Genomic DNA, 109585 nt, shown 5'->3' with positions numbered 1-109585 from the left:
TCACATCCCTTCACATAAGGGATTTCTTTTCCATATAAGCACTTAAGAGGCCTCAAAAGACTAGAATGACACAGAAAGCAGAGAGCTTTGATTTAGCACTTACTTCAGCTCAGAAAACAGCTTTATAATGAATGCTACCAGCCCACCATACTACATTCAAGTATCCATCCCAACTATCCTGACCTCCAAGAGTAAGGCTCTGTAACTGCTATATCCAAGAAGTGAATTATCCAAGCACCTTTGTCAAAGTTGTCTTTTACTCCTTAGCCAGAAAGATCAAATACCCATTTACAGCTGGGTCAGCTTGAGCTGGATTTTGGCACAAGAACTGAATGATGACAGCAAGCCTCCTATTCTCCACAGGTTACTCCATCATCAGTATTGCATCGCTTGCCTCACACATCCAATTTTCTAATTAAATTTCATGAAAGCATTCTAAACGTACACAGCATATAAGACTGAGAGAGAGAAAAAAAGCAATATTAAAGCAGAAGAACCAAGCCATTGCCTTGCAAGGCAATGCTGGAATTACAGCTTTTGGTGCAGCCTGAATTTAGTTCCTCGTGTTTGCATCCTGCTGTTGTTTTCAATCACATGATGCACTCTGTTCTTCCCCACAGGATGCACCTGCTCTGGGGAGGAACCAAGGTTGTGCAGCAAAGGAGAAAGTTTTAATTCTGGCATTCCCCAGCACAGCTTGCCTAGCAGGGCACCCGGGCTTTGGACGTATGGCTGTGTCTGAATTTCTAGGATTTGAAAGAGTCAACAGAAGAACAAAGGAGCTCCTCACGGAGCAACATGCTCCTCTCCTTCTTTCCTCACATCGTGCACTGGGTACTTGCAAACTCCTATTCTCTGCCACTTGAATTAGGACAGCAACTCACAGCAAAAGCAGATTGTCATCAACTCCATGGCCCAACATTAGTGAAGGCTGAGAAAAATACCATGCCTGCAGGTTTCACAAACATTCGGCTGGCACTCAGGTGCACACTGCAGACATAGACACATTTAGTTATCTGTATGCAAGCATTTATGTGAGCCTGTGTCTCATCTTCTGCACAGTCGCATTGGAGTATCTCTCTGGATTCCTGGGACTGAGTTGAGCACAGGTGGAACACGGCTGCCTGAAAGTAGGTGTCTACAGTCATTTGGCTATCTTAGGACACCTTGAAGAATTTTCTAAGGCATCAAAAGTACATGCAGGTCTAGATGTTTAGGCAGCTGAATCCTTCCCTGACAGTGATGGAATCTTAGACTCCCACCTTGCACATAGAAGCCACATTTAGATACCTTGAAGGTAGGTCTCTATAATCTAGGGCTGACACTTTTACTGACAGCAGAGAAACAGTAAAACATGGGATTTTAGGCTCCATCTAAGCCTTCGAAGGAAGCATTTTTGAGCAGGTACAGGCCCTCCTGCTTGCCCCTCTACAGAGCTTGGGTGCTTCTGCTTCATCCCACCACAGACAACGCTGACTCAGACCTTCCTCTTCTCCACTCCTGACTCCTCATCTCTGCCTCATTTTCATTGCCCCCCCATTCCCAGCCTGCATTCCTCACCTCATCCTGTTATTTATCTTTTAATTGAACCAAACCAAATCTATCCCTCTGGACTTGCTGTCAGAGTCCCAATTTCATTTCTGTCCTCTCCATCCCCACTGAGACCCACTTCTCTCAGTCAGCCAGTTTCAGTTTTCCTCTTCCAATTCTTCCACATTTTCCCTCATATCTGCACTGGTGGTTATTGCAATAAGCCCCACCAACACTCATCTAGTCTCAGTCCCACACACATGCCCCACCTTGTTTTACTCTCTGCATATGCAGAGAATCAGAATAAGAGAAGGAAACACCTCTACAAGCTACAGGAGAAAATACACAATTCATAAAGTCCAGTGATGACCTTGATTCACAGCTGTAACTGTGGAAAGCCTCTAGGATGAAACTTCCATGGACGGAGGTCCTTGACTTTACGGGATTTCAGGAAGGGGTCTACACATTCCTTGTTGTGGGGAAGTATGGGCTGCAGTTACTTTGGAAAGAGATTTGGAGCTAGATTAAGGTAAAATAACAAGTCAAAATAAGCCATTTTCCCCCACACCTCACCAAAGCAATTCACAAACTATGATGTTAGGGATATTTTTGGTAATTTGGTTACATTCTCTGGGAAAAGGCATTGCCAGTACATTTATTTTTGATGCCTCTACATGCAAGGTCTTGGGGAAGAAGCTTTCTCACCTGTCTGACCTCCTGAAAGCTGTTATCTGCAGGGCTTCTCTTTCTGGGAACTGTGAAAACTGAAGAGATCATGAATCCTTCACACCTCAGGAAGAACAACTGCTGGCCAGTTAACAATGACACATAAGAGAATTGTTACTAGCATGGACATCTTCTATAATATCTGCCACAGCATAGCCCAAGAAAGCTCTTCACTGGATGTAGTCACAGAACAGAACAGAACTGAACTGAACCAAACTGAATGGAACCACTTGTCTACATAAGATCTTCTTTTTTTTCCTCTTGTGATTGCTACCTGTATACCCCAGGCACAAGATGCAACACTGAGATTGCTGGTACAAACTTGTGGCAAAAATATTAATGTGAGGAACTCCATCAACTTTATACTAACTAGTAGCTTGGAATGTTACTGCCCACACTTTGTATTTGGCATTTACTTCTTTACAACACAGACACTTGGCTTTCTTTTTTCAGGTGTGCTTGGCTCTTCAGAATTTCTTACAGTGTATCTAGTTTGATGAAACAGGATTTGCAATCTTCTTCTTTGGACATTATTAAATAGAGGACAAGACTGCATGCCCTGCATTGACAAACATCACTTGGAGTCCAACAGCTGGTATTAGGGAAGGTAGGGCATCCTGTTTATTGCCCAGAACTCTGTTTCTGTTGGGACTGAACCACTCTGTAGGATGTGACTGTGCTCCACAATTCTGACACCTAAATAAAGCCAAGAACTTGCGAAATTTTTTGTAATGAGATTGTATCTCTTCAGCCTTTTGGTTAGAAATAGATTTCTATATTTTCCTGTAGCAGTAAAGCCAAAATGGATGGCTTTGGGATTCCTGCTTTATGTATACTTTAATGTTTAAAAGCTAATATTAATGTTAAAACCTAATGATAAATTTACTGCCTCATAACTGAGTTACATATTGTAGGGAGTTCCACACAGACCATTTTTACCATAATGTTCCCTCTTGTAATTGTATCAAATGTCTCCAACTACAACAGGAAGTATCACAGCAGACAAAAATCCCATCTCTGTTATTTTTAGTCTGGGAATGAGAGTTCTTATTTCTCTACTGCCTGTTCTGGTTTTGGTGCTGATCAATCACAGGAGAGCAGGTGGTTTGCTGCAGCACCATACCAGCACTGCTTATTCCCGGGCTGACCTCATTCCTCACCCATACAATGCAAATGACAATTTCAGCTTCCCATCGCACCCAGGCAGGTTTCTTGACCTAGAGAACAAAATTTTTCCCATAGCGAGGCCAAGAGATTACAGCACTTGGCTATCACAGGGGTCAGCTTTGAACAAATATAGGTATTCACCCCAGGACCCTGAATGATAGCCTACAGTAAAGAGTTCTCAAGTTAAGAAGCCATTGATTTCCAGTGCCTCTTTTCCAGGACCTCCGAGCTCAAGGGTTCCCTGGAGAAAGATGGGATTATGGTTGGCAGGAATTTTATCCTTCTGCCACCTGAAGGTGTCCAGAAACACTTCTTCCCACACAATTCCTACAAAGGGAACTGCTTCATGAAAAAGGCCAAAAAAACCCCCCAGTGGCTCATTGCCAAAAACTCGATAACAACATTAACTTTCTTTTTTAAAATCCATTAATTTATTCCCTGTCTGTCCTGGTTTCAGTTGAGATAAGGTTAATTTTCTCCATAGTAGCTAGTATGGGGCTATGTTTTGGATTTGTGCTGGAAACAGTGTTGATAATATAGAGATGTTTTTGTTATATAGAGGTGGTGGTGGTGGTGTTGAGCAGTGCTTACACAGAGCCAAGGCCTTTTCTGCTGCTCACACTGCCCTGCCAGCAGGATGGCTGGGGGTGCACAAGGAGTTGGGAGGGGACACAGCCAGGACAGCTGACCCCAGCTGACCAAAGGGATATTCCATACCATATGATGTCATGCTCAGCATATAAGGGGCTGAGGGAAGAGGAAGGAGGGATGTTCAGAGTGATGGCATTCATCTTCCCAAGTCACCGTTACACCTGATGGAGCCCTTCTTTCCTGGGTATGGCTGAACATCTGCCTGCCCGTGGGAAGTGGTGAATGAATTCCTGGTTTCGCTTTGCTTGTGCGAGCGGCTTTTCCTTTACCTATTAAACTGTTTTTATCTCAACCCATGAGTTTTCTCACTTCCACCCTTCCAATTCTCTCCCCCATCCCAGCGGCGGGGAGTGAGCGAGCGGCTGTGTGGTGCTTAGCTGCCGGCTGGGGTAAAACCGTGACACTCTCTCATGAAAAGAGGACGTTTTCAAGTGTCATTCATGCAATCCTATATTTCTCTTCAATGTAAATCATGACTTTGATAATGGGTGCACGAGCCATTTCACCTGCCTACTAAGACATGTTCAAGACTGCAGCCTGCTTATCCATTGCTCTGCAGACTCAGGGGGCACCAAGAGCTGTATGGAGCCAGTGTGAAAAGCTGTTTTGTTGGTACACATTCCCTCTGCTTGGCAGAATATGCCTGTCTCAGATGGAAGGCAGCACAGAAGCTCATTCAACAAGTTAACTTGGAAACTCAGTTATGAAGTTAACCAAGTTCACTTTGAAGTTGGCTTAGTTGGCTGTCCGACCCAGCAAGCATTTCATGTCCATAACTGATCACGTCTAGCTGCAAAATTCAGGTGATTAAAAGACGCTGCTACTCTGCTAGCATTAGCCAGATAGCAGTTACTGAGGCTATCGTGTGTCTCTACAAGGGCAATTTCTGACTACAGGAAAAGGAAAACCACCTTGGTTAGGTGCTCTGGTTACATTTTTCTCTGAATTTTGTTAGCAGTCAGTTCTTATCACACATGTTATCAGAACAGAGTAAAAACTTCAGAAGATCTTCTGAAGAGTAACAATTCAGAAGAGGAAGCAACTTTAAATAAAAAAATCTGACAATAACAGGCAGAAAAATCCATGCGAAAAGGACAGCCACTGTTGGAGAAATGACAGAAACCTTATAGGGACAGCTGACTCTCTTGACCCTTGCCAACTGCAAATCTCTGTGGCTGATGGGTGCACAATTGTTTTTTATGTCTCCTTGTTACTCAGAAATGCTAATTAGCTAGTCTTTTTTTTTTCCCTTTCTATAGAATGCACCACTTTTTCTGTTTTAAACTAGTCTTTTCCATTTGCTGTGCTAAATATACCAATTTAAATCTCACTTCTGAGTGAAGCCCATTCCAAATTCATGTTCTTCTACAAGGGGAGAGGAAACCACGGATTATTTTCTGTTTCTAACCTGAGCTGTCAACACTTAAGTCTGAACAAATGGTTGACAAATCCCAAACAGGGTTTGACTCCATTGAGCTCTGTTTCCTCTGCTAGGTAATAATACAAAAAGGTTTCTATGAAGGGTTTCACCCTTTCTAAACAAAACATGCTCTTTAGCCAACCAGCTATTTACATAACTGATCCAACGGCTGCTTGAAACTCTTCCTTGCTACAACCCACAAACCTCCCACCAACTTCCTTGACAGATGCTACAGTCCAAATTCAAACCTTGCACCTTCAGTATCACACAGGCCAAACTAAAGGGCAGCTGGACAGCTTTGCCTGCAATTTGTCAACCAGTTCTCTTTAGCACAAGGTCATGAGGTGAGACAGTAACCACAGTATCATTCAAGAACTTTGCAGAGCGCTGTACTCTGTGGAGCACATAATGTTACATGATACAATACACAGATGCATACCCATCCTATGAGCTACAGAAACCAGAAGGCAGAGCAGTCACTAGGTCTCCATAGCTGTTCAGGGAGGATGGTCTTGAGATAGAGACTGGAGACTTGTAGTTAGGTTATTCAACATCTGGGTCTGCTTTTTCCACATGCCTCCTGCCTCGTGCAATACTTAGACTGCTCAGTCTAACTCCAGTAAAGCACAGATGGTACTGCTCTGCCTCCCAGAGATATGATAAAAAGCAATTTATTTCAAGATGGACAAACACTGAGGCTATAGCGAAGGGGCAACAGAAGGTGATCACTGTTGTTTCTTACTCTGCAAGTTTAGTGCAGTTGAACAACAGCTCTCAATACAGGGAGATGGAAAGTAAGGCGAGTTTCCTGGGCCAAAACAAAGACAATCGGGAGACCCCTGTTCAAGGAATGGAGAGGTACACAGGGGCTGGAGAGGGATTAACAGCTTAAACAGGAAGGTCATCAACAATTGATTTTCCAATTAGCAGTTTAATGAATGATAGTTTAAAATTAAATGTGCACTGCTCCACCCTCTAAGGTGCTTTCTCACCCCTCCATAATTCTTTCCAGTCACTGGCTCTAAAGTCCCAAGGTGGCGCAGGGCAAGAATGCAAACCTTGAGAGCAGGCTTGTCATGCTGAAAAACAAAGCTCGTGGGGGACATGGAGGGAAGGGAACGTAGGGAAAATGGTGCTAAGAGTTAGACATGAAACAGGATTGTTAATTTTGGCTGAAAATCATGAATAATAAAATCTGGTTTTTGACTAGTGTTGGAGAACTGAAGGCTTTCAGAACTGGAATTTCCCAGTCATGCCCAAACCCATGAGCTCAGGACTGGGGTCATGAGGAAGCTGTGCTGCTACAAAGAAAAGGAAGTTTAATAATTTTGGCTTGAAGACAGGAGTGATAGGATCTGCATTTTTTTCTATTCACAATTACATATCAAGATTAACAACCCTACTTAAAAAAATATTGATTTCACCACAGGGACTCAAGTTTAGCTCAGGTATTTATTTATTTTTCCTTCCATGTCTCTCATCTGTCAAAGATCTCAGGCTGGCACATATTTTTTAAAACTAAGTATCTCACTATTAGGACCAGGCCTATATGTAGGCAATGTCTGTATATCACAGCTGCATTGAACCTACTGCCTACGAACAGAAGCAAAGACACCATCTGTGGTCTGGCAGACACCAGTGATACAGCACTGGTGCAGTACTGCCAATCCGCTTTGATCACATCACTGCAGCAAGTCAAAAGCAGGTTTCAGTGCACTTCTATTAATCTTTCTCCAACAGCATTGGGGCATATAGTATGTATGAACCTCATTTGGGCTCTGCAATTCTTTCATCTTTGCAGTCCCACTGATGGCTCTCCATGCTCATACTGTGTTTTCTGTATTTCTGTCAGACATCTCAGGGTGCTAATTAGCAGCAGCATGATGCTTCCTGGGATTTTCAAGACTACCCCAAGCATCTCCATCCCTGGAGATTTTCAAAATCTGGCAGGAGAAGGCCCTGACCAATCTGATCCATCTTTGAATTTGTCCCTGCTTAGGCAAGGGGGTTATACTAGAGACCTCCAGAGTCCCTTTCAACCTAGATTGCTCTGTGATTCTGTGATGGCTACTCAAAGGCAATGGCATTTTGGCCTGAAGTAGAGTTACTCTCAAGACTGGGAGCTCCATCCCTTTATCTGCAGGCCCAGAGGGGTAAGAACTGCAGCTTAAAATTCTATCTATCTCAGGACCATGGAGAACCAAATCTAACCCAAATTTCAGGTAATCACACAGTATTACATCAGGGAAGCTTCCCTGTAATTTTGAAAGCAGCCATGGTCCTCTCCAGACAGAAGGCAATGCTCTGGGGAGGCAATATGCCCTTCCATGTCCTTCCCTGATAAGCATTGTCTATATTAAGCATTGTCTATATCCAAAATAGCTCCATAAACATCCTTCCTTCCTCAATTATGCAATGCTGCAGAAAGTTAAGACAAGTGGAAACTGGACACAGCTAGTCTGGTCAACATCATATTATTCAATGCACTGTGGCACAAGATCTCCCAAGCTAGCAACACCCAAGCTGAGGTCCCAGGAAAACCCAGTCTCAGCACTGTAGATCCCTTACATAGTAGTTCAAGATGCCATTCAATAGTTACAGAATGCATCTCATGCTGGAGGAAATAGTGGATGCACATCTTTTGTTACTAGATGCTGACACCTTCACACTTGCTTTGCTGTGAACAAACTCATTTCACATCCAGAAAGCCAAGGAAGATTCTGTAAGGCATGATGAAATACCAGGAAATCCTCATTAAAATAATAATTAAAAAAATGCAGTCTGTTTGTGGCTCCAAGGCATTTTAACAGACCCACAGCAAACCTGGAAGGAGACAAAATCCTTGCTCTGCAGCTTTCAAATCAGCTGAAGACCTTCCTTAGCTGCCATATGGGAGATGGGTTGATTTGTTCCTCGCTAGGCAGTCCCACTTCCCAGGCAGCACCTCCTGCGCTGAGATCTGTGCAGGTCCCAGACTATCCTCCAAAGAATATGTGAAACAGGCTCTGTGACCGTGAGATCCAGAGTGCAGCTATGGGTACTAACAGCAGCCTAGCCATCTGATTACAATCAATGTGGTTTTGGCTCCTGCTGCAATCAGTCTGGTGATAACATGAAATGTTCCAGAACTTGAGGTATTTTTCTCAAAAAACAACATAAAAGGGGACAAAGGAGAAGAGCTGAGTTTTTTTCCTGGGCATAGCTTTGTCACTTACAAAGCTCTGCTAATCTGCAAAGCCAGAGACCTTTTCTTGTCCCACAGAGTACTTGCACTGAACTGGTAACTTAGGAGTTATCACTGTTTCACAGAGCTAAGTAGGAGAGTCACTGCCATTCAATCAGCGCACATATTAGGTGAATGAGAAATTCACCCAACAGGTGAGACACCAGGCTGGGGCCAGCTTAAGAGAATGAACCTGCAATGCAACACCTTCGTCTTCATGAGATTTGTGGGCGACGGGTGTGTAACAGGCAGCTCCTCAGGAATCCTTGCTCAGGTGGTTACAGGCCCTCTTCTCACTGTCTTCCTACCCTACCCAGTTCATTCCAGCCAGATTTCTAGGACTGTTCAGCAAGCACACTCAATTCCTTGCTGGACACGTACAGACTGATGTTTTTGAAGGCTATGCTGCAGCTGTTTTTCATGCAACCAGCCTGGAAATGTCTACCTAGATTTCAAGTGCCCAGTCCAAAAGCAGAAATAGCTGTATAGCCAACTCAAATTTTCAGAAAATGTGAGTTAGGTGCCTGAAATCAAATGGTTGTACTGGTTCTGGTCAACTTTAAGGGCATAGTGCTCTGGCTTGGCTGGCTTGGGCTGCTCATTCATTAACTTTGCTTGCCCAGACACAAGCAAGTATTGCAGGACTGCTCTCCCCTCCCACCCCAGTGACACTTGCACTGTGTCCTGCAGCCCCATATGCTCTTGTCCCACTACCCACCTGGTAACAGTGTAGTCAACACGACTCCCATTTCTGTATTGACTCTGACAGCTGCCTGTTAATTAACTACAAAACTATTCTTTCCTCTTTTCCTCTGCCTCCCACACTTGGCCTTGGGTTTTGGTAGGGTGTTGGGGTTTTGTTTTTTTTTTTACTTCTTTTCCTAGAAGTTTCTTTTGCTATACAGGTCTCTTGTGCCTTGCAGACCTCCTATGAAGTGCTCTCTGCTACTTGCAGTTCTCTCGTCTGTCACTGTCTACACAGGGCTGTCATGGAGCACAGACATCTGCCATAGTAACATAATTGAGCTGAAACAAATAGCTTTTCACCCATGAATTACATTTGAACCAAAGATTTCAGAAACAAAGGGCATGGATTATTTTATATACTCAGTCTTGCCAAAGTAATCAAGGCTTCATACCTCTACCCACACAGGTTAAAAAAAGAGCTGTCACTGTATCAGTAACCGTTAATTATATTTTTCTTAATGGAAATTTTTCACAGAATTGGAACATGTCCTCATGATTTGTCATGACAGGGAGTGCAGCTCACTATGGGCACGGGATGGCATACTGAGGGCCCACCTCTCCTATCCCCCATCATACTGTCACCGAAATTCGGGAATGAAAGAAAACTCCTTAACACTAATTTAGCATTAAGAAGCAGGCATTTCCTTTATTGCAGCGCTGGGTGTCAGGAGGATAGTTCCTCAAATCAGGCACACCTAATGCTGGTTCTCTTGTCATATTTATACACAAATGTTACAAAGATTACAAAGTGGTACACTCCCCGTTCCAATAATTGGTTCATATTTCTTCGCTTAGTATGCAAACTAGAACGCATGCTCAGTTCTGTTCTCCGCCTCTATCTTTTGAGTAGGTGGTATAATTTGGGCAGGGGGCTTATGGGTCGGTGGTCGTGGGGACCCTGGCCCAAATTACCTTTCCCCTAGTTTCTCAGTATTTCAGTGTTGGTAATTGTTTGCTATACGCCTCAGAAAGATAAGGATGTTGCTGGAGGCAATTAATGTCCTCCCTTTCTGCAAAGTATGTACACAAGGACCTTGAAGTGTCTTGTAGCTCCTCCTTTTTCTCATGATGTGTAGCAGGTGCTCATTCTAAGAATTGTTAGCCTTCTACCTAAAGTAATAATGAATAGTTTCTTATCACATATAATACAAGCAGGCCTTCATTACAGGCCTTTCTTCTTGGCTACATTTTCTTATTATGTATAATATAAGCAGGCCTTCGTTACAGGCCTATCTTTTTGGCTACAATTCCCCCCTTTTGAAACTTTTCAGATCCTTTCAGATTCTTAAAAGTTTCACCTTCACCCTTTTCTATCAAAGCCATATATAAATCAGTAGATATATTAGCAGTACTTCTGGCAAATGTTGTGAGCTGTATCATGTGCTTCATCATTATCCAAAGTTTAATATACAAAGCTGTAGTTAAAACAAAGCCTAATAAGACAAGCAAAAGCAATACAATAACCGGATGCAACATTTTGTTCAATAGTCCAGTAACGTTAGGCGATCATCCAAACAGAGTATCCCACCACTTATGCTCCCCATCTTCCTTCACTCTTTCCAACACCTGATGGATTTTCTCAGTATCGTGGTGGATGGTTATCAATGTTTTCCGTCCATTTTCATGTCTGCAAAATTTTCTGTAGGTCTTGATGATGTAAAAGTTCTCTCACAAGTGTTAAATTCATTTCTATAGGGTTATGTATTGAAGCATTTCATACAGTCAGTACAAATGCTGTGGCACTATGGTTGGTGGGATTGTAGGTGAAATTCACTAACTGCCATCAAGACTGGAATTCTTTTTCAAATTCATTTTGCGTTATCCCAAATGACTTTAGGGACTTCACTAGGTAAGACCCCTTCTTCCCCTTCTCTAATGATTGCTGATGCCACCGACTGGACCCATAGTTGGGCTTGAATACAGCTAAGAGCTAATGAGATATTACTTTGGCCAGTGCCCAGGCCCTCCAGGATTATCTCATGGTCATTTTCATTAATTTGTTTCTATGGAGGCAATATATCTGGTAACAGCCACTGATTTGCCCCTAAAGCTGAAAGAGAGGATCGAAGAGGATGTTGTAATCCTTGCACGTCCTTAGTGGCAGCAGCTAACTTATTGGCGAGGATTTCAGCATCTATACTGTTCAATATTCCCATTCCTGTTCCCAAAGTGCCAGTTAGATCTCTTTGTGTTCTACGAGAGGTGGGAGTCCGCCCATGTAACCAGGCCAGCCATCCCGTATGGGCTGTGTTCAAGAATGGGGAACATGAGGGTTTTAGTTCGGCAATATTGATTTGTATGGACAACTCAACCCTTTTAAGGGAATAAAATGGATTTAATAAGATTTGTTGTTGTCCCACATTTTTAATGACATACGGACCAATGCTAAAAGTAAGTGGAGTCAGTCCAGAGGGTCCAGTTGGCACAGGCCTAGGTATTTTCGGAGGGTTTAGACTAGGGGATCGTGTCACGCTAGGTTCGGTAACGTTTATCTTAAATTTAAATGTTAATGCCACCAATTGATCACGGACGCCTAAGCAGATTACGTACACAGATTGTACCAAAGTAAAATTGTGCCAACAATCTAAGGTACTAGAAATACATTGGGTTGTAATTTTGACTTTCTCCTATACAAGATGTGGCCTTATGTACAGTGATCTTATTTGCCCTCTGATGTGTAGATCCATTTATCATTCTACATCCTATTTTAATTTCTTTCCCTACTTTCCCCTTAATTACGGGAATTTTCCCACAATGGCCATCCTCCAAGCCCCATTCATTTTCTGAAAACACCTCAGTTCCATGTATTACCACTGTCAATAAGGTAGCTTTGCCTACATTCCCCATTATACCAGTATGTTGTTTGTGGGCTTGAGACCACAGCTCCTGTTGGTTTCCTTGACTGGAGAGCAAAGGAACTGCCAATAATACCCAGAACAGGACCATACCTGTCCCAACAGAGCAAGACATCTTACATATTCAACATACTTTTTCAAACCCGATTCAATTTGATTTTTAGAGGTCCTTCCGTAGTTACTTGCCACTGATCCGGGGGGGCTTTCTTAACTCGGGTATAGTGGATCCATGGTTCAATTCCTTCAACCTTGATTGCTGTGTAGGTTGTCAAAAGAATCTGGAAGGGGCCTTTCCACTTTTCCTTTAGCGGTTCAGAGTTCCAAGTCTTTATGTAGACGTGGTCACCAGGCTGGTATGGATGCACGGGGGTATCAAGGGTCAGAGGCTCAGATAAGGTGACGTATCTCTTTAGACCTGCAAGCGTTTTTCCTAAAGAGACCAAATATTCACTTAAATCGTCATTCCCTTTTACAGTAACCGCTCCCGGAAACGCAGGTAAGTGGTATGGCCTTCCATATACTATTTCATAGGGACTGACCTTTTTATTAGTCCGAGGTTGTACCCTAATTCGGAGGAGTGCTAAAGAAAGGGCTTGGGGCCATTTTAATGTTGTTTCCTGACAGATTTTACTTATTTGTCTCTTCAGAGTCTGATTCATTCTTTCAACTTTCCCACTAGAGTGCGGTCTCCATGGAGTATGTAAATCCCATGTAATATTCAAGGTTTGACTTAATTGTTGCAACACCTCAGCCACAAAATGCGGTCCTCTATCTGAGGACATTCCAATTGGTACACCAAACTTAGGTATTATTTCCTTTAATAAGCATTTAACAACCTCCCGTGCTTTGTTGGTGCGACAGGGAAAAGCCTCAGGCCATCCTGAAAAGGTATCCACCAAAACCAAGAGATATCGATAACCATTTTGCCTGGGTAACTCAGAAAAATCAATTTGCCAGTAATCTCCGGGGGAGTTCCCTCGCCTCGTAACCCCTGGGGGTGGCCTCTTTTGATTAAGAGGGTTGTTTTTTAAACAGACTGGACACTTCTGTGTAACTGATTTTATAATCTTAGTCATTCGAACACTAAGTACTTGTGATTGGAGGCTGTCAATCAAAGACTCCACTCCCCAATGCGTTTGTTTATGTCTGGCCTCAGCTATTTGTGTCATTAATTGAGGTGGCACAATAATTTGCTCATTGGGGGTTATCAGCCATCTTTCTGAATTTTCTGTTGCTTTTAAATGCAATGCCAATTTACGGTCTACTTCACTGTAAAAAGGCTTAGTCCCTGGTAGCTGTATCCTTCTAGCTGGGATTAGTGCTAGAATACCTTGTTGTGCAACCTCCTTGGCAGTGCAATCTGCCAAATGATTTCATATATTAACATTGGATTGCCCAAACTGGTGTGCCCAGCAGTGCATTATAGCAATCTCTTCTGGTTCCTGGACAGCTTGGAGAAGTTGTAAAATTTCTTCTTTGTGTGTAATAGAAGATCCTTGTGCTGACAGCAATCCTCTTTCTTTCCAAATGGCTCTGTGAGCGTGCACGACACCAAAGGCATATTTGGAGTCTGTCCATATCTTTTACCTGTTTACCTTTAGCTATTCTCAAGGCCTGACATAGTGCAATCAGTTCCGCTTTCTGCGCCGACGTGTCGATGGGTAACGCCTCGGCCTCCACAACTTCTGTAGTTGTAACAACAGCATATCCAGCCCTTCATTTCCCATCCTGTACAAAACTGCTACCGTCTGTAAACAGCTCCAGATCAGGGTTAGTCAAAGGTTCGTCATGCAGATCTGAGCGACTGGAATAGACTTCTTCAATTGTTTGCAGACAGTCGTGGCTCAAAGATTCCTCACTTTCCTCATTCATGGTTAAAAAACATAGCGGGATTGACAGCAGAGGTGACTTTGAGCTCTACATCATCTTGTTCTAATAGCATCACCTGATATTTAAGCATTCTGCTGGGGGATAACCAATGTCCCCCCTTTTGTTCTAGAACTGTGGTAACCATATGGGGTGCATATACAATTATCTTTTGCCCCATGGTTAATTTCCTGGCTTCCTGTATTAATAGGACGGTGGCCGCTACAGCTCGCAAACATCCCGGCCATCCCTTACTTACAGGGTCCAGTTGCTTAGAGAAGTACCCGACTGGTCTCTTCCAGTCCCCAATCTTCTGGGCCAATACTCCCAAAGCGAGATGTTGCCTTTCATATACAAATAGTTCAAAGGGCTTAGATAAGTCCGGCAGCCCTAGGGCAGGCGCCATCATCAAAGCCCTTTTTTAGGCTCTGAAAGGCCTGCCCGCATTCAGGGTTCTAAGGCAGATATTCTCTCTGTGCCTCCTTCAAGATGTCGTAAAGAGGTCTTACCAGCAGTCCATAGTTGGATATCCACAGACGACACCATCCAGCCATTCCCAGGAAGGCCCTCAGATCTCTTGCTGTTTTCGGTTCTGGGATCTGACAAATAGCCTCTTTCCGATCTGTTCCCAATCTCCGCTGGCCCTGTAAAATCTCAAGTCCCACGTAAGTGACCATTGGTTTTGCAATCTGTGCCGCCTTCTTGGACACTTTACATCCTTCTTGTCCTAAGAAGTTCAACAGTCATTTGTATACACTCCTCCCAGGTTTCTGCTGCTAATAAGATAGGATATCATCCACATATTGCAGCATAACTCCTCCAGGATGGTCTCTTCTCCATATTTCTAATTCTTTAGCTAACTGGTTTCCAAAGATTGTTGGACTATTTTTGAATCCTTGAGGCAACACAGTCCAGGTTAGTTGAGTTTTTCGTCCAGTGGTCGGGCTTTCCCATTCAAAGGCAAAAATAGCCTGACTCTGTTTCTCGAGAGGTATACAAAAGAAGGCATCCTTTGAATCTAGGACTGTGAACCACTCATGTTTATCTTTGAGGGCTGTAAGTAATGTATAGGGGTTTGCCACCACCAGGTGAATGTCCTGCGCAATTTGGTTCACAGCTGTAAATCTTGCACTAATCTGTATTCCTCACCCCCTGGCTTTTTAATGAGTAAGGTTGGGGTGTTAAATTCTGATTCGCATTATGTGAGCAACTCATATTCTATAAAGTTGAGTATTAACTTTTCTAATCCCTTTTTGGCCTCTGTCTTCAATGGGTATTGTTTTTGTCTTACTGGATTTGTTCCAGGTTTAAGGATAATTCTTAGTGGTTCTGCTCTTCTGGATCTACCTGGAACCTCACTAGCCCATACCAAAGGTGTCACTGCATTCTCCACCTCCTTGGGAATTCCTTCGTTAGTCTTAGGTTGTTCCTGCAACATAAAAACTCTTGCCTCAATGGCTTTAGATTCAGGGATTAATAGTTGAACTTCTCCATCTTTAAAGGTGATCTGTGCTTCCAATTTACTCAATAGGTCCCGTCCCAAGAGTGGTATAGGACATTCAGGCATATATAAAAATTGGTGAGTTACCCATTGTTTTCCAAGCTTAAAATTTAAAGGATGGAAAAAGACACGCTGTTCCGCTTTCCCTGTGGCACTCACAACTTTTACTGCATCATTGCTCAATTTTCCTTGACAAGTGTTTAATACAGAATAAGTTGCCCCAGTATCTACAAGGAAATCTATTTTCTGTTTTCCCAGCTCTACTATAACCAAGGGTTCTGCTGGGGAGGTTTCCCCTGGTCCCCTTCAGGACTTAGTTAAGGGGAACTGACGTGGAAAGGGAGCTGCTTCTTGATTGTATCGTGCCTCCTCCAGAACCTCTGGACTGATAGGCAAAGGACCCCTAAAACAGTCCTTAAATTTCTGACAATCCCATTTCCAATGTCCCAGTTCTTTACAATAGGCACACTGATGATCTCCTAAGGTATTACTGGTATTTTGTGCTGGAGAGGCCCCGCCTCTCCCCCATAGTATTGCCGTCCTCCCCTGAAGTTACTCTTTGCTGACGCTCCCTGCAGCGCAGCTCTCAGGTTACCGTCTCTTTCCCTGTCTCTCCCTGCCTGTCTCCGCTTTCCTTCGTTTTCTCGTTGCTCTTCTCTAACTTCCTTCCCTTTCTCCCTGTTACCAAAAACCATCCATGCAACCTCCAACATCTTTCATTAATTCCAAATCATCCTCCTCATCACGCTCGCACTTCAAACACCGTTGCCCCGTACTACACGCAGAGCAACACCTTCACAGCCTCCTGCTACCTTTTTCTGCTTTTCTAGTGCTGATGCCAGGGGGTCTTGCAGGGTAAACCCACAGTCCTTCAGCCACTCAAGATGATTTCGCAAGGTGAAAAAAAACCCCAACCAAATCAACATAAGGTACCTCATCCCATTTCTTCTCCCTTCTACAAAACAACACCAATTGTAATATTGTATTATATTACAAATTCTTATTCTTGGGCCATTTTTCCTGATCATCCAATTTATATATCGACCACCAGTGATTATAATACTCAATTAGTTGTCTTTTTATAAGAGGGTCCCCTCCTATTTGTTTCCAACGTTTTAAAATACACCCTAGGGGGGATTTCTTTAATATTCCCCCATCCACCGAAGGTTTGTTACCCATTGTAACGCAAATACCACAAAATCCACAGAACAAAAATTGACAAATGACAAAAGTAACACAAAACAATACCACAAAAAAAACCACAAAACAAAAATTGACAAATGACAAAGGTGACAAAAGCAACACAAAACAATTAAAACACAAATTCTTGATTGATCAATACCTCTCAAAAGTTCTTTTCAAAATTCTTAAATCACAGTACAATAGCCCCTCGCGTAGCTCACGCCACGGCTTACTTGAAGGCTAAGGGGGCCTCTAACCCAAAAATCTTAAATCACAGTACAATAGCCCCTCGCGTAGCTCACGCCACGGCTTACTTGAAGGCTAAGGGGGCCTCTAACCCAAAAATCTTAAATCACAGTACAATAGCCCCTCGCGTAGCTCACGCCACGGCTTACTTGAAGGCTAAGGGGGCCTCTAACCCAAAATCTTAAATCACAGTACAATAGCCCCTCGCGTAGCTCACGCCACGGCTTACTTGAAGGCTAAGGGGGCCTCTAACCCAAAAATCTTAAATCACAGTACAATAGCCCCTCGCGTAGCTCACGCCACGGCTTACTTGAAGGCTAAGGGGGCCTCTAACCCAAAAATCTTAAATCACAGTACAATAGCCCCTCGCGTAGCTCACGCCACGGCTTACTTGAAGGCTAAGGGGGCCTCTAACCCAAAAATCTTAAATCACAGTACAATAGCCCCTCGCGTAGCTCACGCCACGGCTTACTTGAAGGCTAAGGGGGCCTCTAACCCAAAATCTTAAATCACAGTACAATAGCCCCTCGCGTAGCTCACGCCACGGCTTACTTGAAGGCTAAGGGGGCCTCTAACCCAAAAATCTTAAATCACAGTACAATAGCCCCTCGCGTAGCTCACGCCACGGCTTACTTGAAGGCTAAGGGGGCCTCTAACCCAAAAATCTTAAATCACAGTACAATAGCCCCTCGCGTAGCTCACGCCACGGCTTACTTGAAGGCTAAGGGGGCCTCTAACCCAAAAATCTTAAATCACAGTACAATAGCCCCTCGCGTAGCTCACGCCACGGCTTACTTGAAGGCTAAGGGGGCCTCTAACCCAAAAATCTTAAATCACAGTACAATAGCCCCTCGCGTAGCTCACGCCACGGCTTACTTGAAGGCTAAGGGGGCCTCTAACCCAAAATCTTAAATCACAGTACAATAGCCCCTCGCGTAGCTCACGCCACGGCTTACTTGAAGGCTAAGGGGGCCTCTAACCCAAAAATCTTAAATCACAGTACAATAGCCCCTCGCGTAGCTCACGCCACGGCTTACTTGAAGGCTAAGGGGGCCTCTAACCCAAAAATCTTAAATCACAGTACAATAGCCCCTCGCGTAGCTCACGCCACGGCTTACTTGAAGGCTAAGGGGGCCTCTAACCCAAAATCTTAAATTTCATTTAAAAAGTAAGAGAAATGCCTTTTACCTGTCCCAGGGAACGTGCTCAGAACTCTTCGGTCCAGGGGATCGAAGGGTCTCCCCGAGAATCCCTCGGTGCCGGCTGGAGGTCCTATGATCCCACGGATCCGTCGAGATTCAAAAGCCTTGTCCCATCTGGGTCGCCAAAACTGTCACCGAAATTCGGGAATGAAAGAAAATTCCTTAACACTAATTTAGCATTAAGAAGCAGGCATTTCCTTTATTGCAGCGCTGGGTGTCAGGAGGATAGTTCCTCAAATCAGGCACACCTAATGCTGGTTCTCTTGTCATATTTATACACAAATGTTACAAAGATTACAAAGTGGTACACTCCCCGTTCCAATAATTGGTTCATATTTCTTCGCTTAGTATGCAAACTAGAACGCATGCTCAGTTCTGTTCTCCGCCTCTATCTTTTGAGTAGGTGGTATAATTTGGGCAGGGGGCTTATGGGTCGGTGGTCGTGGGGACCCTGGCCCAAATTACCTTTCCCCTAGTTTCTCAGTATTTCAGTGTTGGTAATTGTTTGCTATACGCCTCAGAAAGATAAGGATGTTGCTGGAGGCAATTAATGTCCTCCCTTTCTGCAAAGTATGTACATAAGGACCTTGAAGTGTCTTGTAGCTCCTCCTTTTTCTCATGATGTGTAGCAGGTGCTCATTCTAAGAATTGTTAGCCTTCTACCTAAAGTAATAATGAATAGTTTCTTATCACATATAATACAAGTAGGCCTTCATTACAGGCCTTTCTTCTTGGCTACATTTTCTTATTATGTATAATATAAGCAGGCCTTCGTTACAGGCCTATCTTTTTGGCTACAATACGACACCTTTATGGTATCCAAATCCCCTACTTGTGCAGAAAAAACCGACATTAGGAGTGCAGCTGTTCGGGCTGCCTTTCAGGACAGCAGTACTTAAGCCACCAGCACGCCATGGGCCAATTTTTGCATCCCCAATGGCGCTGCAGATGGGGTTCAGACACTGTCAGTTTAAGCGGAAACTTTCTGGCCCCTGAGCAGCTTGCACAGAGGCGGAAGAAGGACGGTGCCACCTCGCGGTTAAACTCCCTCACTTCCTCGGCCCGGGAGGGGCCCTGCAGCTCTGCCAAGTGCATACAAGCTCTGCCTGTCATACAGAGCACCCGTTAGCTGGTACAGTGAATTGTTTTCCGCTAAGCTCCCCAGTGCCTGGAGAGCAGGCACGTCCTCCTCAAATCTCCCTCAGGCTTCAGCTGTTGCCCGGTAGGGAAACCTGCGTGAAGGGAACCGGACTAACCGCCACCCGACGCCACCACAGCCGCCCCACGGCCCGTCCCGCTCGCGCGTTGCCCTGGAGACGGTTGCCGCGGCGCGGGCGGCCGTTACAGCTCCCTCACCGAGCCGCCCGGCTGCTGCGCTGCGGCCGGACCCCACCATGCTGCCCACCCGCGACGCGGAGGTGGCGGCGGGCCCCGCCGTCCCCTACAGCTACTGCAGCCGGCCCCGCGCCCTGCCCGCCCGCCCGAAGTACCGAGCGTTGCCGCACGCCGCCGAGCCGTGAGTGCCAATGACCGGCGGGCCGCGCCATCCAGCCCCGCGGCCTGCGCGCCCCGAACGGGCCCCGCTGCCCCTCCTGCCCTTCGCTCCTTCTCCCTCACCCCAGCTCCCTCGCTGCCCTTCCTGGGGAAAGGGGAACCCTTCGGGGGAACTCGAACCTCTGGCCTTTCAAAGTCTTTCTGGCTTGTTGAGGCATTAGCATACGGGTTGCAGCTCTGTAACCACACCTCTCTGTGCCTGATGTTGCAGAGAGAAGGAACCTGTTCGTTATGCCAACCTCATGTATGACAGGAGAGTGGTGCGTGGCAACACTTACGCCCTTCAAGTCATACCTGCGGTATGTTTTTTGTATGTGGATCGTGCTACAACTTTGTTGAAAAGTAATAGGTAGGGCAGGAAAGCTGTCCCTCTAATAATTTTAACTACTGTATAACTCTCCAGTTAAACTAGCATGTGACTGTTTTCAGCTCTTCTTTAAAGCACATAGTTTCACGTGAACTTCTGTAGTTCTGATTTTTTTTTTCCCCCATTAAGTACTTGATTCCCCCCTCCCCTCCATTTCTTTAGTGTAATGAGCCTAGGCACAAGTCATGACTGCATAATCTGTTATATGCAAGGTGTCATCAGTGACAATAGCAGCTCTTGGGAAATTAAGTCTTGTGGTAGACTTTGGCTTATCGTACTATAGAAGCAGAGCTAAATGGTCCAGCTGTATGCAAAAGCTGCTTATGTGGAGGCAAAAGTATTTTATTTATCCTGATAGAGTAGTAAATGTTTTAATGATACTTTATTTTCAGAGAATATTTCTAGATAGATAATTTGATCATATAAAAATTTAAAGCAGTCTGTATTTTTAAAAGCTGCTTTGTGGAAATACCTCTATGTTGTTCGGTAGCAGTTTCTTAGAATGAATTTCATGTGTTCTGTTTAAGAAGTTAAAAACTTACCTTCATTTCAATCCGTAAATAGAGTACTGAATTTAAAAGTTAATATGGGTTTCTTTTGCTTCATCAGCAATAAAGAACCTATAATTTTTATCTAGCAAACAATTCTGTTGATAATATAAGTGGACTTAAGTCCATTTGACCTTCTTAAAACTTTACCTAGAAACTCTCACTTGTCAGCAAGAACATGCCATTTTAATAGGCTTTATTTCACAAAGCAAAATTTTGTATACAATATCCACTTCCAAATAACAACTAATTGCTCTTAGTGTGAGATGCCATTAGTATGTGTCTGTAGGCAGTTAGCATACCTTATTAGTTTCATGCCTACAGTCTTTAAGATAACTGAAAATTTAGGGTCAGGACCCAGAAAAGTAAGTCTGAAATGCTAGATTTGTAGCATTAAAATCAAACAACAACCTTTGTTTTTCTGTAGAGAGAAATTAGTCTCATTTTCAAGTATAAAGTGTATTCTGTTTTGTGGGGTTTTTTTTTCTTCTTCACCCTTGTTCAGACTACCCAACCCAATCCCCTTGAGATTCAAAGGCAGAGGGAAGCACGGAAAAGAGCACTGGCTAGAAAGCGTGCAAAAGAGCAGGTGCAACCAAGAACACCTGAGCCTGTGGAAGGCAGAGAGCACATTCATGTGCAGACAGGTAAAAGGCTGATTTTTTTTTTAAATATTCATCTGTAAACAAAAACTTGCTGATCTATATTCACTTGCTAAATTGATGCTGCATTGGTAGAATCACATAGGGTTAAGGTTAGAATCATAGAATTCTAGAATCAGAGGTTCTCTAATCCTTTCCATTATAACTCCTTATTTTTAGTTGTATTTAATAAACTTGGCTAATTAGTGACATTTTCCCAGAGGCTCTGTTTTTCAGTTTTCGGTGTACATTCCTGAACACTAGTCAAGACTTCTTAATTTATTCTTTCTTTTTCCAGTATTATCAGAGAAGTTTGGCATATGTTTAAAATTGGGTTTTTAAAAAAATTTTGCTTAAGAGTGCAGGCACATCTAAGAATAAGACTACTATTAAAAATTGAGAACACCCTAGTTTAGAATAGGAAACTGCCCTATTTGTGGGAAAACAATTTGATTTGTAGGAAAAACAAAATTTGGCAGTTGGGTAATTATGAAGTGAGTGTAATGTATTGCTGTACCCTCTGAAAATCATTTCAGATTAGACTGACTTACAAACTGGGAAAAAAGCTGTGTTACATGCTAATCAGTCATAGTCTTTGGTTTCTCAACATTCCCTCTGCCCCAGCCCCGCTGAACCTCCTAAATCACCTCCAATGCACACAGCGGCTTTTCACCATTCAAATACTGTTGGATGCAGAAGGAGCCGATCTAGTGTGGAAGTCTTGGTCTTGTATCCTTCCCACTGACTACTGCAGATAATTTAAAGCACTCCACAGACCTTATTTTTTGAGCCAGGCTATTTATCTCTGCAGTAGGAGATAGACAGTTATAATTCAAATCAAGCAGATGCTGTTATAGGTGTGTGGTTACCTCAAGGCCACTTCCAGTGGGGCCAGAAGCAGAATATCATTCTTTAAACCCAACAGATCCAGTGTTCTATTTTGCCACATACCATGGACAAAAATTTGTGGTTTCAATATTACTCATTAGTGGATAGGCAATCATTATCCTTTTTTTGAAATTGTCCTATCCCATTGACCCTACCAAGAACTGTTTATTCTGCAAGGTGGCCAGAAATGGTCTAGACTCTGACTTTTGAAACCTACTAAGTGAAATGCCTTTTTAGGAATCACTTCCAAGAAGTGCACCTGAATTACAGAGATGACATCAGATATCCTATGCAGCAAGCTGATCGATGGTTTCAGTTGAGGTGTCTGTTTTTTTAAAACTTTATAGAAGACATTTTATTGCACTTTTTGGATATAATTCACCCTGCAGAGTGAATAGTTTGGAGTTAAAAAGAATCCAACTTTCAGCATTCATTGTGCTTTTTTTTTTCCTAGAACTGTATTTGGAAGAGATTAGTGACCGGGTAATAGAGGTTGATATAGAGTGTCAAACAGATGCATTTTTGGACAGACCATCCACTCCGTTCTTCATACCAGCCAAAACAGGAAAAGATGTAGCCACGCAAATAGAAGAAGGAGAGGTATGAAGCAAAGTCAGGTTTACAAGTGCTGTCAGAAAATGTCTTCCATTCAAAACATTTCTTATGCAAAATTCAGGCAGAAACAGAAAGGAACTTATCCTCACAGAACATGAAAAAAAAAAAAAGTCTCCAATGTCTGCCTTGAGGTTAAGTGCAAAATTAAAGAAAGTGCTACTCCATGTGCACTGGTTCTGCTGCTTTCAGGTAAGAGCTAGAGTGTTGTGAAATGCTTTCTCCCGTAGAAGGTGTCCAGCCTGAGAACAGGTTGGGAACACAGAAGTAGGGTCCAGGTGAATGTTCTGCTTCTCCCTGGCAGCCGTCGCAGTGGCTGTGGTAGGGTGTGTGGTGCCCACTCATCACATGGCCCCCAGTTACATTCATGTTTCTTGCCTTAGCTGACACTGGACCCCACCTGAACTTTTCAGCCCTGCCTTCAGCATAAGGGCTTCGTTCATCCTCCTTTTCTCCTTGCCAAGGTGTTAAGAGTGGTTGTGATCAAGGGGCATTTATCTTTGTTTCCCTGACTCCCACCCTCAGCTGTTTGACTTTGATGTTGAAGTCAAGCCGATCCTGGAAGTGTTGATTGGGAAAACAGTTGAGCAAGCTCTGCTGGAAGTCATGGAGGAAGAAGAGCTGGCCCAGCTGTGGGCACGTCAGCATGCTTATGCAGAGCTGCGTAATGCAGAGCTTGCTGAAGTACAGCGCCTGGAAGAGCAGGACAGGCGATACAGAGAGGAGAAGGTAGGACTTATAAGAATGCTCATGAGAAGAGAGAAAACCATTTCCAGTACGGAAAGAAAATCTGTGAAATAAGCTGGATGTGCCCAAAAGGCACAAATTTGATATTCCTCAAAGCATTTTGGTGCCATACAGCTGCACTCTGCCATTTGCTCTCATGCACGAGCACCATACTGTTGCGTTTATTTGGAGCAGCCATGCTCAAGTGACCTGGTGTACTTGGACACCCGATCAAGAGGCCAAACCCAGCAGCATTTTCTTCTGTACCTGGTGCAGCTGTTATTCAAGCCTTTTCATTAGAATAACTGCTAAATGAATGGAGTGCTTGAAAGTAAGCAAGACACCTCCTAGTCTTTCACACCCAAGGCATGCAGTACTGTATGTGCACACATACCTCTCAAGATCTCCAAGTATTAAGCTATATTAGTACTATCAAATAAATAGTATAAATTAGTACTAAAAGGCAAGTCTTAATTATTCTCTATTCATCAGCCTTTTATAATTGGGTTTTTAAATGTTTTCCTGGACCAATTTGAGTTCAAATCTTTTCTTACATCAAATAGGCTATAATATTGGAAAGATGAAAAGTTCAGAAGATCCTGACCTAACTTCATCTCATTCCAAGGTCAACGATCAGCTTGATCTGCTATAATAAAGCAAAGAGTTGTGAGATCAATGCATACTAAGGTATCAGAGAAGAGATTCATTTCGCCAGCTGCAAGGCCCTTATTTTAGGGCTTACCAAAATCAGAAAGGGTATACCAAAGGAGCATGTTTCCCTCTAGTCCTTGTGGATTTTAGTACTGAGTAGATTGAGTACAAGCTTGCTTTCAAGCACTCTTTCATATGAGGAGATTTTGTGAAAGTTAGAGGCCACAAATACCATATTTTCGATTATCGTTGCTATTTATGACTCTCACACTGTGATCATTTTTCAATGTCTAGATCAAAGGAGTAACAGCTAAAGGCCTGAAAGTTTTACATGCAATATTGCCTTGACAGGAACGTCGCAAACTCCAGCATATGCAAATGCTGCAGAAACAGAAAGAGACCACAGAGAAAATTGCAGCTCGGGCATTTGCTCAGCGTTACTTGGCCGATCTTATTCCCTCGGTCTTCAACAATCTTCGTGAGAGTGGATTTTTTTATGACCCTATAGAAAGAGGTTTGTATTTATTATTTATTTTTTAATATGCAAACTGAATAATATAAAGGTCAGAACAACCATAAAACATAGCTTATTTTCCTGTTATTTAGAATAATGTCATAAGACTTTATTCCTTTACATTTGTGGCTGAACAGTTTCCAAACTCATATTTTTAACACAAACATTATTGGTCATCTGTACAAGTAGTCAAGAATAGGCAAGAGCTGACAGTGTGACAATGGAACAACTGCTTTTGGAGAGAAATAAATGGGTGGCTAGAACTGGTAGAGCAGAGAGAGAGAGCGAGATCCAAACTGAAGTAAATGTATTTAAATAGGACAGGCAAAGAAATCTGTATGAGAAATTAGTCAATTAGAATTAGGCCCTGAAAATGATTTTGGAGTTGTACATTGCTGACTTCCAAGCTTTTAGAATCAGCCGCATTTCTTATGGGCTACGTTGTTGCACCCTGCTTCCCCAGGCCCAGCAGAGGTGCACAGACCACAGCTTGGGAAAGGTTCCATTCTGTCCAGAATGAGTCATAGGGCAAATGCAGAAACTGTGTTTTGCAAACAGGGCATGCTTTACGACCACGGTGTACAAAGAACATGATTTGAGAAATACATGGGTAAGCAACAGCTCTTTAGTCACAGGGAATAAATGCTTTCAGCAGACCAGAAGCCAGACATCTCTGGAAAGCAGGGCAGGATGTGTTATTCTCCTGACTTGTTCAGGATAGTTATTTTCATCTCACGAGAACATTACTGTGTATCTCATCTGTGCTAGCCCTTCAAGGGTGCCAGACCCCTTTGAAAAATCCCTGTAATTGAGAGGACTCCGGTCTGGTGCCATAATGATGTAGAGCCTCAATAAGAGAGGCAGGAGATAAGAAACCCAACAACACCTTAGAGCTTTCATCTGGCTCTTGCAAAGCAAGTGTCTTTCAGTAAGGATGTTCATCCCTTAATGCTCGTACAAAATGAAAAAACAGTCTCAAGATCCTGTCATTCATCCTTAATAAAAAGAAATTTTTCTTTCTTCCTGCTAAATTCTTATAGATATTGAGACAGAATTCCTTCCATGGCTGATGACAGAAGTGGAAGAAACACTAGAGAAGAAAGTTCTGGGCAGGATGATGCTTGACTGTAAGTTACCAAATCCTGGAATGCAATCAGGGCTGCTTCGTCGTCTTGATTTTTTTCCCCAGTATCACATTTCAAATCACATCACAAATACCACATTTAAAGGGTGACTGTGGGTTAAGATAGGAGGTGTCATTTTAGCAAGAACTCCAAGTACCCATGGCTTTTTGTGTTTGCTTTTTTTACTACATTAGAACATTTTAATGTTGGAAAACTACTACTACATACATCTAGGTAATTGATTTTCAGCTGAAATAACTGAAATGTCAGTCATGCTGCACTGTCCTCTCTCTGCTGGCTTTATACTGTTTGAGATGTGTTGGTGCTGGGAGGTGCAATACATTTGGCAGGAGCAGAATGGTTAAAGAACACCAATTTCTTTCTCTGCTATATAAAAATTTCATTTCTCATGTGTTAGTCATCATTGCTGTGCTGTTCTCTGTAGTGTGCCTGATTGTGCCAGTGGCAACAGAAAAGCCCATCCTGTCTACAGCCATGTGTATACCACAGAAGTCTCTTAACTCATTTGTGTAAGCTCTCTGAGCTATGGAGTAATATGTTCATCCTACATGAAAGGAGAAGAGAAAGATAATCATAGGCCATGGCTGACTGAGAAGCCAGGTGACCAACACTTTTCATCAAAACAAGGGCTTACCTCCTCAACAGTCAATAATAATGTCCTTGCTTTTGAAATACATGAAAATATCAGTCTTCCTTTGGGCTAGTTCAAGCTAAGTATTCAGGTTTTTTTATTAGTTAGTCTTCAGAGGCTGTAGTTGAACTATCTGAACAATCTAAACTCTGTCCTGTTGTGGTGGGTTGACCCTGGCTGAAGGCCAGGTGCCCACCAGAGCCGCTCTGTCACTCCCCTCATTCACTAGACAGGGGAGAAAAGGTACAATGAAAGAAAACTTACGGGTCGAGATAAGGACAGGGAGAGATCATTCTCTAATTATCATCACGAGCAAAACAGACCGAACTTAGAGAGGGAATTCATCTTATTTATTATTAAGCAAAACAGAGTAGAGGAATGAGAAATAAAACCAAATCTTAAAAACACCTCCCCCCACCCCTCCCATCTTCCCGGGCCCAACTTCACTCCCGGCTTCAACCTCCGCCCCCCCCAGCGGCACAGGGGGACGGGGAGTGGGGGTTACGGTCAGTTCATCACGCGGTGTTTCTGCCGCTTCTTCATCCTCAGGGGGAGGACTCATCATTCCCCCGCTCCAGCGTGGGTTCCCTCTCACGGGAGACAGTCCTTCACGGCCTTCTCCAACGTGAGTCTCCTCCACGGGGTGCAGACCTTCAGGAGCAGACTGCTCCAGCGTGGGTCCCCCACGGGGTCACAAGTCCTGTCAGCAAACCTGCTCTGGCGTGGGCTCCTCTCTCCACGGATCCACAGGTCCTGCCAGGAGCTTGCTCCAGCGCGGGCTTCCCACGGGGCCACAGCCTCCTTCAGGTGTCTCCACCTGCTCCGGCGTGGGGTCCTCCACGGGCTGCAGGTGGAATCGCTACACCCCCTCATCCTCCCTCCATGGGCTGCAGGGGGACAGCCTGCTTCACCATGGTCTTCACCACGGGCTGCAGGGGAATCTTGCTCCGGCGCCTGGAGCACCTCCTCCCCCTCCTTCTTCACTGACCTTGGTGTCTGCAGATGTTCTTACATCTTCTCACTCCTCTCTCTGGCTGCAAAAGCTCTCTCTAACTGTTTTTGTCTTTCTTAAATATGTTATCACAGAGGCGCTGATTGGCTTGGCCTTGGCCAGCGGCGGGTCCGTCTTAGAGCCGGCTGGCATTGGCTCTATCAGACACAGGGGAAGCTTCTAGCAGCTTCTCACAGAAGCCACCCCTGTAGCCCCCCCGCTACCAAAACCTTGCCATGCAAAACCAACACACCTGTGTAGAAACACAAAGTTCTGATAAATGAATGCCTGTCCACCGTGGTGGTTCTAGATCGAACCACTTTTTATACTTGCATTACATCTTTCATTCCTATGCTTTTCCTCCTGCTGTGATTTTGGATTTGAATTACAATTGTGTTTGATTCCTTTGGGTTTATTTTCAGTTTAACTGGCATCCTTTGTTAGGGTATAATTTAGATAATTACAGCTGGTCTGTTAGGTATTTTATCCTATGCTATATGTGCTAGTATGTACACTCAAGGGTCACTTCTTCATGTAGCTCTTCAGGAGGGATGGAATTTTTCTGTTCTTTTAAGAAAGAAGTATTGTATGTCACTAGTGAATAAACATCCCAAGGAGAATGTTGTTGCAGGATACACTATTGATGAGAACATCTATCATATTTCTGTAAAATCTTTAATTTTTTTAATCAGATATCATAGTCTTGCACCAGTCCTAAGATACACACAGCACCTGGAGTAGGCCAATAAGTAATATCAGCAGCCTCTGTTTTGCTATTTACACTCTGTATTTTCTGGCTTCTACCCAATCACCCACTATTGAGTAAATATCATCTCTGCAAAAGGAACTGCAAATTGCATTCTCCAAGTTTTGCAGAGGCAGACACAGCCTCAGCTGAGATAGTTCATGGCTTCTTCCCCCCCTTATTGCAAAAGCATAGGAAAAGTCTCTAAGGATCCATTTTTAACCTATTTGAATGAAGACACTACTTAAAGGACTTACTTTGTCACTGTCCAATAAAAGAGCTGTAAACTGCAAAGGAAGCACCCACAGTGTAAGGCAGCTATGTTTGTCCTCCAAGATGACCATTCCTTCTTTTACTTGCTAAAGTCAATCCATGAATTAACAATGAAGCTCTTAGTACCTGTACATTGTCCTACTTTTCTGTGTTAAACCTCTCTTCTTTCATTGTGGGCCTCTATTTTTCATATTTAAATGATGTATATCAAAGTGAGTGTTGATTTTTTTTTTTTGTTGTGTCCATTGGAAGGGGTATAATGTTTATAAAAAATTTACAAAGACTAAGCAGCAAAAATAATAAAGAATAGGTGCTTTACAGCTGCTTTTCAGAACGAGAAAATCTTTTGATGACTCCCACAATTCCAGTATATCCCACTGCCAAAAACATCATGCTGTGTACCATCTGGCTAGTCCTTGTTCCTGGCAGGGTGACCTGCTCCAGAGGTGAGGAACAACTGTGAGGAAATGAAGAAACCAATCCAGGTGAACCCTTTCAAATCACCGCTTTCAGTGTAAACAGCTCATTTGGCTGGAACTAGGCTACAGCAGCAGGGATGGTTTTTCTCATTCAAATATTCTTTCATTTTTAGTGTTATTTCAGGTTTTTTCCCTGTTTAAGAGGTTATAGGTCAGTAATATATAAAATAATCTCAAATCATAGTTTTTCTCCTCCATGTTTGTTAATGGTGGCTTTCTCTGTTTCAGCCTTGATTTGTACAGTGGTTGAAAAACGCTTAGATGCATTTAGCCGTAAACCTCTGTCTGATCAGACCGAGGCACCTGCTGAAGAGCCCAGGCCAACAGATGCAGCACCCCAGGTGGCCGGTGAGACAGACGCTGCTGACCAACCAGCCGCAAAGAAAGAGACTGACGAACCTGTTGTTGAGGAACGGCCTTCACGTCACATCTCTTTCCAGTTAGAAGAATCAGATCAAGCAGGAACAGAGGATTTGGAAACTGATTAACAAGCAGGCAAGTCATCAAGTAAATGGAGATGAATGGCTTAACTGAAAGAAGAAACGAATTCCTATCTATTTACAAGTATTGTGCCCTAGCCATGCTGAAGGATGAACCTAAGCAACAGTAGAGCATTAAAACGTGTTTTCCATATGCTGACATTGCTGATTTCAGGCTGTAAGAATCCAGAGAGGTTACTAGTGCAATTGATGGCAATGAAATTCTATCCCCTTCCACACAATCCAATCCATCAAAGACCTAGGACATTTACAGTTGAAAAGTAATGTTGTTCCCATGCTAGAAGGACATTGAGAGCATCCTAATAACCTTTGCAAGTGCTTTGATAACATTCTCACAACAGAATTTCCTTCCTTTCCCTATTTTGAAAGGTAGCTGCTATGGCACTTAGATAAGTTTCTTTTCACTCATGTGAGTCTCTGCTTTCCTGACGAACTTGGATGGGGCATCTCAGCAGGTACCAGAGTGAAGGCTGTTGTTCCTGAAGCTTTTCAGGTTCAAAGAGTTATCTGCCACTGGGAATTTCTGTAGTGCAAAATCCTCCTCAGCCTCCTGACTCCCAGAGCACTGGTGAGGGGCTGGAGTCACGTGCTAAGTCCATGCTCAGTTTTTTTTGTAATCGTCCTTTCCTGCTGGTTCACTGGAAACAGTACCAGACATGACTGACAAAATGCACCCGCACTGCCACACGTATGTCTGTTCACAGGCCAACGCCACACATGGGGCGTTCCCCCTCATAAAAGTATGTCTGCGCTCTATTGCAGCAACACCGTTTCCTTGCTAGCTGCGCCTGTGGAAAAAGTCCAGCTTTGTCCAGCTGCTTAGTGCTACCTCTTCTCTGCAGGTCAGAGGAGATGTGTGCTAACCCAGCAGGCCAGATCCCAGTCTGAGGGCAGGATGTCAGGAATGACCCGAAGAGACAAGTGCCTGCTCCACATCTCACACCCTCAAAAGGGACGTCCAGGCTTTTCACTGGACCCCACTTGTATATGGGGCTTCACAGGCAGACCCTGCCTTCCCTCCATCCTGGGCTAGGGCATCCAGCGATAAGCAGGGCAGCTGTTGCTTACATGGAAAAGCTCCCCTGGACGGTGTCAGGTATTTACCTCTCTCTGTAAGGTAGCTGAAAATCAGAAGTAATGAGATGTAACCACCAACAAATCCACTCAGTGCTTTGATGTAATATGAATGTGTTAAAACTGAGTGTCTGTAGTCACATAGTACAGATTGTAGACAGACACACCCATGGATGCTTTTCAAAGCTGGAATATTCCCCTGTAAACTCCTCTGTTTGCTAAGTTAACAGTATTTCAACACAGTGTGTGTGTCTTTTAATTTATGATTGATTCCTCAAAGCACCCAGCAAAATGTGTAACGTGTACAAAATTAAGGTAGTTGGTGCTTACTACATCTGTCTATAAATTTCTAAGAAGAATTTATTTTTATGGACATGACTGGAATTGAAGGCTTGAAACAAAACCCAGGTTTAGGCATTGAAGTCAGTGGGAGGTTTACCTCAATTTCAGTAGGACCAAGATTTTGTATTGCTTTTTTTTTTTCCCCATGATGATGGAGACTCCTGTCACAACTTCACATAAATCAGGTAAATCACTTCAAGCTAATTTTATCTAGAGAATGAAAAAGGTTTTGTGACATGATTCGTGAGAATTGTAAATGTTTCAGCTCATTTTTGGAACATTTTGTGTCAGTTTTAAGGATTCCTCATTACCGAATGATTGCTTTGTCATGTATTTACAGGAGACTTACCATAACCTAGAGGACTGCCATGAATCATTCCTGAAAAGATTCAAGCAAATGCTGTCTTGAATATTTGGGTTTGGAACATTACAAGAGGAAGATGATCACTTGGAATATTTTCATTTTTGTTACTCCTGCTTTGTGTTTGATTGCTAGAAAATTTACTTGACATGTTGAATTATTCTGTTTAAATAGGTTGTGGCATTATTATGTACTCTTAAATTATTACTAAAAATAATGAATTGTATAGCTTGCATTTTTACTTCATCAGAATGTGTAGACACAATTCAGGCATTGTGTATTGTGGTAGAGTTTGCTGTAACAGGTTGTTTTTATGGAGCCATACAGCCATGAAGCTTGATACTGCACGGGCAGTGTTCCATTAATAGCCTTGTACTAGAATCCAGCCCCAGACGTGGGCAGGGGATCCCTCGCATCCTGTTGGTCACTGGAGCAGCAGCAAACCATGAGCAGCAGCAGTAGGGAGGGGAAGAGGGATGTGGGTAACGGTGTAGCTGTGGCCTGTTCGGGGCAGCTGATGCAAGCAGACACGCAGGCTGTGTGGCAGAGGCCTTGCCCCTGGCAGGGTGCCTCGGGGGCTGGCGTGGAGGAGGCTGGGGAAGCCACCCCGGCTGAGCCCCGGGGCAAACACCGTATCACTTGCACCACCGCCCCGCGGGGGCTCCTCCTGACACCCTTCCCCTCCAAATGCCCGTTCTCTGGTCCGTGTCCCCAGCAGCAGCTGTCCCCGGCAGGCAGGTAAGGGCCGCAGCTCTGCACCCACAGTGGCACGGGGGGGCCTGGGGCTCTGCAGCTCCGGGGTGTGCGTGTGCGTGCGAGGTGCAGCGCAGAGGGGACAGAGGGAGGTGGTGCTGCCGGCACTAGAGGGCAGGACAGCCCACAGCAATCCGCCTGCAGAAACGCGTAGGCAGACGCTGATGTCACCTATTGCACACCCTGCACTAGTGACACCCGTCTGGACTTCCCTCCTCTGCTAAACCCCAAACCTTTTGCAAATCTACTCATATCTATAACACGAGGAGCCAACACTTAGGGTCACCCAACACAGCCCACACTAAGATCATAGAACCAGACAATGGTTTGGGTTGGAAAGGACCTTAAAGACCATCTAGTCCCAACCCCCCTGCCATGGGCAGGGACACCCTCCACTAGACCAGGTTACCCAAAGCCCCATCCAACCTGGCCTTGAACACTGCCGGGGGGGGGGGGGGGTGTCCACAACCTCTCTGGGCATTCAGGGCTTTCTAATTGCAGCTGCTGAGTTTTCCACACAATGTGGAAAACTCAGCAGCTGCAGTTTCAGCCTGTTCAGCTGTTTCAGCCTTCCTTTGCATGAAATTGGAGGAAAAATACATTTCCCTGCCTATATTCAACCATCTTTTCAGATGATAATGTTTAACACAGATGTGTGCTGGACCTAGGATGCAGGCTTCTGGGTGCTTTCTCCCAGAACCATCAGAAAAAAAGAAACAAAGTTAATTTTGGCATTAAACTATGTCCAAAGGGCCTCTTGTAGCACAGAGGAGTTGAGCTGGTACCTCTTCTAGTCATGCCCAGACTGGGTACCTGTCAGTAAAAGCCTCAAGTAGCAGTGTGTATGCACAGTGAGGCTTCCCATCTTTGTATGTTTTTATCAAAAACAGCTGGTTACAATATGACTGTACCCACGTGGTTTCCATCTATTGATTTCTCTGCAAAGAGCCAAAGCATTACTCCAACAACCAGCTCAGCAGTTTAGCTCCGTGTTTACTTCAACATCCGCCTGAGAAGTGGAAAAGACACTGAGACTTGCTGCCTGGCACCGATTCAGTTTGGGAATCCTATTGATATTGATGGACCAAACTGGACTCCCCACATTTCTCCACTGCACGCTGACAGACTGGGAGCATTTTAGTGAGAATAAAATTTATGGCTGGTTTGCTGCTGGCAGAAATCACGGGTTTGAAAGAGCTGTGGGGAGAACAAATAAAAAGAATACACCTATGAAAGTGTTTGCTCGCTTGCTTATATGCATGTGTCAAACACGAACCTCACCTTATCCATCTTTAATGGCTACAGCCTTGGGAGCCTGCAGAGCTGTATTACTTAAACAGCAGCACTATACAGCAATATACGACAATATACAGCAACAGTCCTGTGGTGTTCACAAAACCGTGAAGATTCTTGTCCTGCCCTCCTGCAGGAGACACCTTCAGAGCAGTATGACAGTAACTATCATAGGGAAATAGTGAAACTATTGCAGTGTGGTTTCTTACTGCTGAAGTTGCTTTACAGGTACAAACCAGAAGCTAAACATGGACATTTCAGTGGTCTAGCTGTGATGCTGCTTTATTGCAGCATCGTTGTAGTTATACACTGCCTTATGTTGCCTCACTCCTCCTCCTCAGCCCCACCATGAACATTTGTTCTTTTCAAGTTGCCCAAGCCTTAGTTATCAACATATGATGATATTAGCATAATATATTGTCACTGGCAGTTTAAGTTAATAAGTTTCACAGCAAACTGTAGCAGCCATGGTAGCAGCATACCCCATGCTACTGACCACTATGGGGTTCATGATTTCTGGCAAAAAGTCTGGCTAAGAGGCTGATGCAATAATGCTCAAAACTGTTCCAGAAAGATTACTTTTATCAGAGTCCTACATGGATCTTGCAGCCACTGCTGAGACAACGTATACTGTTAAAAATGACCTCACAATGGAATTTGACTCAATAGGAACTGTGATTCAATCATGTTTTGGCAATTGAAATTGTATCTGCTTTAAACATAGCTTTTTTAAGATGATCATGTTGGAAAGTACTCATATGTATGATGGGTTACAGAGTACATCTAAAAGATTAATGTGCAAATACTAGCAGGCCAGCCATTACCCTTTTAATTAATGGTAATTAATCAATCAAATACATTTGCTTCAGAGTTGACTTAATACTCAAGTTATCTACAGTTCCTCAAAACACAACACACTGAATCACAGGATCACTGAAATGTCTAGCTAGGTTGGAAAGGATCTCTAGAGATGTCATCTGGTCCAACCTTCTCTAAAAGCAAGGCCCTAGATCAGGCTGGACTTTCACTGGCTGGGGTGCAGTGCTGCTGAAATGGGTTTGGGGGGCCTGGTGGCCTGCAAGCTGAGCAGCAATGCCCCTTGCAGCCATGAAGGCAAACCGTGTCCAAGGTTGTCAGCAAGAGCATAACCATCAGACCAAGGGGTGCCATTATTCTACTCTATTTGGCACTTGTTGGTCCACACCTGGAGAACCAAGCCCGGCTGTGGTCTTTCCTAGTTCAAGACAGGCTCTGAAAAATTGGAGAGGGTCCCATAGAGGGCCACAGAGATGGTTAAATGTGGAGAACTTGCCATAGGAAGCAAGACTGAAGGAACTGGGTGTGTTCAGCCTGGAGAAGAGAAGGCTCAGCTGGATCTGATCATGGTTTTCCAGCACTGAAATGGTGGTTATGGGGAAGGGGGAAGCATCTCCACCAGGACGACCCGTGACAGGACAAGAAGAAACAGCCACAAGTGGCTTCAGGGGACTTCAGGACCCTCAGCCTGCCATGGTGCAAGTCTGCAACAAAATCCCAAGATAACAAAGCAAAATCGGTATCTGTGCAGGAAATTCTTAATACTGTGAGGTGCCTTCCTGGAAGTAATTAACTACCAGCAGTGCATGTGAGGGGGTTTGTGTGGATCCTTCCAAGTAGGGACGACTCCATGCGGCCCTAGCAGCAGCAACGTTGGCGGTCGGAAAGCCGCGGGCCGGGATGCTCATACTTCGTTTTTAACAAGTTTCCCGGCAGCGGGGTCGCAGAGAAAGCCCTCGGGCACCAGCGGCCGGGCCGCACCGCTCCCAGCCCGCCTCCGCGCTCCCCTCGGCTCGGCCTGGCCCGGCCCTCCCCTTTCCAGCAGCCCGCTGCAGCCCCCGAGCGCCGCTCCTCGCCGGCCGGCCCGCGCTGTCCCGCCGAGCGGCAGCAGCCCCGCTGCTCCGGAGTGGCGGGGCGGGGAGGGGACGCTGCTCGCCCGCCCCTCTGCCCGGCCCTCCTCCGCCCCGCCCGCTGTCGCCCCGCCGCCAGGCGTCTCCCCGGGACCGGGCACCGCCGCGGGGACGGGAGGAGCCGCCGCCGCCGCCGCTGCTGCGCTCCCCGGCCCGGTGCTGGGGGAGCGGGCGGCGCCCGCGGAGCTGGGCCATGAGGTGAGCAGGGCCGCGCCGCGCCGGGGGCGGCAGGTGAGCGGGGGCGGCGTGCGGGGCCGGGCCGGGGGCGCTCCGTCGCCTCGCCGCCCCGCGGCGGTGCCAGGCCGCTCAGGAGAGTGGAGGGCGCGTTCCGGGCGGGCGGGCCGGCGGCGGGACGCTGAGAGCCGGGGGCCGGGCGGGCGGCAGCGCCGAGCACCGGGGCTGGCGGGCCGGGCGGGCCGCCCGCCGCCGCAGGAAAGCGAATTGCGCCACATGTGTCCGCCTTCAGGAGGAGACTTTATTTATTTATTTAACTTATTTATTTTTCCCTTCTCCCCCTTAACTTTTCCCAAGCCCGAGCCGCTGCGCAGGCTCTCCTGCTTCTCTGTCCGCTGAGCCTCGCACCGGCGCCCTGGGACGGGCTAGCTAACGCACCCGGGCCCGCTCCAGCCCCTCTTGCCTCCGGGAGCAGAAAGGCCTCAGGACCGGGGGTTAAGGGAGGGGACAGCACAGCTCTTCATCATCCTTTCGTGCCTCTCTTCAGCCCCACGGCACTCACAGGGGCAGAGCGTGGGGCAGCGGACGGCGCGCATTGGGCAGTGGCACCCCTCTGGCGTGAAGCTGGGGTCATGGTCTGGGAGGCTTGTTCCTGCCTGAGAAAACATCCGTGGGCCCAAATGCCTGCCTGCTGCTCGCAAACGGGTCTCGACCCCTGCGTCAAAATCCCAGCTGACAGAAGCGGCTGTTGCAGGTTCACATTGGTTTTCCATCCCTCTTCAGCAGGGTGACAGCCTGCTGTGGTCAAGTCTTGAGCTGTCATTGACTCCTACAGGAGACATGACTATTATTTTTTTTCTGTGAGGAAGAGGTATTTACCCCATTATATGATTTATTTTTTCTGAAAGTACATCACTTTGTTAAAATTCAACATTCAGTTGTTTTTTATTTCCCCATTAAAAGTCTGTGTCCCATAACTGAATGAGAGTTCATTTTTCTAGTAGAAAGGTAAATTCGGGACAGCCAAACTCTTCTCCAAGGGCTGTTGCTTTCCCTGTGTGACTTGAGCATAACAAGTATGTTCTCTCTTACAAAGGAGGGCCAATAAGCCTAAATGGTTTTGTAGAAGATATTTAAAGTAGTTGATGAAGAGCACAAAGTACTAGCTGTCTTTAAAATGTGAGTTTAAATATGATCTTCTCTCCTCAGCTGATACTTTTATAGAGGACTCTATAGGACAAAATCCAAGCTATGTTTTTGGGTACGTGATATATCTACATACATATTTGTCTGTGGCCACTTTGTCCAACATATAGGATTATTCACTTGATGATGAAGGTCTTCGTGAATAAATACAAATATTCCCTTTCCAAGAAGTGGTAGGAGAGGATGTGCTTGGCAATATTGCCAGAAGATTAGCAAATCTAGCTCTGACAGAACGAGGAAGAAAACAGTTCCCAATCTAAGCGTTTGCATCTTTCGGTATTGCAGTTGTAAAATTAACATCAACTTGTGTGACCTGATTCTTGGTTGTCCCAACGTTTAGCAGAAAATCTGGCTGTTTAAGTCTGAGATGGCCGATCATGTGCAGCAGCACAAAGTGTCAAACGGTTCTGTCCTCACTTGGCAACTTCTCCTGCAAGACAAGAGCATCTCTTTTTCTTGTGAGGTCTGCAGTACTCCACTGACCCTGCATGTGCAGCACCTCTGTTGTGCTCTGACCCTTTGCCGGGAAGAAATAAAGATGCTGTCATTGGGAATTCCCCTTTGCCGGTCCTTCAGGTTCCTGTTGTTGTTTGGAGAAGCAGTGCATGGAGCACTGCTCTACCTCTGTGTGTGGGGAACGGTCACACTGTACAAGACGAAATGGGGCTGTGCCGGGCAGGTGGCTCTGGCTGGAACACGGGTAGTTCTGCTAAACAGATGAATGGGCACAGTGGCAGAATCAGTGACAGATTGTGTGATTATCATTTGATATTGTGTGTATTTGCTGCTGTGGTGCCGCTACATGTGCAGTATATTTTCCACCATTAGTGTGCACTTACTTGCGTTGGTAAGTCAAAGCAGTCAAAATCTCATTTGCAAACCTAATGGGAGCAGGTATAGATCCTGGAGTAGCACAACTGCGTAATAGGCTGATCACCACCACGTTCTGCGTTGTTGAGTGCTCTCAAGGTGTGTGTCTGACATTTAAACAGGACCTGATCAGTCTGATCATGCAGATGCTGCAAATTGGTAATAGGATTATTTGTGTAAGAGGCAGAAGATGGGATGAGCAGGAATAAGATCAGGAGGACTGTACCAGTTTGTCTGGAGTTGTGCATCAGACCGAGAAACAGTAGTGAGAGGTTTGGAGAGTTCAATACAAGAAAAACATAGTCACAACAAAACACATAAACACAACAAAATAAGCGATTATTTCTTAAAGGCAGAAGGGGCTATTAAATCACATAGTTCTCCATGTTTAACCAGGTTGAAGCCTTAGATTGGCATCTTCAAGATTATTTAAAATTGCTTAGTTTTTAAGATAAAAATGAAGAGTTAAACCATTTTGAGTACATTACTTGTAGGTAGATTTTCTTTTAACATGGGTAGTTGTTTTGCATTCATTTTGCAGACATGTAAGCCAGCAGGTCACAGATTCATGCTCTCTAACTAAAGACAATAACTTCTATTTCCTTTCAATTCCATAATCTGCTCTGCAGCAAGAATCTCCTTGTTGTAAAGCTCTGTGAGCACACGCTTTTCTTCTCTCCCTGTCTGCTCTTCTGCCAGGACTCAGCGGAAAAGAAACGGCGTAAGAGAATTCCCCCCCGTCCCGACTGTGGAGACTCATTCTACAGTGTGTTGCAGGGGCTGGGACTTGAGCCACTGTCCCTTTCCCTCAAACTCCTGACTTCTTGGCTGATGATTAAAAACCGAAACCATCAACCACCACCCCACCCATAAGCGTATACATACACTATACTTGAGACAGTCTGTGCTGGTGTTTGATATAAGTTTCATACATTTGATATAAGTTTTCACGTGTTTGAGCACTCAACATTACACCTAAACTTACAAACCTAAATAGTCGTCTTCAGTAAGAGCAATCTGGCTCACAAGATGTTTGCAGTACATATTGCCAACTAGTTCCCTACTGGCTCCACTGAGTTTTTATTTTAAGATGTTCCTGCTTTCAAAGATAAGCATGCAGCAAACGAGACTGCTCCAAACACCAAGGGAACAGCAGTCACACACTTCTACTTAAGCACGTGCCGCTGTATAACCGGCCACATCATTTAATTGTCACTAAACCCAGGAGAAACTGTTTGTTCTTTTCTTGCATGTGTGGAAAGAAGTAGGAAATCTCTTTAAATGATGCCAAGGATACTGCTATTTTATGATAACTAGCAGGAAATAACAAGAGTTAGGACAGAGAGAAGGTCAGTCTACTTGAATTCTGTATGGGAAAATCTTGTTGATCATAAAGTTTAATTCTGCATGTATCCTGAGGATAATCAAATAGTTTGCTTCTAGCTTTGCTTTTTTACTGACTTATCTCTTTCTTCCATGCATTCTTCTGAATATGGGCTATTCGGAATTTGCTGTGAAAGAGTGTTTCAGGTTCCAGATGTCTCTGACATGACGATCTAGAAGCAATAGTTCATTCCTGTGGTCTTTGTCCATATGCTTCTCATATTTCCTCTTTTTTTTCTTGCTTTTTCTGCCTGTACTGATTGATCTTCTGCGAAGTGGCGTGAGTTGCAGTGCTAAATCAGGCTCAAGGGTGCCTTCAGAAACTAATTCTGTCTTGGAGGACAGTGCTTTTATCTTTCTCCTTCCTGAACCTAGAGCACTATTTTAGGAGAAGTTCTTTTCACAAACAACTTGAGATAGCAAAATTTAAGCTTTCCAAATAGCATTAGCTATTCATAATTCCAAGCTGGAATGATGATACAATAGAGATTGTATCATAAGGCATTGATTTATAGTCCTAATAAGTTGGAGAGAGAACTTCATCACACTGATTACCTCCTAGTGTCTTCTCCCATTCAGCTTAAATGATTTTTCAAAGGACATCCCTGAACACACTGACACTGTACATTCCCTTGCTTAAACCCCTGAAAAACTGCAGTGGGAATAAAATGCAGGAAAGTGTTCATTTCTAGTCCTTGTGGTGGGTTGTAAAAGGGTTTAAAGTAAGCTCAGTCATGCTGGGTTGGTAACTCAACATCCTTGTTTGTTACAATTTTTTCCTCTGGAGAGCCTGAAGTTACAAGTATAGAAAGATTTGGCTCTTTGAGTTGCTAATAAATCCTTGAAGATATTAGACAAATCTAAATGAAAACTAGTTTTTGTCTGTATCACTGAAGAACCTGAAAAAGTAGCTGTGCAGAACAACTGTGTGCATTTCATCTTGTTACTCTTAACTTAGATGCTGCTATTGGAGTATAAAAGATGTAGGGAGTATCTCAGGAACATTGCCGTGGTCTGCTGTGGGTGGCATCTAGTCCTGACTCTCCAACAGTTAAGTGCTGGGGAAGAAGACCTCCCAGCTCTATCTGACCCGCAGGGGTCAGGGAGTAAGTGCTGACATTCATCCCAGCCCAACTGCTGGGGGCCAGTCCTCTCTGTAATGTGGATGGATTCCCTGTCCCAATTGTTTTCTCCTCAGTCTCCTCCTCCCCTGCTCTGAGGGAGGTGGGGATGGGTCTGTCCTAGGAGGATGCTTCTTCATTGCCTATTTTATGTGTATCTTGGGGAGGAGCAGGGGAGTTGTCTCTTTTGTGTGTTGAGATACAATAGGGGAGCAGTCATCTCCGGGATGTATAGAATGATAGTATTCTTTTTGCCTTACGTGGGGCAGCGGGGCTCCTCACAGGGAAACTTGTGCTCATGGTTAAGGTAGTTCAGCTGGTGGCTGCCCAGACCTGCACATTGCACATAGAGCTGTTTCAGTGCTAAATGTCGACTATGCATGCTAAGGAACGTTGCAGATGACCTGCATGACCCACACACACCACATGGAATGGCTCACCACATTTGTCGCGCAGATGGTACCGTGCTTTGTCCTCACAGCGACACTAACCATGTTGGAAGGTTGTGGACTGCTAGTTCGGGAGCACTAGTCACTCCAGAATGGCAAGAGTCATCCACAGATTTGTAACTTTGCTGCATTCATCCTGTTGGAAGGCACTGTTCCCCGTCAGTCTTCTGATGCCATCACCTCTCAATCGTCTGAAGAACTGTAGCAAGAAATGCATTTGCAGCAAATGCAGAACAGCAGCTGGTAGAGTGCATATGGTGGTGCCACCAGCGTGGTCAGCTGTGTGCGTTGGGCATACAAGTCACGGGCATGGTGTCGGTGGGCTAAAGAGTCCTGTAGTACAGACACGCAGGGAGTGCGGAGATAGCCACTGTGCCCCCGTGCAGTCCATCTGATACCTAGAGCAGACAAAGACAGGGCACAGCATTTGCTCCAAGTCTTGTACCATGGCACAGGTAACAAAGTCGGCTTAGCTTTTCTTCAGGGTATGTATTAGAATTGCACTTAGGAAAATACTACAGTAGCAGAATCTAACCTGTGCTAGCACATACAATAGCAAGCAAATGAAGTGCAGTGAGCGATATTATACTTTACTCCTCCACTTAGTCTCTTGTTTCCAGGTTCCTGTTGCTATGAATGGTGTTGAGGGACTCCTGAGGATAAACAAGTATATCTTCTGCAAGAGTGTCACATATATCTTTCAGAGAGAACTGCAACAGCAGAAGTCCCCCATGCTGTTTTGGCCATAAACTTTCATTGCAATTTTCTTAGTTTACTTCAGCTAGAATGTTATTTCAATCACCACAGCTGTATAATGTGATGAACAGCGTTGGTTTGTCCTGTCCTACAGAAATAAGTAACATTACAATCAATACGGCTTTTTTAAAGATTACGATTAAAAGAGCTGCGAGGCTGAGCAATAAACAAGTGATTTATAAAGCATTAAAATTCTGTTTTGCCAGTGCCTTGACAGATTGATGCCCAAAGAAGACACCGAGTATCTAATCCTTATATTGTCCTGCAATAATAAACAGTGGAAGGGCCAGCGAAGCACATGTTAAAGACATAGCTAAGCTAGTTTAAAGTTTATTTTGTCCCCAGAGAGGTGGATGTTCCTTCTTAGTCAGGTGGAATTCTCTCCAGAGCCATCTGGATGCAGCATGCAGAGAACCAAGGGGAGTACGAAAGGAAGGGAAGCAGTGATGCTAAACAAAGATCTAGAAAGAGGTGGTAAGCAAAAGGCAAAGGAAAAAATAATGAAAGCATTAGCTAAAGGAAAGAAGTTATTAAAAACATAACTGAGGTTGGATTGAAGAAACAAAAGAGGAACTCTTAGGTGGAAGAACAATGCAAAAACCTCAGAGATTTCTTTTGTGAACATAAGAAGTTCTGTTTTAATTCAATTTTCATTTCATCTTAGCAACCAGCTCAACTTTCTGTGCAGAGAGGTAACCTTTATAATGTTCTAGAAAACAAAAAGACTACATATGTGCTCCAGGATGCTTTCTGGCTTCTGACTTTTTTCTTGTATCCTGGTGGGAGTCATGGCTTACCTGCAGCATTGAGTAAGTAAAAGGCATTAAACCCTTTTTAAGCAATTAAGACAAGCTAAGAAGTAACACAACTCTTTTCTGCTTCAGCTGCACTTGGATATCTTAGCAATCACCCATACTAATTAAACAAGTGACTTAATACCTCTCCTAGTGAAACAGCAGCAGGTGATTTGCCAGCTGAAATCAGGTGATTTACTTGTCGAAACACTACCTTTTTCCAAGAAAAGACCGGGGCTGCTGGCCAGAATGAATCCAAATGCACTAGGATAAAACCACTCCTCACTCTTCTGGTGGAAGACAAATTAGAAAACTAGCACATGAGGTATCCCGAGGGGATGCATCATTTGCTTCTTGTAAACCTGGCAGCCAAATAGCCCTTCCTCATGCCTGTGGTGCCAGGCACTGGAAAGAGATGGCTCAGTAGTTGGTCCTCCGTGGTAGGTGCCAATGAAAGAAAGAAAAATCAGGTGAGGATCTCCACACTTGGAGGCGGGGGGGGGAGGCTGTTATATCCCAAATGAAGGAGGATGAAACCAACAATTTCAGTGAAATATAACACAGCCTGTAGCACTGATTCATCACAAAGGCAGTGAAACTGATACACTTCTGCAAAATGTTTTGGTTTCAGTTAGCCTATTCAGACAAAAATAAGTTTTACTGGAAATATTTTGACTTGTTCATGACTCACTCATTTTTATTTTACAAACCTAACATTCCTTTCCCCACAAAACAAGTAAATAAGCAGTCAAAGCAAACACACGTTTACTATAAAATGTGTGATCTTGAAATTCTGTAGTTCTGAAAAGTATTCTCTGCTTTCCCTTCTGTGACCTTGCTGTGGGGGGAGGTTTGTGAAAAGTTTCTTACTGCTGTGGTGTCACAACATCCTGGTTTGGAAATCTGGCACTTTGGATTTTTACTTTTGCTTAGAACAAAAGATTGCAGAGGCATTTTGGGTCTCTTGGAGGTTGCAGATGGATTGTAATGATATTCTTATCACTGGTCGTGCCCGGCGAGGCTTCTGGACCTTATTACTTCTCGCATAACAGCTGCCAGTGACAAGAATAATTTTCACGCTTGGAAATCATCTTTACTTGACCTATGCCCATTTACATGCTGTTCTTCTCTCTAAAATATTCTTAGTGTGAGTGATAGATGGAATCATCTCCCGGTTTGATGCAGGAATTTGCTATATGGATTTTTCACTGAGTCTGCTAAGGTACGTGGAGGATTTTGGTTAATAAAAATGTATCCTAGCTTTCAAGCATTTATTGAATAAAATGAAGAGAGGCTGACCAAAACAGAGAGATTGACAAAGAAGAAAACAAAACAAGGATAAATGGGAGAGTAAATGGGTTTTCCCTCTTTATCTTATTCTCAAAGAAAAGGGAAGGCTGTAAGTGATTTTCTTCTTTAAAGTTGTTATTATAGTTTCAGTGATTTGTCAGCATTGAAGACTGAATCTCAGAACACTTCAGTCTTTGTAGACCTCAGTACCCATACAGGCAAATATTTGCAAATCTGTAGACCCATAGCAAAGATGAAATACTGAGTTATAGAGGGTATAAGAGGATGTTAGAGGTCATCAAAGTGGGTTGGTTGAGAAAGGGTTGTGAGTCTTAGTCCTTTTAAAAAAATTTCTCAGATTGTTGCTAAGTTTTTCGTACCACTTTTATCAGCATTAAAAATATCAACATTTAAAAATAATTTTAAAATAGGACATTACAAAAATGGGTATAGACTTCTTAAACTAATGGAAAATGGAGTATAAAAATAAAGTTAATTTAAATATTTTGTAACCAAATCAGTAAAATGGTTCGCGAACTAGTTGAAGACAATGTAGAATGAGTGTCTTTTTTGATCTATAAAATTTTTAGCAGGATGTATTACTTTAAAACTTTTCTTTTGTCAAATTCACTAATTTTTTAGACTATATAAGTCTCTGAATTGTCTTTATGGTCAGTGATTTGTACTGATTACTTTATTAATCATCTGATGTAGAAAAACCCATAGTCAGGTTATAATTTTAAAAATTAAATTCCAACCTGATAGCAAAAATTGTCATGCATCTACTTAGGTGCTATCATGCTTCTAATAATATATTTGGGTCCCAGAATCTTAAATTGCAATTTTAATTTCATGTATTTTGACAAGGATATTCTTCAAAAGTTGAATCCATGGGAGTTAACAGGACAACTTAAAACAGTATCTTTGTGGAAAGTGTGACTGATTCTTGAATCATACTGATTCTCCCAGTGCGAATCTGATTAGCAAGTCATGAGTGACCATTTATTAGAAATCTCTTGGGTTTTTATTAGCATTGTGGTAAATGTTGAAGACTAGAATGTCATGGTGCAACAAGTAAAATACACTTCAGTAGTTTGTTGACTGAAACCATTTAAGTGTTGGATAGCAAACATCTTTAGATAACCCTAAGTTCTTCCACTTGCAGACCTCACGTTCCATATAAACATCTGATAGAATATGTTCATGTAGGTTTTATAAATTACTAAAATGACCTTCTGGTAACTTGGGGTGCAAATGTCAAACATCTGAGTTGTTTGAGGTTATTTTTCATTAAGTCATTGAACCATACTGAATGAATGTTTCAAATGTCAAAGTTGGAGTTGAAGAGGTCATGCAACTGGGTGAAGAAATAAGGACAAATGACCTCTTGGTGAACTTTTAATGAAAGGTTAGAGATCACAGGATTTTTTCTACATTATTGTAACAGGCTTTTCTATATCGGGATAACTTAAACGAAGAAATGGTGTTCTTTGCCTCTGTTGCTACAGCCCTTGGAGAAGGTAAACAGATTGCAAGATTGTCTCTGAAAAAATGGCAGACGAGTGACTGTAATAAAAATGACAAACTGCTGAAATATGAGGTATATTTCATATCTGCCTGCACTTTGCATTCATTAATCCATTGTGCGCCAAATTTCAAGTTCCTAATTTAGTATTGATACAGGAGTTAATGGTCACTTATTTTTAAGTGGGTTTTTTCATTCTGTGGAGGCAGTGGCTGAAGTCTTACTTTACCAATCTCTACAGGGCTCTTCAGCATTGGCCTTGTTATTGTGGTTTCATAATTCTTTTGGCATTCTCCTACACTAAAAAAAGAAGCTTGCGTAGACAAGAGCCAATCACCTTTAATTTATTCAAGTTTTTGTTTTGCTGGTAAAGGGTAGAACTTACGTTACTGTGCAGGATGAAATTTTAAACAAGTGTGAACACTGTGCATGTAATGCCACATTTTTTGGCTTCTTATTTGAGTAATGTGCAAGAAGCGGCACAGGATCCCAAGGAGGTTTGTATACCATACAATTATCAAGAAGACTTCCAGTCCTGACCTCAGAAAGGCAGGAGTCCAGTTATGACTGTGTTACAAGCTGTCACTATGAGAGAACAACAGGTTCAACTGATCTTTTGTTGACAGTGGGGAGCAATTTTTTCATAGAATCGTAGAATCTTTAAGGTTGGAAAAGACCTCTAAGATCATCAAGTCCAACTGTTGATCATCAAGTCCAACCGTCTCTCCTTTATCTGAGAAACAGGTTACTATGCTGAATATGAATAGTGATTCATTGTGTTGAATCTGCATCTGTATCTACATTTATTCAACAATAACCTGTGAGCCACAATTTGCGGATTTTTTGAATCATCATATGGCTTCATAATCAAAGGAAACATTAAGGAAACAGCTAAGTAATATTTGGGAATATGTGTAGTTTTCATTAATCAAGCATATATGTGGTATTTGGAGGATTTGGATATCTTTAGAGTTGTGCGCTGTAGGCATTCTCAGCACCACTATGAAAATATAACCCCTAAAACTAACATACTCTTTAAGAAACGGCAATAAGAAATCACTCCTCAAGTTGCAGTTTAATTCCAGCAGAATTAGTCCCTGATGATTTAATGTAATGGCTCCATTTCAGTAAATTAGTTTTAATAATTGCCCTTTGCATTTGTACGGTATGAAGTGGTAGATTGGATTTTTCATGCAGCATCCAACTCCAGCCAGTCCGTGCGTGCGAACAGGAGTGAAAGGACGTGGGTGGTTTCGCTGCCGAGTTTGCCGTTGGCAAATCCAGCTGCTGCTGGCAGAAAATCTGAGTGTGTGGGTTGCAGCAAACAAATTGAGGGATGTGACAGGCGGCTGTTATCCAGCATAAAGCTTGTGGCGTTTAAACGTATCAGCTACTGTTGTCTCTCTACCTTGAGTATTAAGTTCTTAGTGCAAACTCTTTGCTTATGCTTTAGTTTGAGATTTGAGGATGTAGGAGTGTACTATTCCTTCCTTCAGATGGCTCAAGCAGTTCTCCAAGTCTGAGGCCTTTAGGAGTGGACAGAGGAAAGAAGACATTTGTAGTAGCCAAGATGCTGTTAAAAACCAGTGGTGCATATTATGGAAGAGCATTAATTATAGTTTGGTACATAATTTATGTATAGAGATATCCAGCTTTTATGAAGCAACTAAAGAAAAAGCTGCTAAACCTGTAGAAATCACCATTAAGATCATATGTTACATCTAAAATACCTGTAAAAATAGCAGTATTCTTAACCTGAAATCCTTTTTCAGGTAAAACTTCCTCTACTAGTTTCTGAATGAAATGGTCTGAAGCCTCTGAAAGTGAAATTTGACCAAATAATGTGAACATTACTATTTACATAATATAGCAGCAACATTACACACTGCATTACATTATTGCAATAGTGCTGTAGGACGCATCTGGATGATGTTGTAGGTGTGTGTAGGTATGTGTATGTCTGTGAGCATCTGAGGCTGGAAGGTTTTACATTACTGTAATCTAAGCAAGATGTGTGAGGTAAGGTGTTGGCTTCCAGATGACAAATCTGTTTTTATGATTTCCTGAAATTTACTGACGTTGCCGAAGTACTGGCTAAATGTATATCCCCCTCTCTGGTCACGGGAGCGGCTGCTGCAGCGTGCAGGAACTCCTCCGTCCCTCTGTCTCCACTGTGGGTTTCGCTCACCACGTTTGGAAAGCTGGCAGCTGCTAATGAGTTTTATTTGTCGCGAGCTTATGAAAGGAGAGTGTGTTAAAGCCAAGGTTTTCATAAAACCTTTCTTTTTTGAAGCCGCGGGAGACTTGTTGACTCTTTGCGGTAGGCTGCCTGAGGAGGATGCAGGGAAGGGAAAGGAAATCTCCCGGCCACCAGCCTGTCCAGCGGAGGGAAGTGGCAGTGCCCTTCCTGAAATGCTTGTTGGGATGCAGGCCTGAAGTGATGACAAGAGTTTAGCCAAGGTATTGAGGGAGAACAGGAAAAAGTGCTTTTTCACGTGACCTCGGTAGGAGTAGGTTCAGTGTTTGTTTTGTGCTGGGGTTCAGTCCTGAGTTTCTGGGAGTAGACCAGAGTCTCTCCACAGGCTCATTGAAATGGAAATGGTTTTGCTGCTGTGGAATGCAAATTATTTTAGGAATGTTCCTGGGTCTTGAGGCTTTTTTAAACTCACACTTTTAAGATTTTTTTTTTTTTAGCTTATTTTAAGCAATTCTCATAAGAAAACAAGGATGCAGAAAGATGAGTGATGCCTTCATCCTGACCCAGCAAAATATGAAGTGTAGGTTTGTCTTCATGTGTAGAAATAGTTCCCTGCAAGTCAGTGGTGGAAAGACATGGGAAATGCAGAAATGCTTTGCTGGATTGCGATCAAAATGCTGAGTGCTTTGCAAAGCCAAACAACAAGAGCAGCCCTCAGTAAGGCAGGCTGGCATGAGATGCCATTTGGTATCGTTCCCTAGGGATTTGTCTCCCTTTTGTTACTATTGCTTTTTGCAAATACCATTTAGTAGCATTTCTTCTGCTATCAGGGCACTGGAGATGGGCAAAGACTTGTACTTGATGCCTTGTCTGCCATAGGTCTTTCGCTGTCCAAAACCAGACCAACATCATGTGGTACAAGGCTAGGAAAATTACGATGAGATACAGTGCTGTATTTCAGAACAGGAAAAACTTGCTTAGAAACAAGGAGTGGGATTTGTTGCTCTTTGTGTTTCTGGTATCAGGACACAGGTTATAAAATGGATTTACTTTTAATACAAATTGTTTTTTTGCTTTAAACTGAAAATAGACTTGGATAGATTAGCTGCATATGTGGACCATATTTGATGATGATCATAACCAGGTTAAAATATTGATCGGTTGGTGCAGGAACTTTTTACGTATCCAAATTTAACACTCAGTATAGCTTTGGCAAAATAATAACCAACTGATGCAAAAATTATTGATGTCAATAGGATGTCTTACTGCCTGACCTCTTGAAGTCACTGGAAACTGGCAGTGCTCTTGGTTGCTTGCATACCAAGGCATTTAACCTGTAGAGATGTGTATATAGTTAGGAAGTTTCCTTCAGCAGCAGGACTAGTTTATATATTTTTATAGTATTTGTGTGTGTGTATACACACTTTAAAACTGTATCATGAGGGTATACAAGATATTCTTAGTAAACACAGTGGAGAAAACATATCCTTGAATGGCATGACTTTTATCCACCCACAGTCTGCCTTGTGATTTTGTGTACTGTTCTTTTACATCTGCATAGTCCTTTGTAAAAGAGAGAGATGTTCCATATATAACTTTGGGTTTTCATTATTTTTTACATTCACAAATAAGACTTACATTTGAAGAACTTCTGCAACATCAGTAAGCCAGATTTCTGGATCTGGGGCACAAGCGTTTGTGTTGTACTGCTCAAGTTCTTTGCTTAATCAAGGGAAAGATACAGAATCCTATACATAAAGAAAAATGTTATGATGGTAAAAGAGTCATTCTGTTTTATAATTATAAAATAGTTCCATGATTTGAAAAAAAAATGTAATTTTGTAAATACACAAGTATATGCTATTTTATATGATAAATTATATAATGATTTATAATTTCATGTTTTCTCTAGTGAGGGACTCTACATGTTGCGGATACAAAATGCACGGAATTTTACTGTTGGACATATTTGAAGAGTTGTACTTAGCATGCACTAAATCTTGATTGTGGATGCACATGTGGGACTAACACAAACTTCAGAAAAATCTACATAGGTTTCTCTCAATGGAGATTTTGGCCCTGCATATTCATTTTCCCTGTTAGTACTCCATTAATACTTAAATCATTTCTATATCATTATGATTTTCCTTCCTGTTCATGAATTCAGGAGAAGAGAAACTATGTCACAGCAGAAATGCAGTTAGCCCAGCACGAGCACTAGCAGTAGCCAAAAGAGAACAAGTAGGGACACTAGTGGAATGCTAATGCTGTGTAATAGATGCGTTGTTTCCTGAAGGTATGTTTTCTTCTGATGGATGCAACCTGAGGCATGAGGTATGCTGAAAGTTAAACCCTGGCAAACGATTTCTGTAATGGGGGAAGAAAGTCCTTCCTGATTTAATCTTGGTGTAAGTAGGTTAAGTGTGGTTTTCCTGTCACATCTTTGCTTGTGTATTTTAAAGACATCTGCAACCGTATTACTTACCATAGATGTCTTGAAAAAAATGCTTTCACTTATGTTTTACCTTTACACAGTTAAAATGTGGTAAAACGTACTTAGACAACAATGTCATCTCTGTGGGGCTGTTGTGAATCTATAAATGGATTGTCCTGGACATTCTTCTGAGTATCTGAAGTATAGCAGCATCCACTTTTCTGCTGCATGAGTACGGTGGACAGGTGACTTAACAGCATCAAGAGTCTTCTGATGACTGGTTAACTAATGCATCTCTTTGGCACACAGCATGAAACTGAGTTGCATTTTTTACTTGTATAATATTAGATCATTAGAAAGAGTATGCCTGTGCTGACAATTATCATTGTTTTTTGACATTGTTTTTATACAGAAAGTAATGTAAGGAATTCTGTAATAACCTCTGAGGGCTTGGGGTGGGGCAGATGCTGACTGGTTTAGAACAGCCATGTTTCCACTCACCGTGTTCATATTTCAACAGCTGTGATCCAGCTCTTTGTGTGGCAAAGGTCTCTCTTGCAAACAGCACGTTGTCATGTCTACAGATGGCATCATGATGCAACCATAAGGGTATCACCCACAGTGTCAGTGTGGCAGTATGAAAGGTTTTCCTGTTACTGCCACTTATGTCTCTTCCCACATCAGTGCCTGCTTTTCCTCTGGCTTTCTGGGGCATGATGCCAGGGAAGGTAAATGTACCTCTTCTGGAAGAGAGTCAGGTCAGCGGAATAGGTCCCTCACATGAACCCATGTGAGAATGCTGTGGTGTTACCTGCGGGACGGCTGTCTTGAACAGCTAGTTGTAGTTTTATGTTGCAGACGTTGCAAAGGTCCCTCACAGAGCAGTTTCCTGGCCTCCCTTGCCATGGAGTTTGTCGTCTCTGGTGAAGATGAGCTTCAGGGCCAGTGAAGCAAGCAGTGGTTGGTAAAACTGTGTCATCCTCCTAGAAATCTGCAGTGACCTGCAGTGGATACAGGACTTTAGGTGAGAACTACATTCAGAAACTTTAGCCAGGTGTCATCATAGTATTTTCCAGGTGCAGGAGGAGTAGAGTGTGGAGCCTTTGCTGCCCCTCTCACTCCCTCTCGATGCGAACTACTGGTAAGCAAGGTAGTTGTCAAGGCTGTTGTTGGCAGCCTTCATGGATGTCTCATGTGCATCATGAACAGCCCCAGAGGTCTCGGGTGGGCTGGTTTCCCTTGCTGTGCATTTCCTTGTGGGAGCCACCTTTCCTTTGGTGCAGCAGTGACCCCGATCCTCATGTAGGTCCTCTTCATGGACAATACCTGGAAGCTGGCTGTCTGATTTCATTACTCCCACATCCTCTGCATCAGAGCAGAAGGGGTAACAGGCATTGCCTTTCCCACTGTGGACCTTGGATGTCCCAGGGCAATCCCCCCACCATAATGCATACCCATATAGTGTGCCCACTGTAGTCACTTCTGAAACACAAAATGCGTAGTCTGTACATTTGTGACAATGGTGGAACAACTAAGAAAAGCAAAACCTAAAATCCTGACTCCTACACAAATGTACTCTGCAACATGTCCTTCTCCTCGATAGGTGGTGCGGAACCCATACTCACTTCCTCTAACTGGCACATAACCACTTGTCACTACTACAGAGCATTGAGCTTTTCATCATCCAATGCCTGTAATCACTGTTTTGCTATCTGTAGACTGTTAACCATCTATTATACTTAACTCATCAAGTCCTATTCAACCTAAATGTGCGAGCTAATTTCCTGATACCTGAAAGCCTGTTCAGAACCTCATAAGGCTTTGCCTCAAATTTTCAGGGCTGCAATTTTCAAGTATGGGAAACATCCCCCACTCTGCTGCTCCTCCTCCTCTTCTGCCCATTCACTGATGAGAAAGGACAGTTTTTTAAGAGCAACCACAAACAACTTGTTTTGGCTGTGTGGGCAGCACAGCAAATTTGGCCAATATACCTGCAACACTTCACATAAAGGTCGATGTGGTATGTCAGTGTGGTCTGCAAGGAGTAAAACCACAGAAGGTTGGCCAATGGGACTGTTAAACTGAGGCCAGCATGGCCACTGGCCAGCCATCTAAGTTTAGATTAACAAGTGACTGATGTGGCCAGAAACCACCAGGCACTGTGCCTGGTTGGCGCAGCATAAATGGCTGCCATGACCTACTGCATGTGTTGGAGTCCTTTTGATTGGGGGGGCAATACACTGCACAAGCGATGCCCTAATGCGGCGGAGGGCTGCCCTTGAAGCAGGAGAGGGACTTGTGGTGGTGGTTTTCTGCAGCTAGGAGGACAGGCAGTTCTGGGTCCATGTTGAGGGTAGCTGGGGAAGAACTGGCATAGCTTATGAAGGAACTAGTGGTTCTGCTTACACTCCCTTGCTTCTGCAAATACAATTTGCTGTGCTTATCCTCACTCTGTCGGAGATAACATCCTGACGGACTGCTAGAAGAGGAGCAGTTCCCTGTGTTGGTGCACCTGCTGCTCTGTTGTTCTGCAAGTGGCTTGTGTTGCAGTGACTGGGATGCCCTCACGGAGGTGTTCCCTCTTGGTCTGTAGTCTCTGTGTCCTCCCCAAGGGCTGGACTTGGGCACTACAGGGTTGCTGCAGCTAATGCTGCTTCATCAGAGGACTGTGCAGGGGAAAAAAAGAGAAAGTTTCCCAGGATTAGATGGCCTGTGGAGAAAAAACACCTTGGTGATTTATGTTTATCCTCTTCGTAGTGCCCTCATTCTTTGGGTCAAATCTTCTGCAGCAGAGTCTTGTACCTTCATCCGCATCCTAGGAAGACTGTTAGGAGTAGAGCTCTGTACAAGGTGACCTGCCTGTACTGGTAGGCGCCTTTAATACTGTGAGGGGTTGCAGGTAGATGACAGTGCCACGGACCAGTTCCTTCCTGGCTCCAAACTGCAGGGGAAGGCAGACCTGTCAGCATGGGCAAAAGGGCTTGGGAAGGAAGAGCCAGCCTGTGCAATAGCGCTTTTCTACTGTGTTTTTTGTAGCTGCTTCTGGGTAATAAGTGAATGGAGAACCTCCTCATGCTTCTGATAGCTACCCCCACCCCAGCAGCAGATCAGCCTTTTGATTGCAGCAGAGGTGTCTCATAGGTGTTTGTGTTGCTCTGGATTGTGCTGTTCTTCATCTGAATCCCTCTGATGTCATTCTGACCTATTGCAGTCTCTGTGTCAAGAGGTATGGTCTTCTGTCCCAGCCAACATTTGTGCTCCTTCTTCTCCATGCCCCCTCCTCTACCCCCAAAGTTATACCACAGAACAATTCAACGAACTGGGGTGTTATGGACCACAGTGTCACTGGCACATGGCTGGATGGCAGACATGTGGGGAACGGGGAGACGCTGAACTGAGGCTGGACTTTCTCATGACAGGAGACTGCTGCAGACCAGATGTGGGAGGATAAAGGTACACTACTGACTCAAACCGTATGGAAGGGGAGAGGTTGTTGTGTTGTGGTGGTGTACCAGGTAATTGCCCTGCAGATTGAATGCCAGCACAATTAAATCCTTTTCTCAAGTAATTCAGTGCGAGGATGAAATCTTCATTAGCTGATGGCACTGCTTTGACAATGACAAGATGTAGCCCACTGTTTCTGGGGATGACAAAAGTTGGCATGTGTACAGTCACATATGGATGCCATTAAAGTCCACTGTTTCCGCTGCAAGGCCTAAATTGTTAGAAATTAGTACCACAGACAAGTGCCTCACTCTCAGCTAGAATGGAGTCAAACTGCAGAGTTGTTTTTTTTGCAGAAAGAAAGTGTTTTCTGGCTAGGACACTTGCTGCTTAGAGGCCTGCTTTCAGCATAGCTTTTTTCACCTGGACAGAGGACTTGCTGATGTCCTTTTAGTGTGTGGGCCCCATTACTGCTTCTCTCTCACATCTCCACAGTCCCAGAGACAAAAGCCAGTTTATAATCTCTGTGTTCACTGGAGGCAGCTGTTTTGGCAGAGAACAGAGGTTACAGAAGAGAAGTTGATATTCTGGCACTTGCGTTTCATGCCTCATCTGCAGTCCCCTTGATCTCAGACAGAAGCGATGTACCAGCAGCCCGCCTGTTCTCTGCCTGGCTTCTTGTCAAAACAGACAAACTGCAACTGCAATACTGTAGGACTTGATTAATTTGCTGAAACATAAGCATCTAGTGCTGTCTGAGATACTCTGGGTAGCCAGGGCAATTGAAGTGTCTTTCCTTGTAGTGTCTTCCCTGCTGAAGGTCTGCTGATGAGCTGCTCCCTGTCAGTTTTATCCCACTGATGTTAGGGAATGTGTGCAGCCCAAAGGTGGGAGGGATCTTTTTGGTTTTGTGTTCAAAATATGAATTTTCTGCAATAAAGACTGCAGTATACCTGCCAACTACCCTTCACCACCCACCATTGGAAATCACTCTAAAATGCAAACCTTGTACTTGTCTTCTGTTTGGTGAAGGCAGCATAGGCTTGAAAGACATATTTAAGCATGTGGGAAGGAAAGACCAGGCAGTTCTTTATATTTTGACATCAGAACTCTTCCAAATTCCAGAGTGCAGAGCATCTATAAATTGTATTTTCTTTACATACTGTCTTTTATGCTAGGACTGACAATTTATATCCTGGAGGGTTTGGTTATGTCGTGATGAGACACATGATAAGATAGCAAGTCTAGTTTACTAACTTTCTGTGTCCTGATTTTAGGATTGGATCCATGAGCACTTAAATGAGGATATGTAAGTTTATCAATTGCGAACTTGCTAATGCAGTCAGCATACTTGTTATGTTGCCCAGTAATGATGATCTGTATGCACATCATTGTTGAGTACATGCTGGGGGGAATGCTCAGCATGGCTGCTTTTGTATGCAGGGACAAACAGCATGTCCTCAAGCTAAGACAGGCAACTTCGGTGCTTACAATGGATCAATAGAAATGTTATGTTAGTATTCCTAAACTTGCAAATGGCACAAGAGTGTGTGGGGAGATTTCAGCAGATTGCTGGATCTCGCCTTCCTCATCCTGCTTATGGGCAGCCTGCCAGAGTCACAGCTTCTTCCTTGGCAAATTCTCATCAGCAAGCCACTGACTCCACTCTGCCTCATGGTGCTCTGTATTCACCTTATCTTACCGCTTCTTTACCCCTTGAGTCTGTTTCCTCCTCTGTTCTCAGTATTCTTTACTATCCACTTTTTCTGTCATCTTTATTGCCTTCTTCCATGCTCCTCCTCTCTCAGTTCTCCCATAATGTCAAGTATCTTACTAGCGATCATTGTGTTTTTAAAAATGAAGATGTTATCTTTGACCCATTTCAGTCAGCAATAGAATACTGTTGTCTTCATCAGAGGCAACTTTTCACCCTAAATCATATATACATACATCTTCAAACCCTGCCTGAAATTTTCAAGACTTGTACAGGACACAACAAAATGGCATAAGCTGATATGATTTATGCTGTTATTTGTATGCCTTTTATTATTTCAGTTGTTCCAAGTAGCCTAATCCACACATTGGGAACCCATTATGTTAGAGGCTGCTCAGACAGCCCCAGAAAAGACAGGCTTTGCTCCTGTGTGCTTATAGTAAAATTTCAGTCAAAAACCAGCAGATGAATGGGAGGGAAACAAAATGAACAGAGTTCAACAGAAAGCTAGAAGTCTCCAGAAGTCTTTCAAGAGAGCAAATAAAATGTCTTGTCCTGTATCTAGTTAATATTCCCTTTGACTTTGCAAGGGTGAGAACTCTGAAGATGAATACCAAAAATAGCAGGCTTAAACACAGAATGGTATGCAATGGGGTAAAGCACATGGCGCCTGAAAATTCTGTTGTAATAATAAACGTTAATGAAGAAGTAGGATACAGTGAATTGCTCTTAATTAAAATGTATTACATTAATATTGTAAATTCACATTGTTTGTGAAATGAAGTGGAATCGTTTATTAAGGAATAAAAAATGGATGGATTTACTCTTTTTCTCCACAAATTGAAATTCTTCCTTGTTCGATTTCCCTAGATGTGGTCTCCTCATTTCCTAAGGATCTCTAAAAAACTATGCATATAACTAGCATGAGGTTTAAATGTGAATAGTGCTAGTTCAGAAAACTGATCATTCTTTTTTTCATTTATTTTATGTAGGTTTCCTTTGCCTGATCTGTAAACATGTCCACAGACCTGCTATGTAAGTACATTTCCGTCATCCCACAGTGATTTTTTGTATCATATGTTTTTATCAGATTCCCAGATGTGCTTATGATTGATGTCTTTTATCTTAAGCATAAAGTCTGCTTTTACATTTGCGTTTCTTCTGAGACATCTGTAGAACAATATTACCATTATAATCAACGTGATTATTCTTGGAATAAGGCATGACTTAATATGAGTGAAATTGTAAAAATCTGGCGCATCTATAAGAACAGACTGGTTCATTGAAACTTAAAAATTGCAATACTATCTCAAATGTTTTATCTATCTTTGGCACAAATACCATCCCAGATGACTACTGAGTGATGTGCTTGGGGTTTTTTATTCACTTTGTAAATTTAACTCCTGTGTTTCCAAGGCATCATTATCCAAGCCGCATCCAAATCTCACTCCTCATCTCTATCATCTGTCCTTCTTTTTCAACAGTAAAGAATATACAAGTGGCATATTCCTATATTTTGCTGTTGTAACTGCTGCAAAAACCTGCCGCTCAGGTCTCCCCAATACTTGCACGCTCTCGCTCCAGCCTAAGCTATCTGCAGCATTAAGCACATTTTCTATGCTTATTCACCTCATGTACATGCTTTCTTTTGGAGTCCCTCCAGTGCCTCAGCTGCCATTTTTTATCATTGTCCCTGAGGGCTGCCCAACTGCACACTGTGCAGTATAAGAGAGGGGAATTTTCAGGAACCCTTTTTATCAGTCTCCAATACTTCCTCACAGAACAAAGAAAACAAAATTTTGGGTCAATAACTGTAGTCTGTTAATAAATGTAAAAACATTAGTGGCAGATAGCAGCTATCTGTGGAGGTGATATCGGTACTTCAAGTTATTTGTGAAAGTGCATTTTTTGAGCTTTTTCTGCTAACTGGCAATTTTGGGGCATGCTTAAGTGCCATTTTAGATACAGGGAGAACTCTAAAATGAGGAAAGTAATATGCCTGACTCCTGTGTGCAACAGGCAAAACTGCTGTCAGGAGTGAAATGTTAAAGAGAGACTGCACTGTGGTCCTGCTCAGAGTCACTTTAGACTCCTCAGGTCTACTCAGATGTTTAAGCTGGTTTGACTGTTTCAGCTAATTTATGCCCTGGCAGTTTCATTTTTCTCTTTGGTTTAGCATTGGCACCTCTCTCACGCTTTCCCTAGCGGTCAGTTGGTTAGAGAAGTTGTCACCTGAGAAGTTGAAGGAGTTGGGTGTGTTCATCCTGGAGAGGAGAAGGCTCAGGGGAATCTAGTCATGGTCTTCCAGTAAAAAAATGGTGGTTATGGAGAAGAAGGTAGAAGCATTTGTCTCCACGAGGATGCACTGTGACAGGCCAACAGGTGATGGCCACAAGTTGCTTCAGGGGAGATGCCCTTAGATATCCCCTGATATAAGGGGTATTTTTACCATGCGATTGATTAAACATTGGAATAGCGAAGTGGTGGAATTTCCAGTGCTGGAAATATTCAAGATACGGCTTGACAGGGCTCTGGATAATGCTAATCTAAGGGCCTCCTTTCCACAGGAGGCTGGGCTAGTTGATCTTCCTGATTCTGTCTCCACAGATCTCTTGCAACTTAGATAATTCTGCAGTTCTGCATTTCCTTGTGTCCTCTGTGCAATGATCAGTCATCCCTACCACCTGTCCCTGGTCTTCTCTGTGTCCAACTGTGCCCAGTTCTGGGCTTCCCAGTTCAAGAAAGATGGGGAACTACTGGTGAGAGTCCAGTGGAGGTCTACAAAGATGATTAGGGGACTGGAGCGTCTCTCATATGAGGAAAGGCTGAGAGAGCTGGGTCTGTTTAGCCTGGAGGAGAGAAGACTGAGAGGGGATCTCATCAATACTTGTAAATATCTAAGGGTGGATGTCAAGAGGATGGGGCCAGGCTCTTTTCAGTGATGCCCAGCGACAGGATAAGGGGCAACAGGCACAAACTGGAACACAGGAAGTTCCATCTGAACGTGAGGAAAAACTTCTTCACTTTGAGGGTGACTGAGCACTGGAACAGGCTGCCCAGAGAGGCTGTGGAGTCTCCTTCTCTGGAGATATTCAAAACCAGCCCGGATGCAATCCTGTGCAAGCTGCTCTAGGTGACCCTGCTTTAGCAAGGGAGTTGGACTAGATGATCTCCAGAGGTCCCTTCCAACCCCCACCATTCTGTGAGACTGTGATGCTCAGTATTGTACCACTTGTGGTGTGGCAGGTCCTGTGACACGTGGTCATGCTAGAGGGATAGACATTTGTCTTCTCACTCAGAGACATGTGAATAGTGCTGAGGCAGTACCAGTGCTCAGGGGACTTTCCGGGTGCAAGCTGGTGGGAATACATTTGCATGTGGGGTTTGTGACAGCCAGGTGGTGCTTTGGGAATGTGTCAGTGCACAGGAGAACACTAAAGAATAACATGTCAAATCTGTACAGATGTGAAGTGACTCTAGATCTTGATGTTTGTTTTTATATAAATAAATAATATGGAGCCAGCCCATGAGTGTAGTACTGGTCTATTCTAGCAGGCAACAACACCAAGGCGTGTTTTGGGGATAACATCTATGAGGCTCTGTTCCAGGTAAGGAGTTTGGATGTAACCAAATTGGAGGGGGAAAAGGGAAGGAGGTGAGGAGTGTTTTGACACATGGAGCTGATGCCAGGTGGTTTCAGCACCAGGGGACAGTCTCTGGCTCTTAATGTTTAGTAGTAGACATGTAGACTAACCACCCAGTCCCTAAGCCTGACCACAGCATCAGCTTTCACTAATGCTTGGTTCAATACAAGGTCAAATTCCAGGATTAAAAATCTTGTTCCAGATCACATTAAGACTAGATATATAAATAAAAAGAAAAAAGTCTAACCAAACCAGACCAAAACCCCTTAGATTCCTAGGAAAAAAACCCCTGCAGTCTGGGGTAAGTTGCACAAAGCAAATGTCATGGGCGCACAATGTGGCTAGACCTCAAACTCCAGCAGCTAAGTCTTCAAGTCTCTGGAAATAAACCGAAAAAGCCAACATCCCAGTGAAGTTTTAGCACGATGAATTTGAGGTGTAGCAAGTGTTTATCTGTTTTAGATGGAGAAGCTAAGGAAAAAAAGAGAAGTTTATAAAATGTCTGGCAGCTACTGAGGCTTGGCTGGTTGGGGAAGCAGCGAACTTCCCCTGGAGCTTGTTTTTCTTTTTATCCTTGGATGAACTAGCGCGCAGTATATTATGCTGCCTGAATGTAGGGGTTTGTCACGGTTAGCGCCGGGGGCTGTCCCGGGAACGTAGGAAGGCAACGGGCATGAATGGAGCACGCGGTGGTCAGTGGGGCTCAGCCTGGTCTTCGGGAAACCTGTCGCTGCTCCTCTGGTCCAGCGAGCCAAAGCTGGGCAGGAAAGGAGGTGGGTCTTTGATCTCTTTGTTGTAGCTGCTCTCTGGGAATTTGCTGAAATCAATGCCCTGTTTTCCTGAAGAAATGAATGGCTATGCCTAACTAGCTTTGTGAAGCGCAGGGAATTCACCGCTTCTGTTTATTGACAGCTGAAAAGGAGCACATGGTGCTGAATGGGTCCTCTTGGGGAAACAAAACAGAGCAGAGTTACTTAGTTGAACAGAGGGACATTTGGGAAAGTCTGCCGAAGGAGGATGGCACAGTTCCTGCCACCTTGTACTAGCATAGCCTGACTTTTTGCTAAAAATGCCATTTTAAATAAGGTAAGGATTGTTTTGATTTCCCATATGTAGCGTGATTATGAAATGTTTGCATTTATGTTCTGGAGTGCAAAAACAATGTTTGAATTGTATTCTGTCATGGGAAACACCTAAGTGAGTCTTGTGCTGTTTCTAGCCTCTGTGTATGTTCATTTGTTCTTTATCTAATGGTGATTAATGAATATGAAAAGTACTAGGAAATAATTTGGTATCTGGGTCTTGCAGTCAGGCCCTGAACATCAGTCATTTATGTAGGCTATTATATGCAGTTCTTTATGTCTTTGAGAATCAGCCGAATTGCATCAGATGATTTCTTGACTGGTACAAATCGCTGCCTTAATACTTTCACACAAGACAGTGACTAACAAGAGGGCCTGTCTGGCAGAAAATCTGGGAATCTAAAATCCCTTGAAATGTAAGTATTTATTTCCAAATATCTCTTTCTATGCGTAGACTCAAGGCAAAAGATGGACTTACCACTACGCTTTCTGGTTTTAGATGTACAGGTTTTTTGTAAAGACAGCAAAGAATAGCAAGAGGAGGAGGATGATGAAGCAGCAGTATTTTTTCTTCATGGGAGTCCAGAACAGTTTATCAGACCAAAGGAATTTGGTGTGTAATTCATATGTAAATTTTCTACTGAAAACAGGAGAACAAATTGCCAGAGTTTCTGTATTAGTTTCTGTGGTGACTGAAGAAAAAGGTTTCTCAGCTTACGTAGCTACAACTTTCAGGTGTGGCCAACTTATGGCTGCAGGAAAAAAAGTCAAGTAATGTCATTTTTTCCTTTATCAGTTCAAGTGTAAGGGCAAGCTCCAAATGGAATAATCGCTGTCATGTGAGTAGGAATTGCTGGTTTTGTCTTGCGAACCTGCTCCAAAGTGTCTGTGTGTGTGTGTGCAGTTTGAAGACTCTTTGAGTAATCCCCTCATTTTGGGGGAAGTGCTTGGGAAGATTCATGTTTTATCAGAGTAGTTTGTGTTCCTCAGTCTGGTATTTTTGCTTTGAGTGACTTTGAGCTAGTAATCTTACTAGTTTTGTCTCATTTTGCTCTTCTCTGCAGCAGATAACTTATCTGTTTTTTCTTGGAAGCATTAGGGCTCCGTATGCAAACATGCCTTCTTTAGAATACTTTGCGATCCTGAAAATGAAAATACATTGCTTAACTGTGGAGTGTCAACATTGTTGCTTGTAGCATCTGCCTTTAAATTTCCAAGATTTTCAGAGGGAAAAGCAAAAAGAAAAGCAAATACATTGGTGATTTTGACAAAGACGTAAAACATTGAGCGCAAGCAGGCCGATACTGGTGTTTGTGAGCTCTATTGTCATCATTGTTATCCAAATGTGTTGAGAGTGTTTTTTGACCTCATTTAAGTGTATTTATACATGATATGTGGAAGCTGCTAAATTTTAAAGCTAATTTAAGGTTAACATTTGAGTTGGAAAGGAGGTATATTTGTAGGTCATTTTAATGCTATAGTCTAGATGTGTCATGAAAATGTTGGGGGTTTCTGGGTAGTTGTAATGGGGTAAATAGAAAAGAACTACGGTCATGGAAAGCTCAGTTGATTAGAGCTTTTTTAGTTAGTATAATGGAGAAGAAAGTAGATGATTCATGTGTGACATGAAAGGTGGCATTTGTTCTCTGTTACTTGGGCGATAAGGCAGGACGGAGTGTGTTATGTTTAACTAACTCATGGACTGTGTTTAGGCAGAGAGGTGTGTAGGGAAGTACATGGGGATGTTTTGGCAAGACAGCTGTCCCTTTGCCTCTTCTAACATCAAGGTTCTTCATAAAATAGGAATATCGTTGTGACCTGTTGGCAGTCTTGAAGTGGAAGGGAGTATAAAATAATTGATTTCCAATCAATAGAGTAAGATACACCAAATGCAAAGTGGGATATGTGATCATACACAGCTCTAAGTAAATACGCATGTTAAATGACCAGGGTTATACAAATATGTATCTGAGGAATGGTGCGTTTCCCCCAAGGTGGTGCCGTTACCATCTGTTGATCTTGTTCTTTGAGCTAGGAAAGTATGAAAATGGGAACAAATTCTTTGCAATTTTGCTTTGCGAGGTTGCTTCTTAGATTCTAGTAATCTGTTATTTTTGTGACTTTTGGAAATACTTTTAAGAAACTACAAATTAATCAGGAACAAATGTAGAAAAAACATTTGGATTTTATTTACTCTCAAACTGAGATGACTGTCAACAGGAGAATAAATAGGGCTTCATGGAGATACATTATAATTTGAGTTTAGAGTGCTTCATCTGCAGAAAAAAATCTGCAATTTTTTCTAAACCCACAAATTTTTGCAACTCTCAGATGTAATTCTCCAGTAATATTCTGTAATCGTGTACTTTGTAATTCTCTACTTTAGAGAACTAGAATCAAGGCTGTCCTTATACCTGAGGAAAATAGTTACTATAAGGGAAATGTACTATACTGCTGCCTAATCTGCTGCTGCCAATTTTATTATCCTTTCTTAATCAGTCTGTTAAAGTAGCTCAGGTGGACATAATTTCTTTAGTACAGTATCAGTCAAGACATTAGATAATTATCTTATGGTTCCCATTAAAAGTCTTTAGAGTAGAAAAAAGAAGTATATGTTAGATCTCAGGAGAAAGAGATCAAGCACATGGAAGCACAGATACAATACTTGCACACGTGAGTATTTTTTTCACAGAAATACATTTTTGTGTCTGTTCGGCAGCAGAGCTTCCCAGTGTTTATACTTTTATTTTCTAAAGAAATCACTTCATGCCTTAAAAGAGAGGAATAATTTAACAGGATCATAAAGGCTAAGGATGAGAGTCTTCTACCCGTTTCATTCCCAGAAAAGCTGGGAATGAAGCATCCTTTTAGTGTTGGAAATGAGGCAAGTAATAACAGAAGTTGTGGGCTGTGTCCTCTGCTATGAAGGTGATGCATAGTAAGAGCTAAAGCTGTTCTGCTAAGCTGTTAATGACCTCTCATTTACAAAACCCAATGCTTTTGAAAGAAGACTCCTACATTTCTGTATTTTAAATACATGCTTTAGGATTCATTAGTCAAAAAAACCCCAAAAAACCCAAAAGCAAACCCAAACCTTTTTTTTTTGTTCTCTTGGGTGAATTGGAATACCAGTAGGAGGTCTGGACAGTTCACTGAGAAAGTTAACTGATTTTCCAGTTTTATTCAGACTTAGTTTCCACTGAATGTAAGATGGATTGGAGTGTTATTTCAGGATTGGCCCTCTGTCCTGGTTTCAGGACCCTCCAAGGTCTCAGCCCCCACCAGTCTGAACCATCTGTGTATTCAGTTCTCCACACAGACTTCCTTCTTTCATAACGTGGCTACTTGCACACCAGGAGAACTGAGTGTATCGGCTTCTGCCTGCAGAAGCGGGTCCCGTGGTTTTTACACTGCACTTTTATTCCCAGTAGCTGTAGCTTGCCTTGTTTAGTTATAACTGCCTCTAAAGACCTCAAGTTCTCCAGCCACAGGATGACTACAGCATCTCTTCTCTCTGTCACGCCAGGCTTCCTCATTGCGTCCTACAGTGACCTCATATTCTCCAAAGCGTGTCTGCCTGCCTGGTTCTTTCTACCAGTAAGCAGCTGGAAATGCATCCTCACCGCTACCGTCTTTGCTGGGAAAGTTCCTGCAAGTCCACGTGGAAAGTTGTGCCACAAGTAGAAGAGCAAGAATCAATTTGGGCTGGTTTCCTAAGAAGAAGTGGCTTTTGTCTGTCACCAAGCCTTCCACCAGTTTCCTCCACATGTCATCTGGACTTGGTGGCCAGTAACAACCAAGTTCAGTGAAGGAGAGAGAGACCCAATCTAAGGTTCCCTTTTAAGGGAATGTTGCAAGGGTTGGAAATATTTCCACTAATTAATACTAAGCATTAGTCATTAGAATTGCTGCCCTTTGTTTATCAGAATTGAAACTGTGGTGTTGACCTGCCATGAATAGAATTGTCAGCTGTATTAATGCACTTGATATGGTGTGTGTAGCTGCATGCATGTGTGTTTATACGTACATACATTTAGGAAGACATACGTTCTTGGGGGTTTTTTTTGCTAGAACAAAGAAGATTCTGGTGTCTGTTAAATTGCAGCAGTAGCATTAACATTATACAGTAAAATGTCTGACACTAAAATAAATCAACCAGCCTGCCAAAAAGCTCCCCAAAAAAGAAAAGTTTGAGACCAATTAAAGCTACTTTTGTGGGGGGGAGGTAAAACTTGTGCTGTGGGAGATGTAGATTAGGGGGTCCAACACGTGGCCCAGGAGCCACAGGGTGCTTATGAGCAATTTGAATATGTCTCTCCTGATGGCTGGCTGTATTTCTGTGGACAGAGGGATTTTAGTTTTGCTGTCTGCAGTATGGGAGCAGTGCAGTTCGGACAGTGCTAGTGAAGACCTACAGCAAGAAGGTGTCGCAGCCAGGAGCCACAGCCTTGTGCCAGGACCAGCTGCTGCTGACTGCTCGTTGGAGATGAGCAGAGTGCAACGGGAAGGTTTGGCTCTCAGGAAGCTTTTACTGGGCATTAGGACCAGGCTACGCTGACTGAGGCTGTTTCTCGTAAAAAAATGGCAGTTGTTGCTGTGAATTTGCCTTTAACCACCTCCTTTGTTTCTGGATCTAATTTCATACGATTTCATGCCAAGCCAGTAGAGGGAGGGGGAAGAGAAGGAAAAAAAAAACCCTGAAAAATCCAACTACATTTTTCAATTTGATCATTTGAAATGTATTCAGCTTTCAGCAATGAGAGAAGTCTCTTTGTTCGTGCTGATTAGAAGCTATTACATGTAAACTACGGGAAGTGACTTCACTTGAACTGTGCTTGTTATGTGTATGGGTTCTGATAGCAACCGAACCCCATGTGGTGTACCAGAAATGTGACATGTACATTTAAGTCCTAAGAATAACCAGAAAAAGATTTTTTTTTTAATTAGATTTCAATCAATCAATCAATGCTTTGATCTCAAGTCATTTTTAAATGAATGAACCTACCAAGAACTTTGATAAACTGGTTGCTCAGACTGCAGAGTGAAGTTAAACTTGATAAACACACCTACATACCTTCCCTGCTGTTTGGTTTTGTTTGTTTTTTTGTTTTTTTTTTTTAAGTTTGTGGGAAAGTCCTATAAGCTTCTGCCCTTTCAGGTGTTCAAACAGTGAAGGTAACTTCTTTTGTTTTCCCCTCCTAGCTGTGAAGTTTGTAAGATACAGCAGAGCACAGGTATCCTTCTGCTGCACAGGCATCATGAGATCCTCCTAAAGCTGCTGTATGCAGTCACATCGTCGAATTTCGCAGCTCGGCTGTGCTCCTTGAGGCTTTCCTAACTGTTCTGCTTCTAAGATTTGCTAGACAGAAGGAGCGTGGTAGAAAGCCCCGCTGGGGTTGGTGGAAGGATGACTTTTTATGGGAGGCTGGTTAAATTCCTTCTGGCTGTGCCTGTCATAGTACTTTGTGGTCGCCAGGCAAAAAAACTTACTGTTCCCAGATGTGCTCAACTGTCATCACGATTACTCCCTATTAGGAACTAATAATGAATCATAGTTGTTGTTATCGTTTATATGTTTGTATAACAAATAGTTTTGGAGTTCTAAAGAGTTTACATACTTAAACTCATGTCTGCCAGGAAAATACATGCATGCTTTGCGTTAGAAGATTTCTTTACAGTCAGATAAGTGCTGAACCTCCCTTCTAGAGGCATCCTTCCATAACAACAGCTGTGCAGGACAGGATCATACTGCTGAGAGGCAGGAGCGGGTGCCTTGACGGATCATCTCCCACTGCTGGAGACCCAAGGATGTACCCTCTCTCCAGATCTTCTTTCCTCTTGAGAACGAAGGCAGGGCACAGGGAGAATGGAGGCGGGATGGGGGAAAGTGTCACTGCCCATCAGCACCTGGGTCAGGATGCCTAAGGGCTGGGCTCACCTGCAGCGCCGGGTCCCCGTTTTAGGGAATTAGCTCGACCTGCTGGTCTGACTGAACATATGGGGTAACAGTAAGCCATGTTTGCTGTTTGAGTTCTCTGTTTCTGTCTCCAAATATAGTAACTAATTTTTTAAGTTTTACATTTTGCTAGAGTGAGGTCATGTTCCTATGAATATGTTTAATGTTAAGAACGATTGCTGGGATGTTTGCAAACCACCTATGGTTCTCCTTCCTGGGGAGAGAGAGCCCCAAAAGAGGTGTAGGTGTTTACTCGCTGGGTGCCGCTCACCCCTGTACAGGACCAGGACTCCTCCTCCCCCTCTGCCAGCATCTCAGAGGCTCTGGTCAACTCACCTGCAAGCTGGTGTTGCCTCAGCAGCATGTTCCACTATGTTGGTGCTGGTGCCACCGGATAGAGACTGTGAGGCTTCAGGGTCTCCGTGTGTGAAAGACATGGGAACTCACTGCTTGAAATCCATTGAAAGTTTCCTCCTCAAGCACTTAGGACTAAATCTTTTTTTTTTTTTTCCCCCTCCTTTTTTGGGGGAGTTGTTATTTTGGATGTGGGATTATGGAAAATACAATGCCTCCTCCCCAAATAATACGCTGTGAGGTGTGTGAATGTGCAAGTTTGCAGTCTTTGCTCAGGCGAGCAATTACGATTGCAAAGTCAGCCTGGACTGTGGTTTCCTGATTTATTTTTAATTTCTTTTTTTCCATGCAGAACTGAGCAGTTGCAACTCTGCTAATACAAAGTTTCATTCACCTATTTTTGTGTTGCACTAGGGGTCAGTTACTACAGTTAAAAAGTGAAAATCAGTCAGTAGAAAATTTAGCATGACAAAATATCAGAAGTTAATGGGATTTGAATAAAATCCTCATCTTCTGAATTCTGGTAATTATAATGAGTTTTATTTGACTAGACTATAAATAGGATGAATTATTAATCAGTTAAGAGCTTCAGCTCCTTTGTAAATGCACTTTGCACATCAAACTTAGGACAGGTAAGGCTTCTTTCATAAATGTTTTTTACAGAGGAAATGTGTGGCATTGGCCCACAATAATGGGAAAATAACTTGGCATTACCTCTTTGGTAATTGAGTGCTTTGAATTTTTGCCAAATAAATTATATTGTGGGACAAGGTTTTCAAGCTTTTTCCAGCAAGGGGTGCTGCAGAACAAACCGTAGGGCAGGAAAACCTCGTGTACCTTTGTGTAAGAAGAACCAAGGCTGGCATACTGCACATGCAATATATCTTACCACAGTCTATCATACCACAAGGTACGTATGCGGCATTCCTCTATGTGAAAGCTGAACAAGGCTAACGGAGCGGTACAGTTTTACTCTGGGATAAATTACTCTTGTTTGCTATGCAAATCCTATGATTGTAATTAGGCTTGGATTTGGACGGCTGTGTACACTGATCTTTGTTCCCTCTGCGCACGGGAGCTAATTCTAATGCTGCAAAACAGCACAGCAAATGTCGCGTGCTGCTCAGCCAGACGGTCCTTTCTTGTGGGGTGTCTTTGCTCCAAGTGGGCCTTTTAAAAGCAATGATTTGCCTCTGCCTTCGCAGGGCACGTAAATAGAACCGCAGGCATCTTGTGGGCCACTGAAGTGTTCAGGTACTGCAGAGTCTCGCTTGAAAGTAGAGAAAACGCAGGAAGGACTGCCTGATAGGCATCTAGTTTTAGCAAACTGGTTTTAAAAAGTGGTGTTCTGTTGCTGATTGGTTAAGGAGCTGGTGGTATGTTCGAGCTATCACGATAGTGATTGCAGTTCCTAGTATGGCTATGTATAGCTCCCGTTATCTCTGCAGCCGGACTTTGTGTAACCGCAGCCTGTGGCTCCTTGCCCACGCTAATGAGCTCTTCCCGAGGCCGGGCTGTGCCTGTGGGGGTGGCACGGCACTCCGACCGTGCCGCTGTTTTGGTAACCCGAGTTTGTTAACTGTGCTGGAGTCCAGCTTGCCTGAGCCGCCGTGCCAGTTGGCTACTGCTGGCTGCGAGAGCTCATCCCCGTGCAGCGTGGCCAGCCGCAGAACCGTCTGGAGGACAAGGCAAGCTGGCCGCTGAGGCTGCCAGGCTGTAGTCTGCAGCAAAGGAGAGCTCTCACCTAGACCTGGACTGGGGGGAAGCACCAGCATGGTGAGGACGGTACAGGTGAGCCACACTCACAGCCCATTCTCCTCTCTGGGAACATGGTCACCGGTGTTGCGGTCAGCCTTTTTCGGTCAGCCCGTGTGGTGGGAGTGCATCCTGCAGGCAGCGGGTGCCATTTTCCAGTGACCCAAAGAACAAGGGGAAACTGTAGCTGCCAACCGTGCCTCCTGACGGCTGGGCAGAAGTGGGAGCAGATGCGTTCAGGTGCAGGGGTACCAGGCTGGGGGCGAACAGGAGACATACCCTTCTCGTAGCCCGTCCGGCAGCCGTTAGCAGGGCACAAGCCCCTCATCCGTGCCGTAAGGTGGTGGCTGCGTGCCCGGTCCCTGGTCGGAGTCTGCACTTCCACCCGTGCTGGGCTCTTCTGTACGCGTGCCTCCCCACTGCCACAGTGGAGTTCAGCAAAATAAAAATCTTACCAGCTACAGGATCTCATAGCTTGTGTAGTTTTATCTACAGGTAGATAAAAAAGGCGTTATTTGGAACTTTTTCACAATCCTTGCAAAGACATAGAGAAAAAACAAAAAAACACCCTCTGGGGACAATATAGCACTGATGCTCTAAAGATACAGTAAATGACATGATCTGTTTTTAACAGCTTGTAACTCGTGTGAATCTCATTTATTTCTTTTTGTTGCCTACTCATCTAAATAACAGCAAAGCAGAGGAACACAGGCAGTTTTACTTTTTCTTGCACGCTTGCACGTTATCAAGTATATCTGTAAACATGACATCAAATCCATTGACTTTAGTTGTGTAAATACAATTTAGGGGAGTGGGGAAACTGTCAAAGCATTAAGTGATGTACTAAAGTACCTAACAAAAAGCAGAAAAAATACTCTTCACAGAAAGCAATTTTTCTAACCAAGTGTATTTCATTCCTAGTGCTAATATGACAGCGTGTGTTGTTCCCATAGCTGGATGCTCCATCCTTCAGAACAGGTTAGAGTGTGTTCTCAGACTGTTGTTGAAAAAATTGCATTTTACTTAAGCAGCCAACTTAAAAGGGGGCATAAAATCTGTGTGGGTTTTGCAAACCAGTGCCATACTGCAGCTGTGATAATGCATATATTCCTTTGCCAACGGCATCTGTAATTTAGCATTGAAATACAAAGGCTCATGAGTTGGTCTGTAATTATCTCTAAGGAAGAATGTGAACTTGACAGTTTTGTGCTATTAGAAATTACAAAGACCCTTGTTCCCCAGTGTAGTCTCTAAAAGTTATTACATTTTCAGTGGTCCGGTCCTGTGCTGCTGGTACATCTGGCAATTTTTAGTGCGCAGTAAATTCAGTCAGGGTACTCTGAATGTACGTGCTGGTGCGGGATCAGAAATACTGCGTAGCTAAGGTAATTCTGGAATGCCTGTTAAATAACTAAGTCATCTAGTTATCTTCATATCCTACGTAATGAAACAAAATCCTAGAACAAGCCTTGGGCAGCTCCAGATATTTCAAGGTGCCTCGCCGCAATACCAGGTCAGAATCCCATGCCAGACTAGCAAGGTGCTTAAAAAACACTTGCAGCTCTGCAGCTATTTTCATTTAGTGCTAGCTGACGGCTTTGTCATGCTGGTGAGGCGTGCCTCCTGGGGAGCTGTCTCTGGGGCCACCAAGCCTGGTAGCATGCTTGGCACCCATTTCGATGCAAAGTGGTCCCAGATTTTGGAGGAGTGCATCCCCAGCACCCACACTGCGTGAATCGCTTCAGACTTTATGTCTTGGATCCGGAGGACCAAGGAGGGTTAGCTAATGGGGTGCTAGTGCCGAATTTGGAGGCCGATTCAAGGGAGATCCTTTTTCCCTGCTTTCCCTTTCCAGCCTTCCTGTGAGCTGCCCACCCTGGGGCCTCCATCGCGGGCACTGCCCCGGGGCGGCTGGAAGGTTTGCTCAGGAGCTCAGTTGTGATGAATCACAGAGGCATGGCATGGATTGATAAGGTCGTGTACTTTACGATTAGATACATCCTCCCTCTAACAGCGGTTCTTTGTCTCCGTTTTGCTTTTGGTAATGTTTTTTGGCAGTTTGCATACAATGACTCTCCAAGCAGGAGCTGTTTGACTTGAAACAAAGTTGCTGTTATTCTAGGTAAGATCAGGAAGCCCTCATAATTTTGTTGCCTTCAGAAGACATAGATTGTTGGCAATTTATTTAAAAGTCAATTAAGTTAAATCACCAAGAAAAGATTTTTTTCTTGCAGCCTAGCTGTAAGGGACTTTCAGGTACGTAAACCAGTGTGTAACAAGAAAAATCTGCCTTGCATTATTTATTTTTTGTGCATTTTAAGTGATGGTTGTAGAGTGGCATGTTCTTCATCTGTAGCAGTAGCAAAAAAAATCATCTATTTCAGCTATTCGTAGTGCAGGTGTGCAGTCTGGGAGCCATGGCAAAAGAAAACTATTACATGGTCCCCACATTGTTGAAGAATATGGACTACTGCAGTGCCTGCAGCCTGACCAACAAGCAAGTCTACCTCCTCATGGAGGAGGTGAGATGGAGATGGAGAGCCCAAAGAACTCAGTAGGAACACTTCAGGTTTATTTGGGGAGATTTTGGACTAGCCTCTCAAGGCGTGTAATTTAGTCACGTGCCTACTGGTGCTTACAAACTGAAACCTTTTTGAGCTACCCTGAATAATGGCATTTATGGTGCTACTGTCCTTTCTCAAAGACCATGTCCAATGTCTCTCCAGGCGGTGTCTCCTGAGCCCTTAGGCTTCTCTTGACCTCTCTTTGGCTATGAGCCCCTGTCCGGGGTGAAGCCTCACCTCTTCTGCCCCAGTCTCTGCTGCAGCGTCCCGTGGCTCCCTTGGACTCGGCTGTTCTGGCTCCCCTTCTCTGCTCCTTGTTGTTGCTTACTGAATAGACTTGCTCAGCAGAGTTTTCAGAAGTAAATCAAAACGAGGTAGTCCTGGATGACCAGTATCAGCTTTTCCTTTTAACTCAGTCATAAAGCATTGTTGGCTCGCTGATTTGGTTTCTGCTGTCTAGAAAAGGGTTTTATGCAAGAAGTTCCCTTTTCCCCATTGCCCTGTGTGACACTGATGCTGGGATGACCTTCTGCTGGAGAGTCTCATTGCTCAGTTGTGTCGCTGCTCCATATGAGTTTCCCTGGCAACCAGTTTGAGCTACGCTGAACCAAAAATATCTCACTGTGCTGGGGGAAAGTCAGTTTGCAGACATGTATTTCTCACTAATGCCTTCTGTGGATGGTTCGTGTGTTCAGCCTGCAGATGTCATTATTGTGAACTGCTGACAGGGAGATGTGGCGTCGCCCTTTTGCTTACTTCCACAGGCTGCAGGGTCTACGAGAAGGCTGCCCTTGCACAATTGTCAACTGAGTTGTGACTATAAGACCCATCATATTCATTTTTCATGGTAAACTGAGGGCCTCTCATTCTACTGAGAATGGTCTATGCAGGCTCACAAAGTCACAGTGATCTTTCTTGGACTCCTTGGATCTCTGCAAATTACCTTGGTTATTGCTAGCAACTTTACCCTTCTCATTTCTATACAAATATATGCACTTTTATTTATAGGTGTGCATGCTGCAAGCTCCAGTTTTGCTGTCATCCTAGTCTTCAAAGGCACTGTTTGCAATACCTCCAAATGATCACGTGTATAAATCTCTGGAGGCCAGAACCCACCAATTTGCACAGGAGAGAATGCACAAACTGGAGGTCTTGTTTCAAACCTTCCTAGTTCAGTTTTGGCTTGCAGATAATCTTTTCACTACCCAGTGTAGAACAGTGGCGTGAAGAAAAGCATTGGTAATTCAAGATGCGTTCTCAAGGTGACAAAATTAGAAGAGACTAAATGGGAGAGCAGCATGCCATTTTTAGTAACAGGTTCCCTTTTCTGGATTTGTAGGGTGTGAGGATTGCGGTAAAAGCCTTATAGGAGAATGCAAACTCCACGGACCACTCATCAGGGCTAAAGATAGGGTTATTCCTAGCCGAGCCCGTCTCACCCTACCTCATTACCTCACGTTGCGAGTGTTGGAGCTGCGAGCTGGAAATCAGCAGAGTAAGTATTTTTGCTCTTTTTCCCACATCTGAAAAAGAGGAGGCAAAAGTACTAACACTGTTTTGTTTTCATGAATAACTCAAGCCATAATCATTGGGTATTAACAGTATGAAGACTATTTTCAACTGAGCACAGCTAAAGCTCACATTCAGCAACTGGTTTTTATGACTGATTTCTAGTAACTTCGATGCGTAGACTGATGGCAGGACATTAGCCAGAGCTGGTGTGGCACTTAGCTGTGAGCAATCAGTTAGCTCTGTTCAGTCAATACAAGTTTAATGAATGACGAATTTGTATCTAATACTAACAGCCATGCACCATTACATAGTTTTTTCTTTTCCCCATGCATGCAAAACAGGAAAGAGTATTCAATAAGAAGTCAGAAACAAAATGGTAAATAACATCCCTCATCCACCCCCTGCAAACTCAAAGGAACACGGGGTTAATTTGCCTTCTACAGCATTTTCAGTTCATATTGTAGAAAGACTGTTGTTTCCTTCTGAAGGCAGGGGAATTTGAATGCCCAAACTTCAACAAGGGAACGGCATCCTTAGTGTGCAAATTTTCCACAGCTACCTGTGTTAAATTAGTCCCACCTAGACTGCATTGCAGAAAGAGAATAAGATGTCTATTGTGTTGCACCATTGGTATCGGGCGGGGGCATAACTAAAATGATTAAGATGGCTAATGCTGTGTTTTTGTAGATTCTCCTCACTCAGATTGGGAGAGAACAACCTTGTAAATTATGCCAACAAGCAGAGTGCTATAACATCAGCTTGTAGATTGAAGAGCGTCAACACATTTGTGTTGCGTACTCAGTTTAATATCCTGTCATGGATTTTAGGCGCTTTTGTGTTCAATCTAATACCCATTTTTAAAAAATCTCTGTACATATTTATATCCTTTTTAGATTCTTCCCATTAGAATTATTTACCTGGGTTATTTGTCTACAGGAATTCATATGTTCTGCACTATTGTGTTTATCTCTATTTCTCAACTGTAAATATACAAGATATAGTTTGTGATGTCTGTATTAATTTTAGACTGGTCTTCTTTTATTCACAGTCCTTGGAGTATTTGCAAAGAAAGTAATACAGAAGAGAACACAGTTTGGTCCTTATGTTGGTCAACTGTCTACAAAACTGACCCGCTATGATGAGAGCAGGCTCGTCCTGCAGGTAAAAACCCAGTGACTTACTATGAAGTGCATATGTATCTTTAACAGCTCATGTATTTATGTATTTTAACCAGTCAATTTGCCGTCTGATCTAGTTAATGAATTGTACTTCTGATCTGTAGGTAGGAATGTAAATCACATTACTGGACAGCACAGCATAACCTGAAGTACCATGATGTTCCAGTATATTGTGTTTTCTAGAAGTTCTTTGTCCTGCTTTCTCGTTTTGCCACTTCTGGGGTGATTTACCCATCAATCTAACAGCTCTTGACAAACTTTTCACAGGACACGGCTACTGAAACTATAGTACTGTCTTCCCAGATAAAACAAAAGGATTTGTGCTTAACACCATGCTTAACACCATGGGAGGGTTAAGTTTGTGCACTGAGTTAGCAATAGTGGCAGAAATAGCAGTGGCACCTACTAAGCACCTGCTTAGTAGGGAGGAACAGTGCAGGGATGGGGAAACACTTCTTAATGATGAGATTATATATAAACTTTGACACACAGTAACTCAGTTTATTTAGTCAGATTGTTGTTTAGGGTTGGTACCATCCCTTGCTGCGTGTGCAGATACTGATCATCTCCTCTGGACCGTGGCGCTATTGTTTGTACTTTATCCAGCACAAATAGTGGCGTCTCAGGGCTGGCCTAGCTTAGACATCTCTACATGCACATCCTTTCCCACAGGAATTCCTTGGGAGTGATAGTTGATTATAATCCTCTGCGCCCCCAGTCTTTGCATTTTGCTGCATGGGGTCACACCTGAGCACACCTCTCTGTCATACAGTGAGTCTGTGGTCAAGCCACAGCCTCTGCCAGGACTTGCCAACAGGTCATGGTTCTTCCAGAGCCCGTATTTCGTTTCAGGCCCTCTCACGCTCCAGGAGAGAGGGACCCTGCAACAGCGGTCCTGTGACAGGCTTTATGTCTTGCTTTCTCCAGAAGTTTGGGACTGGAAAACACTGTGTGTTGTGGGGGAAGGCATAGATAAAGATACTCCTGTAGTTTTGTTTGAGAGCAAAAGTAATAGCTTCAGTAGTTGCTGTAAACTTCATTTGCTCATGGAAGTCATGTGAATGGTCTTCCAGGAAAGTAACGCCGTCCTTCTGTGGGATTTTCATGGCATGTTGACACCAGAGAGGATTTGTTGTTCTCCATAACTAAATTTCTTCCATCTTTTTATGAGACACTTTAATTCTTACAAATGCAGAAAACACAGTCCTCTAACAAGCTTGTGAGCACGGATGAGCTAAGCACCCAGTTCCTTCCTCTTCACCAAGTCATTGTAAACCACACCCTATCCTCTATCAGTCAGGCCCGTTTGCTTAAAAGTATACAGTGATAAGCGCAGCTCTGGCTGATGAATGGACTGTTTCTTCAGAAGAAGAGACCAGAGTCCCAGGTTTCCTACATGACAGCAGTAGCTGCCTTGACTTCTCCCTAGCAGCATTCTGAGTGTTTGACCAAACTTGTCCAACAGGCAGGTGTTTTCATCGGAAACGTGACAAAGTTAGATAAGATAGTTCCCAGAAGCAATGGAAATGCAACTTTTTTTGCAATTAATTGATCGGTTATGTGGTTAGTAGAACAGATACATGCTGTGCTGACATCTGTTGTGCAGATTCAGCTGTCTGTGCTCAAGACTATATTGCAGAAAAGCACTGTCTTGTATGAGGTCGGGAGCATTTGCCATGTGGAGGCATTCTCTTGGAAAGGAATCTAGGAAGAATGAAGTAAAGCAAAAATAAATAGATCTTTCTGGCACAACTGTTCATTCATATTTACTTTTGCATTGTTAAGGGGAAAAAGAGAAGACTGTTAAAATGCCATTATATTGTATGTTACCTCTCTGGACTTATTACACAAGTTATACAATTGTTCCATGTAAAATGTAGCGTTAATGCAGCACTGAAGTTTGCGATTATCAAGTACTCAGGAAGTACATTAAGGCATAAAGCTTATCTTTCTACCTGCCTGCACTTAGTTCTTATAATATTATCTTTATATAACATAAAAATGATGAAATATAAACTGGAAATACATACAAAGGTCTACAGTTATTTTAGTAGCTGGGTGCTCGGCAGATATTCGTTCTTCGCTTTCTTTTGCACTCAGTATTCTTTCAGAGTGATCTATTTCAAAACAACCATGATTTCAAAGGACATATGACCAAGACAGAGTAAATAACTGATAGCCATGATTCCAAGTTAAAGAAAACTAATGTGCCTCTGTACAGGACTTGGTTTTATCATGTTGTTTCTCCTGTCCTCCCCCTTTGTTTCAGGTATTGAAAGATGGAGGGAAGTACTTTCTGGACACTCCCAATGAAGACTGTGGAAACTGGATGATGTTTGTCCGGCTAGCCCGGAACCAAGAAGAACAGACCCTTGTGGCTTATCAGCACTGTGGAGAAGTCTACTTCACAACTGTTAAGGTAGTTAAACCCACATTGCTTCACCCGTCATCCAAATGGAAATCTATAGGCAAAGGTTCTGAAAGGCTAACCCTTTTACAGATGAAAGATTGGTTATATTCTGCCAACTGGATCTTTATTACATACCACCTTTTATATCAATCTGTAGTTAAGCAAGCAGCGTATGGCCTTTTGCAGTAAAAGACGGTGTGTACTTGCTGTTGTGGGTAGTGAGGAAACTGAGCAGAGGGAAACAGAAATATCATTCATGATGGTGGTGTTTAAAGACCAAACATATACCTTTCCTCTGTTACATTTTTGGACGCACATTGTATTCTGAGCACAATTACCAGGTGCTCAAGAGCAGGGTGCTAAGTAGAATCTTTATGTACTATTTTCTAGTCTCATTAAATCTGAAGACTTAACTGCAGAACTTACAATACTGCAATGTTGCCATGAAATGATCAGTTTATGTTAAGAGATTCTGGACTGTGTCTTTGTCTGAGGAGAGAGAACAAAATACTCGGTATTTACAAATGACACTGGAACATATAGTCTTGGTTTTTGTTGTTTTGGCTGCTTTCTCAGGCAAAGTTTGTTTTAATCAGAACTTACTCTTTTGTACACTTAGGAAACTAAAGTCTGTATGTTGAACGTTCATTTTCTCCTTTTTTATTCTTAAGTTAATGCTTGTCTGTCATTGTGAGCAACATTAAAAATAAAAAAAAGAGAGAATATTAGTCAGAAGAAGTTACTGTGGGATTAAAATCCAGCATTTCAATTTCATTTCCAAGTTGGCACACATTTCTGTGGGATAGTAGTGTTTACTTCTGTTCTTCCATTTTTATTTCTCCACCTGCACGATGAGAAAAATATTTACCACACAGTGATGATGTGAGAATAAGGTAATTTGGATTAATATTAAAATAATTATTAAAAAAAAAAAGAAAATAAATGTAAAACAGTATATGCTAATCTGAGATCTTGTTTAGACTGTGTTTGAGATTCTGATGCAGTCCATACCATTTGAGATTTCAATTTGATTTTAAATGCACGCTGTACTTGTAGAAGTGACAGGATTAATAATACTATATTTGGGAAGCATGAACAAATGCTTTTCTAAGAAGTTGTAGTTATGAACTGGTAACTTACAATTTCCAGTATAATTTAAAAAGTATTGAACGAGCTCTTTGCTGACTTCAGCAGAACTCTGCTCATTGGTATTAATGGAGAGTTGCATCCTATATACTGACATGAAGAGTATCTTAGGATGAGGAATGTGTCTTCAAAACTTTACTGTGCTGTGTATCATAGGGAATTACTTTGGTTTTATTTCTCCTGGAATCCCAGTGTTATTCAGGGTACTGTGGCATCCTCCAGATTTTGTCCTGGTCAGGGAAAGTGATAGCCTTTTGCTACGCTTAGGCACACCCTGCTGGTCACAGCGTGAGGCTGCCTTAGGGCTGGTTATGAAGATATTTTCTCAAGATGTTTTGAATAAAGTCTGTTAAGTTGGGAGTAGAGGGATTGGCTCCTCTCCCCACTGTTTTTACAGAGAGATGGGATTTTGGTGACATGAAGCTGCAGCTACAAAAGCATACATGTAAGTGGCATACTAACAGCACCGTTACAGCGTACCTTGACTGCAGTCCCTAGAAGTAAGTGCTTTAAAAAACTGTAGAATTATGAGGAAGTAAAAATCATCCACGGTTGCTGTCTGTGATCACAGGAGAGTTTCACATGGGTGCTGCCATAGCTTTCTCTTATTGTCACAGGTGAGACCGAGTAAATGACAACCTGTAGTGAATTTGGATACTGGTGTTTAATCTCAGTTTTACTGAGATCAGGGCTTTTACCTTACTTGACTATTTCACACACTGATGCACTTGTTCTCCCTCCAAAGTCACATTGGCTAGGTCTCAGCTTCCCACTGAGGAGACTGCCGCTGATCCAGGAATGTCAGGCGGAAAGTCACGATGGCATCATGCTGTGCAGCTCTTTGTGCGTCCCAGCCTCAGGTGTCACTGGCCAAGGGCTTGGGGCATCCCCAGGCATTTGTCTCTGTGGAGCTCCTTCAGGCTTGGTTTTCTCCATCTGAATAGCCTACCTGCAGGAGCACGGTGCACAGTCGGCCTCCTAGTTGCTGGCTCTGCCTCATGTCTGTCATTAAGTGGAGAATTCAGCACACACCATTCCTGTTTAGGCCAGGTGTTATCAAAACATACAACCAACCCATACTGGTTGTAGTTAGCAAGCAGGCTTGTGCTTGGGAGTTCAAAAGTTCAATTTTCGACATTATACACACAATTACCTGTTATCTTTCACCTACCGTGCTTATCCAACAACAATTTTATAAAATAAATGCATTTTAAGATGTCGCATTTTGTGGAATAAGACTCAACTGCTCCTCTTCCAGGCTAGTTTGTTCTTCTTAGTGGTGCAAATTTGGTTTAGTTTAAATAAAACTACAAGTACAGTGCACATTGGCTCTACCCCTGTTGCAACAATGTTGTTTTTTATTACAGATGAAGAAAATTGTGTACAGGGCCAGGGAGTCATATAAATCATGACCCCAAGTTAGTTTTCTCCTTTGCTTTTAAATAACTAATGGATCTTTAGCCAGTGAGTGTAATCACACCTCTCTTTTTCTATTTGCTGTATTATTGACTGAAAATATTTGTCAGAGGAGGTCATAGTCCAGTCCAAGGAAAGATTTGTGCAGGCACGACTGGATGGGAGACTGCAGATTATGGGCTCCCTGAGTCCTGTGTGGGAAGGCTTCAGCGAAAGGAGGGCAGAGGTGCAATAAAGCACATGCCCGGTGAGCCTGACACATATGAGCCAGCACGTGGGAACATGCAAATTTGACTTGTAGTCCACATAGTGATAACTCTGCGCTGTAAATGCAATACGTCCAGGAGGCACCCAAGCTGTTGCACGTTCACGATGCATTTTTTCTTTTCTGTACCGTGTAGTTAAGTGTCGTGTCTAGTGGGCTTTGAAGCATCAAGGAATGGGCATGGGATATTGCTTGGAAGGACTGCAGGGTGCCTGGACATCACAGACAAATACATCTCACTGAGCAAAGTTCATGAGGGCTGAGGCACCCCTCCTGCTACTGTCCCCCAAAAATCTCTGTACTTAATATGTATTTCTGCTTTTAGAAATTGTGAAAGTGTCAAACCCTGGTGGATAGTAATGCTCAAAAAGTGCTTGAATTGTGAAACTAAGTTACCGATAATTTATATAGATTCAAAGAATGCAGCTTGTGTAAGGACACAAATTGTGCACACACACCCCTCCAGTCTTCAGTATTATTTGGTACTGGAAAATTGGCACAAGTAAACATGCACTGTTTTCTTCCATTCACAGCCAATTGAACCCCACACGGAATTGAAAGTATGGTATGCTGCCGATTATGCCAAATTTATGGAAGCTTCTGCAGTCTTCATTAAAGAAGAATCTGATGTCTGTCCTTTGCCTCCAGTAGCAGTAAGTACCTCTAATCTGCATTCAAGCCATCACCAAACATAGTAAATTACAATTTACATGCTTTCTCCGTTTATGTAACTCAGGTAATGCTAGAGTAGACCATAGTGTAGCTGGCTAACACAAAGCAAAGAGCAATTTTAACCAAAAAGCTACTCAGAGAAAGGTTGCTCTTCCTCTCCTGTGTTGGTAATCCAATGGAGCCATTAGATATGGCCAGAAGTGGCACCAGTGGGTTGTGTTGGAAGGAGTTAAGATTGGCATGAATTTGTAGATAACCAAGCTGCCCAGCCTCAGACTTCTCTCACCAATTCCCCCTTGTTATGCTCTGACCGGTTGGTCAGATAATGCACTGATTATTTCAGTCTTTCCTATGCAATAACCCTTCTCTCCTAATCCCAGTACCTTCCCCTCTGTACGATAGTACAAATCCTTAAACTGATAGGAAAGGTTCGTAAGAGTTGAAAACATGACTGTGAAGATTGATAGCCAAGCTAGAAGGGAATGTTAAACAGGGAATATGATAGAACCAGGAATTCAGAGGTGCTCCAGGGAGGGATGTAACCCTGTTGCTGCTTTTGCATAGGAGGGTCTCAGAGTATACCCAGAAAGAAGGAGTGGGAGGGCCACAGCACCAGGCATGGGCTCCATCTGCACATAAAGACTGAGTGGACGTGGCCTCACTATGTTCTTCAGAGCAAGCTAGCCCAAGAGCAAGGGAAGGAAAGAACAGTTTATGGGAAGCTGAAGTAAAATGTAGAGACAGCTAAGGAAGTACATCATCATGTATTAACTGGAAGTACATTCCGTCAGTGACGGGTGGTTTTTTGTAATTGTTTTTCATTGGAATTTTTAAAATGTCAATATTTAAATTGAATTCAAATGAATCCAGTAGAGCCCTTAGTTCCACAGAAATAATAATTCCAAATAATGCATTGCTTGCTGAAAAACTGTATTAATGCCTTTAAGCCAGGATAGGATTGACATCCCCCAAACTGAGGTGTTTCTTACCGAGTTTAAGAAAGTCTAATGGCAAATGTCAAGCTAAGTGAAGGAACTCTCTCCTGGAGACATTGACCATTGCCATCTGGTAAAGCATGGAGTCAGCCCAAAACATAGGGAAATCCTGTATGGCTAAAATACATTTGTGTGCAGGAGCCCACCCAATTAGACACTTCCCAGCTTTGGGATTTTTTTACAGTTGCAGTAAGAGATAAATTATGTCAGTCTATAGATAAAGCACTATTTGCAACTGCTTTTATAAGTAATTCCATAAAGGAACAAACTTAGAAACTGAAATTCAGTACAAACAGATAAACAAAGGTGAAGGACTTAGGACTGTTGCAGTAAATGATAAACAAAAACATGGAAATTGGTATTGAGCCACCTTTTTTTTTTTTCTTTCCAGTTTGTAGAATCCTAGAGAGAATTCATTTCTAGCTGAACAGCTATGCGGTAGTATATCGTCCTCGCTGAGGACAACAACAGGTCTTGGGAAAGCCCAGGAAAAGATGTAGGGTCAATGGGAAGAATACGACCTTTCCTTAGAACGACTAATAAGAAAGACCTGTTTCTGTTCTCATTGCAGAAAGAGCCCGTAGACCCTTGGATATGCTCCAGCTGTAGAAGTACTTTTGCAACTTTTGCTCTGCTGGAATCTCACCAGTGCATCCATAAAGACCGAGTCCTTGCCACCAGGTTCAGATCACCGAATAAATTGGGACCCGTAAAAGCAAAAAGCAAACTCAAAGGGAAACTGAGAGGAGCGGCATTAGGCAAAAGCATTGCTCAGTGCTATGGGACCATTTCCTGCTCCTCTGCTGCAAAGCTGAGCTGTGGCAGCTCAGGAAGCACTTGTGATGCTCTTGTGAGGTTTATACCTAAATGGAGAAATGGCCGGTCTTCACTGTTGAAGGGAAGAGAAGTGAAGCAGCCAGACAGTTACCCTTGCCGACTCTGTGGGAAGATATTTGATTCCATTGACAAGCTCACAGTCCACACTTACGCACACAAAGGGGAGCGCCCCTACAAGTGTTCACAGCACGGATGCACAAAAGCCTTCATTTCCAAATATAAACTGCTCAGGTACAGCTCTGAAGGCACTCCTTTTCTGGTGGGTGTGTGGGGAAAAAAACGAGGACATCTTTTTCCTTTGGGGTGTCCTACTGACAGTTAATCCCCAAGTTCCAGGTTTTATTATTTATGTTTTGGTAGAATTGGAGAAAAGTAATGTCCCTCAATTGCGGTGGCTACTCAAAAAGATTATGTTGAGTGATTTTAAACTCTATGCTTTATGATTAATGCCTTCCCACCCAAAAAGTTAGGCTTTTACTAATATTCTGAGAACTTGTGAAAATGCCTTCCTTCAAGAATGCCAGTGTTTTTAAGTCTTGAAGCTGCACTGTATACTAGAGTGAATGTAAATGCAAATAATTTTTTTCTTTTTTTTTCTTAATCTTAGGCACTCAGCCACTCATTCTCCACAGAAATCTCACCAGTGTGGCTACTGTGAAAAGACCTTTCACAGGAAAGACCATCTAAAGAATCATCTTCAGACTCATGACCCTAACAAGATGGCCTTCAAGTGTGAAGAATGTGGCAAGAAGTACAACACCAAGCTAGGCTATAAGAGACACTTGGCTCTTCATGCAGCCACCAGTGGGGACCTTACCTGTAGGGTATGTGCCCAGGAATTTGGTGGCACTGAAGTTTTGTTGGAACACCTCAAAAGCCATGCAGGGAAACCAACTGGCAATACCAAGGAAAAGAAACATAAGTGTGACCACTGTGAGCGTCACTTCTATACCCGTAAAGATGTGCGGCGTCACATGGTAGTTCACACCGGCTGCAAAGACTTTCTATGCCAGTTTTGTGCCCAGAGGTTTGGGCGGAAGGACCACTTGACTCGCCATACTAGGAAGACTCATCCACAAGAACTGCTGAAGAGCAGGTTGCAGAATGGTGACTCAGTGGGTCTCCTTGACCAGCTTTTTCCATTCAGACTGAAGGAAGATGCCAGCACACTGTCCCCTTTTCCTGAACGGGTCTCTGTGCAGAATGGGATTTTGAATAGTTCGGAATCAGAGGAATACAACTGTTCACATCTTCATTCGCAGCCAAGCTTACAAACTGCTCTTCCTCTTGAACCTTCTCCTCATTTGCAAAGGATGGGCTGTGCAGACAGCCTTCCAGCTGTCCATCCCACACCATGCTCAACAGCCGTTCCTGCCAACCTGAACCTTCATCAGCCTAATAAATACGACCTTAGTTCTACCTCATTTGCAGCAGGATCCCTCAAGAATATACCGATAAAAGTGGATGTTAAAGGTTACAATGTGCATCTTCTGGAGGACCTGCCATTACCAGAACCTCAATCTCTCCACAAAATCAGTCTGGAAGAAGCTTCCTCAGGGCCTGTAGGGGATACTAACAAGTACCCAGTGCACAAGGAGACAGAGGCAGCAGCTGAAACTACGAGCCTGCCTTTCATGGATCTCACTCATGTGATGAGTTTCTGGCAGCTCCCACCAGGTGACAACCAGAACACTACTGGGGACATCACAATGGCATTTGGTCCAGAGGAACCATCACACAGGCTGAATGGCCTCGGCCAACAGCAAGGTCTTCAGCTAGCAACTGGTGGGATGGCCATAAACCAGCTGCATCATCTTCCTCGCTCCTTTCCATCCACTACAAATTCTGTAACATTGCCTCATTTTCACCATGCCTTCAAATAATTATCACCGTAGTTTGGGTTTTTTTCCTTCTTTTTTTAAGACTGTGCTTTTACTTAAATCTGTTAGGATGGGGTGTTTTTTGGTTTGGTTTTGTTTTGAAGTAAAAAATGCCCCAAATGTCTTCAAAGCACGTTATGAACATGGTAGTTAAATTCAGGATGTGAATAAACAAGAAGCTCTATTTTTCATACTACTATTAGTTTTTTAGCATATGACAATAGTAGAACTAACATATTTCCCTCAACACCCTCTATATTTCTGTTTCTTACCTTTCACGCAAACAACTGAATAAATATCTTCAATGATAGCAAAGCGTCATAACAGGCACAATAAAACTATGGCTGCTGTGGTAGGAGAAATAGGGTTAGGGTGAATGGGAAGAAGGGGGAAATCACAGAAAAATAATTTTAATGAGCCATAAATCACAGCAAATTTATACACATGGCAAATGTAACAAACGATTTATCAATATCATAGATTTCTGTAAGCACTTAATTACTGAACTTTATGAATCTTTAATTTAAATCAGAATCATTCCAAGAGTAAATCTTATCTCCTTGTTTCACTTTTTTTAAATGAAGAAGATCACTATTGCAATTACGTTTAACTAGATTTTGTTTTTTTGAAGCGCACTTCAGCTGGGTGCATCTCCTTTATTTTTTCCTAGGGCTGGAAATAACTACCACTTTGCATGACTGTGTAAGAACCAATGTCTTGTATATGTGCGGCTTTCAGGATGGGAAGTGAATTGTCTCAAAGGTTAAAGCAAAACATTAATTTTCACTTAGAGCTGGATCTGGCAAAGTATCAGACACTGGTCTCTCTTTAGTAAAGCACTTAAGCTTTTGCTTAAATTTAAGCATGTTATCCCATTGAGTCAACAACTTGATTTAATACTCAATAAAATATAATGCTTCCTACCTAAGGGGCCTTTATTCACCTTTTGTTGATAAAAATGGCCTTTGTTTAGTCTGGGAAATGATTACGAATCGTAGCCATCTGAAATGTGGATTCCTTCACGGAAAGCCAGCCCTGGCCTAGGGGAGCCTGTGACCCAGCAGGACCTCTGTGGGGCCAGCGGCGGTTCCGCTCATCGTAGGGTTGTGGTGGTGAGCTGGCACTGGGCCCTGTTCAAAACCCGGTTATGAACAGGTTGCCTGTTCAACACAAGTGTTGCCTGAAATTAGTGGGTGTGATAATGGTTGAGGCCATTTTAATCACCGGGTTTTGCTCAGTAGCGTTGGGACAGCTGCAGTTGGATTTCCAGCCTTTGTTTCTTCTCAACCAGAACCGTGGGGACTTTTGTTTGTGTCCTGGGATAAATTGCCCATGTATGTTTCCAGTTGATGGTGCGTTAATGTGACGGTTCTATCACCTGATGCATGAACTAGCAGAAATTGCAAAAACCACATCTCCCAAGAGATGACATTATTAAAAATCCACCCCAGACTTTTCACAATTTACTTTCTTGCCTAACCTACAGTTAAAAAAAAAAAAATAAAAAATCCCGGTTTTAATGGATGCAGTTACTACTGGATTCTGTTGCAGCTAAAACAGACACAGAATTTTTGAATCTGAGTAAATTCTCAAACCCTGAGAGCTACTCTTCCATTAAATCCAAAGAGAGTTAATAGTACCTAAGGATCATTACAGATATAGCATGAAGCTAGCATCTTCTCTTCTTCCCCGTTAATCACAGGAATATTTCCAGACAGCTTCAAATAAAATATATTTTTTAAATGATTGCTGTTTTGCTCTTAATGAACTACAATGACATTGTACAGCTACAATGATCCAAATATTCTTACAAATTTGTAAGTACTTGGATGAAAGAAGGGTTGTATTGCAGTTCATTCGAGAATATGTTCTTCAGATACACTGGTTGAGGGGTATTTTTAGTTACGAATAATTTTGGCATAAGGCAAACCAGAAGGAATTTTAAGGTAATTCTTGTAATGACAACAGCAGTGGGAAGAGCAGGTGCTGCGCAGCCGTGCCTAGTTACCAGTTATTTAAATTACGAGTTCCAGAATAGGGAGAAGGTTGCAATGTCACATGCACATTCTACAATGTGTGTATATTCACTTAACTGCACTAAGTGTGTGTGTATATTCACTTACTGCATTATTTTCCTTGTTCATGCAAACTGTATTCACTTCGCTTCATCCAAGCTTTTATACTTGTAAAAACCCCACAAATTCTGTAGCATTGCCTGATCGTATAATGTTAATAGACATTTTGTCCTTTTGGCTTGTGCTTCTGTAAGAGGTGTAACTAATTACTGAAATACTCATCCTTGAATTAAGCAGCAGGACATCTCTGGTGGCACAGCCTTTCACTCACGCAGAGCTGTGACAGCACCGGTGTGGGGAGAGGTGGCCCCGCACATGCCGAGGGTACGGTGGAGGACGGCAGCAGCCCAACCAGCCGCCAGCGCTCCCTCCTCTCGGGAACAGCCCGGTCCTCCTCCAAATGGGAGAGGAGGGTGCAAGGGCAGAGGGGTGGCCTGGGGAAAGTGGGATGGGCTGTGGCGTAGCAGCTAAGAAACGAGGGGGGGGGGAAAAAGACCTGACCGACTTCTAGCACTGGCGCTCTGGGAGATCTTAGGATATTTTACTTCATATCATAGTAGAGATAAAAATGTTGAGGAGCTAAAATTATACTACATGGAACAAAAGACACTGTATCCTCTGTGTAAACACAACTACTTCTAGTGCTCATTTCCCATTCCCTATCAGAAACCACGTTCATTTCTTTTTCGTTCAGTTTTATTTACCAGCTGCTCCTGTTGGGACTCTCCATTTCCTTAAGCAATGAGTTGCTGTTAATTTCCAAGAGTTTTTCCCAGCCAGTCTGAAATAGGATGGTACGTTCCGTATATAATGGTTGATTCATTTTTCTGCTAGCAGAATTTTAAAGTACTCCTCTTCAATACACCATTCCAGTCCCTATAATTACATTTTCTGTAAGACACTGGAAAATGATCTGCGGAATCAATACCAAACAGCTCTATACAAGACAGAAATAATGGGGGCGAGGGACTCCAAACACGGTAAAACTTGCTTTAACTTTTGAGGGTTCATTTACTTGGGTATAAAAGGATACAAGTGTGATAACATTGCACAAGATAGTCTGGTTAGCTAAAGCGTAAGTAGAGTTTAATTAAACTGTAAATTCCAGTATTTAATATTGCTGTGTCCAACTACTTTTCATCTTCATTTACTCTATAAACATTTAATAGGGAAGAACATTCCTTATCAATTTTAATTGAAAGACTTATTGGGAACTGTTGGGCTAAAAATAGCCAACAATCCAACACATTGCAACATTGAAAGTTTATGCAAGGTGATCCAAGGCTGGTAATAAATCAGGTGGCAAAAAATTAAGAAAGGGATATGCCTCCATGACATTTCTGTCTTGTCAATAAATTTCTAAAAGCAATTGAAGTTTTTAATGGAAGAATGAGATTTGGTTTTATTTAGTCTGAACTTCAAGTGCTTTGAAGCTGATGTGCAGCACACATGGCCATTTGTAGCTTATCAATCACTACCATTTATCATTTACTGTTTACTGGGAGATTCTATTAAATTTATACACAAAATTCCAAAAATGTTCCTTTAACTTGTTCGAAAAAAAAAATATGTAAAGCACTAGGGAAAAAAATCATGATACTGGATCTTCCTACATTTTGTTAAAACCATTGAATGAACCACAGGCAACACCCATCCCTCACAGGCAATCACTTAATTAAATTTTGACAGCTGATACAAATAATCTCACAACTTTAAAAAGGACAACATAATCAGCTTCGTAGCCTTGAAGAGAAAAAAAAAACAACTTCAGTTTGCTTATTTTATTGAATGTGGTAGCTGTAGCACGTTAGGTGGAAGAGGTGCTGGAATATTGTGTTGCTTAAGGTCTTCCATAATGCATCAGAAGAAAATCTTAACACAGCCTTGCCGACCAGCCACTCTATCTTCTGGTGCTCGTTTGTGGTCTGAAAGCAGCAACAAGCCATACACTCGTTATTTGTATAGAAACGGCTTTTATATTTTACTCCATTTTACCTAAGATTAAACCTCCATCCCTGGAGAGATGATGGAGCAGCTCATCCTGGAAACCATTTCCAGGCACTTTAAGGATGAGAACATTTATTTGCACCACTCAAAGCCAGTTTCTCATATCTGCTGTCTCAGCTAAAAAGCACTCTTGGGTCACACTGAGATTGATCTCTCACCAACCCAAAGTGCTCTGTAAAGCACCTGGCGATGCCCAAGTTTTACAGAAAATGAAGCAGCCAACAGCCCAGCACCTTCAAGCTCACCCAAGCCAGTCGCTTCTGCTGTTCCCAGGGACATACAGGACACTTTCCTATATTTTGGATGCTAGCGTGAATGTCTGTCTTGGGGACCTGCTGGAGGCACAGGCTGTCCCAAGCTTCTGTAAACTGGTTGCAACCCTATGTTTGGGGTTGTAGTGCATGTACGCACTGTGGTCACTGGAAAAAGGTGGCGAGGGGGCTGGGCATGAAGCCACTACAGCTTTCATTCTCCCTGGGGCCCCCCTGGGATAGAAGTTTCCCCCACTCTTCTCTTGATGGTTGTGCATCTTACCCCAGGAATCTTGATGGAGTTGGGCACACTAGCATCTAGCCTGTTGTTCAGGATCTGCTACCTGTCAGCAAGGTGGCCAGAGGCACTTTTTAACCTCTGCGTTGCTGATTGAACCACCCAAACCCTTTTCTGTCCGGGCGGCCCAGGACAGGCAGCATCGTCCGCAGTACCTGGGCTCGCCGGTGACCCTGGGGAAAGAGGAGTCTCCTCCCCAAGCCTGTCAAGCCCCGAGGTTCAGAGTTCAGTGTCTAAACCTGGAGAATGATGATGGTATCAATAAATCCGTGTTGGTGGTCTGCAAGAGCCTGCGTGATAACCATAAGCGTTATTACACTGTCAACAGTCGCAGGTAATCTGGGGAGTGGAGAACACCAGATGAGACCACTTGGTACTGTCAACGGTTTTTCCTGTAGCTGGCAAAATCAAGGAGGCAGGTAGAGTTGTTGACGGCACTGTGGACTGAACATTCCTGTGCCCACTGCAGACTTCCCCACAGTTAAAGGTACTTGGCCACTGACCAGCAGCAGTCAAGGACAGCAAAATTCCACATACAAGGACCCTGTAAAGACTTTGAATGTGAGTCTCTGCCACAGACTGTTTTTGGCACATTACCAGCCATCCCAGACTCCAAGCACTCTTACAAGCTCATCTCCCAGGCTAAAAATATCTTGCCAGCTACAGGGAATCCGTCTTGGCCGCATTTCCTGCCAGGATCTCATTTTCTGCAGTGGTATGCATCTCACAAGGGTACAAGGAGCTGATCATCTGAGCCATGCCCTTGTACAACAGCACCACAACCACCTTACGCAGGGGCTGGAAGGCCTTGTTGATGCTCTGACATCGCTCTGCATGGCCCGAGGTGGGAACAACTCCAGTTACGTGGTCTGAAGAGCAGAAGCACCAAATATCCTGGTCTGGGAAAGTAAGCATTGAGGAGAAGGAAGAACCTCCACATTGTCATCCTGACATCGTGATTATTGAAACAGTTGCTGCCATCTTCCTCAGACAACATCGTGAGAGCACAAGACCTGCTAGCGAGGTTTGCACTACCAAGAAGCAAATCTCAAGATGGCTTTAATGGCAGAACACAGTCACTGCCTATCTGAGATGGAGTCGCTCCAAACCAGAGAACATTTAACACTGAAATGACTCCTCTCAGCAGCCTATACTGGGACTGGGCTCTGCAAATTTTTTCAGGGCAATTGATTGCTTTAATTAATATGAAGAAGTTCACACTGCAAACACTGCAACAGGATATTGTATATAACAAAAACATATGAGATCCTTTTATGTTATAATGTTGAAATCAAAATGTATTTCTTACCCAAATTTTCCTGAAGATTTTTTTCCAGTAGATACACCCAAAGATTTTCTGGTTTTCTGCAGTATTCCTGGAGAGGTCTCTGCAGATCATTATTTAAAAAAATTATTTGCCATAAAAAATCATAACCTACATAGATTCAACATAAACCCCAGAAATGTAGAGATCGAAGACATTGATACAAAGAGCAGCAAGTATTATCATTCACAGGCTGTACTACAAATAACCATTAAAATAACTCTATAAAACAGCTTCTAAACACAGACTGAGTATGGCTCATGATTACCAGTAGCAATGGGTGCTAGCAAACATATTATATGGAATCCTGCTTGGAGGGAACTGTTTTAGGGATGTGGTCGTGTTAATTTTAAGGCTGAATCAACAGGGAGAAAGTCAAACAAGATACAAAGCTTGATGCTTCATCTAAATGAGCTTAAGAAAAGATAAAGAAGATGGAATAAATCTTAACATCGAAGATTAAAGGTTATGGAGTCCTTTATGGAACAGAAGGAACCTCACAGCCAGACTGCCTATTTTAGGTCTATATAGACACTTCTTTTCAGGACCTCTAACTGAAAAAGCTGAGAAGCCCCTCTTGAGAACCCACATAAAAAATCTCTGTGAATACACTCAGCACAATGGATCAGGATAACGACTTGGAAAGCCATCCAATATCAGCAACATCCACTTTGAAATTTCTGACCCTTCTCATTTCTAACAAGTGTTGTATGGAAATGAGTGTAGGATTTCATGTCAAGGCCTGGACTTGCAAAAAGAAAAAAAAAAAAAAATCAAACATGGCTAAATGAACTCCATACCTGGCCTAAGTTCGTCTGTATTGGCACCTTCTTGTTCTCTCTTCTGAAGGGGTAACACAGCAGTTGTTAAGGTTGGGGGTTTTCTCTGAGTCACTGGTTGCTTGCCCTAGTAAATGAAGGTGCACAACACACACTCAACTCCAGCAAGGAGCTTACGGAGCCTGGTGACAACTCTCCAAATCATTGTTGAAGCAATGAGAAGCAACAGAAAAAAGGTGCACCCCTTGGGGTGCACCCCCATTTGGAAGCCATTTTTCCTGCCCAAAATAGGTAAAAGATTTTCAAGTATCTTAAAAAAAAAATTTAAAAAATCACTACTCTCCTAAACGAACGGTTTACTTTTTTTTTTTTTTTTCTACAATAGGAACTCACTTCAAGACACTACCAATTAGCTCCACTTTTCCAACTCCCCAGAGGGACTTAGCCCTTTTTTCTTGTGTCTAGGGACCAGGGGGTAAATCAGCTATATATTTGCAGGGAACAGCAAACCTGCCAACAGCAGGGAGCCCTAATGAACGGGAAGCGCTTTATGTCTTGCAAAAGCTGCCAAGTTGCTGCTTCCCAACAGCTGTTACCCTGGAATCCAGCTGCAGAAGAGCCTGAAGAAATTGTTGTCCAACTTTTTTGTACTATCGCATTTTGTCTCTTTTTATGTCAGACAAAGGGCTCCGGTTTCAGGGAACTCTTAGCTGATATTCGGCAAGTGTCTTGTCTGAAGAGTCTACCAACTTCCCTGGAATCTTAAGTTTTATATTGATATAGGTCTTTACTCACCATAAACTAGTTTGGCAAATCTGCCTCCAGGGTAAGACAAGTGCGACTGCGTTAGCTTACCAAAGTGTGTCTGGTGGTCTTTGCAGCAAAGGCACGGCAGGCAGCTTGTTCTTCGCAAAACTTTATGTGCCTCTGTGCTGCAGCCTCATTGAATCTTCTTGAGCAGTGTGGACACTGAATATAGTCTGAAAATAAGAAAGGAACAACTTGTGTCAGAGTTTACACACCACAAGAGAAGAATCGCCCTGCTTTACTGGAGCACTCAAGATGCAATTCAAAACCTGGCTCCATCAGCAGGTGACCATGGTGAGTTCCCATCAGCTCCCAAAGTACAAACTCAGGGGAACTACAAAGCCCTCCTCTAGAAAAGCACTTGAGATCCCAAAACATATGCTTATGGTATTAACACAGCAAACAGTAATTGCTTTCAGAAATAAATCCCTGGGGATTAATAAAAGCAGATTGTTTTATCTTTGTCCCATTCCTACCCCCAACCTCACAATTAACATATCTGCGGAAAAAGTTATATTAGAAATTCCTCAAGTAGTCTAAACCAATGATTTTAAGGCTACTTTTGAAGATTGGTCATTAAGATTGTTAGCTGTTTTCACAAAATCCATTTCCTTTAGACATTGACAAAACACTGCTTAAGCAGCTGTGCCCCTCCAGCTGAGGCACATCCCAGAGCCGGGTTTCTGGGTGTGAAGCAGCATGGTGAAGAACATGCAGCAGTGCTTCCTAAAGTTGTTTTTGACAGTGTTACAGTCCTGATTCTGCTAAAAGCTGTTCAGCTACCTTTGTCACTGGTACAGTCCTACATGTTTTCAATGAATGGCTGGTGTTCGGGGTCAGTGCAGTCACATTCAGCCCTCTCACTGCCCTTGCTGTCCTCAGACCCTTCCTCCCCGCCCTGTGCCTTTTACAAAAGCAGCCCAAGTGTCCTTGTCCTAATATTACAGATATAGCATCTTTACAAATCATTTCTCCCAGTAACAACCCAGAAAAGGCGGCCCAAGCAGCCACCAAAAGCCAGCCCCAGACCAGCAGCATGGGCAAAATGGTTCTGAAGACAAGAGGGGAGGACAAGACTGGGCAGATCCCTGGCTTTTGGGGGGGTGGCAGGGGGACCTGGCACTTCAGGGGAGAACGGGGAGCTTTGGGCTCTATTTGGAGAAGGAAGAGAGGGAAGGGGAGTATCTCTCACACCTCCTCACAATCCATGTGCTTTCTCTCCAGTCCTGTGGTATAGGATATACAGTCCTATAGTGTAGGATATACAGTCCTGTAGTACAGGATATACATCCTCACTAGGCCCCTCAGCAATGTCTTTCCTAAAAAGCAGTTCTCCAGTTCCTTTCTCCACAACTAGCGCTGTTCTTGCACAACTTGGTTTCCTCCAAGAGGGAGAAGGAAAGGGAGGGGTCTGCTCTTAGAGTTGGTAGAGTCAGACAAGAAATAACAGAGTCATTAAAGAATTCAGCAGTGGAAATTCAGAGAGGAGCTTGACCCCAATCAAGGAAGGAAGATGCGTCCTGCTGCTTATACTGCATTGCTGTCATCTAGAAGAGGAGAATGGCTGGAATCACGGCAGCTGTTTTTCCTATCTGTCACAATTCCTGCTCTGGAAGTGAGCCCAGAGAGCCCCCCCCCCCTTCCCCCTTACTCCCTCCCTCCCTCCCTCCGCCTTCCTAACGCAGGCAGGACTCCACTGAGACCCTTTCCAAGATTGCTCCCACATTTCATAAATCACATACCATAAGAAATACTGGCTGTATGTGCATCTTTTTGGATCTGTAACTTCTAACACAGCGAGCTCTGTGCAGAGACCACACCTGGTACTAGCAGTAAACCAGACCCATCATTTTCTGACCGACTTCCCCTAACTACACGGGAGAAGGGGGCAGATGGGAGTGGGGAAGCCTATGTGCACTACAGTTGTTTGGTGAGGGGAAGTATTTCACCCTGTGTTACGCTGTGGTACAGCCTGTGCTAGAACACAGGCACCCTAACTCTCCTCCCAAAGTGCTGTTTAATATCAGACCCCAAACTTGCTGCCTTTAAACTTAAAAGGTACAGTTTTAGTTTTCTCTTCCGCCCCACCACCTCTACATTGCACTCCTACTCAATTTAAGCCAAGAAATACAGCTGAAAACTAGAGAGTACGGAGGGAATTAAAGTTCATGTTGTGTTGTGCCGGGGGGTGTAAAACTGAAGCCCATCTGTGGCTAATAAGAGTTCAGTGCTTTATCAAAGATCAGTACAAGATCAGTAATAAGATAAAGTAGACCACAAACCTGGATTGATGCTTGGCGGGGGAGGAGGCGGAAGAGGTTGGCCTTCCTTCAGAGCTTTTGTGAACTGCTTTGCTGATTTAATAGTATTAATAAAATCCTCATGGTACTGCCTCCAGTTAGATTTCTTCCCTGGCTGAGTCTGTAATGGAAATAAAAGAAGACACAAACTGTATCCCTTGCAAGGGACAGAGAAAAATCTTAGAGTGAGGGTTCTTCCTTTCCTAGGGAAAGGAAAAACATTACGAGCAAAAGAAATTTGCTTTTTTTGAAAGGCATAGGAAAGCTGATTTAGTCCTTTGTCATCTATTGACAGCACCAGGAGATGAATAAAGAACAATGCCCTCCAACAAAACACCCTGGTTGTGGCAGACCAAAGAGTGCTTAAGAGGGAATAGAAACGGTACTATGACGAACGCCTTCCCTTTTCCTCCACTTGCCAGAGTGCTTTAAACCTTTCTTGCTTTAAACCTTCATGCACTTCTGTTTCTTTCCACAACTGATTTTAAAGGACATTTTACAACAGCAGCCTGCATGGATACCAAATCAGTAGTGATTTAGCATCTCTGGGTAAAATTGTATGCATGCATGTCTGTATGTATTCCCCTCCTCCCCAACAATGTTTGATAAAACCCTTGTTCCAGTAAGAGCTTAAGCCTCTTCCCCTCCAGCTGTCTTAATAAGTTCAATTTAAATACATTTTTAAACCCTTGAGTTGAATAGCAGTGAAATCTCTGTAGGTTCATCCGTGGAAGATTTGGGGCTACTGACAGCTCTCAGATTCAACCTGGGTTATTCATGCACCAACCACCTTTGCTCTCTTTCAGATTTAAGGGACGAGGAAGCTGCCAGAGACTCACATAGTCTTTAAAATACATAAACATTTCCTAGAAGAGCAGAGACACTTCTGTGCCCAGAGTAGTCACGACACCTACTGGTTTGGCTTCTGAGCGGAGAAATGTTCACAAACACTAGCGGCACAGGGAAGGGGAGGAAAGAATTTGGCAGTGAGTCAAGCACATATGTGAGACTCATCCACAGCATCCAGGCTTTGTCCCCGGAGGAAACAATAGCGTTACTGAATGAAAGAATTCATATGGAGATAACACACACACTTCAATTTTAACTATACCTTTTGTGGGGGCTGCTTCTTCACAGTGGTGATTTCTGTTCCCTGCAGTCTCTGTTTCAAAGAGTTGAAGGGCTTGCGCTTCTTGTTGAAGACTTTCTTGCATATTGGATCATGTCTCAGCTGGGATGCGAAGAAAACCAGTCATTTGTGGGTTGAAGTCACGCTTTGTTAATGATGCTTCCTTACTCAGGCTTTAAAATTACTTCTATTCAGGAACAGGGAGCTGAAGCAGTATTTATTTTGGGTTCGGTTTAACTCCTGAAGGAGTTCAGCAAAACCTTAAAAAGCTGTCCAAGTACAGCTGCAGTTTGACACAAATAAGAAACAGAAGCCATTTCCAGTTTGTTCTGCTCAGGGACACGCTGGAGGCCAGCACGAATAATGACTTGCAGAGAAGAACAGACTGGGTCGATGAACAGGCACGGTCCCGTTGGACTCCCCACACACACACTTGGTTTTCTGTCTCTCTTGGTTAAGAGGGAGGACAGGCTGATCCTATTAAAGGGGCTGATATTTACATTATTAGTTCTTTGAGTTTAGGTAAGTATTCCGGGCTGGGGGCTCCCCTGACAAACAGCAGCACTGCCCATCCCGTCAGCACGGCCGGAACAGCGGCAGCCCCAGGATGAGAGGGAGCAGCTGCTACCGGCACACATAACCTGGCAGCTCCGAAGGAAAGCTGGGGATAACGCCTTGCAGCTGAAAGCACAGGGAAGTTGTACCTAGGTAGATATCCAGTGCCGGATTTGTGGAAGAGCCATGCCTCACAACATAGGAGGTTTCAAGGTTCAGAAGTGTCACAGATGTTAGCATCAACCTCACTCTTCTGCAACAGGATGGGCAATCCCCTTTGTGAGAACACTGTGAAAGTGAGGACCAAACTACATCCTCTCTCTTGTGCTGTGGCTCACACCTATTTGAGCCCATCTGTGGCTGGTAAACTAAAGACCCCATTCCTATCTTCCTTTGCTTAGTTCCCCTTTCCAGTTCTCAGTTATTCTTCTTGATCTTCTCATTAATTTCTCTATGCCGTCCGCTCTCTTCCCATAGGAGTTAAGCAGCCGCCTGAGCACGGCATTTTGGTTACAGCTCAGCTGGGCCAAAAAGCACCTCCTTCTGCTAAAACACACATTTCAAAATTCTTGTTTCCCTTTGAACCTTTCTACTCATGTGCTTCGGGTCCTTATCTTCTGTTTCTAGACATTTTTGACAGCAAACTTCAGAGGAGGATTCCTCTGCAGGACCAAGAGGGCAGCAGATACCTGTGTCTTGCTCACCGAGGAGCACACCAGTCCTGCTTCATCGGGGAATGGACAGGTGTTACAGGACTTGTCACTATGACTAGCATGAGATACAAGAAACTTCCCGCCTCCCCCGAAACATAGATAATTGTCTTTTCAAACAACTTTCCTAGATTAAACCGTCATGTTCTTCATGTATCTGATCTAACAAATGTGGAACTACTAACACAGGGTAGTGCCGTCTTCATCTCAGTGCTCACAGTTACTCAGCTTCCAGTGTATTTTTCTTGTCTATATAGATTTTTTTTTTTTTTTTTCAAAATCAGTTTTCAGTTCTGTCGCAGGGTTGATCTGATCTACCACAGAGCCACAGGATCAGCAATGCAAACTGAGGAGGGGACGGGTGTGTGCAGAGCCCCCCCCCTCCCCTTGCAGGAACCCCCCCACAGTTGGGCTGTGTCAGGCAAACTGTGCAGCCACCCATTTAGTTTGTAATCTGGGGATCAGGGAGGTCAGGGGGAATCTTTTCATTCACTTCAGCAGGCTTTGGAACAGAGCCTGGTGCCCGCATTATGCTGTCAAAGGAACTACTTATCAGATGGTTTATTAGTCTATTTTTCCCAGGAAGCCTGAAATAACAATTTCTGCCTAGAAACCTGGAACACAAAGGAAGCTTCAGGTCAGTGATTTATGTCTCACCAAGAGATAATACATCATTTTAAACATAATATATAGTAAACATCTGCTGTTGGACAAGCAGGTAAATTAAGATAGTGCAAGATTGCAGATTAAGTCACAATTATTTCTGTGCACATTCATTAATTCTTTAATAAAGTTCACTAATGAAAGCAGTTATTAGTTCATTTGGTCTTTTAAACATATGTTCAACTCATTTCTCTACTAGCAGCCACCTCCTCCTTCCCCAGTGCTCACCACCCCTTTCAGCTAAACACATTGATATTCCCATTAAAAAAAAAAAAAAAAAAAAAGTTTTGTTTTACCAGAACATCTTGTGCAAAACATCTTCCACAGGTTATACAAGGAACCAGATCTTGACTTCGGGCAGCTGTGTAAAATTCAAACCATGCAAGAGCCTCAGTTACACAGTACAGGACGGCTTGACTGAGCAGAGTCAGCGTTTGGACTGAGCCCTTGCTGAAACAGTATTTGTTGTCAGAAAGGGACATTTCCAGTCATGAGCCAGGGCTCCCTTTTGCAGAACTACCTTATTTATCTTGTTCCTATGAAGCACAAGCTCTCCTTTACTAGGACGGAGAGCTTTTTGTTTTCCACATGACTTCTCAGGTACGTCCTAACACAGTGACATCACGGTTGGGCGAGGAGATGATGAAAGAGTACTCACGTTCATCAGTGCCTAAAATTCAGGGAGGGGGGCTGGGAAGCAAGAGCAGGCAATCTGCACCTGGATTCATCCCATTTTGTTTGTAGGTCGTCAGGAGCTAGTGATGCCCAGTAATGGCTCAGCGAAACCATCGCAATTCCAGGAAGTCGCAGGCGGCACACTAGGTGTGACACAATCTTCATTGTTAAGACAGAACGTTTCCATGATGTGCTAAATAGCATTCCAAGGTGATCTTACTTTGTAGGTGTCAAATTTGTGGGGATTTTTTTGTTTTTAAATCAGTAATTGTTTGACAAAAATAGTTTTTTAACTTACATGGAAAGTAATTTTAAGCCTTTCTTACTCCAATAGCAGTCACATATTCTCATTTCAGAACAGGGATATTTCTTGTATTAAACAAAAACAGCTTTTAGGAAAACTTGAAGAATAACAAAGAACCCTTTTCACGAGACTTGTAACCTACAGAGGGAAAAAAACTTCTCATTTACGTGTTCCTTACCTGCTCTTGCTGAAACAAAGGAAATCCTTGTCCTGCTGAGCAGAAGCAGATGTGTGACTGCTTTTGTTTCTCACATTTTCCTTCAGATTTTAAAATATTTGAAGGCACAGAGTTAAGGTTACTACAGTGTTTCATTGATTTCAAGTGGAGAGGAACAAGGCTCTTCGTTGACTCTTATTCTATTGCCTCTGTTTAAATGTCTCTCCACTTTTGTTCCCCAGCAACATCTTTCTGTGTGTCTGTGCTTAGTCTGGACTATACTCTTCTTCCTTTCAAATGTCTTCCTCTGCCTCCCTCATCTCTTTTATTCTGTTCTCATCCCCTCAAGATTTTGACTGATACAGTTTGGGTTTTTTTTCCAAAAGGAATTTACTTTGACTGAGACAGCTTCCCCCCTCCCCCCCCCCCCAAAGATCTTTATGACAAAACTGGCTTTCAGAAGGATTTGGATTATTTTCTTTCTCAAAAACTTCTGCTGTGTTGCCCCATACAATGACATCATCAATGTATTGCAGGTGTTCTGGAGCTTCACCTTCTTCCAGTGCAGTCTGGATCAGTCCATGGGGGTGTGTTTCCACCCCCGGGACATCCCTCCAAGTGAAAGCAAACTGTGACCTGCAGTCTGCTGCCAAAGGGTTTGCATCTTCAGCAAGTTTGCCAATGACACCAAGCTGTGTGGTGTGGTCGACACGCTGGAGGGAAGGGATGCCATCCAGAGGGACCTTGACAGGCTGGAGAGGTGGGCCTGTGCAAACCGCATGAAGTTCAACAAGGCCGAGTGCAAGGTCCTGCACATGGGTCGGCGTGATCCCAAGCACGACTACAGGGTGGGCACAGAATGGATTGAGAGCAGCCCTGAGGAGAAGAACTTGGGGATGTCGGTGAACGAGAAGCTCAACATGAGCCAGCAGTGTGCACGCACAGCCCAGAGAGACAACCGTGTCCTGGGCTGCACCAAAAGAGGTGTGACCAGCAGGTAGGAGGAGGCGATTCTGCCCCTCTACTTGGCTCTTGTGAGACCCCACTGGAGTACTGTGTCCAGCTCTGGGGTCCCCAATATAAGGACATGGAGCTGTTGGAATGAGTCCAGAGGAGGGCCACAAAGCTGATCAGAGGGCTGGAGCACCTCTCCTATGAGGACAGGCTGAGAGAGTTGGGGCTGTTCAGCCTGGAGAAGAGAAGGCCCTGGGGAGACCTTCGAGCAGCCTTCCAGTACTTGGAAGGGCCTACAGGAAAGCTGGAGAGGGACTGTTTACAAGGACATGGAGTGATAGAACAAGGGGTGATGGCTTTAAGCTGAAGAAAGGTAGAAGCTTTAAGCTGAAGTAGACGGTCTTTGAGGTCCTTTCCAACCCAAACCATTCTACGACTCTACGAATTTAGGCACAAGCACAGTATCACTGAACCAGCAATGAGAAGTCAGGAAAAGGGACAATTTGCCACAGCAGATTAGTTACTTTAGACATGTGCAACAGCAGATGAATTAAGGACTAGTGAAGAACACATGTGCTGTCTTTAGTAAATCTTCCACTGCATCTGTTACTCACTTGTTCCATTTAACTCCTTTCCTGGTATCTGACTCACCTCAATATAATAGTGTCTCCAATTTCCTCTTCTGTGTTGTTGTCATGAGGACTAGGTCTTCACTACTCAAAACCTCACCATTCAAGTTACCATGCATCAGCAATTACATAATTAACAATTATGACACAGGCAAACCCTGCTTAAGCCTGTGAAACATGAAAACTAGTACAGGTATCAGCTAAATGGAAACCCCGAAACTTGTGCTGGTCTTAACCAAATCATCTTTTAAGACAGACTCTTGAACAATTTTAGAAAATGAAGGCTTAATCTAGATGTGAATACTGTATCGACACTTCAGTTTCCTCAGCAGTGATCAAGAGACTTGTAGACTTAAATGTGTCTATTCCCTTCTCCCAAAACCATGTTAATCAATTAAAATACATTGTAAAAGCCTTCTTCCAATAAAAATGAGTAGTTTGAATTGTTTCTGTACATTAAAAGGCCTCATCAGTCCATTAGCATTTCCAGACACAGGAAGAAATGAGCTTTAAAAAAAGTGTGTAAGACAAATCCAGATAATATAACATGTATTCACAAAACTATTTAAGGAGTATTTAAGATTCTGTGAATTTAGTAGGTGTCAAGTCACTCTACTGCTGTGTTGGTTACTGTGTTCCTTACCAGTAAGACGGTTAACTTTTAACCCACAGGCAGAAGATCGCTCAGTCCTAAAGACCTAAAGCTGAGGGTTTCTTATGAATACAGGAGGATTCAGAAAGATTGACTGCAAATCCTATCCATTTCATTCACACGTACGGACTGGTCGCTATCAGAGTAATTCACATGCACAGTGCAGAAGTCTAAGATCACACCGAGCCTAAAGATACTGGCCCTCTGCTCATCTTCAGAAAGTCTTTGCAACAATTGCTGTGGGTCATCAGTTTGTATTTCAATGAAACCGAAATGAATGCAAGACCTGAAGGACTTCAGGAAAAATCAAGATGACGGCTATCTGCAACACAGTTTTTCTAAGTATCTGCTGAGATACTCAGATATTCAAACCAAGTACTTTCAGCAAAGCTGATTTCAATGGCAACAGTAAGGGTCATTGACTACTGTAACACTTGTTGCAACAGATTTTATTTGCTAAGAAATTTAAAACTTGGGTTAGCTAACAGGGATGTCTACCTTCACAACAGCTTTTCAGACACCTCTGGTTACAAAAGGTTATTTTACATCTTTTGTAATAGTACCCAAACAATAAATAACCAACCCAGGAAAGAACTAAGGAGTGGATGAAAACTCCTTGACTTACAAAACTGTGCTATACCATAACCATCAGTATAAGGGAGAGAAGACATAAATGGATATATTGCTTTGTAAACTGAAATGACTTAACAGAGGAATCTAATCAGATTTGATCTGTAGGATGCTGCTGATTTGTTGAACACATTCGACGCATATCTATAAAACTTTGTCCAGTGATAGCTTGTAAGAAAAATATTTTTAATAATTTTAATACATCTCTACTGTAAAGAAACTTTGCAACAGTTGCCATGTCACACATGACAGACTAGACAACACTACTACATCATTTTATATATAACTTCATTTCAGAAAGAAGGACAAGTTACTGGTTCTTTTTACAGCAACATCTGAATTAGCCCCTTTGAGCATGACGGGCAAAGCAATTAGTTAGCAGTTCTTTTCAATACAAATGAAAACTGAAGGATGTTTCCGCAGTAAGTTCCTCAGTTTCATCAAGACAGCTTCAGTCCTTGAACGTTTTGTTTCAGATTGAGCAACTCTTTTTCTTGCCGCCTTTTCTCCAATTTGAAGGCTAGCTTGTTGGCTTTCTTCTCCATTCTGCGTTCCTGTGCATACGAACAATTACAAATTTACAAAATAGGCCTAGCATGCAAAAAGAAACCATTCTAATGAACAGGTCTAGATCATGAAAACAACAGCAATATGGACAAGACTACTATTTATGGCACTAACTATTAGTAGTCAAATTAATATGTGTACCACCAGGATTATCATCTTTAATTAGCTGAAGCTTCTAATACGCTGGCAATTTCTGTTCCTAAATAAAACACCTAGTGTATCATTGTGGCCTATTAGATTTTCCACGTTTCTTTCAGAGACTTTTCACTTTGTGTGATCTGGAATGTAACTGTTTTCTTTGCTTCCCCAGATAATAAGAAAATATGAGGGCTCCTTCCGAAGTTACATATGTAACAGTGGCCACAATAACAGACGAAAATTTCCATATAGGAAATTTGGATGACAAAATTATGAGGTTAGCTTTCTTTCCAGTAATTGTTTTTTAAAGAAGCCATAGTTAGTCCTTTGAGACCAGCAAGTTTTTCCCATTCATTTCCAGACACAGGAACAAACGAGCTTTAAAAAAAGTTCGTAAGACAAATTCAGATAATATAACATGTTTTTGCAGGGTTTTATTTAAAATAAGGCATACCTTTCGCTCCTCTTTTATTGCCTGTTTTCTAGCTTTGCGATCCTCTTTGCTCTCGTCTTTGGAACGGGGCTGTGTTGCTGCTCTTGGCAGGTCACTGCCATTAATCATTTGCATGCGCTCAATCTGCTTAGCGGTAAGACCTTTCTGAGGCAAGATATGTAGGGGAATTCCAGTCTTCTGGGAAATTTTTATAGGTTTGGGCTAAAACAGAGAGTGCATATGTATTAATGGTCCCTAGCTTTCTCTCCAAGAAGTGCACATCGCACTGCCTTATCAATATAAGAACACTTAAATAATGTGTTTATTATATTTAATAGCAATAAACACTTTTTATTACTATTCAGATTTAATAGTAATAATCTGATTCAGATTTAACAGTAATAAACACTTCAGTTTCCTCATAGTATTTTCTTCCCTCAGAAAAATACACATTAACCTCTAAGTAAGAAATGAAACACACCTGTGAACAGAATCTGGCCTCCCAGAAAAAGAAAAAGTTTCCTCTCTTTATTATTAAAAACAAAACAAAACAAAAAAAAAAGAACTTAAGTAGGCACTTAATATTCCTTTATAAGCTTTCAAGAAAAAGGTGTCCTTTCAAAATCTCACACATCTGGAACATCAAACTGTGCTGTAATGATGGGGAACGTCTTGAAGGCCAAAGAATTAGAAATTGTTTCAAACTACAGAAGGGAAATACAAACCTATTTTCAAGAAAAAAACCCTAGTATGTGGTTGCAAGATGCAGATTACACAAAGGTGTATCACAGATAGAAGAAACTAAGTTCCTTGCCCTCTACGTTTCTGCCTAGTTATTACAGAAATTTTGAACTTACTCAACTTTCCTTCTAATAGAAAAAAATATATCCAAACCCTTCTTCAGTGAAGTAGTAATACCAGAGGCTAACATCCTCCTCAATCCTCTTATCTGCTCCCTCCTCCTTTAAAAAACAGGTATCCATTGACAAAACAATTGCTTTCGTCTCAAATTTTCCCAAGCCAGGTTGTTACTCAGAATAAGCATAATGATTTTACCTTCGATGGCTCCTTAATAAGTGTTGGGTGATTATATAAGTTTGAATAGGTACCTAGTCACAAAGAAAAAAAAAATAGTGAAGAAAGGCAAGCAAATAGAAATTAGGTAAATTTATTGCGAATTGCACTACTATTTAGTCTTTGAAGATATAAAATTGCAAGAATTGTTATCCACACAAAAGCAGTAGTTTTTTCCAGCAAGAATTCCTGCTGTTGTGCTCCAGAAGCATAAACCATTTTACCTAAAGCACTGTTAGAAAAGTTCTGAGATCACCTATCATTTACTTTGAAATCCTAGCAACAAACAAACTCCAAAATACTTACTCAAAATGGATTCACAATCCCACTTTTCTTTTGGTTCCTCAATAACTACAGCTACTATTTCTTCCTTTTCTTCCTCACTTTCTTCATTCACAGGAGAGTCTAAATCTTCACAGGGTTCAAGAGCATCCAATTTCACACAACTTTCAAGAAAGCCAGAGAAGAAAAAAAAAAAAAGGTTTATCTTTTTCTTGAAAATGTGTAATTATGTAAACCCAGTCTCCCCTCAGTAAAACCTCAAACCAAAGAAAGCCATTCCTAATGAAATTTGCAGCAAAAATGTTTCCTTAAAGTAAGCATCCCCAAAATAAACCTAAACATTAGAACAAGAGACAAAACTGACAAAAGAAGTATTGCTGCATTTCAAACTTATGTAACACACAATATTTGTGACTGGAGGGCAGGAAGGGAAGGTGGTAAACTTTGTAAGCAAGGCAGCTCTAGAGGTGATGATGCACTCTGCTGCTGACCAGTCACCTTTCACTACAAGGGATGCATGACTGTATCTTTCAATCAGGAAACACAAGACTAATGTGACATAACAGTTAACCATTTAACTTTGGGACAGTATCACCTGCTTTAAGACAAAGTGAATATACTGTGGAACTGCAGTCTTACAGAGTTGGTTTATAAGCACTGATTTTTGCAGTGCTCCAAGCAGCTGTACCCGTGCAACAGTTGCCCGAGTTTATTATCACGTAACTAGGTATACAGTGGAATCAGCTGCATACCGGCAGGACAGAAAATACGTGGCTACAAAGTCTGTTAAAAACAAAAGTGAAGGTATAAAGAAAAAAGTAAGTTACATTAAAAAGGGAAAGGAAAAATGCCTCTAGATATTACTTACACTAAATTCAATACAATTATACAAAAGGAGCATTATCTCACATAATTGCCTCCACTTAATTTTATCATCTCATAAGCTAAAAGTGAAATTCAGTGACATAAGAAAAAAAGGTTAATACTCCTATGTAGTTGCTTTTATTGTGGGAAGTAATCTTTGAGTACATGAACTGGGACAACAGACCCAAACTTTCAATATAAACACAGGATTACATAACTAATGTGAAGCAATACTTCTGGGAATACATACTTCTTTGCTTTCTCTTTGTAGTAATCATTCAGGACTTCCTGCAACCGAGCATTGTCCGTGTTAATATAGCCTTCTAACTCCACATTATCCAAGGCTCCGATTTCATCTTCATCAAATTGTTCAAAAAACTACAATAAAGAAGGGGGTCCCTGTAATTAGGTCGCATTTGTCATGCACCTTCTTGATAGCTTAAAGAAGACCTACACATTTCTTTCTATTTGCCCCTTTTTCTTCTCCCCTCTCATTTGCTGAACTGCCAAACACACCTGCAAGAGGATTTCCTCCTTATCGTCAGTATTCTTTCAGCTTGGGAGTCGCAAAGTTATCTTTTAATAATATACAAATTAGCTCCTGGAAAATGTTTCTTATTCTGATGCATTATTTCAATCTGTACACTAAAAAGCCTGTCACTGCTTAGGACAAAAGTTACACCATATTTCCACTGCTCTGACATAATTTCATGAACATATACTTGGCACAGTGTGGAGAAAGGGTGAAAGAAGTGAGTCTTTACCAGGCACTTTTACATCATTTGCTGCATTGAACCGAGCCTCTCAGACAAAAGTGTAACATCAACTACGAATGCTCATTATAATAACTGGAATAATTTTAACTACAGCAGTGTTAGGACTTTTAATAGCAATTAACCTATAACCTATGTACTTAGTGCACAGAATATTAAATGTGGCATACGCGCAAAGAACAGCTGTTTGATGCCCTGACTACTGAAGGCAGGAAGCATCTGCACAGGCATACAGAACACCACTGCATGAGAGGAATCAAAAGACAAAGAAGCATTTAACACTCTTACGTTTAACAGTTAAATTCCTGAGCTGCCCCACCTTCTCAAATCTGTCATCCAACAGGGTTAACTGCTCATTCCTTCGCATTACTGAAGATGTCATAGAATATTCTGTGAAACGACTCCTGGTTTCTTCTTGCATAAAAAGAAATTCTTTTGTCCGACCATGAACCCCGTCATCTGATAAAGGACCTTCTGAATCGTAGTCTTTATCATTACTGCAACTATCCTTTTCATCACTATCATCCTCCACATCTTCCCATTCATCTTCATCCTCAGCATCTGATCCCCTGAACAGAAGTATAAAACAGTTTTAGAGTAATACATGGACCTTTCCACAACTCTGACCAACATTGGGATGTCTGAAACAATTTGGCAATAGATTTAAATCTTCAAAGATAAGTGATTATTTTCAAGCCAGTAAAAGAAAAACAAGATTAGCAGTAACGGTGTTGCCAAAGACAACATCATACTACTTTTGACTGAAAGCTGAAAACGTATCTGATAACTGTTGGATCGCACATCTGTGCCGAGAATGAGGTTATGTTTATATTCAGCTATACATGTCACAGTGGAAAAAGAAAAATACTAGCTGCATTCTTGAGTATTAAAACTAACAAAATTTCACATTGTTCATAGAATGATGAGAATGACACCAAAACCTCAAGAAATAATATGCAGTGGGGTATCACATGAAGCATTTGTAAAAGTTCTGGAAACACCTGTTAGCCTTCGTCAATATCATCACCAATGTATTTTAAATGTGATAGAAGGTAATGTTTTAAATAGTTCAACAATCCTATTATTCCATACCCGGCATCTGTAAAGAAATACATACAAACCATGAGCTCAAAGTAACAAATGAAACCCATCTCTTAGATAACACATGAAAACTTGATTTTGTAAGTTACCACCCATATAAAAATGAGATAAAACTTTTTTTCCTTTAACACACCTAAGTATTCAATTTGAAATCTGAAACCATTCTTGGTTCCTACACCACCGCATGAAATGACAAATAGCATCATTCCTATTTACATATGGCAAGCTGTTCTACAAAGCTATATCTACCCTTTCTGTGGTTCATTTGCTTGTAGAACAAAATCATCTTCCAGGATATTTTCTGGATTGTCAAAGTCAAAATCATCATCAAGAGCTGCAACAATATCAGGGTCAAAATCTAGCCGTGGTCCTAGAAAGTTAAAAAACAAAACAAAACATAAATATTTAAGTTTCTCTGACATTACAAAGCTACTTTCCTGGATAAAAAACCCAATTGAACTAGAGTGTTAAATTGCACTAAGGAAAGATTAAGCCTAAGAATCACAAAATTCCTCAATAATATTTGTAGATTTGATACAAGTCAGGGCAAGCCACCAGCCTCTTCTCAATTCTCCTCATCCAGAAAAGAACATTCCCCAGAGGTCTTAAGCTCCCATAACTGTATTTTAATATATTTTACTTAGAATATTGTAAAAGAAAAAATATTCAAGTACTGTGTGATCAACTGTCAACCCTGGCTCCCACACCCTAAAATTCCCTACATTACAAAAGGTCAGAAAGTGTTTCTGTACTGCAATTAACAGAAGTGTCTTTAGGATCCTTCCATCAGGACAGACAGAACTACCAGAACTACCACAACTACTTCCTGCTATAAAACATTAAGATAGCTGTGAAGTGAATGTTCAGTGTAAGCACGGATAACGGAAACATACTTACAGCCTGTAACACTGAAATAATACTAATGAAGGAAAGTAAACACCACTCCGCATTTGAAAAGATGGTAAGTTTTGAGAGTGAAAATCCTGTTCTAGACTTGGATTCAAACAGATGGAATACTAAATCAACAGCATTATCTACAGTTTTCCCCTGTTATTAGTTTATATTTGCTACACAATAGTAAGAGCTCATGGATTCCACCTCCCCAAGGAAAGCTAAAAAAACATTATTAATGAATCACAGAAATAGGTCTCAAATTGAAACAAAGAATGATCTATAAGAGACCTGTATGTCTGCTATTGAGCCTGTTCTAAACCAAAACTAATATGACACTGTAATCAAAGACATATAATTACCATCTAGCACCTAGATGGCAACTCATGTTACAGGAAGGTCAAAGATTTAATGATACCTGAAACAGGAGCAGCTTTATTTAACAAGCCCACATCCTCTTCAAACTCTGTGGCAAATACTGAGGAAGGCAACTTAATAGATGGTGCCTTAGAAAAAGAAACAAAAAACCATCACAATGTATCGGTTTCTCATTTGAGCTCACATTAACAAAAATGTGCAGATAATCGTGTGACCAGAAGAAACTCTGTGAGTTAAATATTTAAGACAAGCACTACTTTATTGGTGGCAAATTTTCAAAGTTATGCAATGAAAGCTAGGTAAAGTGCTGGCAGCATTAATTCTGATGTCAATATTCTCCAGGTATAGAGAGAGTATTTTTGCATCTCGGAAGCTTTTTAGAGAATGGTTGTACAGCAGGCACAATGAAATTTGTAAATTTTTTTTGTTTTGGAGAACACTAACACCCATTTGAAATTACACCTTTATTGAAGGGCTTATTAAAAGCTTACTAACATGCACATCTAAAATATCTTTAAATTTTATGTAGTATCACCAAACTGTGCCTGAAAGGTATTTCTGACTAATAACAATTTTTGACTAAAATTACAGTATTTGGTTAAACCAAACTCCCTCAATTAAAAGTGACTGACTGGCAGTTGCATACTTTATTGCTTGAAATTACTTACTGATTTTCCATTCCAACATGACCTAGCATCATGAAATTCCACAAGTTACACCAGCAATTGAAAAGTTTGGGGTTTTCCCTGTGGGTTCTGTTACATTCCACTTTAAAAACATGGTGTACTAGTAATACAACTGGGTATATTCATAACTCCCAGACCATTCAAAAGTTCTAAAAATCTTAAAACCAAATGCCAACCCCAGAAAATCACATGACTTGTTCAAACAAATAACTTTGTAAGTCATCTCTGTCAAGAAAAGCTTGTCATGGGTACACAAAGTGTTTTTACACTGTACTAGCAAAATAGTGTTCATCAATAAACTTTGGCTTGTCAACTTTCGTTTTTACTTGTAGTGAAGCCTGACTGCAGGTCAAAAGCATCCTATAGATACGCACAGATCGCAGTCACGATAAGAATTGTTGAATATGGTTAATGTGTCTACAGGATGCTAAGCTCCAAAGAACAGCATAAGATTATTGTTAGCAAAAATACTACTTACCGGAACTCGCTGAATTTCATCTTCTATGTGCCCCTCACTCGTGACAACAATTCTACTTTGCTGTCCACGCACAGAAGGGACAAGCTCAGAGGGACCAGAGGCTTCTTTTAGATGCTGCAAATAGTCATAGTCATCATCAAAGAAGACTCCGTATTTCCGTTGCTCTTCCCTCCTTTGCTCCTCATGCCCCTTGGAATTGCAAAAAGAAACACATTTAGTTACTGAAGTCCATTTAAAACTTACTAGCAAAAAGAAAAGTAACACGTCTATTGAGAATGCTGCAATTCTAAAGTCTTTGTCGTCCACTCATTACCCCAATGTACAGCCAATTAGAACATTGTAACCATTTGGTTCAGTGTTAGGGTGCTGTCTGAGCAGGACCTTCAACAACTTTTTCCATAAGCAGCACAACTAACAAAGCCTGTTTTTTCAGGGTGGGTCAGGCAATCTTTGTTGTTTTTTTAATATGTTTATACCTATAATGCCAGTTAGTCATCCTTCAACCCATCAGGTAGAAACTCCCTACAACATCCCCTTCTTTTTAATAAGTTGGACTAAAAACTACCTCCTCTCAGGCTATGCTTTTGAATTGTATGATTGCATATCCACTTTTCTCTCCCATAGCATTTCTTATCTGAATGAACCTCAATATTAAAAGCGAGTACTTACTTTCTGTGTAGGCAACAGAACTCTCTGGGGTGCAGTATCATCAGCAGCAAGGGGATCCCTCTGACTTCTGTGCACTAAGTGAAACGTTACTGCTTTCTTCTTCTCTATGAAGGGTTTCTTTTTCTTGTGAGGCTGCAAAAGGACATTAATATCATTAATAATTTATTAATTATCATTAATAAAAATTAAATATTAAATGCACCTAAAAAGAACCTTTTGCCTGGAGTGTGCTACTGTAGTCTTTTTAAGGCAACGTCTTATATACTCGGAGACAAAGCAAGAAGAGACTAGTTGTAGCGTTACTCTTCTCACCACATGCACAACAGCCATTTTGTATGTTCTAATAGCATATGCAGCTGTGTTCAGCTGCAAAATGGCAAGACATCAGTACAATAAATATTGGGTTATGGCATATACAATAAATATTTGATTATGCCATATAGGAGTTAACATGTAATCCTAATAAAGAATTTTTGAGTAACTATTTTCTAAACATTGGGTCAAATCTGAAACAAACCATCCAAGAAACACAGGAAACTGACATAAGAAAATTCATCTAAACACACCTAGCTTCTTGAAAATTGTTTAGACAGCTGTTCCTACACCAGTAATTCAATATCAACCATGAAAACTATTGACTGCACCATTACACAGACATAGCTCTATCATCAAAACCGTTATCTACATTCTGGATCAACAAAAATTTGAAGTATTCTTAACTGGGTAAAAGCTTTTTCTACAAGTTAGCACATCTGACTTGGGGAAATACTTTTACCAAAGTTTCCAGCTTTACTTACCTAACAAAACATGCTAATAGCAGATATATGAACTTGGAAACTACTCTACAGATCTAACCTATCTTCTTTACCCGATAACTTTAAGTACACAACGTTACACACTACATCACATCGAAATTCAGAGCATATTAACCGCCACCATATGTTTTTGAGTTAAAAACCTCAAACTGCGCTTTAAAATCTTATGCTTGGAGTAACCACAAAAGGAAACGCACAAAGTTTTTGGAAGCAGGCAACGTGCTACCCCTCCCAACAAACTTGCTGGTGACTGATGGTACAAGCGAGGTGCTTGCAACACACCGACGCCGCACGAAGCCGAGCAGGAAAGCAGCCCCCCCCACCCCCCCGTTACGGGCACACACCTCGGGACGCCGCGTTAGGCCCAGGCCGCTGGAGAGGCATGCAGGCAGGCAGGCAGGCCGCCCCTCAGCGCGGCTTCTCCCACCCCGACGCCGCCTGCCTCCTCACCAGCCCACCTTCCCCTCCCCGCCCGCGGGCCCGGGGCCACCGAGGCAGACCCCACAAGCCAGACCGGGCCGGACAAAGCTCCCGGGGAGCCCAGCAAGCAAAGCGGCCCACGTTCCTCCCCTCCAAACCGCGCTACGGAAACGGCCCGATTCCAACCCAAACGCTGGGGGAGAACAGGCGGACACGGCAGTTAACGAGCCGCTCGCGGCCGCCCTGTCCCCCGCCCTCCTCCTCACCATGGCGCGAGGACAGGCCGGGCAGCGCGCGCTGCCCGCCGGCGAGGGGAGCCGCTACTGCTGCTCCGGGCACCCCTGGTCCTGCTTACTCTCACGCGGACCCAGCGTCAGCACCGCCCAGCTGCGGCCTCCATCTTGGGATAAACCAGTGACCAACCAGGGGAAGGCGATAGGGCTGCTAGTCCGGACAGGGTTTTGTTGGTTTTTTTCCCCAGTAACAAAAACAATGAGAGTTTTCCAGACTCAAACACCATTTTAATAAGAGAGAGGCTTCGCGAACGCAAGCAGGGTACTTTCTCCGACCCTCCGCAGGCATATTTTCCCACTTCTCCCCCCACACTAGCGGAGAATGGTTCTGCTCGCGAGCGGGCCGCAATGGCAGAACGCTTTGCAGCAGGCCAAAGGGCAAGGCGCGTGCGCAGTGGCCGGGCTGTCGCCCGCGGGACGGGGAGGGCGGCGGGGCGGGGCTCGCTGGTAA

General features: G+C 42.8%; 4 protein-coding genes across 9 annotated transcripts; 2 read left to right on the top strand and 2 right to left on the bottom strand.

Moving 5' to 3' along the window:
- Positions 1 to 19436: 19436 nt before the first annotated feature.
- RSPH3 (radial spoke head 3) lies at positions 19437 to 31620 on the top strand. The gene is made up of 9 exons (XM_075748299.1): positions 19437 to 19832; positions 20082 to 20169; positions 21291 to 21432; positions 22769 to 22914; positions 23452 to 23655; positions 24655 to 24817; positions 25858 to 25944; positions 29310 to 29576; positions 31338 to 31620. The coding sequence occupies exons 1-8, from the start codon at positions 19711 to 19713 to the stop codon at positions 29567 to 29569; spliced, it is 1212 nt and encodes a 403-aa protein (XP_075604414.1). The 5' UTR covers positions 19437 to 19710; the 3' UTR covers positions 29570 to 29576; positions 31338 to 31620.
- Positions 31621 to 35312: 3692 nt separating this feature from the next.
- On the top strand, positions 35313 to 85977 carry PLAGL1 (PLAG1 like zinc finger 1). 6 transcript variants are annotated; one of them, XM_075748291.1, is made up of 8 exons: positions 35327 to 35548; positions 55700 to 55742; positions 71402 to 71557; positions 72623 to 72735; positions 75022 to 75171; positions 78523 to 78642; positions 80228 to 80724; positions 81101 to 85977. In XM_075748291.1, exons 2-8 carry the CDS (start codon positions 55724 to 55726, stop codon positions 82374 to 82376), a joined length of 2331 nt encoding a protein of 776 aa, XP_075604406.1. In that variant the 5' UTR covers positions 35327 to 35548; positions 55700 to 55723; the 3' UTR covers positions 82377 to 85977. The 6 variants fall into 6 exon arrangements, with proteins under 6 accessions (XP_075604412.1, XP_075604406.1, XP_075604407.1 ...); XM_075748292.1 differs by having other exon boundaries at positions 35327 to 35581; positions 81101 to 84119; XM_075748297.1 differs by lacking the exon at positions 80228 to 80724 and having other exon boundaries at positions 35313 to 35548; positions 81101 to 84119.
- Positions 85279 to 96012, bottom strand: ZC2HC1B (zinc finger C2HC-type containing 1B). Its single transcript, XM_075748298.1, has 7 exons — positions 95568 to 96012; positions 93326 to 93445; positions 92197 to 92335; positions 89963 to 90087; positions 89129 to 89234; positions 88314 to 88392; positions 85279 to 85339 (listed from the first exon to the last, which is right to left on the bottom strand). The coding sequence occupies exons 1-7, from the start codon at positions 95751 to 95753 to the stop codon at positions 85279 to 85281; spliced, it is 816 nt and encodes a 271-aa protein (XP_075604413.1). The 5' UTR covers positions 95754 to 96012.
- Positions 96013 to 99437: 3425 nt separating this feature from the next.
- LTV1 (LTV1 ribosome biogenesis factor) lies at positions 99438 to 109254 on the bottom strand. The gene is made up of 11 exons (XM_075748290.1): positions 109108 to 109254; positions 107607 to 107738; positions 106938 to 107126; positions 105814 to 105901; positions 104754 to 104874; positions 103723 to 103972; positions 102881 to 103008; positions 101791 to 101930; positions 101467 to 101519; positions 100432 to 100632; positions 99438 to 99826 (listed from the first exon to the last, which is right to left on the bottom strand). Exons 1-11 carry the CDS (start codon positions 109108 to 109110, stop codon positions 99713 to 99715), a joined length of 1419 nt encoding a protein of 472 aa, XP_075604405.1. The 5' UTR covers positions 109111 to 109254; the 3' UTR covers positions 99438 to 99712.
- Between the last annotated feature and the right edge of the window lie 331 nt (positions 109255 to 109585).

The sequence above is a fragment of the Balearica regulorum genome, chromosome 3 (assembly GCF_011004875.1).
Source record: "Balearica regulorum gibbericeps isolate bBalReg1 chromosome 3, bBalReg1.pri, whole genome shotgun sequence".
NCBI lineage: Eukaryota > Metazoa > Chordata > Aves > Gruiformes > Gruidae > Balearica > Balearica regulorum.
Note: the sequence above shows the minus strand (reverse complement) of the source record. Positions and strands in the feature narration are given on the sequence as shown.

Coding starts and splice junctions, on each gene's coding strand:
- RSPH3 (XM_075748299.1), top strand. CDS start 19,711: ATGCTGCCCACCCGCGACGCGGAGGTGGCGGCGGGCCCCGCCGTCCCC. Junction 19,833..20,081: donor TTGCCGCACGCCGCCGAGCC/GTGAGTGCCAAT, acceptor CTGATGTTGCAG/AGAGAAGGAACCTGTTCGTT. Junction 25,945..29,309: donor GGGCAGGATGATGCTTGACT/GTAAGTTACCAA, acceptor TCTCTGTTTCAG/CCTTGATTTGTACAGTGGTT.
- ZC2HC1B (XM_075748298.1), bottom strand. CDS start 95,753: ATGTCCCTTTCTGACAACAAATACTGTTTCAGCAAGGGCTCAGTCCAA. Junction 88,393..89,128: donor TACAGACGAACTTAGGCCAG/GTATGGAGTTCA, acceptor AATGATCTGCAG/AGACCTCTCCAGGAATACTG. Junction 85,340..88,313: donor AAATCTTCAGGAAAATTTGG/GTAAGAAATACA, acceptor AGTGTCTTACAG/AAAATGTAATTATAGGGACT.
- PLAGL1 (XM_075748291.1), top strand. Junction 72,736..75,021: donor AGAGCAGGCTCGTCCTGCAG/GTAAAAACCCAG, acceptor CCTTTGTTTCAG/GTATTGAAAGATGGAGGGAA. Junction 78,643..80,227: donor GTCCTTTGCCTCCAGTAGCA/GTAAGTACCTCT, acceptor TTCTCATTGCAG/AAAGAGCCCGTAGACCCTTG.
- LTV1 (XM_075748290.1), bottom strand. Junction 104,875..105,813: donor TAAAGCTGCTCCTGTTTCAG/GTATCATTAAAT, acceptor TTAACTTTCTAG/GACCACGGCTAGATTTTGAC. Junction 101,931..102,880: donor TACAAAGAGAAAGCAAAGAA/GTATGTATTCCC, acceptor CTTTCTTGAAAG/TTGTGTGAAATTGGATGCTC.